We start from the raw sequence: 144,179 nt of genomic DNA on the forward strand, positions 1-144,179 counted from the left end.
GCTGCGTACTCGGTTGCCTCGGGCTGCCAGCTCCAAGGAGGCCCGGCTAAACCCTCGCCTCCAGTCCAGTGAGCCCTGGAGGACACCTGCAAGAAAGCACTCCCAGGTTACCCTCGGCAAACATTCCCAACCACCGGCAGCAGCGAAGCAAGTGGATCCTTAGGCCAGCCAGCTGGTAGCAGGGCCCCTTAAAAGCCCCACTCACCAGCCGGTGGAGATTTCCCAGGCGAGCTCTCCTCTGGGCGAGGCCCTCAAGCTCCTCTCTGGCAGCCTTTGATTGGAAGCTCCTGGCTTCGCAAGACGACCCAGCTCAAAGTCCTCCCCGGAGCCCAGCCCGCTCCCGGCAGCGCCCCCGCCCCGAGCGCCTCGGTTCCCGGGGCCGGAGCTCCGGGCTCGCGGCCAGACCCGGCCGGCGGCAGAGACGCGCTGAGCCCGCCCGCGAGCAGGAGGCACGAAGCCGTTTCTGGAAAGGCCCCGCCGCTGCCAGAGCCCGCGCCGCACGGACAGGGCGAGACCGAGGAACAAACCTGCTCCCGGGTCAGCGAGACGCCTCGTGCCCCTCCCGCGCCGCGCCAGGCCGCCCGCGCGGCCATGAGTGAAAGGACACGCCCCGGAGCGGGCCTTTTTATACGCTCAGCGCTGGGCGATACCATCTCGCCGCGAAGTGCGGGGGGGGAGGAAAACACGTGCTTCCAATTACCTCGCCCCGCCCTTTTCGGCGGGTGGGGCGTGTCTCGCGCCTGCGCGGTGAGGGAGCCGCGGCCGAAGCCGGGCGGGGGACTGGGGAGGGCCCGGGGGTCTCCTCGCGCGGCTCAGGGCGAGTTGCTGCCGAGCGCGTGTCCCGGGCGCTGCACGCGGGGCGGTGACAGTGGCCCGGGGAGCGAAGCGGCTGCAGGAGGCCGGTGCAGCCCCGGCTGGGGAGAGCGGGGGCCGGGACACGCCCCACGAGACGCCCCGAGCGCGCTCGGCAGCCCCGCTGCAGCCTCTGCCCGCGCCACGGGGCGTTGCTGCCGCCCCCTTCCCCGGGCCGGGCTACAGGTGCAAACGGGGGCGAAGGGGCGGACACGGGGCTTCACGGCAGGGCCCGGCTTTGGCTTCTCCGCTGCCGCTGAGTCGCTGATTCGCCCTCCCGCCCCCGGCCCGCGCTGGGCTCGGACCTTGCGCCCCCTCCCCGCTGCGCCCTCTGGTCCTCGCACGAGTCCGGGCCGCGCCCGCCCCTGCCCTGCTGCTGCTGTTTCGTGGCTACCGCGCCGAAGCGCCGAGGGCAGGAGCAGGGCGGCTGCTGGCGAGTCTCTCTGCCCCCCTGGCGCTGGCTCCCTTCCCCTGGCCGCTCCCAGCGCCGCGTTCTCGCGGGCGGAGCACCCAGTAATACCCAGCCGCGCGGGCTAGTGAGCCCCCTTCCCGCTGCTCCGCTCCCAGCGCCTGCTGCAGCCAGAGCCTGCGGGCGGCCGGGGGGAGACGCACCGAGCCCCCCCCCGCTCCCCGGCTTCCTGCGCATCGCTCCATCCCTGCACAGAACGGAGCGGAGAGAAAGTCCAAGCCAAGAGCTGCGCTGAGAGCTGGGACCAGAGAGCCGGGCAGCGCTGCCTGGCGGGAAGCCCCCGCTCCAGCTGCCACCGGCCCCTCGCCTGCCCCGCCCACATCCCCCTCGCCCCGCAACGAGGGGACTCGGCCTTGCTGCTCCGCCGTGCGGGGGGGGCTCCGAGCCTTGTCGCCCCTCGGCCCCGCCTGGCCGGAGCCCCGGTGCGTCTTGCGGGGCGGGGCGGGGCGGGGCTTTGGGCTCAGTGGGGGGGTCCCGGGCTGCGGGTTGTGCAGCGTAAAGCTCGGACCGCAGAGCCCGCAGAGCGCCCGGGGTGCGGGCGGGTCCCGCGCTTGGAGCCGGTTGCGCTTTTCAGGGGCTCGCAGCGCGCACCAGCCTCCCAGCTCCCGACCCTGCTCCCGGGGAGCCGGACGCGCCGCGGGCTCTGCGGGACGAAGCGGAGCGATCTGCGGAGCGTGTCATTGTGTAGCCGGGAGGGTTTTGCCCAGTTACTCGCTTACAATGGAGCCGGCGTTTCCAGCCCTAATATTGCGCCATTTCCGCACCTCCGAGAGGCGTCGCGGGTCATTCGCCCCCGCCCCGTCCTGGCCAGACCCCCAGACTCGTCCCCTCCCAGGCCCTGCACCTGCACCTCCAGCCCCCTCTGGCGCCCCCCTTCCTGCCCAGACTGCCCCCTTCACCGTGCTCCAGTCCCCTCTGTCCCACCCGGACCCTGAATCTCCGCCCCCCCGAGCCCGCTCCTGGGGCCTCGTGTATCCCACACGCCCCGCGTGGTTCCCTGGCCCACGGAGTGACTCAGACCCTTAGGGCCCGAGATGAGAACAGGTGAGCTCTACAGGCTAACGTGAGCCCAGCTGGCTTTAGCCCGAGTGCTAGAGGCGCCTGCTCTAAGCGCCGGGGTCCCTGCTTCAAATCTGTCCAGTTTCAAGGAGGGCTCCTCTGGGGTCTCATACTCAGGATGCCCTTGCTCAGCTAGGGGAAGTGTCCTTAGTGGGTGCGGTTCACTGCCGCTTGCAGTGGCACTTAGGGGTAGAGCTCGGTCATTCTTCTCTCTCCCGGTAAGTGGTCTGAGCCAGGGCTGGGCACGAATTTTGGGAGGGGGCCACGTTACAAATTTCAGAAGAGGCTGCGGGCCAGCACGGAAGGGGCGGGGTTCAGACCTATCCTGCTGGGAACTTTGCTTGGCCTGGAATCCCTGCCCCCTGACTTCTGGCCGATGGAAAAGAACCAGGAGCAGAGGAGGGGGCCCGTGATACTTTTTAAAGTCAATAACAGTCCTTCTTCCAGCAGCTTCACTAATACATAAATGAAAGGTGCAGCTCTTCCCTTTCAGCGCAGGGGCCGGCAACCTCTCAGAAGAGGGGTTCTTAGATTTCGCTTATTCACGGATCCGTGTGCCGGGGGAAGAAGCGGGGACAGGGCACGCTGGGTACGGTTTAATGGAAATCATGAAACAGATGAAGCATTTTAACTTTCTCCTGTTAGTTTATCAAACTTCCTTTTCAGCAAAGTAAAATATTACGTCCAACACAAAAGATTTCAATGTTTCCTTTATTTAGGGCAAGGGCGGTGAACCCTTCTTGTGTCAGAGGTCACTGACCCACAGAAAAATGAGTTGGGGACCCCACTGCTCACAGAGGTGGCCCCGACTGCGACACTTCACTCCTCTGGTGCTGCAGCCTCGAGGATTGGGGGGAAGGGAAGAGGAGGTCTGAGGTTCAAGGCTTCCCATAGATGAGATTTACTTCTCTGGGGTCCCGCAGTTAGTGGATTTTATGGACCCCCTTAGGCTCTGGGGTAGGAACAAAACTGAGGGGGACAGTGCACGAGACAGGGCTCCAAGCAGGTAGGATAGGGAAGGGGTGCAGTATCTGGGAGGGAAGTGGGGTGCAGAAGCAGGCTGGGAGTAGGGAGTCTGGCCAGATGGAGGGAGCAGGAACAAGGGAGGTTGCGGTGTCTGGCCAGGAGAGAGGGTGCAGGAACAAGGAAGGGTATCTGAACAAACCGGGGGTGCTGGATCCTGGAGGGGGTCAGTGCACGGGTGGGGGACCTAACCTGACTTGGTGCCCTCTGTCCCCGTCGCCCCAGAGGGAAGTCCTGCTGCCCTGGCCCTGGAGGCTGGAGCTGCCATGGCCACCCAGTTCGGGACCGGCCCCAGAGGCGCCAGTGCCGCGGCCACGTGATCCGGGGCCCGCCCTAGAGGCCAGAGGTCCCCTGCTGCGGCCACACGGTTCGGGGCTGGCTGCGGAGGCGCTGCTGCCACAGGTACGCAGCCCCAGACTGCTGAGGAGGTCCAGCCCCAGCCCTGCTCCCTCCCACCGCAGTCTAAGCTGCTGCAAGGAGGAGAGAGCGCTCTCCAGCTGCTGCACAGGAGAGGCAGGGCGGGGCTGAGCTTCCTCCCCCGTGCTCCTGAAAACCAGCACCCCTGCCTTAGCGGGGCCTGCAAGGCCTTGCGGGCCGGAGAGGCTTTTGCCCGTCCCTGGCCTAGCCTGAGCCCTGGTTGGCTCTGTAGCTCAAGTTGTAGATGCTCCTGTCCTAAGCTTCTCAGGGCCTAGATTCAAATGCACCCAGTGGGGGTTACAAATGGGCATTTTGCTTTTTCCACTTTCCTTCATAAAATCGCCGCTAAAAACACAACGACAAGAGAACAAACGTGATACGAACACAGACTATTTCTCTGGCCGGGAGGAATGATTCAGAATACTCCCCTCGACCCTATCGTCGGCGGGACCTCCCTTTTACTTTAGGGAGGGAGATGGAAAAGGAAAATCTGAGCCAGAACGGGAGCATAACCCACCGTCGCTCCCCTTGCTCTTGTTGCCCAGCTGATCCCGGGCTCCCAACGGCCTTTCCCCGGAACCCGGGATCGGCTGGGGAGTCCGCAGCTGACCCCGGGTTCCACGCAGCACTTCCCACCGCCGGCTGTGACGGCAATTAATGACTTTGAAACTCAGCAGGTAACTGCTACGTATAGGGTCTCTGGGCCGGGGGGAGGTAAAACAAGATGCCTGAGCTCAGACCACTTACTGGATGCTGCCTGGCCCGCAGACAGGCAAGTAAGGGCAGAAAGACTCCCCTCAGCCACCCACGTGAAGGGCAGAATCTTTTACAGTCTCCAGCAAATGACGGGAAGCCTCTGACTGCCGAATGAATAGGGAAGAGCTCCCTCCTCGTTAAGGGTATGTCTACACTACAGCACTAACTCGAACTAACTTAATTCGAACTAGTGCATCTAGACCTAAAAACTAATTCAAACTAGCATGTCCACATTGAGTGGACCCTGAACCGAAGTTAAGGCTGGCCGGAAGCAGTGCCGGCAGGGCATCAGGTTAGGACTTAGAGTGTGGAGCTGCTGTCTCAGGCTAGCCGAGGGCTGTGCTTAAAGGGACCCGACCCCCACCCCGGACAGACAGTTCTCAGGGTTCCCCGCTTGCTTGTCTACCTTGATGAGGGACAGCAAAGCAGTCCTGACTTGGAGTGCCCTGAGTGCCCACACTTGGCACATCACAGCACTCGGCCATCAGCCCGGCTGCACTTGCTGCAGGCTGCCATCCGGGGGGGTCAATCGGGGGGCTGCAGGAGAGGTTCCACCCTGAGGAGCCTGCAGAGCCACCCCAGTCCTCCCCCTCGGGGGCTCGTACCCCAGTCCTCCCTCACCTCCTTCCACTTACCCCTTCCTGATGTACAAACTAAAGGACACGTGTGTTCAAAAATAGAAACTCTCTTTAACAAAACTGGAGGGGGGGATTAGCCTCTGGGGAGACTGGGAAAATGAGGTGGGAGAGGGGAGGGGGAAACCTGGGAGGAGAGAGCTGGAAAGGGGAAGCCGGGGAAGAAGGAGGAGGGGAAGTATCAAACTATGGTACACGATATCTTCAGTACTGTGTACAGATGTGATCTCACCCCAGAAAAGATGTTTTGGCCTTGGAAAGGGTTCCAAAAAGGGCAACTAAAATGATCAGGGGTTTGGAACAGGTCCCATGTGAAGAGAGGCTAAAGAGCCTGGGACTTTTCAGCTTAGAAAAGAGGAGACTGAGGAGGGGATATGATAGAGGTCTATAAAATCATAAGCGGTGTGGAGAGGGTGCATAAAGCAAAGTTCTTCATTAGTTCCCATAATATAAGGACTAGAGGACACCAAATGAAATGAATGGGTAGCAGGCTTCAAACTAATAAAAGAAAGTTCTTCTTCACAAAGCAAATAGTCAACCTGTGGAACTCCTTGCCACAGGAGGCTGTGAAGGCTAGAACTAGAACAGAGTTTAAAGAGAAGTTAGATAAAGTCATGGAGCTTGGGTCCATGGAGTGGCATTAGCCAGGGGGTAGAAAAGGTGTCCCTGGCCTCTGTTTGTGGAAAGATGGAGATGGATGGCACGAGACAAATGGCTTGGTCATTGTCTTCGGTCCATCCTCTCCAGGGTATCTAGTGTTGGCCGCTGTCGGCAGACAGGCTCCTGGGCTAGATGGACCTTTGGTCTGACCCAGTACGGCCATTCTAAGCTCAGGGCTCAGAGTCGGGGGTCTCACTGGACCCCCTTGATTTTCATGCAGACCTGCTCCTGGCATTGCATGTGGCCTTTGGTGGCCAGGCTGGCAGCTATCGTGCCCTAGACGGCCACTTTCCTGTGCCTAGTGCGGAGATCGTGGACGTTGGAGGCCTCCCCCCAAACCTGGATGAGGTCCACAATCTCCGCACTAGACCAGGCGGGCACCCACCTCTTGCGGCCCCGGGCAGGCTCCTGGGAGCTGCCAGCCTGGTCCCGGGAAGAGGCGGAGGGCTGGGTGGCAGCGGGTGGCGGGCTCGTGCCGTGCCAGGTGCAGGGTCTGCGTAGCACTTTAAAGACTGACAAGATGGTTTAATCTGAGGAAGTGGGTCTGGCCCACGAAAGCTCATCACCTATTCAACCATCTTATTAGTCTTTAACGTGCTACACCGTCCTGTTTTTTGTTTCAGCTCCTCGTTAATGTAACTGGTTTTGAAATACTCTTCTGGATTCAAAAGTTCTGTCAAAAAAAGCCACGAAAAACGGGCAGTTTGTGGGAGCATGTGTTGTGGGCTCATCTCTCCGACCGGCTACACACCGATAGCAGATGGTTTGGATTTGCACATTTCTAAAATGTGGATGCAAATCTCTGTGGACATTTATTTTGCAGTAGGTGAGCTTTAAGGCTAGTCTACACGTCTTAGATCAAAATAGCTACATTGCTAAGGGCTGTGAAACATTTGATGTCCTCTGCCACGTATTTGGTCAATCTAACACCTGCTGTGGTCAAAGTTAGGTCAATAGAAGAATTCTTCTGTTGACCAAGCACCGCCTCTTAACGAGTGATTCCATTACACTGACAGAAAAACACCTTCTGTTACCGTAGACGCTTCCTAAGTGTCCAGAGGAACCACCACTCAGAACTGCCCACGGAGAGTTTGGCACCTGGGACCATTAGAGCTTATGGCAGGAGCTGCTCCAGGTTGAGCTATAGAGCCAGCTGCTGCTCAGCTTAGGCTGCAGCGCTCATCCCTTCTTATCGTTCCCTGTAAGCGGTCTAAGTATCACTACACGGGACAGTGAACCGCACTAGGGCTACATCTGCACCGAATGCTTCTTTCAAAATAGCTATTCGGGCAGAAATACTCCAAAAGAGTTTATTTCGAAATAGCACGTCTACGCTACAGGGAAGCCTCAAAATGAGTCCGAGGCCGGCTTCCCTAACGTGGACGCGCTACCTCGATTGAGAGCTCCAGGTGGCACTGGGGAGTAATTACTGTGAATGGCCCTGGGGTGCAGCTATTTCGAAATAGCAGCGGTGGAGCATCTACACTACTGCTATTCCGAAATAGCTATTTTGGAACAGGCGCTCTTCTTCGTGGAACGAGGTTTACAGAAGTCAGAAGAAGCCGTCCGTTATTTTGAATGTATTCCGAAATAACGCTGCCGGGTAGATGCACCCTAAGGCAGTGGTTCTTAACCCACCGGCCGTGGGCTGCTTGCAACCCGTACGACTTCCTCAGGGTAGCGTGGATGCAGCCACATAATAAAGAAAGAGCTGCATCTAGACTGAGAATCACTACTCCGAGGGCACGAGGCTTGCTTTCACTGGGCTGGCGTCAGGCTTTAAGGACTTTATTGTATGCCTCTATGATGACTGAATGGACTATGCCAGAGGAGGCTGTGAAGGCTAGGACTAGAATAGAGTTTAAAGAGAAGCTGGAGAAATTCATGGAGGTTAGGTCCATAAAAGGCTATTAGCCAGGGGATAAAATGGTGTCCTTGGCCTCTGTTTGTCAGAGGCCGGAGAGGGATGGCAGGAGACAAATCGCTTGATCGCTGTCTTCGGTCCACCCTCTCCGGGGCACCTGGTGCTGGCCACTGGCGGTAGACAGGATACTGGGCTAGATGGACCTTTGGTCTGACCCAGTACGGCCGTTCTTATGTTACTCCTTGGGTGTAACAACTTGCCAGCTGTCTACCCTGGCCGCTTGAATTTGCGCAATAGCACTGACTTTGTAATATTCAAAATCAGTGCTTCTTGCGCAAATACTTTCACGCTCCCGCTAGGGAAAAAGCCCTCTTGTGCAAGAATGCTTGCTCAAGAGGGCCAGTGTAGACAGGGAAGAATTGTTTTGCGCAAAAAAGCCCCGATGGCTAAAATGGTGATAGGGGCATTCTTGTGCAAAATCGCGCCTAGACAGGCCCCGGATGCTTTTGCGCAAAAGCATCCTTGCCAATCTAGATGCTCTTTTGCGGAAAAGCTTTTCCGTTAAAAGTATTTCCGCAACATCATGCCAGTCTAGACGTAGCCTATGTGTGTGAGTTACACTTACATCTTACCTAGACCCTACTCCAGCCTGCTCCCCAATGGCAACCTACAGCACACTGAACCCCTTATTTTTTGCCACACCCCAGAGCCTAGAGTACCACAAAATCTATTAATACCCCTGGGCCCCAGAAAAGTTCATCTGGACATTTGGGGAAGCACTTAGGCAGGGTGGGTAACCTCAGGGCCAGGGTCCAGCTGCAGCCCCTCACTTGCCTAGATCCACCAGCCCCCAATGCTCAGGGTTTCCCCCTCCCACAGCATTGGGGAGCCCATGCTGGTACCAAAGCCCCTTACCCTGTCGAAGCAAAAACACGCTCCTCTGTGTTTAGGCAGCTAACAAACAGCTTTATTAATTAATAAAGCACAGCATGAGCCAAACGTGGTCACAGCAGAGCTGGGCCCAGTAAGGCTGCTAATACAATCAATTCTAGTATCTTTATACCCTTAGCCAAACAGTCTGACGTCAGGGCATCCAATTACAGAAATCCTTAATTAAATTTGGAAAAACAAAGCCTTATCAACAAGATGGCGGACAGGTACGAGGGAGTACATCTCCTGTCCCAACCAGCCCAATTAACACATACCAATAGCCCATCCTGTAGGCCTCTTCTCACGGGGTGACAGAAAGTTCACTCTGGTCTATGTGCTTGAGAGAAAAGCTGAAATGGTTTCTGATATACAAGATGGCTTCTAGCTAAATATGAAAATGGTTTCTACAGCTTCTACATCTCCCCCCTTTTAGCCTTTTAAAGGCTAACCTTGAAACCATTTTACAACTCTATTTCTATTAAAGTATTTATGTACATTTTTTTGTTCCTTTCTCTGCTCATCCTATTTTAACATCATGAGTTCTACATTCTTTTTTGTAAGGGTCTGTCTTGTGTTTTCCAGAATACAAGAAATACAGCATTTGATTAACAAGAAACAGCAATAAGCACAAAAGAATATAGCCAATACTAAAACTACTCTTTGCAAAATCCAAGTTCCTACATGTCTAAACTAGCCTCCCAACTAATCCCAGAGGGTCCAGTCTTCCTCCTGCCTTAGGCGTTGCACAGTTCTTTCAATCTCTGAGGCATCTTCCTCTACTTCTTTGCTGGTGTCAGAAATATACCCACAGCATTCTCTTCTTACTAAGGCACAAACCCTGCCCTTACTAGCTAGGACATAGTCTAGGGCCATCGGTTTGGGCTTTTTTTTCCTCACCCTGGCTCCTGAACCATTACATGTCCAGCAGTACTTTCCAATTGGGGTCAAGGCTAGGCGGATATACCCTGGGTTATTAAACCTTCTATCCTGCCAAGTATCATTTGGCTTAGTTCACTAAACAGTGTGCTATTCATTTGAGTGTTGTTTAGTGGGACTGGAATCATTGGGATGCCTCCTTCTGAATGTACCGGACTGTGAGCACATATCTAGCAACCTGTGGAATTAAATTCTTGGGAAACTTGGTTCATTAAAAGCATAAACACATTTGAACCATATAGGTTATAACTGCTAGTTTTAAAAACAAGATTAAGCATAAGCTCAACATGAATTGTTTGTCCAGCCTCATGCTGGCTGTTCTTCAGGACTTCGTAGTTTGCTTCACCTATCGCTGGCAGGTTCTTCTGGGCCACAGCTGGTACCTTAGCCTTGGGGTCTCAGGCTCGTCTGCTTCTGGGCCTGGATTGCCGGTACCAAGCCTGCGCTGATCCTCGTCTACTTCTGGACCTGGGTCTCTGGTACCAGGTCTGTGGTGCTCATTGTTGGGGCCAACCTCTGTAGGGGCCGGAACGGGTTTGCAGTGGGATGCGTGAATCCAGGTGGGCAATCCTTCGCACTTTCCAGCAGTATGGGTGGTCAGAAGGACTTGGTAGGGACACTTTCACCTGGGTTCCAGGGCAGTCTTCCGCTGGTGAACTTTCACGCAAACCCAGTCTCCTGGTTGTAGTTTAAGGCACGGCTCAGTCGGGGCCTCTTGGAAGGCGTCCTTAACCTGTGAATGATAAGACTGTACACACCTCATAAGTTCCTGTTAATACTTGACTATGCTTCCTTTAACAAGTGTGGCATCAGCCAGGTTAATTTCTGGGCTGCTTTACAGTCTTATAGGTTGGCCACATGCAATTTCATGTGGACTGAGTCCAGTTTTCTGATTAGGAGTGGCTCTCATGCTCATTAGGGCAATCGGGAGTGCTACTATCTATGTTAAGCCAGAGTTCTCACATATTTTAGCAAGTTTGTTCTTTAAAATTCTGTTTCATCTTTCTACTGCTTCTGCGCTCTCCAGGTGTCGTGCACAGTGCAGAGCTTGTCTGGTAGAGTAGTACTTTTCCAGTTTTTTTGAACAATTTGCCTAGTAAAGTGGATACCTTTATTCCTGGAGATCACAAGGAATATTCCCCATGATGGGATGTAATGATTTAGAAGTTTCTTAGCTACTGTGATGTCATCATGTTTCCTGCAGGGATAAGCTTCTACCCATCTCAAAAACAAGCAAACAATAACCAGCACATTACTCAAAAGACTGACATTTAAGCAATTGAATAAAGTCCATTTGTAAATTCAGAAATGGTCCCAAAGGCGGAAGTCTGGTTGCCGGAACTGTCTTTACAGGTTTACCCACGTTGTGGGCTTGGCAGACAGGGCAAGCCAGACAGTAATCTTTGGCTGCTTGGGAGAATTTGGGAGCAAACCAATTTTGTTTTAAGGATTGCTACCATCCCCCCCCTTTGCTAACGTGTGACAATCCAGGGAGCACGGGGGCAAGGTGAGGTAGCAAGACCACTGGGGCAACAATGTGGCCATCAGAGCTGCACCACAAGTGGTCTGGGCGCAAGGTGCACCCTGCCAGTCTCCACTCCTGCTTTTCTGATTCTGGGGCTTGGTTTCGCAGGAGGGCCAGTTCTGAAAGAGACGGCGTAGGAGCTGGCGATGGTAGGACAGAAGGGAAAAAACAGCAGGTAGAGGAGCAGATTCCGCTACATTCCAGACAGTACAAACTGCATAGCCTGCTACTAAAACTCTACTAGAATTATAAAGGCAAGAACCATTTATATAAAGCACAATGTTAAGATTATTCAAGGGACTTAAATTATTCTTTCATTAGAACAACAATATTGTACACACAACGTTTGAAATACATATATCACAATCAAGACACACAAGACAAATCTGGACAGAACACAGAACCATGGGTTTTTTTTTTCCCTTCGGTTAATTTTCATATGATATTAGCGCTTCTTGATGATCTGAAAGACAAAGAAAACATTTCTACCCACATTGGGGTGGTGCATTATATTTTAGAACACTTTTTCTTTACAGATTTTTTTGCTACCTTTTGATCAGCCTGCTGTTACCCAATGGTATGCTTTTATTTTGAACACTAGCTTCAGAGGGTTTGAGTAAATTACTTCATTATTTAATTATTAAGTTAAAGGTGGCATGCCTCAGTTTCCCTCTTGTACTGCAGACCAGGCTTTTTTTTACTGCCACAGAAACTCTTAGAACAAGGTGCTTGCTAGTTACTATTCCAGCAAGCAAAAAGGTTTTCCTTTCCTGAAAAGAATCACATGCAATGTTACAGACTTACTTATGGGGGACAGTGCTCCCCCCCCCCTTCCAGAACAAACAGGCAGTTTGCAGACACACACAACCTTGGATCTGAAAGCAAGCCAAAAGTGCTATCAGCTCAGCCTTGAACAGAAACACTGTGAAGTTTCTGGGCTTGGATTTTTTTAAACAATAATTAGGTTCCATGGAAGACACATTTAACCCTTAGGGTGCAGGTTTTACAAATTTACAATGTATAGATTCTATTCTTTTATGCCGTTAACCAATTAAGTTTCAGTAGAATTCCTTACTTTCCCTTTAATAGATTTAACAAAGTGTCTGTAGCCAAATGTTTAACTTGATTGTTTCATTGCTAAGGTGATTAAAAGAGGCTGCAAGAAACAAGGAGTCATTTCTTAAAGCAGGGTTTTTTTGTTTGTTTTTTTCCCTCTCCCTTAAGATTTGGAGGAACACTTTCTTTAAACTGTTAAACTTATTTTAAACTTTGTGTTTTGCTTTGGATCGGGCAAGTTTGTTACAGGAGCCCGTGTTTTCAAAGGGAAGAGCTAATTCCTTTCAGTTATTTTTCATGTTTCCTCTCTATCTGTGTATGCGTTATAAAGAGGGATAGAGGGGTGATGTTGTGCCAGATTTTCCCCCCAAGCTTGGTTGATATGGGTGTGCCAACTGAGAATTTTATTTTCTTTTTTTTCCCCCACTTTTTATGCATTATTTTGGCACAGAGGTGCTGCAGCAACTTTTAAGTTACCTATCTTACTGCAGGGCGGATTTTTGCTTTTCTGAGCTTCACTTTTATCCCTCAGGGCTTTAATTTTTCTTGTTTTCAAATTTGTTAAATGCTTACAGGTCCTTGGACCATTATGCACGTACACGTAGTACACAGGGGTGCCTTTCGGCAGAGTGGGGGGTGTTTAGACTAACCCCCACTTAAATTAACTTTACACACTCCAAAGAAAGAGTCCGCCGGGTCTAGAGTGTCAGACCTTAGCAGCTCATGAAATAAGGGGAGTCGTCACTCCCTCACATATCCGCTGAGTCTCGAGGTTCAGCTGACGCCCCCCCCCTTTGCGTTCAGAGCTCCCTCGTGGGAGAGCCCTGGTGCAGCTGGGATCAGCTCAAGTCTCAGACCTATGCAGCGGCATTCATTCTTCACTCGTTACATTCATACTCATTTTCCCCCACACAATTTTTTTTCTCCTTTTTTCACATTTTTCCTTCAGTTTCCACATTTAGATGCATCTTTATTTATTGTCCAGTTCCCATGGGTTTCTATTAAGTGACGCTGCCCTAAGACACCCGGCACTTAATATCAGACTTCATTAGGATCCTATACCAGAAGGCACTTATCATAAAGGCACTGGAATTCCTGTAGACTGACCTACCCCCATTTTCTGCGCGCGCTTAATTCTGTAAGACACCGAACCAAAGTCCGCCTGCTTACACCATATTCTGCAAGTCACCGAATCAGAATCCGCCTGCTTGCTCTGCGAGTCACCGAATCAGGATCCGCCTGCTTGCTCTGCGAGTCACCGAATCAAGAATTCACCTGCTCGCACTGGTCCCCCCCTTTTTTGTTGCGAAGCACTGGACTCAAGGTCCACCTGCCTCGCAGGGGTTTCCGGCACCTGCCCCAGCCCGGCAGAACACCACGTCCTGGCGCCTGGAGACAGCCTGGCGGAATGGGGCACTATGGCCTGGGATTAGCCTCAGAGGTCAGTACTACGCCCACAAATAACAGAGCGAGACAACAAAGCTTCCCCACAGTTCCGTGTGCCGAGACAGAGTAATGGCACCACACCAGCTTTTAGCGTCCAAACACAGAGGGTCCAGCCATGGCTGCCTCACTAGAGACACCGGTGTGCCCTTTTGGAACTGTGACACATAAGACAGGCCTAATAGACAAAGACAGACACAGACAAACAAAAATGTTAGCCGCTCCACAAAATTGAATTCCGTAGCTCCCCTTACCCCGATGGCCGGCCGTCACTCCAAATCCCAAGCCCTCACTAGGAGATTTCGTAACAGGTATCTCCTTACCTTTTATTGAGCGCTCTGAGAGGTTTGGAAGTGGAGTGCCGGTCCGTCCATACGGGCAAGTGGCGCGTTAGGAATCTCGGTGGAACCTCCAAATTGTCGAAGCAAAAACAAGCTCCTCTGTGTTTAGGCAGCTAACAAACAGCTTTATTAATTAATAAAGCACAGCATGAGCCAAACGTGGTCACAGCAGAGCCGGGCCCAGTAAGGCTGCTAATACAATCAATCCTAGTATCTTTATACCCTTAGCCAAACAGTCTGACGTCAGGGCATCCAATTACAGAAATCCTTAATTAAATTTGGAAAAACAAAGCCTTATCAACAAGATGGCGGACAGGTACGAGGGAGTACATCTCCTGTCCCAACCAGCCCAATTAACACATACCAATAGCCCATCCTGTAGGCCTCTTCTCACGGGGTGACAGAAAGTTCACTCTGGTCTACGTACTTGAGAGAAAAGCTGAAATGGTTTCTGATATACAAGATGGCTTCTAGCTAAATATGAAAATGGTTTCTACAGCTTCTACAATCCCCAACACCTCACTACGGGGCTGAAGCATAGAAAATATTCCCACCCTACGGATGTGGGTGTGCCCTTCTCATCTCTGACTGAAAAAAGCCAAGTTGATACATTCCAGGGGTAATGGAACCTATAACCAAATAGGAATAGATAACCCATCCAAATTGCCAAACTTCTGCATATCCTACGAGTGGAGGGGGAAAAATGCCTCTATTTGTCTTTCGTGTTCGGATTTCCTGCCTGAATTTTTAATTTTGACTTTTTCTGCTTAAAACCAGGAATAAGGGACCTTTCGGTAAAGGCTTTATTTTCCAAAAGATCCCCGTCTAGATTGGCGCTTTTTTCCCAGCAAAGCCAAGAGCCGAGCTGGAAAAAAGCGGCAGCCATGTTCATGCAAATGGAGCGGGGAAAATTTAAATCCCCGCTGCCTTTGCCATTCTGACTTGGCTCTTCTGCATCCCTTTTCCAGAAGATTGGTGCAGTGTAGACACAGCCTTACAGTGACCATAATAGAATAACATTTAACGTTCCTGTGGTGGGAAGAGCACCTCAGCAGTCCAACACACTCGCATTTAATTTCAAAAAAAGGGAATTACACAAAAAGGAGGAGGTTAGTTCATCAGAAATTAAAAGGTACAGTGACTAGAGTAAAATCCCTGCAAGCTGCATGGAAACTTTTCAAAGACACCAGAATGGAGGCCCAACATAAATGCATCCTATTTTTTTAAAATTTGGGGTAAGAGACCTAAAAAAGAGAAATGGTGGCTTAACAACCACGTAAAAGAAGCAGTGAGAGATAAAAAGGCATCTTTTAAAAAGTGGAAGTCCAATCCTAGTGAGGTAAATAGAAAGGAACATAAACACTGCCAACTTGACTGTAAAAATGTAATAAGAAAAGGCAAAAAAGAGAGAGGAACAGCTAGCCAAAAATTTAAAAAGTAAAAGTACATTAGAAGCAGGACGCCTGCTAAAAAAACCAGTGGGGCCATCGAGATACAAAAGGAGCTATCGAGGACGATAAAGCCATTGCGGAGAGACTAAACGATTTCTTTGCTTCAGTCTTCAGGCCTGAGGACGTTCGGGAGATTCCCAAACCTGCACCGTCCTTTGCGAGTGATGAATCTGAGGAAGTGTCCCGGATTGAAGTGTCATTAGAGGTGGTTTTGGAACAAATAGAACAACTTAACAGTAACAGGTTCTCAGCCCTCCCTCCTTCCCTCCCTCAGTTTATTTCATTCAAAGAAAAATACAGTGTTTGGTTCCTTCAACTCAAAACAGGTGTGTTTATTGAGCCTGCAGGGAAGGGGGGAAGGGATAGTGGAGCAAGGGGCAGGCCCCTAGCAGGGAGGCCCTGGGGAAAGTTACTGGGATCCTTAAGAGAAACTCTCCCTCTGGGCCTCCTGGCTGGGCACCCTCAACTCATGGGTCCGGCCGATGTCCTCAGCTACTCCAAGACCCTCCCTTTGCAGCCAGTATCCGCCTCCCTCCCCCTTCCTCTCCACAACATCGTGGAGGCACCCGAAGGTGCGCTCCACCTGGATTTGGACATTGAATGGGGTCCAGATAGCCCGCGTATGGGGAGAGGGTAGGCCCCGTCCCCCATGATGCACAGCGGCATCTGCCTATTCCCAACCCCAAAGTCACACCGGGGGAAGAACGTGCCAGCGTCCAGCTTCTGGAAGATGTTGGAGTTTCCAAATACACAGGTGTCATGCGCCCCACCCGACCACCTGACAGAATTGTGGAAGCCATCAGTTCGGAGGATATTAGGGATTCAGCTACACGTCCAATTAGAAAAGAAGAAAAGACCCAACGACTTGGGAGTGAACATTAAGCACGCGAGGGCCCTCCCTACTAGATTTGTGTCTGCTTCTGAACAGTAGTATCACATCATTACCTTTTGTGGGAAAGAGGCAGCCGGGGAAAGAAAAAGGGACCTTTATTGAGGAAACGGTGGTAATCTTTTTCCCCAATAAAGAGGAGATTTTGATTGGCAGCGCTAGAGCTGTTCACCAAAGCTGAAGAGCCCATACCTAACCCATAGGAACACCACATCTCATGAACATGCAAATACGCAGGAAATCTCTTTGCTAAAATCAAAGGGCCTTTGATGATTCAGGCTTCGTGACAGTTGTATAAGATTTCAGTGCCGTCTAGCACGGCTGGTCTTGCATTGAAGTGTGAATCAGGGCGAGTAACATCGGCACAAAGCAGGCTGCCGTCTTCCGAAGCTTTGAGCAGGCAGGGTGCTGAGCACCAGAACTGCAGCTAGACAGAAGGGTTCAATTCAAATCATGAAACAGATGAAGCATTTTAACTTCCTCTTGTTTAGTTTAATCAAACTTCATTTTAAATAAGTAAAATATGGTGTCCAACACAAAAGATTTCAATGTTTCCTTTATTTAGGGCAAGGATAGGGAACTCTTTTTGGGCCAGGGGTCACTGAGCCACAGAAAAATCAGTCGGGGGCCACACAAGCGAGAAGCACAAAACTACTCCAAAAACCCCAGCGCTCACTGATGTGATCCTGACAGACACCTCAGCCCTCTGGTGCCCCAGCCTAAAGAGGGGAGGAGGGAGAACTGATGTTCAGGGCTACCCATAGACCAGACTTTTCTAGGGTTCCAGAGTTAGTGGATTTTTATGGACCCCCCCTTAGGCTTTGCGGTAGGGACATCAGCGAGGGGCACAGTGCATAAGACGGGGCTGCAAGCAAGTAGGACAGGACTGGAGTGTAGGATCTGGGAGGGAGGTGGGGTGCAAAAGGCTGGGAGGAGGAACCAGGGTGGGTGCAGTGCCTGGCCAGGAGAAGGGGGTGCTGGGCCTCAGGGGGGAGAGAAAGGATTGGGGGGAGGGATCTGTGCATTAGGGGGAGGCCTTACCTGACTTGGTTCCTCCTTGCAGCAACAGCTGCAACCACGCTGTACCAGCCAACGTGGAGAGAGGGCCTGTTGCCCCAGCAGCCACACAGTCAGGTGCAGGTCCCGTCCAGCACTGACACCTCTGGTGCCTGCTGAGGAGCATCAGCCCCCAGCCCTGCTTCCTCCCACCGCAGCCTAACCTGCTGCAGGGAGGAAGGAGCCCTCTCCAGCTGCTGCACAGGGGAGAGGGCTGAGCTTCTTTCCCCCAGGCTGCTGAAAATTGGCTCACCTGCCTTAGATCTCCCATCCCTGCGCTAGGGGCTGGGGCCTGCAACTGCCTCACGGGCTGGCCAAAGGGCTTGGGCTAGCTAGATGGGGCCCCTCTGCGAGGCTTTTGCCCACCCCTGGACTATGGTAATCAGCAGCTTGGTTTCTGGGTACATAGTGGTCAGCCCAAGAAGAGGGTTGTACCCAGGCAAGCTCGTGCTAGTGTTTATATATTTGAGAGTCTCTAGGGTGCCACAGGACCAGTGTGGTTGAAGTTTATTTAGTTACAGACTAACATGGCTACCGCTCTCAGCCCTTGTTTTCTGTGGCACTGAAAGGGGGTCCCGTGGGTAATGAAGAAGGTCGCTTTGTAACCCAGGCCTGTCTGACTTAGAAAGCCATTGGCGTACTATTAATGCTGCATGATTGACATCAGTGTTTGTACCACAGCAGCTGGTTGTCAAACCCTGGTAGGGCTTACCCTTTCCCAGAAAAAATGTCCTGTTCCTGATCGGTTCAGGACAGCACGGGCTGGATCCAAATTAGTCACTGAACCTGCAGAGATTGTGGGTTAACGTCCTAATGCCATACAGTAGCCCTGGCTGTGATCTCAGACCAAAGTCAGCAATATAAAGAACTAGAATTAGCAGTGCAACCTACTGCTGGAGTAGGCCTTCCAATAGCAGCTCTGTAAACTAGCAACAAGGACACGTGTGGCACGCTGTTTTCTTAGGCCTTCTGATGTTAACATTTTGACACAGTTTGCCTTCCGTTAAAGTTTCGATTCTACATAATAGCATGTGAACATTAGGGAATTTTACAAAAATTCTTCATTCCTGGTATTGGCTACTGTGCTGGACACAACAAGCCAGAATATTGCCTGATATACTTTGTTACAATCATGTTTCAGTGCATTCCTGAACATCTCAACTGCTGAAAAATAAGCATAAAACCGTTAAGATGTTTCTTTTACCTGTTAGAAAATTAATGTATGTTTGGGAGAACATGTAGCCCTAGCTTGGGAAGTCTTTCAATCTTGGAGCTCTGGCTGAATCATCCTGAGGGGTTCTAACACAAAAAAGCACCATTTTCAGCACTACATTGTGCCAGTGGAATGGAAAACCAGGATTTTAATCACATTTTTCTAGGATGCAAATGTAGAGTATCACTTCAGCTTTCATTTCTACAAACCCATTGTATGCCCTGTGGTTGTAAATTAGGTTGTAATGTTTTCTCAGATTAGGATTACTTGTCAAACATCATTTGAAGGCTTTTTACTTCTGACTTCTCTCCTGTTAACTATTTGGGGCCCAGGAGGGTTTGGGTTCTCCCTACCCCATTACACACACTCTCCCAAGCGGCTCCAAAAACAGAGTCCGATTACAATTTGGAGCACAGGCTGAGCTGCCCAAGGTTTATAACCCAGTTCCAGGGTAATTGTTTCTTTAGGAGGAGGAAGGAGGAGTCCCGGAGGAAGGCACATGCTGGAGTTTCTGGGGGTAGGGGAAGAGAGGGAGGGCAAGGGCAAACCAGGGAGGGGTAGGAGTCCCAGGGGGAAGCATGCGCCAGAGCTCTCCTTCTCTCTGTGGGGGGAGAGGGGAGGAAGAGCACACACCAAGGCTACGTCCAGACTGGCATGATTTTCTGTAAATGCTTTTAAGGGAAGGTTTCCGTTAAAAGCATTTTCTGAATAGAGCGTCTAGATTGGCACGGATGTTTTTCCACAAAAGCACTTTTTGCTGAAAACCGTCCGTGCCAATCTAGACATGCTTTTGCGCAAAGAAGCCCCAATCGCCATTTTCACCATCAGGGCTTTTTCGCGCAAAACAAATCTGAGCTGTCTATACCGGCCCTTTTGCCCGAACAGGAGCAGCGTAGTACTTCCGCAAGAAGCACTGATTTCTTACATGAGATAGATAGTTGCTTTTGCGGAAAAGCTTGCCAGTATAGACACAGCCTGGGAGTTTCCTCCTTTGCAGGGGAGAAGGCTCTTGCTGGAGCTTCCCTCCCCCAGGGAGTGGGGGGCGAGGCACGTTCTGAGGATTTCCCTGCCCCAGTCAACACCCTGCCCCCCATTCCCACTGACCCTGTCCGCTGCTCCAGTACCATGGCCCCTGCTCCCACCAGCACAGTTGGGGCCACATTAGTGAGGCTTTATAGGAAGAGGGTTTTTTGGCATCTCACTTGTGACCCCCACTGACTTTTCAGTGACCCCTGAATCAAAACCGGTTCTCAAATAAAAACCAATGTTGACGCTTTTTGTCTTTGACATATTTTATTTAAAAATGAAGCCTGGCCACAAATCCCCCATCTGTCCACAGCATTGTAACACTCCTGCACACACACCCCAAGCCCTAGATTTGAGCCTATCATACGGTGGAACCCCGTCCTGAGCCTCTCACATCACCAAACTCCTGCACCTCTGCATCCCCAGTCTTTTGCCACAACACTCCTACATCATCCACACCCCACAAATCTGTGTCCTGAGCCCTTCCCATCCCCCAACCCAAACTCCTGCACCCTCACATCCACAAGCATGTGGCTTGCTCAGCACCCCAATCCTCCAACCTGACCACAATGCTTCCCAGCCTGGAGTCCCCTCCCTGAGCCAGCATCCCCTCCTCCTGCATCCAAATCCCCCCCCCCCCCCCCCCAGAGCTTGCATCTCACCCCTTCCCCCCCCCCCCGAGTCCACACATCCTGTCTCAACCCAGTGAGGGTACAGCTAGACTGCAGGAGTTTTTCCGGGACTGCAGAGGTAGCCCAGAAAAACTCCTCCGCCTCCAGGGATGCGTTCGCTCTTCCGCTAAAGAAAGTGGAAGAACATACATGCTTTTTCGGTAACCCCTATAGTCCTCTTTCTACGAGGAATAAGGGGGCTTCCCACAGAAGGGGTTTTTCTGACACTGGTCTACTTTCAACAGGCCAAACGTTGGAAAAACCTCTTCCTACAGAAGAATTGGGGGGAAAAAAGCAGCAGTGTAAGGGTTGGGGATAGCAAGTGATGGAGAGGAGGAGAATAGAGAGGGCAGGGTGGGGCTTCAAGGAAGGGGTAGGGCGGTAGATCTTGGCTTCTTCTGTCATTTAAAAAGTGATCTTGGAAGTAAAAAGGTTGGAGCTGAAGTGCCTGTCCCACTCAGTTACAATAGGATTTCAATGTTTCAATCCAGCTGCATTAGGGGTTTGCAATAAACTAACTAGACGGACTTTAAAATCAATACCTTTCACCGCTGTGAGGTTTGGTTTGGTTGTCTAATCGAGATAGGGTGTTCAGCGGCACTGGAGAAGCAGCTGAGTCGGCAAGGAAGAATGGGGTTTCTCCTACGATGATGCGCCGCCAGCCCGGTTGAAGGTGGACCTTCCGAGGAAAGCCATCGCTTCACACTCAATACAGGGCTGTAGCATTCAGTAGCAGCTAGGAATCAGCCAAGGGAAAAAAGCGACCGGTGCCTTACAAGCAACGAGGATACAGAGAGAAGTGGCACAGTTTTGCTACTCCCCATTCCCTCTAGTTAACATTACGGCCTCTGATTTCCCTTTAGAAAAATCCAACTGCAAACCTAGTTTATAGGTAGTTTGAAAACAAAGCAATTTGAAAGTATCCAGAGGTCACAAAGAAGCTGAAAGGCAATGGCAAAAACAAGAGAAAATTCAAATGTATCCAGCTACCTCTGCTCAGCAACGTAGGAGCAGCGCGGGAGCACATTTTAATCACGGCAGCTTGACCGGCACAACAAGGTGCTTGTCGCCACGACCCATTCATCAGCGCTGTCAATCAAATTTAGAGGTACGTTTACGGGAAGCTCAAATAGTAACGTCGGCCCTGTCCCCTCAGGACAGCGGTTCTACCAGCTTAAGCTCGATTCTGAATTCAAATGCAATTTCAAGGCAGTAGCGGGCTTTGTACAAAAGATTCACTCGCTCTTACATCCCCCGTGCCACCACTGATGGCAGTGGAACCACACGGTAGGATGAAGAGCAGCGTCGGGATGTAAATACTTTCAAGTTACAGGAACCACATCACCAACATTTCATACCGGCTTAACAGAGCAGCCCAACCGTCTGTCTCATTCACTCAAGAGGACATAAGCCACCAGCCCAGAGATTTATACAACTGTCCACCCACTGATGGGAGATGGGCCAGCAACCCCCTCTGCCATGTACATTGGCCAAGCTGGACAATCTTTTATGACACAGGATTAATGGAGACAAATCAGACCATCCACACAGTAACCCACAGAAACCCCTTGGGGAACACCTAATTGGCCCGGGCACTCACAAATGGATCTAAGAGTCACTCTACTATTAGAATTTTGAAAGCCAGCTGGAAAGAAGCTGCAGAAATGGCCTTCATCTTCAAATCTGACACCTTGAGTCAAGGTCTGAACAAAGACCCCACATGGCTGGACCACGACATTCAACACCCGAACATTTACACTCCTATGGTCGTCTGTCCAAGCTTCCACGTCTTGCAAGCTTCATTTCTCGGAGGGAGTCAAAGTCTGCTTCTCTCAAGTCCAGGGAGTGTCTCTCGCTGCTCTTCTTTCCTCCTTTGGTCAGAATCCTGACGGCAACCACCTCGTGATCACTGCTTCCCAGGTTGCCACCCACATCCACTTCCCCTATTAATGCCTCCCTCCTGTGAGCAGCAGATCAAGCTGTGCACGGCCCCTGCTTGGGTCCTTCAGCACCTGTACCAGGAAGTTATCCCCAACCTTCTTCCAGGACTGTCTGCGTATACTGCTCTATTGGTCTGCCAACCGATGTTAAGCAACTCGAGTCCCTTGCCAGAACCAACCAGGGCCTGTGATCCCCAAGCTTCTTAGTTGTCTGAAGACAGACTTGTCTACTTCATCCACCTGATCTGCTGGTTTGCAGTAGACACCCACCACATCACCATCTCTGGGGCTCCTGCCTCTAAGCTTAACCCAAAGATTCAACAGGCACTTCTCCCTCTAGAGACTGGAACTCAAGCACTCATACAGCTCTTGCATACACTGCAACTCCTTCACCTTCCCTCCCACACCTGTCCTTCCTAAACAGTTTAGGCCCTTCCATGACAGTACTCCAGTCATCCCAGCACGGCTCTGTTGTTCCAATCAAATCATAGTTGTTTCACTGACAGGACTCATCATTCTTCCTGATTGTTCCCCAGGCTTCTTGCGTAGGTGTACAGATTGCCCTACATTCTCCAGCAGGGGTCTTCCTCCACTGCACTTTCCTCCTTGTTTCTTCCCACTGTCCCACTCACCTCAGGGCTTAGGTCATCGTCTCCCAACGAGCCTAGCTTAAAGACCTCCTCATTAGGTTTGCAAACCTGCCTGCAAATATACTCTTCCCTCTCTTCATTAGGTAGATCCCATTCTCTTCCTAGCCAACCCTTGCGCCTGGAACAGCATCCCACAGTCAAAACACCAAAGGCCCTCTCTCCAACACCACCTGTGCAAGCACGCAGGTATGTCCAAAATTCAATAACCCCTGCCTGGACCTTTTCCTTGCTCAGGAGGAGGAAAGAGACCACCACTTGCACCTCAAACTCCTTGATCCTTCTTACTAGCACCACATCATCTGCCAGGAACCACTAAAGGTCAGTCTTAGCTGCCCCGTTCATTCCTACATGGAGAAGTAGGAAGGGGGAGCGATCCACAGGTTTCATCAGTTTCAGAAGACTCAGTCATATCCTGAATTCTAGCTCCAGGTACGCATCACACTTCTAGATAACATGTGAGGACAGCAGGCTGAGGACTTCGTGCCTCTTAGGAGAGAGATCCTGACCACCACCACCTGTCTTCTCCTCTTGGGAGCGGCGATCCCAGAAGCCTCATCTCCACACTACTAATCCCTTACCTTCTGCTCAATGGGGTCTCCTCATGACCCTTTCCCTCAGAAGTAACTGTCAAACCATTCCCCACAGTGGAACCTGCAGAGAGCCTGGAAACAGTTACTGACATCTATCTGTCCTGAGGATACCCAAGTTGTCTTCCTTTACCTGGAGGTCAAATACTGCCCATTTTCTTCCATCAATCAGGACGGGGTGGAAAAAGTGAAGGAGGAAAAGGTAGGTGCTTGCTCCCGCCACACAAGAACCAGGGGTCACCAAAGGGAATTCAGAGGGAGCAGGATCACCACAAAAAGCAAGTTTTCCTTCACGCGGCGCGCAGTCCACCTGCCCAGCTCCTCCTCGCCAGACCGGGACCTTCACGGGCTGCCAAAAACAAACTGGATACAGTCGTGGTTAAGTTAGGCCCCTCAACGGCTATTAGCCAGTAGGTGTCCCTAGCCTCCCTCTGTCACAGCCTGCAGACGGAGGACAGCACAACCATCCCTTGATTCCCCTCTGGGGCATCTGGCGTCCCAAGTGTTACCCGCACACATTTCTCTAGCCCCTTCCACACTGGAGGGACACACCCCCTTACCCACTTCCTAGGGCTCAAGGTGCAGCCCTGTTCATTTCCACACCCGGCCTTACCCAATTCCTAGGGCTCAGGACCTAACTTCCTGCGGGTTTTGCAGCATCTTTAGCCACCCAAAGAGCCCCCCATTTATGGACAAGTCCCAAACAAGCAGAATACACATGCTAAGCACACAGCCTCATGGCTCACCAATCCTGATCAAGGCAGGCAGACTTCCCCCGTTGCCCAGGCAAGATCAGGCTCTCTGGATCTTAGCTGCCGCACGTCACGGTCGTGCAGGAGAATCCTGGCAGCTCTGGTCTCGGAGCCGAGTAGTTCTTCCACCAGCTCTTCCTTGTTTCCCTCTGCTCTTCTTCCAGCCTTTTGCTTCTATTGCTCTCAGTCTTCTTGGAGGATGGGGTAAAGGGAAGCGCTCGGTCTGGTGGTGGGAGAGGAGCTTTCCAAGAAAGCTTTTACTTATCATTAGAATTTTTAAGGGAGGAGGCCAGCTTCGATTCAGTCCATCTAAGATTTGTCTCGTCCCACCACTGCATGAAGCAATCTACCTCTCCTCTAGCCAATTGAATTTTGGCAAGGCCAAGTTTGTCTTTTAAGACGTCCACTTGGTCTTTGTTCCAAGATCCTAACAGTGGCCACTGAATTTTGGGATTCCCCCACAGTCAATCTAGATCATTTCCCCAGATATTTACGGGGGTCCGGACCCTTTCTAAAATAGACAAACTGAGCCGGGGTCCCTTTAGGGAACTGCCCTGCTTGGACCTCTAGTTACCCATACAGGAGGGCTTCATACACCAATCACGCAAGGAGGAAATTCGGGTTCGTCAGAGCGGTGCCCAGTGCAACACAAAAGCAGCCCACAGGCTACTGCCTGAATCGCCCTTGCGTTCGCTCCAAGGATTTTATCCGAGGTGCGGTGCGGCTGCGATTGTGCAGATTCCAGTCACACAGACCGCGGGGACAGGAGCCCCTTGGTCAGCCAGTCCCCGGACAGGGACGGCTCCCAGACTCACTCACACCACAGGGAAGATGGAGAGACACAGACACAAGACAGTCCTCAGTCCGGACAAAACAGAAATAATTACCTGACCAGAGTCCTGATGTTAGATCCCGGGATCCCTACCAGAACAGAGCGGGAACCAACAGGTTCGATGGCGTAGACTTCGCTGTGGTGTGCACCCTTCCATTCTGGCAGAGGACCGCTCGGGCCAAATGCCCAGGTGACGGCTACCACCGCCATCCTGCAAGATGCTCAGCCTCAGCGAAGACCGCGGCCATCTCGGTAGAACCTCCAAATTGTCAAAGTCAGACAGGACTCACAGATTTGTCAGACCGCTCTGTTTACTTAGCAAAGCTGCTCTGCTAAATTAACCCAGACAATGCGAGTGCCCTACAAGGTTCAAACCCCTTGATTTATACAGTCAAAAGAAAGTCAAAATTAACAGGATTAAAAGAGGGGCGAGGCTAGTCAAGTATCTTCATTTCCACATCAAGCACACAGCAATCTCCTGTCCATCTCTCAATTGCTTTCTCCCCAACACCTAATGTTCCTTTTCCTATTAACTCTGGCTAGCACTCTGCATACCTACAAACAACATTCACATACTTTTCTTCTTCCTGTTCAGAGACAAACAGTATTCCCTCAACTTATTCAATTATTACAGCATAATTCATCTCTCTCTTACAGTATAATTCTTTCTACTTTCACACTAAGCACACAGCATCATGCTCACCAATGCTGATCAAGGCAGGCAGACTTGCCCCGTTGCCCAGGCAAGATCAGGCTCTCTGGATCTTAGCTGTCGCACGTCACGGTCGTGCATTAGAATCCTGGCAGCTCTGGTCTCGGAGCCGAGTAGTTCTTCCTTGTTTCCCCTCTGCTCTTCTTCCAGCCTTTTGCTTCTATTCCTTTGGGGGGGGGACCCCTTTCTAGAATGAAACCTGACTGCTGCTTAGCTATACCCTCACCAATTAGTTTAGGAGAGTTAACTAACCACTCATACCCCACCCCCATTTCATTGATTTACACCCAGCAACAAACTTAACCAGACACAGCAGACTGAAACAGTTACAAGCCACACAGAGATCATACAGACAAACAGAAAAGTGAGGCTACTTAACCAGAGAGTGCGGATTCCACCGCCTCAGCTACTGAGAAGCAGTTTCTTGCCCGACAGAATGGGGTTACTTCCGTTCTCTTGACCCATCTGGAGATCCGTATCTTTATCCGGTGACAGTGCGACAGCTATTAGGACAAAATCCCCTTCTCCACCGGCTGTGACACTATTTTAATACCATTTAGATGGAATGGGACTCTAGGCCTTACAGCTAATGGCTGCAGCTCTTCAGTCTGGCTGCGGAGGAAAGCTTTGCTTCAGGCCTACCACAGGCCTTCTTCCAACATGGCTACAGAAAAACCAGATCGTTACGCGAGACAGGATGCCGGGCTAGAGGGACCTTGGCTCTGACCCACTATGGCCCTCCTGATCTTCTTAGCAAAGCGCCCCTGCCCAAAGCCACGCCGACCCGAGCTCCTCGCCCACCTTTCCCAGGCCAACTCCCATTCGTGGCTGCCGCCCTGTTCGCTGCTCACCCCGTTCCCTCTGGCGGCCGGCGTTCCAAGGCTGCTGGCTCAAGACCTTGCCGCCGAGCCCCTCAAGACCCACCTGGAACAAAGCACTCCCAATTCACACTTTTCAAACTGCCTCCTCCCCACTCACGCACACAGGGAGACTCACCCCGCACCCTTCTCCCCACCCTCCCAAAAGCCACACTTACCCGAGCTCCTCTCGGACCTTCTCCAGGCAGGCAAGCTCTCGCAATTGCTTCCGGTTCCACAAGCGCGGGCAAGCAGGCAGGCACCGTTTCAGAGACTCAAGGCGGGGAGGAGACCGTGGTGTAGAGAGGAGGGCTTCGGATTTATTAGCAACTGGGGAAACTTTGGGGAAAGGCGGAGCCGATACAGGAAGGATGGGCTCCACCTAAACCAAAAGGCAACCAGGCTGCTGGCACTTCACATTCAACAGGTCTCGGCCTGTTTTTCAACTAAGGGCCAGCGGAAAGCCGAGGACAAGCACGTGGCTCGCACACAGACACCTCTTACAATGGGAGGCTCTAGTCATACAGAGTCTATGTTCTAGGAAGGAAGAGAGGATGGTCAAGCACGGCTCAGAGCAGAGGAGAAATAACCAAATGAAAGAAGGGGCCAACGCAGCTGGAAGCGGCAGACAGTGACATTTTTCAAGGGCTTGCACACCAACGCTACAAGTCTACATAAGACTAAGATGGCCGCGGTAGAGCGCGCCTCCTGGTCGAGGCGGCGAGCGAGCCAATAGGCACCACGGAAACTTGGTGGAATGCCACGGCGCACAGGGTACGTTTCGGAAGGACACAACGGGTCGTGGCGGTGGGGGAGCGGCACGATACCAGAAAGAAAATGCAGAATCAAATGAGGTCAAAAATCTTCAAGGAACCAAAACGTTCCACAGAAGCTCTATGGGGAGTAATCCCATGCTCCAAGACCACCGTGCTGCAGCAGCTAGCCGGAGGGATCTATTATCCACCACCTGACCAGGAGATTAGCGAGGCTATCAAAATAAAAGCCTCCACAAGAGAGGGGGCGGGGGTCGGGGGGATTTCAACTATCCCCATCTTGGCTAGGTACACGTCACCTCAGGACAGGATGCACAGAGAACATTTCTTCCTACCTTCAAGGACTGCTTCTTGGAGCGACCGCTCCTGGACCCCACAAGGCAAAGAGCACTAAGTCAAGAACTGCCCAAGCGGAGCACAGCATCTAGACCTCTGCCAAGTGGTGACCACCAACCAGCATGGTCAATTTTATTACATCCCCGTGGTGGGAAAAACACCACCTCAGGAGCCCAAACACTGCGGCATTCCAGTTCAGGAAGGGGGAACTACACCAAAATGACAAGGAGGAGGCCGGCTTAAACACAAATAGAAAAAGCTAGTCACAAAGTAAAATCCCTGCAAGCTGCAGGGAAACTTTTCAAAGACACCAGAAGAGGAGAGGCCCAAACTGGGGTATACGTCGCAACTGAAAACACAGGACGAGAACCAAAAAAAGGGCCACCGTGCCTTCACCACCAAAGAAAAGCAGCAGCGAGAGAGAAAAAGGCATCCTTTACAAAGCGCAGGTGAAGTCCTCGTGAGGAAAACAGAAAGGAGCACAACCTGTCCAATTCAGCGTCAAAAGAGAAGCAGCAGCAGCAGGAGGAAAGCCAAAAGGAGAACAGCTAGCCCAACACTCCAAAAGGAAGAGCCAAAGCTTCTTTGAAGTCCAGCAGAAGCAGGAAGGCTGCTAAACCCACCAGTGGGGCCACTTGACCAACCAAATGCTAAAGGAGCACTCCAAGGCTGTGTCTAGACTACACGCCTCCATCGACGGAGGCATGCAGATTAGACAGATAGGCAAAGGGAAATGAAGCCGCGATTTGAATAATCGCCGCTTCATTTACATTTACATGGCTGCCGCGCTGAGCTGACAAACAGCTGATCAGATGCTGGGGATGCCCAAACCCGAGCCATTCTTTTTAGGGGGCAAATCCCAGCAATTATCCCACACTGAGCTGTCACTAGAGGCGGCTTTGGAACAATCTGAGAAGCTTAACCGTCACAAGTCACCGGGACCACATGCCATTCCCCCAAGACTTCTGAAAGGACTCCCACGTGAAACCGCACAACTCTTCACTGGCCTTTCTAACCTACCCCATCCAATCAGCCGCTGGACCTAGAGACTGGAAGATAGCTAATGGGACGCCAATATTTTCAGAAGGCCTCTAGAGGCCATCCTGCCAATGACCGATGCTAAGTCAGCCGTCAGTACCGGGCAAATTACTCGAAACTCGACTCCAGAAGAAAATCGTCAGACACGGAGATGAACACCATTTGCTGGGGGCGGGAAAGGGGTGGGGGGGGGGGGGAGAAGAGTCAACAGGCTTTCTGGAAAGGCAAGGCACGCCTCACTTGACTTCTTTGAGGGGGAGCCAGTGGATAGTGGACTCCCATTTCCACAAAGCCTTTGACAAGGTCCCTCGCACCAAAGGCTCTCAAGTCAAGGAAGTTCTCACGGCAGAAGAGGCAAGGTCCTCTCCTGGATTGAGAGCTGGTTAAAAGACAGGAATAAATGGGCAGCTGTCAGCATGGACAGGGGCAACTAGCGCTGCCCACGGGGCAGTCCCCTTTCACCTATGGATGAATCTGGAGGAAGGGGGGGGGAGCAGCGAGGTGGCCACATTCACAGGCGATTCCACCATGCTGCTCAAGAGACTTAAGAACAAAGCAGACTGGGAAGAGCCGCAAAGAGATCTCACAACGCCAAAGGAAAGTTGCTCTTGATAAATGTCAAGTCCTGCACATTGGAAAAAACAATCCCCACTAGAGCTACAAAACCATGGTGACTAATGCAGCTGGGACCACTCAAGGGAGAGCTCTTGGGAGTCACCGTGGACAGTTCTCTCAAAACATGCACCCCAAAAAGCACGCAGAACGTCAGGAATCCTTTCACCAAGAGGTAGAGGTCAGAAGATATTCTCTGTCACGCATACGCGGCCAGACGTGGTCGCCTCCTCGCCAAAAGACACAGCGGTATTGGAAAAAGCTTCAGGAAAGGGCAACAAAAGCCAGGAGGGGCTTGGAACGGGTCCCCTACTGAGAGAGGTTAAGACGACGGGGACATTTCAGCTTACAAGGAGAGAGGAGACCCTTAAGGGAGAATAGGACAGAGGTCTCGACAATCAGGACTGGGAGGAAAAAGTGAAGGAGGAAAAGGTGTGGCGGGAGCAAGCGCCTACAAGAACCAGGGGTCACCAAAGGGAATTCAGAGGGAGCAGGATCACCACAAAAAGCAAGTTTTTCCTTCACGCGGCGCGCAGTCCACCTGCCCAGCTCCTCCTCGCCAGACCGGGACCTTCACGGGCTGCCAAAAACAAACTGGATACAGTCGTGGTTAGGTTAGGCCCCTCAACGGCTATTAGCCAGCAGGTGTCCCTAGCCTCCCTCTGTCACAGCCTGCAGACGGAGGACAGCACAACCATCCCTTGATTCCCCTCTGGGCCATCTGGCGTCCCAAGTGTTACCCGCACACATTTCTCTAGCCTCTTCCACACTGGAGGGACACACCCCCTTACCCACTTCCTAGGGCTCAAGGTGCAGCCCTGTTCATTTCCACACCCAGCCTTACCCAATTCCTAGGGCTCAGGACCTAACTTCCTGCGGGTTTTGCAGCATCTTTAGCCACCCAAAGAGCCCCCCATTTATGGACAAGTCCCAAACAAGCAGAATACACATGCTAAGCACACAGCCTCATGGCTCACCAATCCTGATCAAGGCAGGCAGACTTCCCCCGTTGCCCAGGCAAGATCAGCCTCTCTGGATCTTAGCTGCCGCACGTCACGGTCCTGCAGGAGAATCCTGGCAGCTCTGGTCTCGGAGCCGAGTAGTTCTTCCACCAGCTCTTCCTTGTTTCCCTCTGCTCTTCTTCCAGCCTTTTGCTTCTATTGCTCTCAGTCTTCTTGGAGGATGGGGTAAAGGGAAGCGCTCGGTCTGGTGGTGGGAGAGGAGCTTTCCAAGAAAGCTTTTTCCTTATCATTAGAATTTTTAAGGGAGGAGGCCAGCTTCGATTCAGTCCATCTAAGATTTGTCTCGTCCCACCACTGCATGAAGCAATCTACCTCTCCTCTAGCCAATTGAATTTTGGCAAGGCCAAGTTTGTCTTTTAAGACGTCCACTTGGTCTTTGTTCCAAGATCCTAACAGTGGCCACTGAATTTTGGGATTCCCCCACAGTCAATCTAGATCATTTCCCCAGATATTTACAGGGGTCCGGACCCTTTCTAAAATAGACAAACTGAGCCGGGGTCCCTTTAGGGAACTGCCCTGCTTGGACCTCTAGTTACCCATACAGGAGGGCTTCATACACCAATCACGCAAGGAGGAAATTCGGGTTCGTCAGAGCGGTGCCCAGTGCAACACAAAAGCAGCCCACAGGCTACTGCCTCAATCGCCCTTGCGTTCGCTCCAAGGATTTTATCCGAGGTGCGGTGCGGCTGCGATTGTGCAGATTCCAGTCACACAGACCGCGGGGACAGGAGCCCCTTGGTCAGCCAGTCCCCGGACAGGGACGGCTCCCAGACTCACTCACACCACAGGGAAGACGGAGAGACACAGAGACAAGACAGTCCTCAGTCCGGACAAAACAGAAATAATTACCTGACCAGAGTCCTGATGTTAGATCCCGGGATCCCTACCAGAACAGAGCGGGAACCAACAGGTTCGATGGCGTAGACTTCGCTGTGGTGTGCACCTTTCCATTCTGGCAGAGGACCGCTCGGGCCAAATGCCCAGGTGACGGCTACCACCGCCATCCTGCAAGATGCTCAGCCTCAGCGAAGACCGCGGCCATCTCGGTAGAACCTCCAAATTGTCAAAGTCAGACAGGACTCACAGATTTGTCAGACCCCTCTGTTTACTTAGCAAAGCTGCTCTGCTAAATTAACCCAGACAATGCGAGTGCCCTTGATTTATACAGTCAAAAGCAAGTCAAAATTAACAGGATTAAAAGAGGGGCGAGGCTAGTCAAGTACCACAGGCCTTCTTCCAACATGGCTACAGAAAAACTGTCACCCACCCTTACCCAATCCCTAGGGCTCAGGACCTAGCTTCCTGGGGGTTTTTGCAGCATCTTTAGTAACCCAAAGAGTCCCCCATTTATTGTGTTGGGGAAATCTCGCTCCCTGGGGTACAGCGGCCCCAAAAGGGTCCGAGGCTGGAGGTCAAACCAGAGAGGCAGGAGCGAAATCTGAAAGGAAAGCTTTATCATGCATGCAGGCAGGCTGACAGCTACCAGAGGGAGAAGCAGCAGCAGCAGGCGCCCTGAGAGCGTTTCAGGGATCCTTGATACACTATGTTCAGACAGTTTAATTGTCTTTAACATATCCAAGTCTCAGCAGAAGTACTCAGATGTTTCTGTTCACACCACTAGTGCTAGAAGTAAGTTTTACAGTACAAAGGCCCATCTGAACCTGAGTGAGGAGTCTACAAGGCAAACTGTGACAAAGAGAAGAGTTTACATGACAAATTGTGTCAGACTAGGAGTCTCCATGAAGTTGAGATAGGAGGCATTGTAAGGGTCTTGATTAGAGTCAAGATGATTTCTCTGTTACAGGGAGAGGGGCCTGCAAAATTTAACCCTTAAGCACTTTTCTTTTAGAGAGTTTTGATTTCCTGCATAGTCTCCCCCGCCCTCCTTAGACACAATTAGAGTTATTTGATTTTTTCCTCCCACATCTTCCCCCCTTCCATACTCCTATTGGAGTATTACTCAAAGTTTATTCTGGACATTTAGGTATTCTTTTGCTAGGATGAATTCTCATCTTAGAGGGAGGTCAACGACCCACTGCCCATTTCCTGGATTTAACCATAATCTACGATAGCAGGTAGTTTCCGGGATCCACCCCAGATCTTTACCAGTGCCAATTTTGCTTTCCAAACACAATGGAAACATAGTCCCCGATGGATGTAATGCTTGAGTTGGGGAATCCCTGAGGCAATCAGATTTTTACACCAAATCTGCCTGTTCTCCCCCCATGACTGTGTACTCCTGGGTACAGTGTTATTCTGGGTATCTACCCACTCCCGCTCTCCTGTAGAATACTGACTACTAAAAGAAGGAAAACAATCCTCATCCGATAATAGTATCTTCAATCTCTGAAGTAGAAAGGATAATATAGTAGTTAGCTAGCACCTAGTAAAGCAGTCTCTAACTAAGCTTAATTAGTTAGTATTGTTTGGCTTGCCTCTGCAGGCACGCTTCAAGATTTTGTAGTGTCTCATTTCACTCAATACTGGAAAGGATTCCCCTTTGTGAGAGCTACAGGGCGCCAGGCTCACCTGTAGGTCTTTGCTGGCATTCCTACCTCTCAGGATGTACCTTGAAGGTCCTGGTGGTGGCCTGTTTGGTAACAGTCTGGTTTGAGTGTGCCACCTCGGTCCGCCGAACCTCGTCCTCAGGCGTTTTATGTCTAGGTTTCTTCTTTCCGTGTGGCCGCTAGCCTGTGGGTCTACTCCTGCAACATTAAACTGCTTACAAATCACACATGAATTAGATACCCTTGCAGCTTCTAGGTGCACGCCTGGGGTGTACCATTGTTTTAGGATCTGTGAGGCCACCCCCCTTTTGCTCAGGTGTCATCTGATGAGACACCTGAGCAAGCTGCCATGAGAGATCTTGGGGCCACCGGGCAGCCATCAGGCCCAACCATTATCCCAGCTGGGGATAAGGAGCAGCCTGCTTTCTCCCAAAGGTTTCTCCCTGAAGGTTGAGCAGCTTGCTGTAGTTCTAGCGGGTCCTGCAAAGAAACAGGGAGAGAAAGAGACCAGAATCTGAAAGGGAGTCGGAGGTCCATGTGCTGCTGCGTGCCTGGCCATTTCATCAGCACTCCCATTATCCAGAGAAACAGGATCGGTAGCACCTCTGTGGGCTAGGCAATGGGTAATAGAGGGATGTGGGGAGCTGAATGGCATCAAGAAGTTGGGAGATAAGGGGACCATGAGAGAAAGCGGAGCCAGAAGAAGTAAGGAAATCTTGTTGTTACAGACTGTCCGGAAGCTAAAAGGCAAAGTTAAAGGGATAAGCTTGTGACCCTTTCCAGCAAGACATTTTAACACAGGCAAGGTACCAGTTTTACACCCTCTCCAGTTTTCTAGCAATTAACACATTATCAACATACTGAACCAACACAGAGCTGCAGGGAAGAAGGATGGCATTAACGTCAGCTTTTAAAAACTTAGAAAACAGAGTAGGCTTTCACAATAACCTTGAGGAAAACGTGTCCAGGTTAACTGACGACCCTGAAGGGAAAAGGCAAAGAGAAATTGCGAATTCTGATGCACCGGAAAAGAAAAGAAGGCAGAACGTCCATTTATTGCAGAGAACCATTTAGAAGTGAGTGGAATAGAGGAAAGAATAGTAGCAGGCTTAGGTACTACTGGAAATCTAGCCATTACAAACTTGCTCGTGGCTCTTAGGTCTTGCACAAGTCTATAGATTTGCTTATCCTGGCTGTCAAATTTTTCCTCCTTTTTCCACAGGTAGTATAGGTGTATTACATGGTGAAGTTGTATAAACAAGTATCCCTTGTTCAACAAAGGAAGGGATTACAGGCTTAATGCCCTCTTGCGCCTCCCTAGACAATGGATATTGGGGTACCCTCGGGAAAGCTTGTTGTGTTTATGTTGTTTGCACTGGTGTTGCAGAGGCTAGCAACCCCACTTCATTCGCGTGGGCTGCCCGCAATGTCTCTGGGACATCTGAGAGGTCCAGGAGGGGTATATGTCCCGAGGCCTCATCAGATTCCTCAGAGTAGTAATGCCATCAAATCTGGAGCCTGATGGGGATGAAAGGTCAACAAATAACCCTTCCTCTCTACAGAGAAGGTTTGCACCCAATTTACACAACAAGTCACGTCCCATAAGGTTTACAGGAGAACAGGGAGATAACAGGAAAGAACGTTCTTCAGCTGACAAGAGTCCAAAGAAGGTTGGGGGTGCAGATGGCACATCTGGGGAATCGAGCTGTTTCTTTAAAGTAGCCAATTGTTGCTGCAGCTTTTCAATAGAATCTTTTTGGCCAGCCATAATGCTCTGATTCTATTTTTGGGGGGGGGGGGGGGCATCCTCCCAGAGGCACCAATAGTCCATCTGGTTAGGATGTTTTTCCTCGAGGAAAACTCTAAGATAGAAAAGCTTTTCTAAGTCAAAGCTACCCTCTAGTGGCCATTTTTTCCTGGGAATTCCCCTGAGTATTGCCATTCCCAATGCTTATTAATTTCTTAAGTCTTAGTTTCAAAGCTGCCGGCAATTTCCCTAGCTGACTGTAAATTCTTATCATCTGAGACAAGGGAGTCCCAGGCTATGAGAAACTTTTCCCCTCAGTCGGAGACATACGAGAGAGAGAGAGCGCGCAATCCCACCCAGGCTAGCACTGTCCTGTCTAAGGACAGCACAGGAGCCCAACAGTACTACCCTCTCCAAGCATAGCGTGCAAGTCCACACACAGTCAGCTTCACTCATTCCTTGTGCCGGCGGAACCGCCCTTGCTTTCGGCAGCTGTTCAGTGACACTGACAGCACCGGTGCGGCTGCGGTCCCGTTCCGGACTTCACTCACTCAAAACCATGCGCTTGGACTCGCCACCAATCGGTCAGCAACAAAATCCAACCCCTCTTTGGCTATACCCAGCGTTTTCGTTTTAAATCTCCCTCAAGCCTCTGACAATGTTTTGGAGCAAAAGAGGACTCTTACCGCCAGCCGGTCCAGCTGGCGACGAGAACAGGGAGGCGGACGGGGGGATTTTAAATGGATCCCTTACCCTTCAGATGCGCGCTGTAGTCCGTTCCCGTTCCCCGGCGTCAGCCTTCCCAACTGGAGTTCCTAGCCATCCCACTCCTGGCACCAAATTGTTAGGGAAATCTCGCTCCCCTGGGGTACAGAGTCCCCAGAAGGGTCCGAGGCTGGAGGTCAAAGCAGTGAGGCAGGAGAGAAATCTAGAAGGAAAACTTGATTATGCATGCAGGCAGGCTGACAGCTACCACAGTGAGAACACCAGCCGCCCTGAGAGAGTTTCAGGGATCCTTCGTACAGTATGTTCAGACAGTTTAACATATCCGTCAACAATTGAAGAAAACAAAGTCTCAGCAGAAGTACTCCGACATTTGTTCACACCAGAAGCGCTAGAAGTAAGTTTTATAGTACAAAGGCACATGATTGCTTTGTAGACTCCTCACTCAGATTATGTGCCTTTGTACTGTAAAACTTACTTCTAGCGCTTCTGGTGTGAACCGAAACATCTCAGTACCCATTTCCTGACAAGTCCCAAACAAGCAGAATACACATGCTAAGCACATAGCGTCATGCTCACCAATCCTGATCAAGGCAGGCAGACTTGCCCTGTTGGCCAGGCAAGATCAGGCTCTCTGGATCTTAGCTGTTGCACCTCACGGTCGTGCAGGAGAAGCCTGGCAGCTCTGCTCTTGGAGCCCAGTAGTTCTTCCACCAGCTCTTCCTTGTTTCCCTCTGCTCTTCTTCCAGCCTTTTGCTTCTATTACTTTGGGGACCCCCCCCCCTTTATAGAATGAAGCCTGACTCCTGCTTAGCTATACCGTCACCCATTAGTTTAGGAGAGTTTACTAACCAATCCTAACAAAAAAGTTACCTAACCACTCATACCCCACCCCCTTCATTGGTTTACACCCAGCAACAAACTGAACCAGACAGCAGACAAACAGTTACAAGCCAGACAAACAGAAAAGTGAGGCTACTTAACCAGAGACTGCGGATTCCACCACCTCAGTTACTGAGAAGCAGTTTCTTGCTGGACAGAATGGGGTTACTTCCGTTCTCTTGACCAATCTGGAGATCCGGATCTTTATCTGGTGACAGCAGGACAGCTATTAGCACAAAATCCCCTTCTCATCTGGCTGTGACACTACATTAATACCATTTAGATGGAATGGGACTCTAGGCCTTACAGCTAACGGCTACTGCACTTCAGTCTGGCTGCGGAGGAAAGCTTTGCTTCAGGCCTTCCAACATGGCTACAGAAAAACCAGATCGTTACGCGAGACAGGATACCGGGCTAGAGGAACCTTGGCTCTCACCCACTATGGCCCTCCTGGTCTTGTTAGCAAAGTGCCCCCCGCCCAAAGCCACGCCTACTCAGGCTCCCCGCCCACCTTTCCCAGGCAGACTCCCTTTCTTGGCTGCTGCCCTGTTCGCTGCTCACCCCGTTCCCGCCGGCAGCCTGCGTTCCAAGGCTGCTGGCTCCAAACCTGCCTCCGTTCCAATGACTCCAGATCGGAGACCTGCAAAAGAGCACTCCCAATGCACCCTGTGAAAGACTCCCAGCAACCAGCACCAGTGAGAGATGTGGACAGAAACTGATACTTACCACAGCCAGCACATAGGGAAGCGTGGCTTTTGCAGTGCCGTGCACGCTCCTATTGGACCTTTCCCAGTCCAACTCCTCTGTTGGCTATGCAGGCAATTCTTCTGCTGACTTTCGACTACGGGTCCCGGACCCAACGTTTACTTGGATACTTAGCCCAAGCAGCTTACACCACAGCACCCCAAAAGCCATACTGACCGCGCTCCTACTGCCCTCTTGGCTGCTCACTGTCCCTCCTGGCTCTGCTCCAGAACAGGCACCCGGCTAAAACCTTCCAACGATCCCGTACGGCGACCTAGAACAAAGCGGAGAGGCTTGCTTACAGACAGATACTTAGCCCAACCAGCTCATAGTACAGGCCCACCAACCACATTCCCCCCAGATCCTCACACCTTTCCAGACAAGCTCCGCGGTTGGCATCTTATTCCGTTCCCTCTGCCTGCCAGCTCCAAGCCTCCTTTCCCATCCAATCGCTCCTCTTGGACCACCTGCAACAAAGCACTGCCAATACATCCTACCAAAGACTCAGCAACCAGCACCAGTGAGAGATGTGGACAGACACTTGGACACTTCGCCCAACTAGCTCACAGAAGAGACCCCCCCAAAAGCCACACTTACCGAGCTCCAATTGGTGCTTCCCCAAGGCAAGTTCCACAGTTGGCTGCATACTCGGTTGCCTCTAGCTGCCAGCTCCAAGGAGGCCCGGCTAAACCTCGCCTCCAGTCCAATGAGCCCTGGAGGACCACCTGCAAGAAAGCACTCCCAATTTCCCCTAGTCAAACATTCCCAACAACCGACAGCAGTGAAGCAAGTGGATACTTTAGCCAACCAGCTGGTAGCACAACCCCTTAAAAGCCACACTCACCTAGCTGGTGGAGATTTCCCAGGCAAGCTCTCTTCTTGGCTAGGCACTCAAGTTCCTCTCTGGCAGCCTCTGATTGCAAGCTTCTGGCTTCACAAGACGACCCAGCTCAAAGTCCTCCCGCCAATCCAATGAGAGCCCCTGAAGGGCCACCTGCAACAACAAAGAGCCCCCCAAAAGCCACACTTACCCCACCTCCTCTCGGACTGGACAGAAAAACTCCCCGGTTGGATGCTTGCTCAGTTATTTTTCGCCAACCGATTCAAGAAGGATGCCCGGCTCAGAGCCATGCCGCCAACCTAAGAATCCCTGCAGGATGACCTGGAACAAAGCACTCGCAATTCACCCTCCCCACAGATGCCCAGAAAACAGCACCAGTGAAGCATGTGTACAGACACACCAATACGTAACCCACCCAGCTCACAGGGAGAGCCCCACAAAGCCACACTTACCTCGCTATTGGATATTTTCCAGGCAAGCTCGCCTGATGGCTATTCAATTACGTCCATTTCTGGCAGCCTTTCAGGTGAGGCTTTTGGCTCCAACAAACAGACCCAACTTGAAGTCTTGCCACCAATCCAATCCAATGAACCCCTTTAAGGGCACCTGCAACCAAGCACTCCCAATTGACCCTGTTCAAACCGTCCCAGAAACCAGCACAGCAAAGCATGGGAACAGACACTTAGATATGTAGCCCAACACTTTCAACATCCCCCCCCCCCCCCCCCCCGGTGCCCTTCAAAACCAACACTTACCAAGCTCCTCTTGGACATTTGTCGGGAAGGTGCCAGATTGAAGAACGAGACCTGGCTCAAGTCGTGCCCCTCAAAGTTTTGCGGCCAATCCAACAGGCCCTCGTAGGGCCACCTGCAACAAAGCACGCCCGATTCACCCTCTCCACACACTCCCAGCCACCAGCACCAGCGATGCACGTGCACACCCCCAAAAGCCTCGCTTACCGAGCTCCTATTGGACCTTTCCCAGGCAGATGCCTGTTGGCTTCTTATTCCGTTCCATCTGGCTGCCAGCTCCAAGAAGGCTCAGCTCAATGCTTGCCTCCGATCCAATGACCTCACCTGCAACAAAGCACTCCACATTTACCCTCTTCAAACTACCCGTGCAACCAATACCAGTGAACAAGGCGGACAACGGGCACTTGGATATGTAGTCCAACACGCTTACACCACCTCCTCTTGGTCTTTTTCTAGGCAACCTCACCTGTTGGCTACTTACCTCTGGCCAAGAGACACGAGAAGGATGCCCGGCTCCAAGACTTGCCGCTAATTTAAGGACTCCTGTTGGACATCCTGCAAAAAAGCACTCCCAATACACCCTATTCAAAGACTACCAGCAACCAGCACCAGTGAAATATGTGAACAAACACTCGAATACCTTCTTAGCTCAACCAGCTCACAATAGAGGCCCCCCAAAAGCCACACTTACCAAGCTCCTCTGTTGGCTATTCACGCCAATGTCCTTTAGCTGCCCTTCGTGGAAGAATGTCTGGTTCAAATCCTTGCCTCCAAATCCAAAGTCCCCTGTTGGACGATCTGTGAAAAAAGCACTCGCTGCACCCTAGTCAAACACTCAGCAACCAGAACCAGTGACAGATGGGGACACTCGGCTATTTAGTCCAACTCACAGCACAGCTCCCCTCCCCGCAAGAGCCACACTTACCTGACATCCTACTGGACCTTTTCTGTGCCAGCTCCAAAAAGGACACCCGGCTCAAAAGCCTGCCACCAATCCAATGACCCAGGCAAGATGACCTGGAACAAAGCACTTGCAACTCACCCTTCCAAAGACTCCCACAAACCAGCACCAGTGAAGCACGTGTACGGACACTCCAACACCATCCCACAAAACCACACTTACCGAGCTAGCGGACATTTCCCAGGCAAGCTTGCCTCCGTCTGCTTGCTGTTGCCCGTGGCTCCCAGCTCCTGAACTGAGGCTCATCTCCAAGGCTTGCCGCCCACGCAAGGAACCCCTGTAAGACCACCTGCAACAGAGCACTCACAATTTACCCTATTCAAACAGTCCCAGCAGAGCAAAGCATGTGAACAGACCCTTAGGTATGTAGCCCAACCCTTTCCACTCCTCCCTACCCCCCAACACTTACCAAGCTCCTCTTGGACATTTGTCAGGAAACCGCTCTCTGGCAGCCGTTGGTGTAAGGTGCCAGACTGAAGAACGAAACCCGGCTCGACTCGTACCGCTCAAAGTCTTGCGGCCAATCCAACGAGCCCTTGTAGGAGCACCTGCAACAAAGCACGTCCAATTCACCCTCTCCAAACGCTCCCAGCCACCAGCGCCAGTCATGGATGCGCACAAACATTTTATATGTACGCCCCCAAAAGCCACACTTACCGAGCTCCTATTGGACCTTGCCGACACCAAGGCTGCTGTTGACTATTCAGGCAGTTGTCCTTAAGCTGCCTTTCGTCTAAGGGTGGCCGGGCTATAAGCCTTGCCACGAATCCAATGAACCCCTGTGGGACTGCCGGAATCCCTGCAGGATGACCTGCAACAAAGCACTCCCAGATCACCCTATTCAAGTGCAACCAGCACCAGTGAAGCATGCGCCAACACACCTGGATAGGTAGCCCAACCATCTCACAGCCCAACTAATACGTACCAAGCTCCTCTTGGGCCTTTCCCAGACCAGCTCCCCCTGTGGCCTGCAGCTGCTAGCTTCCAAAAGGATGCCCAGCCGAAACCGAAGTTCAGCCCAAGGACCCAGTGTGACAACCTAGAACAGAGCAGTAAGAAACATGTACAGACAAGGAGATGCAGTACTTAGCCCAACCAGCTCACAGTACAGGCCCCCCAAAGGCACGCTTACCCCAGATCCTCTCAGACATTTCCAGCAAACTCCCCTGTTGGTTCTTCACTCCAATGTCCTTTAGCTGCCTTTCGTGTAAGGGTGCCAGATGCAAGGAGTACGCCCGGCTCAAAGCCTGCCTCCAATCTATCCCCCTAGACAACAACCTGCAACGAAACACTCCCGACCACCAGCACCAGTGAAGCATATAGACCGAAACTTGGATACTTAGCTCAACCAGCCCACAGCACAGCTGCCCAAAAGCCACTTACCGAGCTCCTACTGAACCTTTCCCAGGCGGATGGATGCCTCTCTTGGCTTCTTACACCCTTCCCTCTGGCTGCCAGCTCCAATCCAACGAGCCCTGTAGGACCACCTGCAAGAAAACACTCCCAAGGCACCCTATCAAAGGTTCCCGGCAACCAGCACCAGTGGAGGATGTGACCAGACACTCCAACACCTTCTGAGCCCAACCAGCTCACAGTAGTGGCCCCCGAAAACCCACACTTACCAAGCTCATCTTGGACCTTTCGCAGGCAAGCTGGCTATTTGCTCTGTTGTCCTTTCGGGTAAGGGTGCCAGACGCAAGGCGGACACCCGGCTCAAAGCCTCAACTCCAGTCCAATGACCTCTGCAGCTTCAACTGCAACAGAACACCCTCACTTTTCCTTCTTCCAACACTCCCTGCAATCAATACCAGTGAACAAGGTGGACAGATAGTTAGATATTAGCCCAACCACCTGGGAGCATGGCCACTGAAAAAGGCACTTACCCAAGCTCTTCTCAGAACTTTGCTTCCAATCCAATGACTCCTGTTGGACCGCCTGCAAAGAAGCACTCCCAAGGCACCCTATCAAAGGCTCCCAGCAACCAGCACCAGTGAGAGATGTGGACAGACATTTGGACACTTAGCCCAACTAGCTCACAGAAGAGACCCCCCCAAAAGCCACACTTACCGAGCTCCAATTGGCGCTGCCCCGAGCCAAGTTCCACGGTTGGCTGCGTACTCGGTTGCCTCGGGCTGCCAGCTCCAAGGAGGCCCGGCTAAACCCTCGCCTCCAGTCCAGTGAGCCCTGGAGAACACCTGCAAGAAAGCACTCCCAGGTTACCCTCGGCAAACATTCCCAACCACCGGCAGCAGCGAAGCAAGTGGATCCTTAGGCCAGCCAGCCGGTAGCAGGGCTCCTTAAAAGCCCCACTCACCAGCCGGTGGAGATTTCCCAGGCGAGCTCTCCTCTGGGCGAGGCCCTCAAGCTCCTCTCTGGCAGCCTTTGATTGGAAGCTTCCGGCTTCGCAAGACGACCCAGCTCAAAGTCCTCCCCGGAGCCCAGCCCGCTCCCGGCAGCGCCCCCCGCCCCGAGCGCCTCGGTTCCCGGGGCCGGAGCTCCGGGCTCACGCGGCCAGACCCGGCCGGCGGCAGAGACGCGCTGAGCCCGCCCGCGAGCAGGAGGCACGAAGCCGTTTCTGGAAAGGCCCCGCCGCTGCCAGAGCCCGCGCCGCACGGACAGGGCGAGACCGAGGGACAAACCTGCTCCCGGGCCAGCGAGACGCCTCGTGCCCCTCCCGCACCTCGCCAGGCCGCCCGCGCGGCCACGAGTGAAAGGACACGCCCCGGAGCGGGCCTTTTTATACGCTCAGCGCTGGGCGATACCATCTCGCCGCGAAGTGCGGGGGGGGGAGGGAAACACGTGCTTCCAATTACCTCGCCCCGCCCTTTTCGGCGGGTGGGGCGTGTCTCGCGCCTGCGCGGTGAGGGAGCCGCGGCCGAAGCCGGGCGGGGGACTGGGGAGGGCCCGGGGGTCTCCTCGCGCGGCTCAGGGCGAGTTGCTGCCGAGCGCGTGTCCCGGGCGCTGCACGCGGGGCGGTGACAGTGGCCCGGGGAGCGAAGCGGCTGCAGGAGGCCGGTGCAGCCCCGGCCGGGGAGAGCGGGGGCCGGGACACGCCCCACGAGACGCCCCGAGCGCGCTCGGCAGCCCCGCTGCAGCCTCTGCCCGCGCCACGGGGCGTTGCTGCCGCCCCCTTCCCCGGGCCGGGCTACAGGTGCAAACGGGGGCGAAGGGGCGGACACGGGGCTTCACGGCAGGGCCCGGCTTTGGCTTCTCCGCTGCCGCTGAGTCGCTGATTCGCCCTCCCGCCCCCGGCCCGCGCTGGGCTCGGACCTTGCGCCCCCTCCCCGCTGCGCCCTCTGGTCCTCGCACGAGTCCGGGCCGCGCCCGCCCCTGCCCTGCTGCTGCTGTTTCGTGGCTACCGCGCCGAAGCGCCGAGGGCAGGAGCAGGGCGGCTGCTGGCGAGTCTCTCTGCCCCCCTGGCGCTGGCTCCCTTCCCCTGGCCGCTCCCAGCGCCGCGTTCTCGCGGGCGGAGCACCCAGTAATACCCAGCCGCGCGGGCTAGTGAGCCCCCTTCCCGCTGCTCCGCTCCCAGCGCCTGCTGCAGCCAGAGCCTGCGGGCGGCCGGGGGGAGACGCACCGAGCCCCCCCAAGCTCCCCGGCTTCCTGCGCATCGCTCCATCCCTGCACAGAACGGAGCGGAGAGAAAGTCCAAGCCAAGAGCTGCGCTGAGAGCTGGGACCAGAGAGCCGGGCAGCGCTGCCTGGCGGGAAGCCCCCGCTCCAGCTGCTACCGGCCCCTCGCCTGCCCCGCTCACATCCCCCTCGCCCCGCAACGAGGGGACTCGGCCTTGCTGCTCCGCCGTGCGGGGGGGCTCCGAGCCTTGTCGCCCCTCGGCCCCGCCTGGCCGGGGCCCCGGTGCGTCTTGCGGGGCGGTGCGGGGCGGGGCTTTGGGCTCAGTGGGCGGGTCCCGGGCTGCGGGTTGTGCAGCGTAAAGCTCGGACCGCAGAGCCCGCAGAGCGCCCGGGGTGCGGGCGGGTCCCGCGCTTGGAGCCGGTTGCGCTTTTAAGGGGCTCGCAGCGCGCACCAGCCTCCCAGCTCCCGACCCTGCTCCCGGGGAGCCGGACGCGCCGCGGGCTCTGCGGGACGAAGCGGAGCGATCTGCGGAGCGTGTCATTGTGTAGCCGGGAGGGTTTTGCCCAGTTACTCGCTTACAATGGAGCCGGCGTTTCCAGCCCTAATATTGCGCCATTTCCGCACCTCCGAGAGGCGTCGCGGGTCATTCGCCCCCGCCCCGTCCTGGCCAGACCCCCAGACTCGTCCCCTCCCAGGCCCTGCACCTGCACCTCCAGCCCCCTCTGGCGCCCCCCTTCCTGCCCAGACTGCCCCCTTCACCCTGCTCCAGTCCCCTCTGTCCCACCCGGACCCTGAATCTCCGCCCCCCCGAGCCCGCTCCTGGGTCCTCGTGTATCCCACACGCCTCGCGTGGTTCCCTGGCCCACGGAGTGACTCAGACCCTTAGGGCCCGAGATGAGAACAGGTGAGCTCTACAGGCTAACGTGAGCCCAGCTGGCTTTAGCCCGAGTGCTAGAGGCGCCTGCTCTAAGCGCCGGGGTCCCTGCTTCAAATCTGTCCAGTTTCAAGGAGGGGTCCTCTGGGGTCTCATACTCAGGATGCCCTTGCTCAGCTAGGGGAAGTGTCCTTAGTGGGTGCGGTTCACTGCCGCTTGCAGTGGCACTTAGGGGTAGAGCTCGGTCATTCTTCTCTCTCCCGGTAAGTGGGCTGAGCCAGGGGTGGGCACGAATTTTGGGAGGGGGCCACGTTACAAATTTCAGAAGAGGCTGCGGGCCAGCACGGAAGGGGCGGGGTTCAGACCTATCCTGCTGGGAACTTTGCTTGGCCTGGAATCCCTGCCCCCTGACTTCTGGCCAGTGGAAAAGAACCAGGAGCAGAGGAGGGGGCCGGTGATACTTTTTAAAGTCAATAACAGTCCTTCTTCCAGCAGCTTCGCTAATACATAAATGAAAGGTGCAGCTCTTCCCTTTCAGTGCAGGGGCCGGCAACCTCTCAGAAGAGGGGTTCTTAGATTTCGCTTATTCACGGAGCCGTGCGCCGGGGGAAGAAGCGGGGAGGGGAGGGCAGGCTGGGGCCGGTGACTTTATTTTCTAAACCAGCTGCAGCTAGTCAGAATGGTTTGATGGAAATCATGAAACAGATGAAGCATTTTAACATTCTCCTGTTAGTTTATCAAACTTCCTTTTCAGCAAAGTAAAATAATATGTCCCACACAAAAGGTTTCAGTGTTTTCTTTATTTAGGGCAAGGGCGGTGAACCCTTTTTGGGTCAGAGGTCACTGACCCACAGAAAAATGAGTTGGGGACCACACAGGTGAGAAGAGCAAACCTCCTCCAGAACCCCCCCTGCTCACTGATGTGGCCCCGACAGACACTTCACTCCTCTGGTGCTGCAGCCTCAAGGAGTGGCGGGAAGGGAAGAGGAGGTCTGAGGTTCAAGGCTTCCCATAGATGAGATTTACTTCTCTGGGGTCCCGCAGTTAGTGGATTTTATGGACCCCCCTTAGGCTCTGGGGTAGGAACAAAACTGAGGGGAACAGTGCCCGAGACAGGGCTCCAAGCAGGTAGGACAGGGAAGGGGCACAGTATCTGGGAGGGAGGTGGGGTGCAGAAGCAGGCTGGGAGTAGGGAGTCTGGCCAGATGGAGGGAGCAGGAACAAGGGAGGTTGCGGTGTCTGGCCAGGAGAGAGGAACAAGGAAGGGTATCTGAGCAAACTGGGGCTGCTGGATCTTGGAGGGGGGTCAGTGCACGGGTGGGGGACCTAACCTGACTTGTTGCCCTCTTGCAGAAACAGCTGCAGCCACGCTGTCCCAGTCGCCCCAGAGGGAAGTCCTGCTGCCCTGGCAGTCCGGGGACCGGCCCTGGGGGCTGGAGCTGCCACTTCCACCCAGTTCAGGGCCGGCCCCAGAGGCGCCAGTGCCGTGGTCACGTGATCCGGGGCCCTCCCCGGAGGCCAGAGGTCCCCTGCTGCGGCCACACGGTTCGGGGCTGGCCCCGGAGGCGCTGCTGCCACAGGTACGCAGCCCCAGACTGCTGAGGAGCTCCAGCCCCAGCGCTGCTCCCTCCCACCGCAGTCTAAGCTGCTGCAAGGAGGAGAGCGCTCTCCAGCTGCTGCACAGGAGGGGCGGGGCGGGGCTGAGCTTCCTCCCCCGTGCTCCTGAAAACCAGCACCCCTGCCTTAGCGGGGCCTGCAAGGCCTTGCGGGCCGGAGAGGCTTTTGCCCGTCCCTGGCCTAGCCTGAGCCCTGGTTGGCTCTGTAGCTCAAGTTGTAGATGCTCCTGTCCTAAGCTTCTCAGGGCCTAGATTCAAATGCACCCAGTGGGGGTTACAAATGGGCATTTTGCTTTTTCCACTTTCCGTCATAAAATCGCCTCTAAAAACACAACGACAAGATACAGACACAGACTATTTCTCTGGTCGGGAGGAATGATTCAGAATACTCCCCTCGACCCTGTCGTCGGCGGGACCTCCCTTTTACTTTCCACTAGGGAGGGAGATGAAAAAAAAATCTGAGCCAGAAGGGGAGCATAACCCACGTTCGCTCCCCTTGCTCTTGTTGCCCAGCTGATCCCGGGCTCCCCACGGCCTTTCCCCGGAACCCGGGATCGGCTGGGGAGTCCGCAGCTGACAGGGTGTCCCTGGCCTCTGTTTGTGGAAGGCTGGAGAGGGATGGCACGAGACAAATGGCTTGGTCATTGTCTTCGGTCCATCCTCTCCAGGGTATCTAGTGTTGGCCACTGTCAGCAGACAGGCTCCTGGACTAGATGGACCTTTGGTCTGACCCAGTACGGCCATTCTTATGTTCTAAGCTCAGGGTCAGGGGTCTCACTGGACCACCTTGATTTTCATGCAAACCTGTAGCTGGCTTTGCATGTGGCCTTTGGTGGCCAGGCTGGCAGCTATCGTGCCCTAGACGGCCACTTTCCTGTGCCTAGTGTTGAGGTTGTGGACGTTGGAGGCCTCCCCACAAACCTGGATGAGGTCCACGATCTCCACACTAGACCAGGCGGGCACCCACCTCTTGCGGCCCTGGGCAGGCTCCTGGGAGTCGCCAGCCTGGTCCCGGGAAGAGGCGGAGGGCTGGGTGGCAGCGGGTGGCTGGCTCGTGCCATGCCAGGTGCAGGGTCTGCTGGCAGGTTTGTACCTGGCACGGGCAACGTAGCCAGACCGTGCCCCTTTAAGGGCTCCGGGGCCAAGAGTAAGGCAGAAGAGTTTCCCTGCTGGTGCCCAGAGTGGCCACCAGGGAAAGCTGGGGAGGGCTAGCCTCCCACCAGTTCGAATTAAGTGGCTACACAGCCCTTAATTCGAACTACTTATTTCAAACTAGGCGTTAGTCCTCGTAGAATGAGGTTTACCTAGTTCGAATTAAGCGCTCCGCTAGTTCGAATTAAGTTCGAACTAGCGGTTTGTATGTGTAGCGCCTATTAATGTTAATTTGAACTAACGGCTGTTAGTTAGAATTAACTTTGTAGTGTAGCCGTAGCTGCGTTAGTCTGGTGCAGCTGAAACAAAACACAGGACTGTGTAGCACTTTAAAGACTGACAAGATGGTTTAATCTGAGGAAGTGGGTCTGGCCCACGAAAGCTCATCCTATTAAACCATCTTGTTAGTCTTCAGCGTGCTACACCATCCTGTTTTTTTGTTTCAGCTCCTCATTAATGTAACTGGTTTTGAAATACTCTTCTGGATTCAAAAGTTCTGTCAAAAAAAGCCAAGAAAAACGGGCAGTTTGTGGGAGCATGTGTTGTGGGCTCATCTCTCCGACCGGCTATACACCGATACCAGATGGTTTGGATTTGCACATTTCTAAAATGTGGATGCAAATCTCTCTGTGGACATTTATTTTGCAGTAGGTGAGCTTTAAGGCTAGTCTACACCTAAGTCTTAGATCAAAATAGCTACATTGCTAAGGGCTGTGAAACATTTGATGTCCTCTGCCACGTATTTGGTCAATCTAACACCTGCTGTGGTCAAAGTTAGGTCAGTAGAAGAATTCTTCTGTTGACCAAGCACCGCCTCTTAAAGAGTGATTCCATTACACTGACAGAAAAACACCTTCTGTTACCGTAGACGCTTCCTAAGTGTCCAGAGGAACCACCACTCAGAACTGCCCGCGGAGAGTTTGGCACCTGGGACCATTAGAGCTTATGGCAGGAGCTGCTCCAGGTTGAGCTATAGAGCCAGCTGCTGCTCAGCTTAGGCTACAGAGCTCATCCCTTCTTCTCGTTCCCTGTAAGCGGTCTAAGTATCACTACACGGGACAGTGAACCGCACTAGGGCTACATCTGCACCGAATGCTTCTTTCAAAATAGCTATTCGGGCAGAAATACTCCAAAATAGTTTATTTCGAAATAGCACGTCTACGCTACAGGGAAGCCTCAAAATGAGTCCGAGGCCGGCTTCCCTAACGTGGACGCGCTACCTCGATTGAGAGCTCCAGGTGGCACTGGGGAGTAATTACTGTGAATGGCCCTGGGGTGCAGCTATTTCGAAATAGCAGCGGTGGAGCATCTACACTACTGCTATTCCGAAATAGCTATTTTGGAATAGGCGCTCTTCTTCGTGGAACGAGGTTTACAGAAGTCAGAAGAAGCCGTCCGTTATTTTGAATTTATTCTGAAATAACACTGCCGGGTAGATGCACCCTAAGGCAGTGGTTCTTAATCCACCGGCCGTGGGCTGCTTGCAACCCGTACGACTTCCTCAGGGTAGCGTGGATGCAGCCACATAATAAAGAAAGAGCTGCATCTAGACTGAGAATCACTACTCCGAGGGCACGAGGCTTGCTTTCACTGGGCTGGCGTCAGGCTTTAAGGACTTTATTGTATGCCTCTATGATGACTGAATGGACTGTGCCAGAGGAAGCTGTGAAGGCTAGGACTATAATAGAGTTTAAAGAGAAGCTGGAGAAATTCATGGAGGTTAGGTCCATAAAAGGCTATTAGCCAGGGGATAAAATGGTGTCCTTGGCCTCTGTTTGTCAGAGGCTGGAGAGGGATGGCCGGAGACAAATCGCTTGATCGCTGTCTTCGGTCCACCCTCTCTGGGGCACCTGGTGCTGGCCACTGGCGGTAGACAGGATACTGGGCTAGACGGACCTTTGGTCTGACCCAGTACGGCCGTTCTTATGTTACTCCTTGGGTTTAACAACTTGCCAGCTGTCTACCCTGGCCGCTTGAATTTGCGCAATAGCACTGACTTTGTAATATACAAAATCAGTGCTTCTTGCGCAAATACTTTCACGCTCCCGCTAGGGAAAAAGCCCTCTTGTGCAAGAATGCTTGCTCAAGAGGGCCAGTGTAGACAGGGAAGAATTGTTTTGCGCAAAAAGGCCCGATGGCTAAAATGGCGATCGGGGCTTTCTTGTGCAAAATCGCGTCTAGACTGGCCCCGGATGCTTTTGCGCAAAAGCATCCTTGCCAATCTAGATGCTCTTTTGCGGAAGAGCTTTTCCGTTAAAAGTATTTCCGCAAAATCATGCCAGTCTAGACTTAGCCTATGTGTGTGAGTTACACTTACATCTTACCTAGACCCCACACCCCACTCCAGCCTGCTCCCCAATGGCAACCTACAGCACACTGAACCCCTTATTTTTTGCCACACCCCAGAGCCTAGGGTACCACAAAATCTATTAATACCCCTGGGCCCAGAAAAGTTCATCTGGACATTTGGGGAAGCACTTAGGCAGGGTGGGTAACCTCAGGGTCCAGATGCAGCCCCTCACTTGCCTAGATCCAGCCCCCAATGCTCAGGGTTTCCCCCTCCCACAGCATTGGGGAGCCCGTGCTGGTACCAAAGCCCCTCACCCCCAACACCTCACCACGGGGCTGAAGAATAGAAAATATTCCCACCCTATGGGTGTGGGTGTGCCCTTCTCATCTCTGACTGAAAAAAGCCAAGTTGCTATATTCCAGGGGTAATGGAACCTATAACCAAATAGGAATAGATAACCCATCCAAATTGCCAAACTTCTGCATATCCTACGAGTGGAGGGGGAAAAATGCCTCTATTTGTCTTTCGTGTTCGGATTTCCTGCCTGAATTTTTAATTTTGACTTTTTCTGCTTAAAACCAGGAATAAGGGACCTTTCGGTAAAGGCTTTATTTTCCAAAAGATCCCCGTCTAGACTGGCGCTTTTTTACCAGCAAAGCCCCGAGACAAGCCGGAAAAAAGCAGCAGCCATGTTCATGCAAATGGAGCGGGGAAAATTTAAATCCCCGCTGCCTTTGCAATTCTGACTTCTCTTCTGCATCCCTTTTCCGGAAGATTGGTGCAGCGTAGACACAGCCTTACAGTGACCATAATAGAATAACATTTAACGTTCCTGTGGTGGGAAGAGCACCTCAGCAGTCCAACACACTCGCATTTAATTTCAAAAAAAGGGAATTACACAAAAAGGAGGAGGTTAGGTTCATCAGAAATTAAAAGGTACAGTGACTAGAGTAAAATCCCTGCAAGCTGCATGGAAACTTTTCAAAGACACCAGAATGGAGGCCCAACATAAATGCATCCTATTTTTTTTAAATTTGGGGTAAGAGAACTAAAAAAGAGACATGGTGGCTTAACAACCACGTAAAAGAAGCAGTGAGAGATAAAAAGGCATCTTTTAAAAAGTGGAAGTCTAATCCTAGTGAGGTAAATAGAAAGGAACATGAACACTGCCAACTTGACTGTAAAAATGTAATAAGAAAAATCAAAAAAGAGAGAGGAACAGCTAGCCAAAAATTAAAAAAGTAAAAGTACATTAGAAGCAGGACGCCTGCTAAAAAAACCAGCGGGGCTCCCGGCCCATCGAGATACAAAAGGAGCTATCGAGGACGATAAAGCCATTGCGGAGAGACTAAATGATTTCTTTGCTTCAGTCGTCAGGCCTGAGGACGTTCGGGAGATTCCCAAACCTGCACCGTCCTTTGTGAGTGATGAATCTGAGGAAGTGTCCCGGATTGAAGTGTCATTAGAGGTGGTGTTGGAACAAATAGAACAACTTAACAGTAACAGGTTCTCAGCCCTCCCTCCTTCCTTCCTTCAGTTTATTTCATTCAAAGAAAAATACAGTGTTTGGTTCCTTCAACTCAAAACAGGTGTGTTTATTGAGCCTGCAGGGAAGGGGGGAAGGGATAGTGGAGCAAGGCCCAGGCCCCTAGCAGGGAGGCTCTGGGGAAAGTTACTGGGATCCTTAAGAGAAACTCTCCCTCTGGGCCTCCTGGATGGGCACCCTCAACTCATGGCTCCAGCCGATGTCCACAGCTACTCCAAGACCCTCCCTTTGCAGCCAGTATCCGCCTCCCTCCCCCTTCCTCTCCACAACATCGTGGAGGCACCCAAAGGTGCGCTCCACCTGGATTTGGACATTGAATGGGGTCCAGTTAGCCCGCGTATGGGGAGAGGGTAGGCCCCGTCCCCCATGATGCACAGCAGCATCTGCCTATTCCCAACCCCAAAGTCACACCGGGGGAAGAACGTGCCAGCGTCCAGCTTCTGGAAGATGTTGGGAGTTTCCATATACACAGGTGTCATGCGTGCCACACGACCACCTAAACAGAATTGTGGAAGCCATCAGTTTGGAGGATATTGGGGATTCAGCTACACGTCCAATTAGAAAAGAAGAAGAAAAGACCCAACAACTTGGGAGTGAACATTAAGCAAGCGAGCGCCCTCGCTACTAGATTTGTGTCTGCTTCTGAACAGTAGTATCACATCATTACCTTTTGTGGGAAAGAAGCAGACAGGGAGAGAAAAGGGGACCTTTATTGAGGAAACGGTGGTAATCTTTTTCCCCAATAAAGGGGAGATTTTGATTGGCAGCGCTAGAGCTGTTCACCAAAGCTGAAGAGCCCATACCTAACCCATAGGAACGCCACATCTCATGAATATGCAAATACACAGGAAATCTCTTTGCTAAAATCAAAGGGCCTTTGATGATTCAGGCTTCGTGACAGTTGTATAAGATTTCAGTGCCGTCTAGCACGGCTGGTCTTGCATTGAAGTGGGAATCAGGGCGAGTAACATCGGCACAAAGCAGGCTGCCGTCTTCCGAAGCTTTGAGCAGGCAGGGTGCTGAGCACCAGAACTGCAGCTAGACAGAAGGGTTCAATTCAAATCATGAAACACATGAAGCATTTTAACTTCCTCTTGTTTAGTTTAATCAAACTTCATTTTAAATAAGTAAAATATGGTGTCCAACACAAAAGATTTCAATGTTTCCTTTATTTAGGGCAAGGATAGGGAACTCTTTTTGGGCCAGGGGTCACTGAGCCACAGAAAAATCAGTCGGGGGCCACACAAGTGAGAAGCACAAAACTACTCCAAAAACCCCAGCGCTCACTGATGTGATCCTGACTGAGACACCTCAGCCCTCCGGTGCCCCAGCCTTAAGAGGGGAGGAGGGAGAACTGATGTTCAGGGCTACCCATAGACCAGACTTTTCTAGGGTTCCAGAGTTAGTGGATTTTTATGGACCCCCCCTTAGGCTTTGCGGTAGGGACATCAGCAAGGGGCACAGTGCATAAGACGGGGCTGCAAGCAAGTAGGACAGGGCTGGAGTGTAGGATCTGGGAGGGAGGTGGGGTGCAAAAGGCTGGGAGGAGGAACAAGGGTGGGTGCAGTGCCTGGCCATGAGAAGGGGGTGCTGGGCCTCAGGGGGGAGAGAAAGGATTGGGGGGGAGGGATCTGTGCATTAGGGGGAGGCCTTACCTTACTTGGTTCCTCCTTGCAGCAACAGCTGCAACCACGCTGTACCAGCCAACGTGGAGAGAGGGCCTGTTGCCCCAGCAGCCACACAGTCAGGTGCAGGTCCCGTCCAGCACTGACACCTCTGGTGCCTGCTGAGGAGCATCAGCCCCCAGCCCTGCTTCCTCCCACCGCAGCCTAACCTGCTGCAGGGAGGAAGGAGCCCTCTCCAGCTGCTGCACAGGGGAGAGGGCTGAGCTTCTTTCCCCCAGGCTGCTGAAAATTGGCTCACCTGCCTTAGATCTCCCATCCCTGCGCTAGGGGCTGGGGCCTGCAACTGCCTCACGGGCTGGCCAAAGGGCTTGGGCTAGCTAGATGGGGCCCCTCTGCGAGGCTTTTGCCCACCCCTGGACTATGGTAATCAGCAGCTTGGTTTCTGGGTACATAGTGGTCAGCCGAAGAAGAGGGTTGTACCCAGGCAAGCTCGTGCTAGTGTTTATATATTTGAGAGTCTCTAGGGTGCCACAGGACCAGTGTGGTTGAAGTTTATTTAGTTACAGACTAACATGGCTACCGCTCTCAGCTCTTGTTTTCTGTGGCACTGAAAGGGGGTCCCGTGGGTAATGAAGAAGGTCGCTTTGTAACTCAGGCCTGTCTGACTTAGAAAGCCATTGGCGTACTATTAATGCTGCATGATTGACATCAGTGTTTGTACCACAGCAGCTGGTTGTCAAACCCTGGTAGGGCTTACCCTTTCCCAGAAAAAATTTCCTGTTCCTGATCGGTTCAGGACAGCACGGGCTGGATCCAAATTAGTCACTGAACCTGCAGAGATTGTGGGTTAACGTCCTAATGCCATACAGTAGCCCTGGCTCTGATCTCAGACCAAAGTCAGCAATATAAAGAACTAGAATTAGCAGTGCAACCTACTGCTGGAGTAGGCCTTCCAATAGCAGCTCTGTAAACTAGCAATAAGGACACGTGTGGCACGCTGTTTTCTTAGGCCTTCTGATGTTAACATTTTGACACAGGTTGCCTTCCGTTAAAGTTTCAATTCTACATAATGGCATGTGAACATTAGGGAATTTTACAAAAATTCTTCATTCCTGGTATCGGCTACTGTGCTGGACACAACAAGCCAGAATATTGCCTGATATACTTTGTTACAATCATGTTTCAGTGCATTCCTGAACATCTCAACTGCTGAAAAATAAGCATAAAACCATTAAGATGTTTGTTTTACCTGTTAGAAAATTAATGTATGTTTGGGAGAACAGGTAGCCCTAGCTTGGGAAGTCTTTCAATCTTGGAGCTCTGTCTGAATCATCCTGAGGGGTTCTAACACAAAAAAGCACCATTTTCAGCACTACATTGTGCCAGTGGAATGGAAAACCAGGATTTTAATCACACATTTTTCTAGTATGCAAATGTCGAGTATCACTCCAGCTTTCATTTCTACAAACCCATTGTATGCCCTGTGGTTGTAAATTAGGTTGTAATGTTTTCTCAGATTAGGATTACAGGCAGTCCCCGACTTACGTACAAGATAAACCTACAGTCCCTGTTCTTAAGTTGAATCTGTATGTAAGTCGGAACTGGCGTCCAGATTCAGCCGCTGCTGAAACTGATCAGTTTCAACAGTGGCTGAATCTGGACGCCAGTTCTGACTTACATACAGATTCAACTTAAGAACCCCAGGCATCCCCAAGTCAGCTACTGCTGAAACTGATCAGCGGCTGATTCCAGGAAGCCCGGGGCAGGGGCTTCCTGTAGTCAGCCACTGGTCATTTTCAGCAGCTGCTGACTAGGGGACACCTGGGGCAGAGCAGCTGGGGTGCTGCTGGGTTGGTCCAGTGGCACCCAGAGCAGCGCTACGGGACCAACCGGCAGCGCCCCAGCTGCTGTACCACAGGCGTCCGGAGCAAAGCCGCGGAGCACGGGGGCAGCGGGACAGCCCAGACGCGCCGTGGCTATCCTGCTGCCCTCGGGCTCCGTGGCTTTGCTCTGCTTTGCTGCCCGTCCCCCTGGTCTGCAGACCAGGGGGAGGGGGAGCAGAGTAGAGCAGAGCGGCGGAACCAGGGAGAGGAAGCAAAGCGGCGGCAGAACGCGCTGCCAGCTGACACCCCAGACGTGTCTGGGCTGTCAGCTGGCCGCGCGTTCCGCCGCCGCTTTGCTTCCTCTCCCTGGTCTGCTCGAGACCAGGGAGAGGAAGTGCCCCGTTCGCAACTGCGGATCCGACATAAGTCGGATCTGCGTAACTCGGGGACTGCCTGTACTTGTCAAACATCATTTGAAGGCTTTTTACTTCTGACTTCTCTCCTGTTAACTATTTGGGGCCCAGGAGGGTTTGGGTTCTCCCTACCCCATTACACACACTCTCACAAGCAGCTCCAAAAACAGAGTCCATTTACAATTTGGAGCACAGGCTGAGAGGCCCAAGGTTTATAACCCAGTTCCAGGGTAATTGTTTCTTTAGAGGAGGAGGGAGGAGTCCCGGAGGAAGGCACATGCTGGGGTTTCTGGGGGTGGGGGAAGAGAGGGAGGGCAAGGACAAACCAGGGAGGGGTAGGAGTCCCAGAGGAAAGCATGCACCAGAGCTCCCCTTCTCTCTGGGGGGGGAGAGGGGAGGGAGAGCACACACCGAGGCTACGTCCAGACTGGCATGATTTTCTGCTAATGCTTTTAATGGAAGGTTTCCGTTAAAAGCATTTTCGGAATAGAGCGTCTAGATTGGCGCGGATGCTTTTCCACAAAAGCACTTTTTGCTGAAAAGCGTCGGTGCCAATCTAGACGCGCTTTTGCGCAAAGAAGCCCCAATCGCCATTTTCACCATCAGGGCTTTTTCGCGCAAAACAAATCTGAGCTGTCTATACCGGCCCTTTTGCCCGAACGGGAGCAGCGTAGTACTTTCGCAAGAAGCACTGATTTCTTACATGAGATAGTTGCTTTTGCGGAAAAGCTTGCCAGTATAGACACAGCCTGGGAGTTTCCTCCTTTGCAGGGGAGAAGGCTCTTGCTGGTTCTTCCCTCCCCCAGGGAGTGGGGGGCGAGGCATGTTCTGAGGATTTCCCTGCCCCAGTCAAACACCCTGCCCCCCATTCCCACTGACCCTGTCCTCTGCTCCAGTACCATGGCCCCTGCTCCCACCAGCACAGTTGGGGCCACACTAGTGAGGCTTTATAGGAAGAGGGTTTTTTGGCATCTCACTTGTGACCCCCACTGACTTTTCAGTGACCCCTGAATCAAAACCAGTTCTCAAATAAAAACCAATGTTGACGCTTTTTGTCTTTGACATATTTTATTTAAAAATGAAGCCTGGCCACAAATCCCCCATCTGTCTACAGCATTGGAACACTCCTGCACACACACCCCCCCAAGCCCTAGATTTGAGCCTATCATACGCTGTAACCCCATCCTGAGCCTCTCATATCACCAAACTCCTGCACCCCTGCATCCCCAGTCTTTTGCCACAACACTCCTACACCATCCACCCCCCACAAATCTGTGTCCTGAGCCCTTCCCATTTCCCAACCCAAACTCCTGCACCCTCACATCCACAAGCATGTGGCTTGCTCAGCACCCCAATCCTCCAACCTGACCACAATGCTTCCCAGCCTGGAGTCCCCTCCCTGAGCCAGCATCCCCTCCTCCTGCATCCAAATCCCCTCCCCCCCACCCAGAGCTTGCATCTCACCGCTTCCCCCCCCCCCCCCCCCCCCGAGTCCACACATCCTGTCTCAACCCAGTGAGGGTACAGCTAGACTGCAGGAGTTTTTCCGGGACTGCAGAGGTATCCCAGAAAAACTCCTCCGCCTCCAGGGATGCGTTCGCTCTTCCGCTAAAGAAAGTGGAAGAACATACATGCTTTTTCGGTAACCCCTATAGTCCTCTTTCTACGAGGAATAAGGGGGCTTCCAACAGAAGGGGTTTTTCTGACACTGGTCTACTTTCAACAGGCCAAACGTTGGAAAAACCTCTTCCTACAGAAGAATTGGGGGAAAAAAAGCAGCAGTGTAAGGGTTGGGGATAGCAAGTGATGGAGGAGGAGGAGAATAGAGAGGGCAGGGTGGGGCTTCAAGGAAGGGGTAGGGCGGTAGATCTTGGCTTCTTCTGTCATTTAAAAAGTGATCTTGGAAGTAAAAAGGTTGGAGCTGAAGTGCCTGTCCCACTCAGTTACAACAGGATTTCAATGTTTCAATCCAGCTGCATTAGGGGTTTGCAACAAACTAACTAGACAGACTTTAAAATCAATACCTTTCACCGCTGTGAGGTTTGGTTTGGTTGTCTAATCGAGATAGGGTGTTCAGCGGCACTGGAGAAGCAGCTGAGTCGGCAAGGAAGAATGGGGTTTCTCCTACGATGACGCGCCGCCAGCCCGGTTGAAGGTGGACCTTCCGAGGAAAGCCATCGCTTCACACTCAAGACGGGGCTGTAGCATTCAGTAGCAGCTAGGAATCAGCCAAGGGAAAAGAGCGACCGGTGCCTTACAAGCAACGAGGATACAGACAGAAGTGGCACAGTTTTGCTACTCCCCATTCCCTCGTGTTAACGTTACGGCCTCTGATTTCCCTTTAGAAAAATCCAACTGCAAACCTAGTTTATAGGTAGTTTGAAAACAAAGCGATTTGAAAGTATCCAGAGGTCACAAAGAAGCTGAAAGGCAATGGCAAAAACAAGAGAAAATTCAATGTATCCAGTACCTCTGCTCAGCAACGTAGGAGCAGCGCGGGAGCACATTTTAATCACGGCAGCTTGACCGGCACGACAAGGTGCTTGTCGCCACGACCCATTCATCAGCGCTGTCAATCAAATTTAGAGGTACCTTTACGGGAAGCTCAAATAGTAACGTCGGCCCTGTCCCCTCAGGACAGCGGTTCTACCAGCTTAAGCTAGATTCTGAATTCAAATGCAATTTCAAGGCAGTAGCGGGCTTTGTACAAAAGATTCACTCGCTCTTACGTCCCCGTGCCACCACTGATGGCAGTGGAACCACACGGTGGGATCAAGAGCAGAGTCGGGATGTAAATACTTTCAAGTTACAGGAACCACATCACCAACATTTCATACCGGCTTAACAGAGCAGCCCAACCGTCTGTCTCATTCACTCAAGAGGACATAAGCCACCAGCCCAGAGATTTATACAACTGTCCACCCACTGATGGGAGATGGGCCAGCAACGCCCTCTGCCATGTACATTGGCCAAGCTGGACAATCTTTATGACACAGGACTAATGGAGACAAATCAGACCATCCACACAGTAACCCACAGAAACCCCTTGGGGAAACACCTAACTGGCCCGGGCACTCACAAATGGATCTAAGAGTCACTCTACTATTAGAATTTTGAAAGCCAGCTGGAAAGAAGCTGCAGAAATGGCCTTCATCTTCAAATCTGACACCTTGAGTCAAGGTCTGAACAAAGACCCCACATGGCTGGGCCACGACACTCAACACCCGAACATTTACACTCCTATGGTCCTCTGTCCAAGCTTCCACGTCTCGCAAGCTTCATTTCTGAGGGAGTCAAAGTCTGCTTCTCTCAAGTCCAGGGAGTGTGTCTCGCTGCTCTTCTTTCCTCCTTTGGTCAGAATCCTGACAGCAACCACCTCGTGATCACTGCTTCCCAGGTTGCCACCCACATCCACTTCCCCTACTAATACCTCCCTCTGAGAAGCAGATCAAGCTGTGCACGGCCCCTGCTTGGGTCCTTCAGCACCTGTACCAGGAAGTTATCCCCAACCTTCTTCCAGGACTGTCTGCGTATACTGCTCTATTGGTCTGCCAACCAATGTTAAGCAACTCGAGTCCCTTGCCGGAACCAACCTGTGATCCCCAAGCTTCTTAGTTGTCTGAAGACAGACTTGTCTACTTCATCCACCTGATCTGCTGGTTTGCAGTAGACACCCACCACATCACCATCTCTGGGGCTCCTGCCTCTAAGCTTAACCCAAAGATTCAACAGGCACTTCTCCCTCTAGAGACTGGAACTCAAGCACTCATACAGCTCTTGCATACACTGCAACTCCTTCACCTTCCCTCCCACACCTGTCCTTCCTAAACAGTTTAGGCCCTTCCATGACAGTACTCCAGTCATCCCAGCACGGCTCTGTTGTTCCAATGAAATCATAGTTGTTTCATTGACAGGACTCATCATTCTTCCTGATTGTTCCCCAGGCTTCTTGCGTAGGTGTACAGATTGCCCTACATTCTCCAGCAGGGGTCTTCCTCCACTGCACTTTCCTCCTTGTTTCTTCCCACTGTCCCACTCACCTCAGGGCTTAGGTCATCGTCTCCCAACGAGCCTAGCTTAAAGACCTCCTTATTAGGTTTGCAAACCTGCCTGCAAATATACTCTTCCCTCTCTTCATTAGGTAGATCCCATTCTCTTCCTAGCCAACCCTTGCGCCTGGAACAGCATCCCACAGTCAAAACACCAAAGCCCTCTCTCCAACACCACCTGTGCAAGCACGCAGGTATGTCCAAAATTCAACCACCCCTGCCTGGACCTTTTCCTTGCTCAGGAGGAGGAAAGAGACCACCACTTGCACCTCAAACTCCTTGATCCTTCTTACTAGCACCACATCATCTGCCAGGAACCACTAAAGGTCAGTCTTAGCTGCACCGTTCATTCCTACATGGAGAAGTAGGAAGGGGGAGCGATCCACAGGTTTCATCAATTTCAGAAGACTCAGTCATATCCTGAACTCTAGCTCCAGGTACACATCACACTTCTAGATAACCTGTGAGGACAGCAGGCTGAGGACTTCGTGCCTCTTAGGAGTGAGATCCTGACCACCACCTCCTGTCTTCTCCTCTTGGGAGTGGTGATCCCAGAAACCTCATCTCCACACTACTAATCCCTTACCTTCTGCTCAATGGGGTCTCCTCATGACCCTTTCCCTCAGAAGTAACTGTCAAACCATTCCCCACAGTGGAACCTGAAGAGAGCCTGGAAACAGTTACTGACATCTGTCTGTCCTGAGGATACCCAAGTTGTCTTCCTTTACCTGGAGGTCAAATACTGCCCATTTTCTTCCATCAATCAGGACGGGGTGGAAAAAGTGAAGGAGGAAAGGGTAGGTGCTTGCTCCCGCCACACAAGAACCAGGGGTCACCAAAGGGAATTCAGAGGGAGCAGGATCACCACAAAAAGCAAGTTTTTCCTTCACGCGGCGCGCAGTCCACCTGCCCAGCTCCTCCTCCTCGCCAGACCGGGACCTTCACGGGCTGCCAAAAACAAACTGGATACAGTCGTGGTTAGGTTAGGCCCCTCAACGGCTATTAGCCAGCAGGTGTCCCTAGCCTCCCTCTGTCACAGCCTGCAGACGGAGGACAGCACAACCATCCCTTGATTCCCCTCTGGGCCATCTGGCGTCCCAAGTGTTACCCGCACACATTTCTCTAGCCCCTTCCACACTGGAGGGACACACCCCCTTACCCACTTCCTAAGGCTCAAGGTGCAGCCCTGTTCATTTCCACACCCAGCCTTACCCAATTCCTAGGGCTCACGACCTAACTTCCTGCGGGTTTTGCAGCATCTTTAGCCACCCAAAGAGCCCCCCATTTATGGACAAGTCCCAAACAAGCAGAATACACATGCTAAGCACACAGCCTCATGGCTCACCAATCCTGATCAAGGCAGGCAGACTTCCCCCGTTGCCCAGGCAAGATCAGCCTCTCTGGATCTTAGCTGCCGCACGTCACGGTCGTGCAGGAGAATCCTGGCAGCTCTGGTCTCGGAGCCGAGTAGTTCTTCCACCAGCTCTTCCTTGTTTCCCTCTGCTCTTCTTCCAGCCTTTTGCTTCTATTGCTCTCAGTCTTCTTGGAGGATGGGGTAAAGGGAAGCGCTCGGTCTGGTGGTGGGAGAGGAGCTTTCCAAGAAAGCTTTTTACTTATCATTAGAATTTTTAAGGGAGGAGGCCAGCTTCGATTCAGTCCATCTAAGATTTGTCTCGTCCCACCACTGCATGAAGCAATCTACCTCTCCTCTAGCCAATTGAATTTTGGCAAGGCCAAGTTTGTCTTTTAAGACGTCCACTTGGTCTTTGTTCCAAGATCCTAACAGTGGCCACTGAATTTTGGGATTCCCCCACAGTCAATCTAGATCATTTCCCCAGATATTTACAGGGGTCCGGACCCTTTCTAAAATAGACAAACTGAGCCGGGGTCCCTTTAGGGAACTGCCCTGCTTGGACCTCTAGTTACCCATACAGGAGGGCTTCATACACCAATCACGCAAGGAGGAAATTCGGGTTCGTCAGAGCGGTGCCCAGTGCAACACAAAAGCAGCCCACAGGCTACTGCCTCAATCGCCCTTGCGTTCGCTCCAAGGATTTTATCCGAGGTGCGGTGCGGCTGCGATTGTGCAGATTCCAGTCACACAGACCGCGGGGACAGGAGCCCCTTGGTCAGCCAGTCCCCGGACAGGGACGGCTCCCAGACTCACTCACACCACAGGGAAGACGGATAGACACAGAGACAAGACAGTCCTCAGTCCGGACAAAACAGAAATAATTACCTGACCAGAGTCCTGATGTTAGATCCCGGGATCCCTACCAGAACAGAGCGGGAACCAACAGGTTCGATGGCGTAGACTTCGCTGTGGTGTGCACCTTTCCATTCTGGCAGAGGACCGCTCGGGCCAAATGCCCAGGTGACGGCTACCACCGCCATCCTGCAAGATGCTCAGCCTCAGCGAAGACCGCGGCCATCTCGGTAGAACCTCCAAATTGTCAAAGTCAGACAGGACTCACAGATTTGTCAGACCCCTCTGTTTACTTAGCTAAGCTGCTCTGCTAAATTAACCCAGACAACGCGAGTGCCCTACAAGGTTCAAACCCCTTGATTTATACAGTCAAAAGAAAGTCAAAATTAACAGGATTAAAAGAGGGGCAAGGCTAGTCAATATCTTCATTTCCACATCAAGCACACAGCAATCTCCTGTCCATCTCTCAATTGCTTTCTCCCCAACACCTAATGTTCCTTTTCCTATTAACTCTGGCTAGCACTCTGCATACCTACAAACAACATTCACATACTTTTCTTCTTCCTGTTCAGAGACAAACAGTATTCCCTCAACTTATTCAATTATTACAGCATAATTCATCTTTCTTTTACAGTATAATTCTTTCTACTTTCACACTACGCACACAGCATCATGCTCACCAATCCTGATCAAGGCAGGCAGACTTGCCCCGTTGGCCAGGCAAGATCAGGCTCTCTGGATCTTAGCTGCCGCACGTCACGGTCGTGCAGGAGAATCCTGGCAGCTCTGGTCTCGGAGCTGAGTAGTTCTTCCTTGTTTCCCCTCTGCTCTTCTTCCAGCCTTTTGCTTCTATTACTTTGGGGGGGACCCCTTTCTAGAATGAAACCTGACTGCTGCTTAGCTATACCCTCACCAATTAGTTTAGGAGAGTTAACTAACCACTCATACCCCACCCCCATTTCATTGATTTACACCCAGCAACAAACTTAACCAGACAGCAGACTGAAACAGTTACAAGCCAGACAGAGATCATACAGACAAACAGAAAAGTGAGGCTACTTAACCAGAGAGTGCGGATTCCACCGCCTCAGCTACTGAGAAGCAGTTTCTTGCCCGACAGAATGGGGTTACTTCGGTTCTCTTGACCCATCTGGAGATCCGTATCTTTATCCGGTGACAGTGCGACAGCTATTAGGACAAAATCCCCTTCTCCACCGGCTGTGACACTATTTTAATACCATTTAGATGGAATGGGACTCTAGGCCTTACAGCTAATGGCTGCAGCTCTTCAGTCTGGCTGCGGAGGAAAGCTTTGCTTCAGGCCTACCACAGGCCTTCTTCCAACATGGCTACAGAAAAACCAGATCGTTACGCGAGACAGGATGCCGGGCTAGAGGGACCTTGGCTCTGACCCACTATGGCCCTCCTGATCTTCTTAGCAAAGCGCCCCTGCCCAAAGCCACGCCGACCCGAGCTCCTCGCCCACCTTTCCCAGGCCAACTCCCATTCGTGGCTGCCGCCCTGTTCGCTGCTCACCCCGTTCCCTCTGGCGGCCGGCGTTCCAAGGCTGCTGGCTCAAGACCTTGCCGCCGAGCCCCTCAAGACCCACCTGGAACAAAGCACTCCCAATTCACACTTTTCAAACTGCCTCCTCCCCACTCACGCACACAGGGAGACTCACCCCGCACCCTTCTCCCCACCCTCCCAAAAGCCACACTTACCCGAGCTCCTCTCGGACCTTCTCCAGGCAGGCAAGCTCTCGCAATTGCTTCCGGTTCCACAAGCGCGGGCAAGCAGGCAGGCAGGCAGGCACCGTTTCAGAGACTCAAGGCGGGGAGGAGACCGTGGTGTAGAGAGGAGGGCTTCGGATTTATTAGCAACTGGGGAAACTTTGGGGAAAGGCGGAGCCGATACAGGAAGGATGGGCTCCACCTAAACCAAAAGGCAACCAGGCTGCTGGCACTTCACATTCAACAGGTCTCGGCCTGTTTTTCAACTAAGGGCCAGCGGAAAGCCGAGGACGAGCACGTGGCTCGCACACAGACACCTCTTACAATGGGAGGCTCTAGTCATACAGAGTCTATGTTCTAGGAAGGAAGAGAGGATGGTCAAGCACGGCTCAGAGCAGAGGAGAAATAACCAAATGAAAGAAGGGGCCAACGCAGCTGGAAGCGGCAGACAGTGACATTTTTCAAGGGCTTGCACGCCAACGCTACAAGTCTACAGAAGACTAAGATGGCCGCGGTAGAGCGCGCCTCCTGGTCGAGGCGGCGAGCGAGCCAATAGGCACCACGGAAGCTTGGTGGAATGCCACGGCGCACAGGGTACGTTTCGGAAGGACACAACGGGTCGTGGCGGTGGGGGAGCGGCACGATACCAGAAAGAAAATGCAGAATCAAATGAGGTCAAAAATCTTCAAGGAACCAAAACGTTCCACAGAAGCTCTATGGGGAGTAATCCCATGCTCCAAGACCACCGTGCTGCAGCAGCTAGCAGGAGGGATCTATTATCCACCACCTGACCAGGAGATTAGCGAGGCTATCAAAATAAAAGCCTCCACAAGAGAGGGGGCGGGGGTCGGGGGGATTTCAACTATCCCCATCTTGGCTAGGTACACGTCACCTCAGGACAGGATGCACAGAGAACATTTCTTCCTACCTTCAAGGACTGCTTCTTGGAGCGACCGCTCCTGGACCCCACAAGGCAAAGAGCACTAAGTCAAGAACTGCCCAAGCGGAGCACAGCATCTGGACCTCTGCCAAGTGGTGACCACCAGCATGGTCAATTTTATTACATCCCCGTGGTGGGAAAAACACCACCTCAGCAGCCCAAACACTGCGGCATTCCAGTTCAGGAAGGGGGAACTACACCAAAATGACAAGGAGGAGGCCGGCTTAAACACAAATAGAAAAAGCTAGTCACCAAAGTAAAATCCCTGCAAGCTGCAGGGAAACTTTTCAAAGACACCAGAAGAGGAGAGGCCCAAACTGGGGGATACCTCGCAACTGAAAACACAGGACGAGAACCAAAAAAAGGGCCACCGTGCCTTCACCACCAAAGAAAAGCAGCAGCGAGAGAGAAAAAGGCATCCTTTACAAAGCGCAGGTGAAGTCCTCGTGAGGAAAACAGAAAGGAGCACAACCTGTCCAATTCAGCGTCAAAAGAGAAGCAGCAGCAGCAGGAGGAAAGCCAAAAGGAGAACAGCTAGCCCAACACTCCAAAAGGAAGAGCCAAAGCTTCTTTGAAGTCCAGCAGAAGCAGGAAGGCTGCTAAACCCACCAGTGGGGCCACTTGACCAACCAAATGCTAAAGGAGCACTCCAAGGCTGTGTCTAGACTACACGCCTCCATCGACGGAGGCATGCAGATTAGACAGATAGGCAAAGGGAAATGAAGCCGCGATTTGAATAATCGCCGCTTCATTTAAATTTACATGGCTGCCGCGCTGAGCTGACAAACAGCTGATCAGATGCTGGGGATGCCCAAACCCAAGCCATTCTTTTTAGGGGGCAAATCCCAGCAATTATCCCACACTGAGCTGTCACTAGAGGCGGCTTTGGAACAATCTGAGAAGCTTAACCGTCACAAGTCACCGGGACCACATGCCATTCCCCCAAGACTTCTGAAAGGACTCCCACGTGAAACCGCACAACTCTTCACTGGCCTTTCTAACCTACCCCATCCAATCAGCCGCTGGACCTAGAGACTGGAAGATAGCTAATGGGACGCCAATATTTTCAGAAGGCCTCTAGAGGCCATCCTGCCAATGACCGATGCTAAGTCAGCCGTCAGTACTCGACTCCAGAAGAAAATCGTCAGACACGGAGATGAACACCATTTGCTGGGGGCGGGAAGGGGGTGGGGGGGGGAGAAGAGTCAACAGGCTTTCTGGAAAGGCAAGGCACGCCTCACTTGACTTCTTTGAGGGGGAGCCAGTGGATAGTGGACTCCCATTTCCACAAAGCCTTTGACAAGGTCCCTCGCACCAAAGGCTCTCAAGTCAAGGAAGTTCTCACGGCAGAAGAGGCAAGGTCCTCTCCTGGATTGAGAGCTGGTTAAAAGACAGGAATAAATGGGCAGCTGTCAGCATGGACAGGGGCAATTAGCGCTGCCCACGGGGCAGTCCCCTTTCACCTATGGATGAATCTGGAGGAAGGGGGGGGAGCAGCGAGGTGGCCACATTCACAGGCGATTCCACCATGCTGCTCAAGAGACTTAAGAACAAAGCAGACTGGGAAGAGCCGCAAAGAGATCTCACAACGCCAAAGGAAAGTTGCTCTTGATAAATGTCAAGTCCTGCACATTGGAAAAAACAATCCCCACTAGAGCTACAAAACCATGGTGACTAATGCAGCTGGGACCACTCAAGGGAGAGCTCTTGGGAGTCACCGTGGACAGTTCTCTCAAAACATGCACCCCAAAAAGCACGCAGAACGTCAGGAATCCTTTAACCAAGAGGTAGAGGTCAGAAGATATTCTCTGTCACGCATACGCGGCCAGACGTGGTCGCCTCCTCGCCAAAAAGACACAGCGGTATTGGAAAAAGCTTCAGGAAAGGGCAACAAAAGCCAGGAGGGGCTTGGAACGGGTCCCCTACTGAGAGAGGTTAAGACGACGGGGACATTTCAGCTTACAAGGAGAGAGGAGACCCTTAAGGGAGAATAGGACAGAGGTCTCGACAATCAGGACTGGGAGGAAAAAGTGAAGGAGGAAAAGGTGTGGCGGGAGCAAGCGCCTACAAGAACCAGGGGTCACCAAAGGGAATTAAGAGGGAGCAGGATCACCACAAAAAGCAAGTTTTTCCTTCACGCGGCGCGCAGTCCACCTGCCCAGCTCCTCCTCGCCAGACCGGGACCTTCACGGGCTGCCAAAAACAAACTGGATACAGTCGTGGTTAGGTTAGGCCCCTCAACGGCTATTAGCCAGCAGGTGTCCCTAGCCTCCCTCTGTCACAGCCTGCAGACGGAGGACAGCACAACCATCCCTTGATTCCCCTCTGGGCCATCTGGCGTCCCAAGTGTTACCCGCACACATTTCCCTAGCCCCTTCCACACTGGAGGGACACACCCCCTTACCCACTTCCTAGGGCTCAAGGTGCAGCCCTGTTCATTTCCACACCCAGCCTTACCCAATTCCTAGGGCTCAGGACCTAACTTCCTGCGGGTTTTGCAGCATCTTTAGCCACCCAAAGAGCCCCCCATTTATGGACAAGTCCCAAACAAGCAGAATACACGTGCTAAGCACACAGCCTCATGGCTCACCAATCCTGATCAAGGCAGGCAGACTTCCCCCGTTGCCCAGGCAAGATCAGCCTCTCTGGATCTTAGCTGCCGCACGTCACGGTCCTGCAGGAGAATCCTGGCAGCTCTGGTCTCGGACCCGAGTAGTTCTTCCACCAGCTCTTCCTTGTTTCCCTCTGCTCTTCTTCCAGCCTTTTGCTTCTATTGCTCTCAGTCTTCTTGGAGGATGGGGTAAAGGGAAGCGCTCGGTCTGGTGGTGGGAGAGGAGCTTTCCAAGAAAGCTTTTTACTTATCATTAGAATTTTTAAGGGAGGAGGCCAGCTTCGATTCAGTCCATCTAAGATTTGTCTCGTCCCACCACTGCATGAAGCAATCTACCTCTCCTCTAGCCAATTGAATTTTGGCAAGGCCAAGTTTGTCTTTTAAGACGTCCACTTGGTCTTTGTTCCAAGATCCTAACAGTGGCCACTGAATTTTGGGATTCCCCCACAGTCAATCTAGATCATTTCCCCAGATATTTACAGGGGTCCGGACCCTTTCTAAAATAGACAAACTGAGCCGGGGTCCCTTTAGGGAACTGCCCTGCTTGGACCTCTAGTTACCCATACAGGAGGGCTTCATACACCAATCACGCAAGGAGGAAATTCGGGTTCGTCAGAGCGGTGCCCAGTGCAACACAAAAGCAGCCCACAGGCTACTGCCTCAATCGCCCTTGCGTTCGCTCCAAGGATTTTATCCGAGGTGCGGTGCGGCTGCGATTGTGCAGATTCCAGTCACACAGACCGCGGGGACAGGAGCCCCTTGGTCAGCCAGTCCCCGGACAGGGACGGCTCCCAGACTCACTCACACCACAGGGAAGACGGATAGACACAGAGACAAGACAGTCCTCAGTCCGGACAAAACAGAAATAATTACCTCACCAGAGTCCTGATGTTAGATCCCGGGATCCCTACCAGAACAGAGCGGGAACCAACAGGTTCGATGGCGTAGACTTCGCTGTGGTGTGCACCTTTCCATTCTGGCAGAGGACCGCTCGGGCCAAATGCCCAGGTGACGGCTACCACCGCCATCCTGCAAGATGCTCAGCCTCAGCGAAGACCGCGGCCATCTCGGTAGAACCTCCAAATTGTCAAAGTCAGACAGGACTCACAGATTTGTCAGACCCCTCTGTTTACTTAGCAAAGCTGCTCTGCTAAATTAACCCAGACAATGCGAGTGCCCTACAAGGTTCAAACCCCTTGATTTATACAGTCAAAAGAAAGTCAAAATTAACAGGATTAAAAGAGGGGCGAGGCTAGTCAAGTATCTTCATTTCCACATCAAGCACACAGCAATCTCCTGTCCATCTCTCAATTGCTTTCTCCCCAACACCTAATGTTCCTTTTCCTATTAACTCTGGCTAGCACTCTGCATACCTACAAACAACATTCACATACTTTTCTTCTTCCTGTTCAGAGACAAACAGTATTCCCTCAACTTATTCAATTATTACAGCATAATTCATCTCTCTCTTACAGTATAATTCTTTCTACTTTCACACTAAGCACACAGCATCATGCTCACCAATCCTGATCAAGGCAGGCAGACTTCCCCCGTTGCCCAGGCAAGATCAGGCTCTCTGGATCTTAGCTGCCGCACGTCACGGTCGTGCAGGAGAATCCTGGCAGCTCTGGTCTCGGAGCCGAGTAGTTCTTCCTTGTTTCCCCTCTGCTCTTCTTCCAGCCTTTTGCTTCTATTACTTTGGGGGGGACCCTTTTCTAGAATGAAACCTGACTGCTGCTTAGCTATACCCTCACCAATTAGTTTAGGAGAGTTAACTAACCACTCATACCCCACCCCCATTTCATTGATTTACACCCAGCAACAAACTTAACCAGACACAGCAGACTGAAACAGTTACAAGCCACACAGAGATCATACAGACAAACAGAAAAGTGAGGCTACTTAACCAGAGAGTGCGGATTCCACCGCCTCAGCTACTGAGAAGCAGTTTCTTGCCCGACAGAATGGGGTTACTTCCGTTCTCTTGACCCATCTGGAGATCCGTATCTTTATCCGGTGACAGTGCGACAGCTATTAGGACAAAATCCCCTTCTCCACCGGCTGTGACACTATTTTAATACCATTTAGATGGAATGGGACTCTAGGCCTTACAGCTAATGGCTGCAGCTCTTCAGTCTGGCTGCGGAGGAAAGCTTTGCTTCAGGCCTACCACAGGCCTTCTTCCAACATGGCTACAGAAAAACCAGATCGTTACGCGAGACAGGATGCCGGGCTAGAGGGACCTTGGCTCTGACCCACTATGGCCCTCCTGATCTTCTTAGCAAAGCGCCCCTGCCCAAAGCCACGCCGACCCGAGCTCCTCGCCCACCTTTCCCAGGCCAACTCCCATTCGTGGCTGCCGCCCTGTTCGCTGCTCACCCCGTTCCCTCTGGCGGCCGGCGTTCCAAGGCTGCTGGCTCAAGACCTTGCCGCCGAGCCCCTCAAGACCCACCTGGAACAAAGCACTCCCAATTCACACTTTTCAAACTGCCTCCTCCCCACTCACGCACACAGGGAGACTCACCCCGCACCCTTCTCCCCACCCTCCCAAAAGCCACACTTACCCGAGCTCCTCTCGGACCTTCTCCAGGCAGGCAAGCTCTCGCAATTGCTTCCGGTTCCACAAGCGCGGGCAAGCAGGCAGGCAGGCACCGTTTCAGAGACTCAAGGCGGGGAGGAGACCGTGGTGTAGAGAGGAGGGCTTCGGATTTATTAGCAACTGGGGAAACTTTGGGGAAAGGCGGAGCCGATACAGGAAGGATGGGCTCCACCTAAACCAAAAGGCAACCAGGCTGCTGGCACTTCACATTCAACAGGTCTCGGCCTGTTTTTCAACTAAGGGCCAGCGGAAAGCCGAGGACGAGCACGTGGCTCGCACACAGACACCTCTTACAATGGGAGGCTCTAGTCATACAGAGTCTATGTTCTAGGAAGGAAGAGAGGATGGTCAAGCACGGCTCAGAGCAGAGGAGAAATAACCAAATGAAAGAAGGGGCCAACGCAGCTGGAAGCGGCAGACAGTGACATTTTTCAAGGGCTTGCACACCAACGCTACAAGTCTACAGAAGACTAAGATGGCCGCGGTAGAGCGCGCCTCCTGGTCGAGGCGGCGAGCGAGCCAATAGGCACCACGGAAACTTGGTGGAATGCCACGGCGCACAGGGTACGTTTCGGAAGGACACAACGGGTCGTGGCGGTGGGGGAGCGGCACGATACCAGAAAGAAAATGCAGAATCAAATGAGGTCAAAAATCTTCAAGGAACCAAAACGTTCCACAGAAGCTCTATGGGGAGTAATCCCATGCTCCAAGACCACCGTGCTGCAGCAGCTCGCCGGAGGGATCTATTATCCACCACCTGACCAGGAGATTAGCGAGGCTATCAAAATAAAAGCCTCCACAAGAGAGGGGGCGGGGGTCGGGGGGATTTCAACTATCCCCATCTTGGCTAGGTACACGTCACCTCAGGACAGGATGCACAGAGAACATTTCTTCCTACCTTCAAGGACTGCTTCTTGGAGCGACCGCTCCTGGACCCCACAAGGCAAAGAGCACTAAGTCAAGAACTGCCCAAGCGGAGCACAGCATCTGGACCTCTGCCAAGTGGTGACCACCAGCATGGTCAATTTTATTACATCCCCGTGGTGGGAAAAACACCACCTCAGCAGCCCAAACCCTGCGGCATTCCAGTTCAGGAAGGGGGAACTACACCAAAATGACAAGGAGGAGGCCGGCTTAAACACAAATAGAAAAAGCTAGTCACCAAAGTAAAATCCCTGCAAGCTGCAGGGAAACTTTTCAAAGACACCAGAAGAGGAGAGGCCCAAACTGGGGTATACCTCGCAACTGAAAACACAGGACGAGAACCAAAAAAAGGGCCACCGTGCCTTCACCACCAAAGAAAAGCAGCAGCGAGAGAGAAAAAGGCATCCTTTACAAAGCGCAGGTGAAGTCCTCGTGAGGAAAACAGAAAGGAGCACAACCTGTCCAATTCAGCGTCAAAAGAGAAGCAGCAGCAGCAGGAGGAAAGCCAAAAGGAGAACAGCTAGCCCAACACTCCAAAAGGAAGAGCCAAAGCTTCTTTGAAGTCCAGCAGAAGCAGGAAGGCTGCTAAACCCACCAGTGGGGCCACTTGACCAACCAAATGCTAAAGGAGCACTCCAAGGCTGTGTCTAGACTACACGCCTCCATCGACGGAGGCATGCAGATTAGACAGATAGGCAAAGGGAAATGAAGCCGCGATTTGAATAATCGCCGCTTCATTTACATTTACATGGCTGCCGCGCTGAGCTGACAAACAGCTGATCAGATGCTGGGGATGCCCAAACCCGAGCCATTCTTTTTAGGGGGCAAATCCCAGCAATTATCCCACACTGAGCTGTCACTAGAGGCGGCTTTGGAACAATCTGAGAAGCTTAACCGTCACAAGTCACCGGGACCACATGCCATTCCCCCAAGACTTCTGAAAGGACTCCCACGTGAAACCGCACAACTCTTCACTGGCCTTTCTAACCTACCCCATCCAATCAGCCGCTGGACCTAGAGACTGGAAGATAGCTAATGGGACGCCAATATTTTCAGAAGGCCTCTAGAGGCCATCCTGCCAATGACCGATGCTAAGTCAGCCGTCAGTACTCGACTCCAGAAGAAAATCGTCAGACACGGAGATGAACACCATTTGCTGGGGGCGGGAAAGGGGTGGGGGGGGGGAGAAGAGTCAACAGGCTTTCTGGAAAGGCAAGGCACGCCTCACTTGACTTCTTTGAGGGGGAGCCAGTGGATAGAGTGGACTCCCATTTCCACAAAGCCTTTGACAAGGTCCCTCGCACCAAAGGCTCTCAAGTCAAGGAAGTTCTCACGGCAGAAGAGGCAAGGTCCTCTCCTGGATTGAGAGCTGGTTAAAAGACAGGAATAAATGGGCAGCTGTCAGCATGGACAGGGGCAACTAGCGCTGCCCACGGGGCAGTCCCCTTTCACCTATGGATGAATCTGGAGGAAGGGGGGGGAGCAGCGAGGTGGCCACATTCACAGGCGATTCCACCATGCTGCTCAAGAGACTTAAGAACAAAGCAGACTGGGAAGAGCCGCAAAGAGATCTCACAACGCCAAAGGAAAGTTGCTCTTGATAAATGTCAAGTCCTGCACATTGGAAAAAACAATCCCCACTAGAGCTACAAAACCATGGTGACTAATGCAGCTGGGACCACTCAAGGGAGAGCTCTTGGGAGTCACCGTGGACAGTTCTCTCAAAACATGCACCCCAAAAAGCACGCAGAACGTCAGGAATCCTTTAACCAAGAGGTAGAGGTCAGAAGATATTCTCTGTCACGCATACGCGGCCAGACGTGGTCGCCTCCTCGCCAAAAAGACACAGCGGTATTGGAAAAAGCTTCAGGAAAGGGCAACAAAAGCCAGGAGGGGCTTGCAACGGGTCCCCTACTGAGAGAGGTTAAGACGACGGGGACATTTCAGCTTACAAGGAGAGAGGAGACCCTTAAGGGAGAATAGGACAGAGGTCTCGACAATCAGGACTGGGAGGAAAAAGTGAAGGAGGAAAAGGTGTGGCGGGAGCAAGCGCCTACAAGAACCAGGGGTCACCAAAGGGAATTCAGAGGGAGCAGGATCACCACAAAAAGCAAGTTTTTCCTTCACGCGGCGCGCAGTCCACCTGCCCAGCTCCTCCTCGCCAGACCGGGACCTTCACGGGCTGCCAAAAACAAACTGGATACAGTCGTGGTTAGGTTAGGCCCCTCAACGGCTATTAGCCAGCAGGTGTCCCTAGCCTCCCTCTGTCACAGCCTGCAGACGGAGGACAGCACAACCATCCCTTGATTCCCCTCTGGGCCATCTGGCGTCCCAAGTGTTACCCGCACACATTTCTCTAGCCCCTTCCACACTGGAGGGACACACCCCCTTACCCACTTCCTAGGGCTCAAGGTGCAGCCCTGTTCATTTCCACACCCAGCCTTACCCAATTCCTAGGGCTCAGGACCTAACTTCCTGCGGGTTTTGCAGCATCTTTAGCCACCCAAAGAGCCCCCCATTTATGGACAAGTCCCAAACAAGCAGAATACACATGCTAAGCACACAGCCTCATGGCTCACCAATCCTGATCAAGGCAGGCAGACTTCCCCCGTTGCCCAGGCAAGATCAGCCTCTCTGGATCTTAGCTGCCGCACGTCACGGTCCTGCAGGAGAATCCTGGCAGCTCTGGTCTCGGACCCGAGTAGTTCTTCCACCAGCTCTTCCTTGTTTCCCTCTGCTCTTCTTCCAGCCTTTTGCTTCTATTGCTCTCAGTCTTCTTGGAGGATGGGGTAAAGGGAAGCGCTCGGTCTGGTGGTGGGAGAGGAGCTTTCCAAGAAAGCTTTTTACTTATCATTAGAATTTTTAAGGGAGGAGGCCAGCTTCGATTCAGTCCATCTAAGATTTGTCTCGTCCCACCACTGCATGAAGCAATCTACCTCTCCTCTAGCCAATTGAATTTTGGCAAGGCCAAGTTTGTCTTTTAAGACGTCCACTTGGTCTTTGTTCCAAGATCCTAACAGTGGCCACTGAATTTTGGGATTCCCCCACAGTCAATCTAGATCATTTCCCCAGATATTTACAGGGGTCCGGACCCTTTCTAAAATAGACAAACTGAGCCGGGGTCCCTTTAGGGAACTGCCCTGCTTGGACCTCTAGTTACCCATACAGGAGGGCTTCATACACCAATCACGCAAGGAGGAAATTCGGGTTCGTCAGAGCGGTGCCCAGTGCAACACAAAAGCAGCCCACAGGCTACTGCCTCAATCGCCCTTGCGTTCGCTCCAAGGATTTTATCCGAGGTGCGGTGCGGCTGCGATTGTGCAGATTCCAGTCACACAGACCGCGGGGACAGGAGCCCCTTGGTCAGCCAGTCCCCGGACAGGGACGGCTCCCAGACTCACTCACACCACAGGGAAGACGGATAGACACAGAGACAAGACAGTCCTCAGTCCGGACAAAACAGAAATAATTACCTCACCAGAGTCCTGATGTTAGATCCCGGGATCCCTACCAGAACAGAGCGGGAACCAACAGGTTCGATGGCGTAGACTTCGCTGTGGTGTGCACCTTTCCATTCTGGCAGAGGACCGCTCGGGCCAAATGCCCAGGTGACGGCTACCACCGCCATTCTGCAAGATGCTCAGCCTCAGCGAAGACCGTGGCCATCTCGGTAGAACCTCCAAATTGTCAAAGTCAGACAGGACTCTCAGATTTCTCAGACCCCTCTGTTTACTTAGCAAAGCTGCTCTGCTAAATTAACCCAGACAATGCGAGTGCCCTTGATTTATACAGTCAAAAGAAAGTCAAAATTAACAGGATTAAAAGAGGGGCGAGGCTAGTCAAGTACCACAGGCCTTCTTCCAACATGGCTACAGAAAAACTGTCACCCACCCTTACCCAATCCCTAGGGCTCAGGACCTAGCTTCCTGGGGGTTTTTGCAGCATCTTTAGTAACCCAAAGAGTCCCCCATTTATTGTGTTGGGGAAATCTCGCTCCCTGGGGTACAGCGGCCCCAAAAGGGTCCGAGGCTGGAGGTCAAACCAGAGAGGCAGGAGCGAAATCTAGAAGGAAAGCTTTATCATGCATGCAGGCAGGCTGACAGCTACCAGAGGGAGAGCAGCAGCAGCAGGCGCCCTGAGAGCGTTTCAGGGATCCTTGATACACTATGTTCAGACAGTTTAATTGTCTTTAACATATCCAAGTCTCAGCAGAAGTACTCAGATGTTTCTGTTCACACCACTAGTGCTAGAAGTAAGTTTTACAGTACAAAGGCCCATCTGAACCTGAGTGAGGAGTCTACAAGGCAAACTGTGACAAAGAGAAGAGTTTACATGACAAATTGTGTCAGACTAGGAGTCTCCATGAAGTTGAGATAGGAGGCATTGTAAGGGTCTTGATTAGAGTCAAGATGATTTCTCTGTTACAGGGAGAGGGGCCTGCAAAATTTAACCCTTAAGCACTTTTCTTTTAGAGAGTTTTGATTTCCTGCATAGTCTCCCCCGCCCTCCTTAAACACAATTAGAGTTATTTGATTTTTTCCTCCCACATCTTCCCCCCTTCCATACTCCTATTGGAGTATTACTCAAAGTTTATTCTGGACATTTAGGTATTCTTTTGCTAGGATGAATTCTCATCTTAGAGGGAGGTCAACGACCCACTGCCCATTTCCTGGATTTAACCATAATCTACGATAGCAGGTAGTTTCCGGGATCCACCCCAGATCTTTACCAGTGCCAATTTTGCTTTCCAAACACAATGGAAACATAGTCCCCGATGGATGTAATGCTTGAGTTGGGGAATCCCTGAGGCAATCAGATTTTTACACCAAATCTGCCTGTTCTCCCCCCATGACTGTGTACTCCTGGGTACAGTGTTATTCTGGGCATCTACCCACTCCCGCTCTCCTGTAGAATACTGACTACTAAAAGAAGGAAAACAATCCTCATCCGATAATAGTATCTTCAATCTCTGAAGTAGAAAGGATAATATAGTAGTTAGCTAGCACCTAGTAAAGCAGTCTCTAACTAAGCTTAATCAGTTAGTATTGTTTGGCTTGCCTCTGCAGGCACGCTTCAAGATTTTGTAGTGTCTCATTTCACTCAATACTGGAAAGGATTCCCCTTTGTGAGAGCTACAGGGCGCCAGGCTCACCTGTAGGTCTTTGCTGGCATTCCTACCTCTCAGGATGTACCTTGAAGCTCCTGGTGGTGGCCTGTTTGGTAACAGTCTGGTTTGAGTGTGCCACCTCGGTCCGCCGAACCTCGTCCTCAGGCGTTTTATGTCTAGGTTTCTTCTTTCCGTGTGGCCGCTAGCCTGTGGGTCTACTCCTGCAACATTAAACTGCTTACAAATCACACATGAATTAGATACCCTTGCAGCTTCTAGGTGCACTCCTGGGGTGTACCATTGTTTTAGGATCTGTGAGGCCACCCCCCTTTTGCTCAGGTGTCATCTGATGAGACACCTGAGCAAGCTGCCATGAGAGATCTTGGGGCCACCGGACAGCCATCAGGCCCAACCATTATCCCAGCTGGGGATAAGGAGCAGCCTGCTTTCTCCCAAAGGTTTCTCCCTGAAGGTTGAGCAGCTTGCTGTAGTTCTAGCGGGTCCTGCAAAGAAACAGGGAGAGAAAGAGAGACCAGAATCTGAAAGGGAGTCGGAGGTCCATGTGCTGCTGCGTGCCTGGCCATTTCATCAGCACTCCCATTATCCAGAGAAACAGGATCGGTAGCACCTGTGTGGGCTAGGCAATGGGTAATAGAGGGATGTGGGGAGCTGAATGGCATCAAGAAGTTGGGAGATAAGGGGACCATGAGAGAAAGCGGAGCCAGAAGAAGTAAGGAAATCTTGTTGTTACAGACTGTCCGGAAGCTAAAAGGCAAAGTTAAAGGGATAAGCTTGTGACCCTTTCCAGCAAGACATTTTAACACAGGCAAGGTACCAGTTTTACACCCTCTCCAGTTTTCTAGCAATTAACACATTATCAACATACTGAACCAACACAGAGCTGCAGGGAAGAAGGATGGCATTAATGTCAGCTTTTAAAAACTTAGAAAACAGAGTAGGCTTTCACAATAACCTTGAGGAAAACGTGTCCAGGTTAACTGACGACCCTGAAGGGAAAAGGCAAAGAGAAATTGCGAATTCTGATGCACCGGAAAAGAAAAGAAGGCAGAACGTCCATTTATTGCAGAGAACCATTTAGAAGTGAGTGGAATAGAGGAAAGAATAGTAGCAGGCTTAGGTACTACTGGAAATCTAGCCATTACAAACTTGCTCGTGGCTCTTAGGTCTTGCACAAGTCTATAGATTTGCTTATCCTGGCTGTCAAATTTTTCCTCCTTTTTCCACAGGTAGTATAGGTGTATTACATGGTGAAGTTGTATAAACAAGTATCCCTTGTTCAACAAAGGAAGGGATTACAGGCTTAATGCCCTCTTGCGCCTCCCTAGACAATGGATATTGGGGTACCCTCGGGAAAGCTTGTTGTGTTTATGTTGTTTGCACTGGTGTTGCAGAGGCTAGCAACCCCACTTCATTCGCGTGGGCTGCCCGCAATGTCTCTGGGACATCTGAGAGGTCCAGGAGGGGTATATGTCCCGAGGCCTCATCAGATTCCTCAGAGTAGTAATGCCATCAAATCTGGAGCCTGATGGGGATGAAAGGTCAACAAATAACCCTTCCTCTCTACAGAGAAGGTTTGCACCCAATTTACACAACAAGTCACGTCCCATAAGGTTTACAGGAGAACAGGGAGATAACAGGAAAGAACGTTCTTCAGCTGACAAGAGTCCAAAGAAGGTTGGGGGTGCAGATGGCACATCTGGGGAATCGAGCTGTTTCTTTAAAGTAGCCAATTGTTGCTGCAGCTTTTCAATAGAATCTTTTTGGCCAGCCATAATGCTCTGATTCTATTTTTTGGGGGGGGGGGGGCATCCTCCCAGAGGCACCAATAGTCCATCTGGTTAGGATGTTTTTCCTCGAGGAAAACTCTAAGATAGAAAAGCTTTTCTAAGTCAAAGCTACCCTCTAGTGGCCATTTTTTCCTGGGAATTCCCCTGAGTATTGCCATTCCCAATGCTTATTAATTTCTTAAGTCTTAGTTTCAAAGCTGCCGGCAATTTCCCTAGCTGACTGTAAATTCTTATCATCTGAGACAAGGGAGTCCCAGGCTATGAGAACCTTTTCCCCTCAGTCGGAGACATACGAGAGAGAGAGAGAGCGCGCAATCCCACCCAGGCTAGCACTGTCCTGTCTAAGGACAGCACAGGAGCCCAACAGTACTACCCTCTCCAAGCATAGCTTGCAAGTCCACACACAGTCAGCTTCACTCATTCCTTGTGCCGGCGGAACCGCCCTTGCTTTCGGCAGCTGTTCAGTGACACTGACAGCACCGGTGCGGCTGCGGTCCCGTTCCGGACTTCACTCACTCAAAACCATGCGCTTGGACTCGCCACCAATCGGTCAGCAACAAAATCCAACCCCTCTTTGGCTATACCCAGCGTTTTCGTTTTAAATCTCCCTCAAGCCTCTGACAATGTTTTGGAGCAAAAGAGGACTCTTACCGCCAGCCGGTCCAGCTGGCGACGAGAACAGGGAGGCGGACGGGGGGATTTTAAATGGATCCCTTACCCTTCAGATGCGCGCTGTAGTCCGTTCCCGTTCCCCGGCGTCAGCCTTCCCAACTGGAGTTCCTAGCCATCCCACTCCTGGCACCAAATTGTTAGGGAAATCTCGCTCCCCTGGGGTACAGAGTCCCCAGAAGGGTCCGAGGCTGGAGGTCAAAGCAGTGAGGCAGGAGAGAAATCTAGAAGGAAAACTTGATTATGCATGCAGGCAGGCTGACAGCTACCACAGTGAGAACACCAGCCGCCCTGAGAGAGTTTCAGGGATCCTTCGTACAGTATGTTCAGACAGTTTAACATATCCGTCATCAATTAAAGAAAACCAAGTCTCAGCAAAAGTACTCCGACATTTGTTCACACCAGAAGCGCTAGAAGTAAGTTTTATAGTACAAAGGCACATGATTGCTTTGTAGACTCCTCACTCAGATTATGTGCCTTTGTACTGTAAAACTTACTTCTAGCGCTTCTGGTGTGAACCGAAACATCTCAGTACCCATTTCCTGACAAGTCCCAAACAAGCAGAATACACATGCTAAGCACATAGCGTCATGCTCACCAATCCTGATCAAGGCAGGCAGACTTGCCCTGTTGGCCAGGCAAGATCAGGCTCTCTGGATCTTAGCTGTTGCACCTCACGGTCGTGCAGGAGAAGCCTGGCAGCTCTGCTCTTGGAGCCCAGTAGTTCTTCCACCAGCTCTTCCTTGTTTCCCTCTGCTCTTCTTCCAGCCTTTTGCTTCTATTACTTTGGGGACCCCCCTTTATAGAATGAAGCCTGACTCCTGCTTAGCTATACCGTCACCCATTAGTTTAGGAGAGTTTACTAACCAATCCTAACAAAAAAGTTACCTAACCACTCATACCCCACCCCCTTCATTGGTTTACACCCAGCAACAAACTGGACCAGACAGCAGACAAACAGTTACAAGCCAGACAAACAGAAAAGTGAGGCTACTTAACCAGAGACTGCGGATTCCACCACCTCAGTTACTGAGAAGCAGTTTCTTGCTGGACAGAATGGGGTTACTTCCGTTCTCTTGACCAATCTGGAGATCCGGATCTTTATCTGGTGACAGCAGGACAGCTATTAGCACAAAATCCCCTTCTCATCTGGCTGTGACACTACATTAATACCATTTAGATGGAATGGGACTCTAGGCCTTACAGCTAACGGCTGCTGCACTTCAGTCTGGCTGCGGAGGAAAGCTTTGCTTCAGGCCTTCCAACATGGCTACAGAAAAACCAGATCGTTACGCGAGACAGGATACCGGGCTAGAGGAACCTTGGCTCTCACCCACTATGGCCCTCCTGGTCTTGTTAGCAAAGTGCCCCCCGCCCAAACCCACGCCTACTCAGGCTCCCCGCCCACCTTTCCCAGGCAGACTCCCATTCTTGGCTGCTGCCCTGTTCGCTGCTCACCCCGTTCCCGCCGGCGGCCTGCGTTCCAAGGCTGCTGGCTCCAAACCTGCCTCCGTTCCAATGACTCCAGATCGGAGACCTGCAAAAGAGCACTCCCAATGCACCCTGTGAAAGACTCCCAGCAACCAGCACCAGTGAGAGATGTGGACAGAAACTGATACTTACCACAGCCAGCACATAGGGAAGCGTGGCTTTTGCAGTGCCGTGCACGCTCCTATTGGACCTTTCCCAGTCCAACTCCTCTGTTGGCTATGCAGGCAATTCTTCTGCTGACTTTCGACTACGGGTGCCGGACCCAACGTTTACTTGGATACTTAGCCCAAGCAGCTTACACCACAGCACCCCAAAAGCCATACTGACCGCGCTCCTACTGCCCTCTTGGCTGCTCACTGTCCCTCCTGGCTCTGCTCCAGAACAGGCACCCGGCTAAAACCTTCCAACGATCCCGTACGGCGACCTAGAACAAAGCGGAGAGGCTTGCTTACAGACAGATACTTAGCCCAACCAGCTCATAGTACAGGCCCACCAACCACATTCCCCCCAGATCCTCACACCTTTCCAGACAAGCTCCGTGGTTGGCATCTTACTCCGTTCCCTCTGCCTGCCAGCTCCAAGCCTCCTTTCCCATCCAATCGCTCCTCTTGGACCACCTGCAACAAAGCACTGCCAATACATCCTACCAAAGACTCAGCAACCAGCACCAGTGAGAGATGTGGACAGACACTTGGACACTTCGCCCAACTAGCTCACAGAAGAGACCCCCCCAAAAGCCACACTTACCGAGCTCCAATTGGTGCTTCCCCAAGGCAAGTTCCACAGTTGGCTGCATACTCGGTTGCCTCTAGCTGCCAGCTCCAAGGAGGCCCGGCTAAACCTCGCCTCCAGTCCAATGAGCCCTGGAGGACACCTGCAAGAAAGCACTCCCAGTTTCCCCTAGTCAAACATTCCCAACAACCGACAGCAGTGAAGCAAGCGGATACTTAAGCCAACCAGCTGGTAGCACAACCCCTTAAAAGCCACACTCACCTAGCTGGTGGAGATTTCCCAGGCAAGCTCTCTTCTTGGCTAGGCACTCAAGTTCCTCTCTGGCAGCCTCTGATTGCAAGCTTCTGGCTTCACAAGACGACCCAGCTCAAAGTCCTCCCGCCAATCCAATGAGAGCCCCTGAAGGGCCACCTGCAACAACAAAGAGCCCCCCCAAAAGCCACACTTACCCCACCTCCTCTCGGACTGGACAGAAAAACTCCCCGGTTGGATGCTTGCTCAGTTATTTTTCGCCAACCGATTCAAGAAGGATGCCCGGCTCAGAGCCATGCCGCCAACCTAAGAATCCCTGCAGGATGACCTGGAACAAAGCACTCGCAATTCACCCTCCCCACAGATGCCCAGAAACCAGCACCAGTGAAGCATGTGTACAGACACACCAATACGTAACCCACCCAGCTCACAGGGAGAGCCCCACAAAGCCACACTTACCTCGCTATTGGATATTTTCCAGGCAAGCTCGCCTGATGGCTATTCAATTACGTCCATTTCTGGCAGCCTTTCAGGTGAGGCTTTTGGCTCCAACAAACAGACCCAGCTTGAAGTCTTGCCACCAATCCAATCCAATGAACCCCTGTAAGGGCACCTGCAACCAAGCACTCCCAATTGACCCTGTTCAAACCGTCCCAGAAACCAGCACAGCAAAGCATGGGAACAGACACTTAGATATGTAGCCCAACACTTTCAACAGCCCCCCCCATCGTGCCCTTCAAAACCAACACTTACCAAGCTCCTCTTGGACATTTGTCGGGAAGGTGCCAGATTGAAGAACGAGACCTGGCTCAAGTCGTGCCCCTCAAAGTTTTGCGGCCAATCCAACAGGCCCTGGTAGGGCCACCTGCAACAAAGCACGCCCGAGTCACCCTCTCCAAACACTCCCAGCCACCAGCACCAGCGATGCACGTGCACACCCCCAAAAGCCACGCTTACCAAGCTCCTATTGGACCTTTCCCAGGCAGATGCCTGTTGGCTTCTTATTCCGTTCCATCTGGCTGCCAGCTCCAAGAAGGCTCAGCTCAATGCTTGCCTCCGATCCAATGACCTCACCTGCAACAAAGCACTCCACATTTACCCTCTTCCAACTACCCGTGCAACCAATACCAGTGAACAAGGGGGACAACGGGCACTTGGTGTAAGCGTGTTGGACTACATATCCACCTCCTCTTGGTCCTTTTCTAGGCAACCTCACCTGTTGGCTACTTACCTCTGGCCAAGAGACACGAGAAGGATGCCCGGCTCCAAGACTCGCCGCTAATTTAATGACTCCTGTTGGACATCCTGCAAAAAAGCACTCCCAATACACCCTATTCAAAGACTACCAGCAACCAGCACCAGTGAAGGATGTGAACCGACACTCGAATACCTTCTTAGCTCAACCAGCTCACAATAGAGGCCGCCCGAAAGCCACACTTACCAAGCTCCTCTGTTGGCTATTCACGCCAAGGTCCTTTCGCTGCCCTTCGTGGAAGAATGTCTGGTTCAAATCCTTGCCTCCAAATCCAAAGTCCCCTGTTGGACGACCTGTGAAAAAAGCACTCGCTACACCCTAGTCAAACACTCAGCAACCAGAACCAGTGACAGATGGGGACACTCGGCTATTTAGCCCAACTCACAGCACAGCTCCCCTCCCTGCAAAAGCCACACTTACCTGACATCCTACTGGACCTTTTCTGTGCCAGCTCCAAAAAGGACACCCGGCTCAAAAGCCTGCCACCAATCCAATGACCCAGGCAAGATGACCTGGAACAAAGCACTTGCAACTCACCCTTCCAAAGACTCCCACAAACCAGCACCAGTGAAGCACGTGTACCGACACTCCAACACTCAGCCCAACCAGCTCACAACATCATCCCACAAAACCACACTTACCGAGCTAGAGGACATTTCCCAGGCAAGCTTGCCTCCGTCTGCTTGCTGTTGCCCGTGGCTCCCAGCTCCTGAACTGAGGCTCATCTCCAAGGCTTGCCGCCAACGCAAGGAACCCCTGTAAGACCACCTGCAACAGAGCCCTCACAATTTACCCTATTCAAACAGTCCCAGCAGAGCAAAGCATGTGAACAGACCCTTAGGTATGTAGCCCAGCCCTTTCCACTCCTCCCTACCCCCAACACTTACCAAGCTCCTCTTGGACATTTGTCAGGAAACCGCTCTCTGGCAGCCGTTGGTGTAAGGTGCCAGACTGAAGAACGAAACCCGGCTCGACTCGTACCGCTCAAAGTCTTGCGGCCAATCCAACGAGCCCTTGTAGGAGCACCTGCAACAAAGCACGTCCAATTCACCCTCTCCAAACGCTCCCAGCCACCAGCGCCAGTCATGGATGCGCACAAACATTTTATATGTACGCCCCCAAAAGCCACACTTACCGAGCTCCTATTGGACCTTGCCGACACCAAAGGCTGCTGTTGACTATTCAGGCAGTCGTCCTTAAGCTGCCTTTCGTCTAAGGGTGGCCGGGCTATAAGCCTTGCCACGAATCCAATGAACCCCTGTGGGACTGCCGGAATCCCTGCAGGATGACCTGCAACAAAGCACTCCCAGATCACCCTATTCAAGTGCAACCAGCACCAGTGAAGCATGTGCCAACACACCTGGATAGGTAGCCCAACCATCTCACAGCCCAACTAATACGTACCAAGCTCCTCTTGGGCCTTTCCCAGACCAGCTCCCCCTGTGGCCTGCAGCTGCTGGCTTCCAAAAGGATGCCCAGCCGAAACCAAAGTTCAGCCCAAGGACCCAGTGTGACAACCTAGAACAGAGCAGTAAGAAACATGTACAGACAAGGAGATGCAGTACTTAGCCCAACCAGCTCACAGTACAGGCCCCCCAAAGGCACGCTTACCCCAGATCCTCAGACATTTCCAGCAAACTCCCCTGTTGGTTCTTCACTCCAATGTCCTTTAGCTGCCTTTCGTGTAAGGGTGCCAGATGCAAGGAGTACGCCCGGCTCAAAGCCTGCCTCCTATCTATCCCCCTAGACAACAACCTGCAACGAAACACTCCCGACCACCAGCACCAGTGAAGCATATAGACCGAAACTTGGATACTTAGCTCAACCAGCCCACAGCACAGCTGCCCAAAAGCCACTTACCGAGCTCCTACTGAACCTTTCCCAGGCGGATGGATGCCTCTCTTGGCTTCTTACACCGTTCCCTCTGGCTGCCAGCTCCAATCCAACGAGCCCTGTAGGACCACCTGCAAGAAAACACTCCCAAGGCACCCTATCAAAGGTTCCCGGCAACCAGCACCAGTGGAGGATGTGACCAGACACTCCAACACCTTCTGAGCCCAACCAGCTCACAGTAGTGGCCCCCGAAAACCCACACTTACCAAGCTCATCTTGGACCTTTCGCAGGCAAGCTGGCTATTTGCTCTGTTGTCCTTTCGGGTAAGGGTGCCAGACGCAAGGCGGACACCCGGCTCAAAGCCTCAACTCCAGTCCAATGACCTCTGCAGCTTCAACTGCAACACAACACCCTCACTTTTCCTTCTTCCAACACTCCCTGCAATCAATACCAGTGAACAAGGTGGACAGATACTTAGATATTAGCCCAACCACCTGGGAGCATGGCCACTGAAAAAGGCACTTACCCAAGCTCTTCTCAGAACTTTGCTTCCAATCCAATGACTCCTGTTGGACCGCCTGCAAAGAAGCACTCCCAAGGCACCCTAGCAAAGGCTCCCAGCAACCAGCACCAGTGAGAGATGTGGACAGACATTTGGACACTTCACCCAACTAGCTCACAGAAGAGACCCCCCCAAAAGCCACACTTACCGAGCTCCAATTGGCGCTGCCCCGAGCCAAGTTCCACGGTTGGCTGCGTACTCGGTTGCCTCGGGCTGCCAGCTCCAAGGAGGCCCGGCTAAACCCTCGCCTCCAGTCCAGTGAGCCCTGGAGGACACCTGCAAGAAAGCACTCCCAGGTTACCCTCGGCAAACATTCCCAACCACCGGCAGCAGCGAAGCAAGTGGATCCTTAGGCCAGCCAGCTGGTAGCACGGCCCCTTAAAAGCCCCACTCACCAGCCGGTGGAGATTTCCCAGGCGAGCTCTCCTCTGGGCGAGGCCCTCAAGCTCCTCTCTGGCAGCCTTTGATTGGAAGCTCCTGGCTTCGCAAGACGACCCAGCTCAAAGTCCTCCCCGGAGCCCAGCCCGCTCCCGGCAGCGCCCCCGCCCCGAGCGCCTCGGTTCCCGGGGCCGGAGCTCCGGGCTCACGCGGCCAGACCCGGCCGGCGGCAGAGACGCGCTGAGCCCGCCCGCGAGCAGGAGGCACGAAGCCGTTTCTGGAAAGGCCCCGCCGCTGCCAGAGCCCGCGCCGCACGGACAGGGCGAGACCGAGGGACAAACCTGCTCCCGGGCCAGCCAAACGCCTCGTGCCCCTCCCGCACCGCGCCAGGCCGCCCGCGCGGCCATGAGTGAAAGGACACGCCCCGGAGCGGGCCTTTTTATACGCTCAGCGCTGGGCGATACCATCTGGCCGCGAAGTGCGGGGGGGGGGGAGGGAAACACGTGCTTCCAATTACCTCGCCCCGCCCTTTTCGGCGGGTGGGGCGTGTCTCGCGCCTGCGCGGTGAGGGAGCCGCGGCCGAAGCCGGGCGGGGGACTGGGGAGGGCCCGGGGGTCTCCTCGCGCGGCTCAGGGCGAGTTGCTGCCGAGCGCGTGTCCCGGGCGCTGCACGCGGGGCGGTGACAGTGGCCCGGGGAGCGAAGCGGCTGCAGGAGGCCGGTGCAGCCCCGGCTGGGGAGAGCGGGGGCCGGGACACGCCCCACGAGACGCCCCGAGCGCGCTCGGCAGCCCCGCTGCAGCCTCTGCCCGCGCCACGGGGCGTTGCTGCCGCCCCCTTCCCCGGGCCGGGCTACAGGTGCAAACGGGGGCGAAGGGGCGGACACGGGGCTTCACGGCAGGGCCCGGCTTTGGCTTCTCCGCTGCCGCTGAGTCGCTGATTCGCCCTCCCGCCCCCGGCCCGCGCTGGGCTCGGACCTTGCGCCCCCTCCCCGCTGCGCCCTCTGGTCCTCGCACGAGTCCGGGCCGCGCCCGCCCCTGCCCTGCTGCTGCTGTTTCGTGGCTACCGCGCCGAGGGCAGGAGCAGGGCGGCTGCTGGCGAGTCTCTCTGCCCCCCTGGCGCTGGCTCCCTTCCCCTGGCCGCTCCCAGCGCCGCGTTCTCGCGGGCGGAGCACCCAGTAATACCCAGCCGCGCGGGCTAGTGAGCCCCCTTCCCGCTGCTCCGCTCCCAGCGCCTGCTGCAGCCAGAGCCTGCGGGCGGCCGGGGGGAGACGCACCGAGCCCCCCCCAGCTCCCCGGCTTCCTGCGCATCGCTCCATCCCTGCACAGAACGGAGCGGAGAGAAAGTCCAAGCCAAGAGCTGCGCTGAGAGCTGGGACCAGAGAGCCGGGCAGCGCTGCCTGGCGGGAAGCCCCCGCTCCAGCTGCTACCGGCCCCTCGCCTGCCCCGCCCACATCCCCCTCGCCCCGCAACGAGGGGACTCGGCCTTGCTGCTCCGCCGTGCGGGGAGGGGGGGGGGCTCCGAGCCTTGTCGCCCCTCGGCCCCGCCTGGCCGGGGCCCCGGTGCGTCTTGCGGGGCGGTGCGGGGCGGGGCTTTGGGCTCAGTGGGCGGGTCCCGGGCTGCGGGTTGTGCAGCGTAAAGCTCGGACCGCAGAGCCCGCAGAGCGCCCGGGGTGCGGGCGGGTCCCGCGCTTGGAGCCGGTTGCGCTTTTCAGGGGCTCGCAGCGCGCACCAGCCTCCCAGCTCCCGACCCTGCTCCAGGGGAGCCGGACGCGCCGCGGGCTCTGCGGGACGAAGCGGAGCGATCTGCGGAGCGTGTCATTGTGTAGCCGGGAGGGTTTTGCCCAGTTACTCGCTTACAATGGAGCCGGCGTTTCCAGCCCTAATATTGCGCCATTTCCGCACCTCCGAGAGGCGTCGCGGGTCATTCGCCCCCGCCCCGTCCTGGCCAGACCCCCAGACTCGTCCCCTCCCAGGCCCTGCACCTGCACCTCCAGCCCCCTCTGGCGCCCCCCTTCCTGCCCAGACTGCCCCCTTCACCCTGCTCCAGTCCCCTCTGTCCCACCCGGACCCTGAATCTCCGCCCCCCCGAGCCCGCTCCTGGGTCCTCGTGTATCCCACACGCCTCGCGTGGTTCCCTGGCCCACGGAGTGACTCAGACCCTTAGGGCCCGAGATGAGAACAGGTGAGCTCTACAGGCTAACGTGAGCCCAGCTGGCTTTAGCCCGAGTGCTAGAGGCGCCTGCTCTAAGCGCCGGGGTCCCTGCTTCAAATCTGTCCAGTTTCAAGGAGGGGTCCTCTGGGGTCTCATACTCAGGATGCCCTTGCTCAGCTAGGGGAAGTGTCCTTAGTGGGTGCGGTTCACTGCCGCTTGCAGTGGCACTTAGGGGTAGAGCTCGGTCATTCTTCTCTCTCCCGGTAAGTGGGCTGAGCCAGGGGTGGGCACGAATTTTGGGAGGGGGCCACGTTACAAATTTCAGAAGAGGCTGCGGGCCAGCACGGAAGGGGCGGGGTTCAGACCTATCCTGCTGGGAACTTTGCTTGGCCTGGAATCCCTGCCCCCTGACTTCTGGCCAGTGGAAAAGAACCAGGAGCAGAGGAGGGGGCCGGTGATACTTTTTAAAGTCAATAACAGTCCTTCTTCCAGCAGCTTCGCTAATACATAAATGAAAGGTGCAGCTCTTCCCTTTCAGTGCAGGGGCCGGCAACCTCTCAGAAGAGGGGTTCTTAGATTTCGCTTATTCACGGATCCGTGTGCCGGGGGAAGAAGCGGGGAGGGGAGGGCAGGGCAGGCTGGGGCCGGTGACTTTATTTTCTAAACCAGCTGCAGCTAGTCAGAATGGTTTGATGGAAATCATGAAACAGATGAAGCATTTTAACATTCTCCTGTTAGTTTATCAAACTTCCTTTTCAGCAAAGTAAAATAATATGTCCCACACAAAAGGTTTCAGTGTTTTCTTTATTTAGGGCAAGGGCGGTGAACCCTTTTTGGGTCAGAGGTCACTGACCCACAGAAAAATGAGTTGGGGACCACACAGGTGAGAAGAGCAAACCTCGACAGACACTTCACTCCTCTGGTGCTGCAGCCTCAAGGAGTGGCGGGAAGGGAAGAGGAGGTCTGAGGTTCAAGGCTTCCCATAGATGAGATTTACTTCTCTGGGGTCCCGCAGTTAGTGGATTTTATGGACCCCCCTTAGGCTCTGGGGTAGGAACAAAACTGAGGGGAACAGTGCCCGAGACAGGGCTCCAAGCAGGTAGGACAGGGAAGGGGCACAGTATCTGGGAGGGAGGTGGGGTGCAGAAGCAGGCTGGGAGTAGGGAGTCTGGCCAGATGGAGGGAGCAGGAACAAGGGAGGTTGCGGTGTCTGGCCAGGAGAGAGGAACAAGGAAGGGTATCTGAGCAAACTGGGGCTGCTGGATCTTGGAGGGGGGTCAGTGCACGGGTGGGGGACCTAACCTGACTTGTTGCCCTCTTGCAGAAACAGCTGCAGCCACGCTGTCCCAGTCGCCCCAGAGGGAAGTCCTGCTGCCCTGGCAGTCCGGGGACCGGCCCTGGGGGCTGGAGCTGCCACTTCCACCCAGTTCAGGGCCGGCCCCAGAGGCGCCAGTGCCGTGGTCACGTGATCCGGGGCCCTCCCCGGAGGCCAGAGGTCCCCTGCTGCGGCCACACGGTTCGGGGCTGGCCCCGGAGGCGCTGCTGCCACAGGTACGCAGCCCCAGACTGCTGAGGAGCTCCAGCCCCAGCGCTGCTCCCTCCCACCGCAGTCTAAGCTGCTGCAAGGAGGAGAGCGCTCTCCAGCTGCTGCACAGGAGGGGCGGGGCGGGGCTGAGCTTCCTCCCCCGTGCTCCTGAAAACCAGCACCCCTGCCTTAGCGGGGCCTGCAAGGCCTTGCGGGCCGGAGAGGCTTTTGCCCGTCCCTGGCCTAGCCTGAGCCCTGGTTGGCTCTGTAGCTCAAGTTGTAGATGCTCCTGTCCTAAGCTTCTCAGGGCCTAGATTCAAATGCACCCAGTGGGGGTTACAAATGGGCATTTTGCTTTTTCCACTTTCCGTCATAAAATCGCCTCTAAAAACACAACGACAAGATACAGACACAGACTATTTCCCTGGCCGGGAGGAATGATTCAGAATACTCCCCTCGACCCTGTCGTTGGCGGGACCTCCCTTTTACTTTCCACTAGGGAGGGAGATGAAAAAAAAATCTGAGCCAGAAGGGGAGCATAACCCACGTTCGCTCCCCTTGCTCTTGTTGCCCAGCTGATCCCGGGCTCCCCACAGCCTTTCCCCGGAACCCGGGATCGGCTGGGGAGTCCGCAGCTGACAGGGTGTCCCTGGCCTCTGTTTGTGGAAGGCTGGAGAGGGATGGCACGAGACAAATGGCTTGGTCATTGTCTTCGGTCCATCCTCTCCAGGGTATCTAGTGTTGGCCACTGTCAGCAGACAGGCTCCTGGACTAGATGGACCTTTGGTCTGACCCAGTACGGCCATTCTTATGTTCTAAGCTCAGGGTCAGGGGTCTCACTGGACCACCTTGATTTTCATGCAAACCTGTAGCTGGCTTTGCATGTGGCCTTTGGTGGCCAGGCTGGCAGCTATCGTGCCCTAGACGGCCACTTTCCTGTGCCTAGTGTTGAGGTTGTGGACATTGGAGGCCTCCCCACAAACCTGGATGAGGTCCACGATCTCCACACTAGACCAGGCGGGCACCCACCTCTTGCGGCCCTGGGCAGGCTCCTGGGAGTCGCCAGCCTGGTCCCGGGAAGAGGCGGAGGGCTGGGTGGCAGCGGGTGGCTGGCTCGTGCCATGCCAGGTGCAGGGTCTGCTGGCAGGTTTGTACCTGGCACGGGCAACGTAGCCAGACCGTGCCCCTTTAAGGGCTCCGGGGCCAAGAGTAAGGCAGAAGAGTTTCCCTGCTGGTGCCCAGAGTGGCCACCAGGGAAAGCTGGGGAGGGCTAGCCTCCCACCAGTTCGAATTAAGTGGCTACACAGCCCTTAATTCGAACTACTTATTTCAAACTAGGCGTTAGTCCTCGTAGAATGAGGTTTACCTAGTTCGAATTAAGCGCTCCGCTAGTTCGAATTAAGTTCGAACTAGCGGTTTGTATGTGTAGCGCCTATTAATGTTAATTTGAACTAACGGCTGTTAGTTAGAATTAACTTTGTAGTGTAGCCGTAGCTGCGTTAGTCTGGTGCAGCTGAAACAAAACACAGGACTGTGTAGCACTTTAAAGACTGACAAGATGGTTTAATCTGAGGAAGTGGGTCTGGCCCACGAAAGCTCATCCTATTAAACCATCTTGTTAGTCTTCAGCGTGCTACACCATCCTGTTTTTTTGTTTCAGCTCCTCATTAATGTAACTGGTTTTGAAATACTCTTCTGGATTCAAAAGTTCTGTCAAAAAAAGCCAAGAAAAACGGGCAGTTTGTGGGAGCATGTGTTGTGGGCTCATCTCTCCGACCGGCTATACACCGATACCAGATGGTTTGGATTTGCACATTTCTAAAATGTGGATGCAAATCTCTCTGTGGACATTTATTTTGCAGTAGGTGAGCTTTAAGGCTAGTCTACACCTAAGTCTTAGATCAAAATAGCTACATTGCTAAGGGCTGTGAAACATTTGATGTCCTCTGCCACGTATTTGGTCAATCTAACACCTGCTGTGGTCAAAGTTAGGTCAGTAGAAGAATTCTTCTGTTGACCAAGCACCGCCTCTTAAAGAGTGATTCCATTACACTGACAGAAAAACACCTTCTGTTACCGTAGACGCTTCCTAAGTGTCCAGAGGAACCACCACTCAGAACTGCCCGCGGAGAGTTTGGCACCTGGGACCATTAGAGCTTATGGCAGGAGCTGCTCCAGGTTGAGCTATAGAGCCAGCTGCTGCTCAGCTTAGGCTACAGAGCTCATCCCTTCTTCTCGTTCCCTGTAAGCGGTCTAAGTATCACTACACGGGACAGTGAACCGCACTAGGGCTACATCTGCACCGAATGCTTCTTTCAAAATAGCTATTCGGGCAGAAATACTCCAAAATAGTTTATTTCGAAATAGCACGTCTACGCTACAGGGAAGCCTCAAAATGAGTCCGAGGCCGGCTTCCCTAACGTGGACGCGCTACCTCGATTGAGAGCTCCAGGTGGCACTGGGGAGTAATTACTGTGAATGGCCCTGGGGTGCAGCTATTTCGAAATAGCAGCGGTGGAGCATCTACACTACTGCTATTCCGAAATAGCTATTTTGGAATAGGCGCTCTTCTTCGTGGAACGAGGTTTACAGAAGTCAGAAGAAGCCGTCCGTTATTTTGAATTTATTCTGAAATAACACTGCCGGGTAGATGCACCCTAAGGCAGTGGTTCTTAATCCACCGGCCGTGGGCTGCTTGCAACCCGTACGACTTCCTCAGGGTAGCGTGGATGCAGCCACATAATAAAGAAAGAGCTGCATCTAGACTGAGAATCACTACTCCGAGGGCACGAGGCTTGCTTTCACTGGGCTGGCGTCAGGCTTTAAGGACTTTATTGTATGCCTCTATGATGACTGAATGGACTGTGCCAGAGGAAGCTGTGAAGGCTAGGACTATAATAGAGTTTAAAGAGAAGCTGGAGAAATTCATGGAGGTTAGGTCCATAAAAGGCTATTAGCCAGGGGATAAAATGGTGTCCTTGGCCTCTGTTTGTCAGAGGCTGGAGAGGGATGGCCGGAGACAAATCGCTTGATCGCTGTCTTCGGTCCACCCTCTCTGGGGCACCTGGTGCTGGCCACTGGCGGTAGACAGGATACTGGGCTAGACGGACCTTTGGTCTGACCCAGTACGGCCGTTCTTATGTTACTCCTTGGGTTTAACAACTTGCCAGCTGTCTACCCTGGCCGCTTGAATTTGCGCAATAGCACTGACTTTGTAATATACAAAATCAGTGCTTCTTGCGCAAATACTTTCACGCTCCCGCTAGGGAAAAAGCCCTCTTGTGCAAGAATGCTTGCTCAAGAGGGCCAGTGTAGACAGGGAAGAATTGTTTTGCGCAAAAAGGCCCGATGGCTAAAATGGCGATCGGGGCTTTCTTGTGCAAAATCGCGTCTAGACTGGCCCCGGATGCTTTTGCGCAAAAGCATCCTTGCCAATCTAGATGCTCTTTTGCGGAAGAGCTTTTCCGTTAAAAGTATTTCCGCAAAATCATGCCAGTCTAGACTTAGCCTATGTGTGTGAGTTACACTTACATCTTACCTAGACCCCACACCCCACTCCAGCCTGCTCCCCAATGGCAACCTACAGCACACTGAACCCCTTATTTTTTGCCACACCCCAGAGCCTAGGGTACCACAAAATCTATTAATACCCCTGGGCCCAGAAAAGTTCATCTGGACATTTGGGGAAGCACTTAGGCAGGGTGGGTAACCTCAGGGTCCAGATGCAGCCCCTCACTTGCCTAGATCCAGCCCCCAATGCTCAGGGTTTCCCCCTCCCACAGCATTGGGGAGCCCGTGCTGGTACCAAAGCCCCTCACCCCCAACACCTCACCACGGGGCTGAAGAATAGAAAATATTCCCACCCTATGGGTGTGGGTGTGCCCTTCTCATCTCTGACTGAAAAAAGCCAAGTTGCTATATTCCAGGGGTAATGGAACCTATAACCAAATAGGAATAGATAACCCATCCAAATTGCCAAACTTCTGCATATCCTACGAGTGGAGGGGGAAAAATGCCTCTATTTGTCTTTCGTGTTCGGATTTCCTGCCTGAATTTTTAATTTTGACTTTTTCTGCTTAAAACCAGGAATAAGGGACCTTTCGGTAAAGGCTTTATTTTCCAAAAGATCCCCGTCTAGACTGGCGCTTTTTTACCAGCAAAGCCCCGAGCCAAGCCGGAAAAAAGCAGCAGCCATGTTCATGCAAATGGAGCGGGGAAAATTTAAATCCCCGCTGCCTTTGCAATTCTGACTTCTCTTCTGCATCCCTTTTCCGGAAGATTGGTGCAGCGTAGACACAGCCTTACAGTGACCATAATAGAATAACATTTAACGTTCCTGTGGTGGGAAGAGCACCTCAGCAGTCCAACACACTCGCATTTAATTTCAAAAAAAGGGAATTACACAAAAAGGAGGAGGTTAGGTTCATCAGAAATTAAAAGGTACAGTGACTAGAGTAAAATCCCTGCAAGCTGCATGGAAACTTTTCAAAGACACCAGAATGGAGGCCCAACATAAATGCATCCTATTTTTTTTAAATTTGGGGTAAGAGAACTAAAAAAGAGACATGGTGGCTTAACAACCACGTAAAAGAAGCAGTGAGAGATAAAAAGGCATCTTTTAAAAAGTGGAAGTCTAATCCTAGTGAGGTAAATAGAAAGGAACATGAACACTGCCAACTTGACTGTAAAAATGTAATAAGAAAAATCAAAAAAGAGAGAGGAACAGCTAGCCAAAAATTAAAAAAGTAAAAGTACATTAGAAGCAGGACGCCTGCTAAAAAAACCAGTGGGGCTCCCGGCCCATCGAGATACAAAAGGAGCTATCGAGGACGATAAAGCCATTGCGGAGAGACTAAATGATTTCTTTGCTTCAGTCGTCAGGCCTGAGGACGTTCGGGAGATTCCCAAACCTGCACCGTCCTTTGTGAGTGATGAATCTGAGGAAGTGTCCCGGATTGAAGTGTCATTAGAGGTGGTGTTGGAACAAATAGAACAACTTAACAGTAACAGGTTCTCAGCCCTCCCTCCTTCCTTCCTTCAGTTTATTTCATTCAAAGAAAAATACAGTGTTTGGTTCCTTCAACTCAAAACAGGTGTGTTTATTGAGCCTGCAGGGAAGGGGGGAAGGGATAGTGGAGCAAGGGGCAGGCCCCGAGCAGGGAGGCTCTGGGGAAAGTTACTGGGATCCTTAAGAGAAACTCTCCCTCTGGGCCTCCTGGATGGGCACCCTCAACTCATGACTCCGGCCGATGTCCACAGCTACTCCAAGACCCTCCCTTTGCAGCCAGTATCCGCCTCCCTCCCCCTTCCTCTCCACAACATCGTGGAGGCACCCAAAGGTGCGCTCCACCTGGATTTGGACATTGAATGGGGTCCAGTTAGCCCGCGTATGGGGAGAGGGTAGGCCCCGTCCCCCATGATGCACAGCAGCATCTGCCTATTCCCAACCCCAAAGTCACACCGGGGGAAGAACGTGCCAGCGTCCAGCTTCTGGAAGATGTTGGGAGTTTCCATATACACAGGTGTCATGCGCGCCACCCGACCACCTAAACAGAATTGTGGAAGCCATCAGTTTGGAGGATATTGGGGATTCAGCTACACGTCCAATTAGAAAAGAAGAAGAAAAGACCCAACAACTTGGGAGTGAACATTAAGCAAGCGAGCGCCCTCGCTACTAGATTTGTGTCTGCTTCTGAACAGTAGTATCACATCATTACCTTTTGTGGGAAAGAAGCAGACAGGGAGAGAAAAGGGGACCTTTATTGAGGAAACGGTGGTAATCTTTTTCCCCAATAAAGGGGAGATTTTGATTGGCAGCGCTAGAGCTGTTCACCAAAGCTGAAGAGCCCATACCTAACCCATAGGAACGCCACATCTCATGAATATGCAAATACACAGGAAATCTCTTTGCTAAAATCAAAGGGCCTTTGATGATTCAGGCTTCGTGACAGTTGTATAAGATTTCAGTGCCGTCTAGCACGGCTGGTCTTGCATTGAAGTGGGAATCAGGGCGAGTAACATCGGCACAAAGCAGGCTGCCGTCTTCCGAAGCTTTGAGCAGGCAGGGTGCTGAGCACCAGAACTGCAGCTAGACAGAAGGGTTCAATTCAAATCATGAAACACATGAAGCATTTTAACTTCCTCTTGTTTAGTTTAATCAAACTTCATTTTAAATAAGTAAAATATGGTGTCCAACACAAAAGATTTCAATGTTTCCTTTATTTAGGGCAAGGATAGGGAACTCTTTTTGGGCCAGGGGTCACTGAGCCACAGAAAAATCAGTCGGGGGCCACACAAGTGAGAAGCACAAAACTACTCCAAAAACCCCAGCGCTCACTGATGTGATCCTGACTGAGACACCTCAGCCCTCCGGTGCCCCAGCCTTAAGAGGGGAGGAGGGAGAACTGATGTTCAGGGCTACCCATAGACCAGACTTTTCTAGGGTTCCAGAGTTAGTGGATTTTTATGGACCCCCCCCCCCCCCTTAGGCTTTGCGGTAGGGACATCAGCAAGGGGCACAGTGCATAAGACGGGGCTGCAAGCAAGTAGGACAGGGCTGGAGTGTAGGATCTGGGAGGGAGGTGGGGTGCAAAAGGCTGGGAGGAGGAACAAGGGTGGGTGCAGTGCCTGGCCAGGAGAAGGGGGTGCTGGGCCTCAGGGGGGAGAGAAAGGATTGGGGGGGAGGGATCTGTGCATTAGGGGGAGGCCTTACCTTACTTGGTTCCTCCTTGCAGCAACAGCTGCAACCACGCTGTACCAGCCAACGTGGAGAGAGGGCCTGTTGCCCCAGCAGCCACACAGTCAGGTGCAGGTCCCGTCCAGCACTGACACCTCTGGTGCCTGCTGAGGAGCATCAGCCCCCAGCCCTGCTTCCTCCCACCGCAGCCTAACCTGCTGCAGGGAGGAAGGAGTCCTCTCCAGCAGCTGCACAGGGGAGAGGGCTGAGCTTCTTTCCCCCAGGCTGCTGAAAATTGGCTCACCTGCCTTAGATCTCCCATCCCTGCGCTAGGGGCTGGGGCCTGCAACTGCCTCACGGGCTGGCCAAAGGGCTTGGGCTAGCTAGATGGGGCCCCTCTGCGAGGCTTTTGCCCACCCCTGGACTATGGTAATCAGCAGCTTGGTTTCTGGGTACATAGTGGTCAGCCAAAGAAGAGGGTTGTACCCAGGCAAGCTCGTGCTAGTGTTTATATATTTGAGAGTCTCTAGGGTGCCACAGGACCAGTGTGGTTGAAGTTTATTTAGTTACAGACTAACATGGCTACCGCTCTCAGCTCTTGTTTTCTGTGGCACTGAAAGGGGGTCCCGTGGGTAATGAAGAAGGTCGCTTTGTAACCCAGGCCTGTCTGACTTAGAAAGCCATTGGCGTACTATTAATGCTGCATGATTGACATCAGTGTTTGTACCACAGCAGCTGGTTGTCAAACCCTGGTAGGGCTTACCCTTTCCCAGAAAAAATTTCCTGTTCCTGATCGGTTCAGGACAGCACGGGATGGATCCAAATTAGTCACTGAACCTGCAGAGATTGTGGGTTAACATCCTAATGCCATACAGTAGCCCTGGCTGTGATCTCAGACCAAAGTCAGCAATATAAAGAACTAGAATTAGCAGTGCCACCTACTGCTGGAGTAGGCCTTCCAATAGCAGCTCTGTAAACTAGCAATAAGGACACGTGTGGCACGCTGTTTTCTTAGGCCTTCTGATGTTAACATTTTGACACAGTTTGCCTTCCGTTAAAGTTTCAATTCTACATAATAGCATGTGAACATTAGGGAATTTTACAAAAATTCTTCATTCCTGGTATTGGCTACTGTGCTGGACACAACAAGCCAGAATATTGCCTGATATACTTTGTTACAATCATGTTTCAGTGCATTCCTGAACATCTCAACTGCTGAAAAATAAGCATAAAACCGTTAAGATGTTTGTTTTACCTGTTAGAAAATTAATGTATGTTTGGGAGAACATGTAGCCCTAGCTTGGGAAGTCTTTCAATCTTGGAGCTCTGTCTGAATCATCCTGAAGGGTTCTAACACAAAAAAGCACCATTTTCAGCACTACATTGTGCCAGTGGAATGGAAAACCAGGATTTTAATCACACATTTTTCTAGTATGCAAATGTCGAGTATCACTTCAGCTTTCATTTCTACAAACCCATTGTATGCCCTGTGGTTGTAAATTAGGTTGTAATGTTTTCTCAGATTAGGATTACTTGTCAAACATCATTTGAAGGCTTTTTACTTCTGACTTCTCTCCTGTTAACTATTTGGGGCCCAGGAGGGTTTGGGTTCTCCCTACCCCATTACACACACTCACAAGCGGCTCCAAAAACAGAGTCCGTTTACAATTTGGAGCACAGGCTGAGAGGCCCAAGGTTTATAACCCAGTTCCAGGGTAATTGTTTCTTTAGGAGGAGGAGGGAGGAGTCCCGGAGGAAGGCACATGCTGGGGTTTCTGGGGGTGGGGGAAGAGAGGGAGGGCAAGGGCAAACCAGGGAGGGGTAGGAGTCCCAGGGGGAAGCGTGCACCAGCGCTCCCCTTCTCTCTGTGGGGGAGAGGGGAGGGAGAGCACACACCGAGGCTATATCCAGACTGGCATGATTTTCTGCTAATGCTTTTAATGGAAGGTTTCCGTTAAAAGCATTTTCGGAATAGAGCGTCTAGATTGGCACGGATGCTTTTCCACAAAAGCACTTTTTGCTGAAAAGCGTCCGTGCCAATCTAGACGCGCTTTTGCGCAAAGAAGCCCCAAACGCCATTTTCACAATCAGGGCTTTTTCGCGCAAAACAAATCTGAGCTGTCTATACCGGCCCTTTTGCCCGAACGGGAGCAGCGTAGTACTTCCGCAAGAAGCACTGATTTCTTACATGAGATAGATAGTTGCTTTTGCGGAAAAGCTTGCCAGTATAGACACAGCCTGGGAGTTTCCTCCTTTGCAGGGGAGAAGGCTCTTGCTGGAGCTTCCCTCCCCCAGGGAGTGGGGGGCGAGGCATGTTCTGAGGATTTCCCTACCCCAGTCAAACACCCTGCCCCCCATTCCCACTGACCCTGTCCTCTGCTCCAGTACCATGGCCCCTGCTCCCACCAGCACAGTTGGGGCCACATTAGTGAGGCTTTATAGGAAGAGGGTTTTTTGGCATCTCACTTGTGACCTCCACTGACTTTTCAGTGACCCCTGAATCAAAACCGGTTCTCAAATAAAAACCAATGTTGACGCTTTTTGTCTTTGACATATTTTATTTAAAAATGAAGCCTGGCCACAAATCCCCCATCTGTCCACAGCATTGTAACACTCCTGCGCACCCCCCCCCCCCAAGCCCTAGATTTGAGCCTATCATACGCTGAAACCCCATCCTGAGCCTCTCATATCACCAAACTCCTGCACCCCTGCATCCCCAGTCTTTTGCCACAACACTCCTACACCATCCACCCCCCACAAATCTGTGTCCTGAGCCCTTCCCATTTCCCAACCCAAACTCCTGCACCCTCACATCCACAAGCATGTGGCTTGCTCAGCACCCCAATCCTCCAACCTGACCACAATGCTTCCCAGCCTGGAGTCCCCTCCCTGAGCCAGCATCCCCTCCTCCTGCATCCAAATCCCCTCCCCCCCACCCAGAGCTTGCATCTCACCACTTCCCCCCCCCCCCCCCCCCCGAGTCCACACATCCTGTCTCAACCCAGTGAGGGTACAGCTAGACTGCAGGAGTTTTTCCGGGACTGCAGAGGTATCCCAGAAAAACTCCTCCGCCTCCAGGGATGCGTTCGCTCTTCCGCTAAAGAAAGTGGAAGAACATACATGCTTTTTCGGTAACCCCTATAGTCCTCTTTCTACGAGGAATAAGGGGGCTTCCAACAGAAGGGGTTTTTCTGACACTGGTCTACTTTCAACAGGCCAAACGTTGGAAAAACCTCTTCCTACAGAAGAATTGGGGGAAAAAAAGCAGCAGTGTAAGGGTTGGGGATAGCAAGTGATGGAGGAGGAGGAGGAGAATAGAGAGGGCAGGGTGGGGCTTCAAGGAAGGGGTAGGGCGGTAGATCTTGGCTTCTTCTGTCATTTAAAAAGTGATCTTGGAAGTAAAAAGGTTGGAGCTGAAGTGCCTGTCCCACTCAGTTACAACAGGATTTCAATGTTTCAATCCAGCTGCATTAGGGGTTTGCAACAAACTAACTAGACGGACTTTAAAATCAATACCTTTCACCGCTGTGAGGTTTGGTTTGGTTGTCTAATCGAGATAGCTGCTTCTCCAGTGCCGCTGAACACCCTGAGTCGGCAATGAAGAATGGGGTTTTTCCTACGCCAGCCCGGTTGAAGGTGGACCTTCCGAGGAAAGCCATCGCTTCACACTCAAGACGGGGCTGTAGCATTCAGTAGCAGCTAGGAATCAGCCAAGGGAAAAGAGCGACCGGTGCCTTACAAGCAACGAGGATACAGAGAGAAGTGGCACAGTTTTGCTACTCCCCATTCCCTCTACTTAACGTTACGGCCTCTGATTTCCCTTTAGAAAAATCCAACTGCAAACCTAGCTTATAGGTAGTTTGAAAACAAAGCAATTTGAAAGTATCCAGAGGTCACAAAGAAGCTGAAAGGCAATGGCAAAAACAAGAGAAAATTCAATGTATCCAGCTACCTCTGCTCACCAACGTAGGAGCAGCGCGGGAGCACATTTTAATCACGGCAGCTTGACCGGCACGACAAGGTGCTTGTCGCCACGACCCATTCATCAGCGCTGTCACTCAAATTTAGAGGTACGTTTACGGGAAGCTCAAATAGTAACGTCGGCCCTGTCCCCTCAGGACAGCGGTTCTACCAGCTTAAGCTCGATTCTGAATTCAAATGCAATTTCAAGGCAGTAGCGGGCTTTGTACAAAAGATTCACTCGCTCTTACGTCCCCGTGCCACCACTGATGGCAGTGGAACCACACGGTGGGATGAAGAGCAGCGTCGGGATGTAAATACTTTCAAGTTACAGGAACCACATCACCAACATTTCATACCGGCTTAACAGAGCAGCCCAATCGTCTGTCTCATTCACTCAAGAGGACATAAGCCACCAGCCCAGAGATTTATACAACTGTCCACCCACTGATGGGAGATGGGCCAGCAACCCCCTCTGCCATGTACATTGGCCAAGCTGGACAATCTTTATGACACAGGACTAATGGAGACAAATCAGACCATCCACACAGTAACCCACAGAAACCCCTTGGGGAACACCTAATTGGCCCGGGCACTCACAAATGGATCTAAGAGTCACTCTACTATTAGAATTTTGAAAGCCAGCTGGAAAGAAGCTGCAGAAATGGCCTTCATCTGCAAATCTGACACCTTGAGTCAAGGTCTGAACAAAGACCCCACATGGCTGGACCACGACATTCAACACCCGAACATTTACACTCCTCTGGTCCTCTGTCCAAGCTTCCACGTCTTGCAAGCTTCATTTCTCGGAGGGAGTCAAAGTCTGCTTCTCTCAAGTCCAGGGAGTGTCTCTCGCTGCTCTTCTTTCCTCCTTTGGTCAGAATCCTGACAGCAACCACCTCGTGATCACTGCTTCCCACGTTGCCACCCACATCCACTTCCCCTATTAATGCCTCCCTCCTCTGAGCAGCAGATCAAGCTGTGCACGGCCCCTGCTTGGGTCCTTCAGCACCTGTACCAGGAAGTTATCCCCAACCTTCTTCCAGGACTGTCTGCGTATACTGCTCTATTGGTCTGCCAACCGATGTTAAGCAACTCGAGTCCCTTGCCGGAACCAACCAGGGCCTGTGATCCCCAAGCTTCTTAGTTGTCTGAAGACAGACTTGTCTACTTCATCCACCTGATCTGCTGGTTTGCAGTAGACACCCACCACATCACCATCTCTGGGGCTCCTGCCTCTAAGCTTAACCCAAAGATTCAACAGGCACTTCTCCCTCTAGAGACTGGAACTCAAGCACTCATACAGCTCTTGCATACACTGCAACTCCTTCACCTTCCCTCCCACACCTGTCCTTCCTAAACAGTTTAGGCCCTTCCATGACAGTACTCCAGTCATCCCAGCACGGCTCTGTTGTTCCAATCAAATCATAGTTGTTTCACTGACAGGACTCATCATTCTTCCTGATTGTTCCCCAGGCTTCTTGCGTTGGTGTACAGATTGCCCAACATTCTCCAGCAGGGGTCTTCCTCCACTGCACTTACCTCCTTGTTTCTTCCCACTGTCCCACTCACCTCAGGGCTTAGGTCATCGTCTCCCAACGAGCCTAGCTTAAAGACCTCCTCATTAGGTTTGCAAACCTGCCTGCAAATATACTCTTCCCTCTCTCCATTAGGTAGATCCCATTCTCTTCCTAGCCAACCCTTGCGCCTGGAACAGCATCCCACAGTCAAAACACCAAAGCCCTCTCTCCAACACCACCTGTGCAAGCACGCAGGTATGTCCAAAATTCAACCACCCCTGCCTGGACCTTTTCCTTGCTCAGGAGGAGGAAAGAGACCACCACTTGCACCTCAAACGCCTTGATTCTTCTTACTAGCACCACATCATCTGCCAGGAACCACTAAAGGTCAGTCTTAGCTGCCCCATTAATTCCTACATGGAGAAGTAGGAAGGGGGAGCGATCCACAGGTTTCATCAGTTTCAGAAGACTCAGTCATATCCTGAATTCTAGCTCCAGGTACGCATCACACTTCTAGATAACCTGTGAGGACAGCAGGCTGAGGAATTCGTGCCTCTTAGGAGAGAGATCCTGACCACCACCACCTGTCTTCTCCTCTTGGGAGCGGCGATCCCAGAAGCCTCATCTCCACACTACTAATCCCTTACCTTCTGCTCAATGGGGTCTCCTCATGACCCTTTCCCTCAGAAGTAACTGTCAAACCATTCCCCACAGTGGAACCTGCAGAGAGCCTGGAAACAGTTACTGACATCTATCTGTCCTGAGGATACCCAAGTTGTCTTCCTTTACCTGGAGGTCAAATACTGCCCATTTTCTTCCATCAATCAGGACGGGGTGGAAAAAGTGAAGGAGGAAAAGGTAGGTGCTTGCTCCCGCCACACAAGAACCAGGGGTCACCAAAGGGAATTCAGAGGGAGCAGGATCACCACAAAAAGCAAGTTTTTCCTTCACGCGGCGCGCAGTCCACCTGCCCAGCTCCTCCTCGCCAGACCGGGACCTTCACGGGCTGCCAAAAACAAACTGGATACAGTCGTGGTTAGGTTAGGCCCCTCAACGGCTATTAGCCAGCAGGTGTCCCTAGCCTCCCTCTGTCACAGCCTGCAGACGGAGGACAGCACAACCATCCCTTGATTCCCCTCTGGGGCATCTGGCGTCCCAAGTGTTACCCGCACACATTTCTCTAGCCCCTTCCACACTGGAGGGACACACCCCCTTACCCACTTCCTAGGGCTCAAGGTGCAGCCCTGTTCATTTCCACACCCAGCCTTACCCAATTCCTAGGGCTCAGGACCTAACTTCCTGCGGGTTTTGCAGCATCTTTAGCCACCCAAAGAGCCCCCCATTTATGGACAAGTCCCAAACAAGCAGAATACACATGCTAAGCACACAGCCTCATGGCTCACCAATCCTGATCAAGGCAGGCAGACTTCCCCCGTTGCCCAGGCAAGATCAGCCTCTCTGGATCTTAGCTGCCGCACGTCACGGTCGTGCAGGAGAATCCTGGCAGCTCTGGTCTCGGAGCCGAGTAGTTCTTCCTTGTTTCCCCTCTGCTCTTCTTCCAGCCTTTTGCTTCTATTACTTTGGGGGGGACCCTTTTCTAGAATGAAACCTGACTGCTGCTTAGCTATACCCTCACCAATTAGTTTAGGAGAGTTAACTAACCACTCATACCCCACCCCCATTTCATTGATTTACACCCAGCAACAAACTTAACCAGACACAGCAGACTGAAACAGTTACAAGCCACACAGAGATCATCCAGACAAACAGAAAAGTGAGGCTACTTAACCAGAGAGTGCGGATTCCACCGCCTCAGCTACTGAGAAGCAGTTTCTTGCCCGACAGAATGGGGTTACTTCCGTTCTCTTGACCCATCTGGAGATCCGTATCTTTATCCGGTGACAGTGCGACAGCTATTGGAACAAAATCCCCTTCTCCACCGGCTGTGACACTATTTTAATACCATTTAGATGGAATGGGACTCTAGGCCTTACAGCTAATGGCTGCAGCTCTTCAGTCTGGCTGCGGAGGAAAGCTTTGCTTCAGGCCTACCACAGGCCTTCTTCCAACATGGCTACAGAAAAACCAGATCGTTACGCGAGACAGGATGCCGGGCTAGAGGGACCTTGGCTCTGACCCACTATGGCCCTCCTGATCTTCTTAGCAAAGCGCCCCTGCCCAAAGCCACGCCGACCCGAGCTCCTCGCCCACCTTTCCCAGGCCAACTCCCATTCGTGGCTGCCGCCCTGTTCGCTGCTCACCCCGTTCCCTCTGGCGGCCGGCGTTCCAAGGCTGCTGGCTCAAGACCTTGCCGCCGAGCCCCTCAAGACCCACCTGGAACAAAGCACTCCCAATTCACACTTTTCAAACTGCCTCCTCCCCACTCACGCACACAGGGAGACTCACCCCGCACCCTTCTCCCCACCCTCCCAAAAGCCACACTTACCCGAGCTCCTCTCGGACCTTCTCCAGGCAGGCAAGCTCTCGCAATTGCTTCCGGTTCCACAAGCGCGGGCAAGCAGGCAGGCAGGCACCGTTTCAGAGACTCAAGGCGGGGAGGAGACCGTGGTGTAGAGAGGAGGGCTTCGGATTTATTAGCAACTGGGGAAACTTTGGGGAAAGGCGGAGCCGATACAGGAAGGATGGGCTCCACCTAAACCAAAAGGCAACCAGGCTGCTGGCACTTCACATTCAACAGGTCTCGGCCTGTTTTTCAACTAAGGGCCAGCGGAAAGCCGAGGACGAGCACGTGGCTCGCACACAGACACCTCTTACAATGGGAGGCTCTAGTCATACAGAGTCTATGTTCTAGGAAGGAAGAGAGGATGGTCAAGCACGGCTCAGAGCAGAGGAGAAATAACCAAATGAAAGAAGGGGCCAACGCAGCTGGAAGCGGCAGACAGTGACATTTTTCAAGGGCTTGCACACCAACGCTACAAGTCTACATAAGACTAAGATGGCCGCGGTAGAGCGCGCCTCCTGGTCGAGGCGGCGAGCGAGCCAATAGGCACCACGGAAACTTGGTGGAATGCCACGGCGCACAGGGTACGTTTCGGAAGGACACAACGGGTCGTGGCGGTGGGGGAGCGGCACGATACCAGAAAGAAAATGCAGAATCAAATGAGGTCAAAAATCTTCAAGGAACCAAAACGTTCCACGGAAGCTCTATGGGGAGTAATCCCATGCTCCAAGACCACCATGCTGCAGCAGCTAGCCGGAGGGATCTATTATCCACCACCTGACCAGGAGATTAGCGAGGCTATCAAAATAAAAGCCTCCACAAGAGAGGGGGCGGGGGTCGGGGGGATTTCAACTATCCCCATCTTGGCTAGGTACACGTCACCTCAGGACAGGATGCACAGAGAACATTTCTTCCTACCTTCAAGGACTGCTTCTTGGAGCGACCGCTCCTGGACCCCACAAGGCAAAGAGCACTAAGTCAAGAACTGCCCAAGAGGAGCACAGCATCTGGACCTCTGCCAAGTGGTGACCACCAGCATGGTCAATTTTATTACATCCCCGTGGTGGGAAAAACACCACCTCAGCAGCCCAAACACTGCGGCATTCCAGTTCAGGAAGGGGGAACTACACCAAAATGACAAGGAGGAGGCCGGCTTAAACACAAATAGAAAAAGCTAGTCACCAAAGTAAAATCCCTGCAAGCTGCAGGGAAACTTTTCAGACACCAGAAGAGGAGAGGCCCAAACTGGGGGATACCTGGCAACTGAAAACACAGGACGAGAACCAAAAAAAGGGCCACCGTGCCTTCACCACCAAAGAAAAGCAGCAGCGAGAGAGAAAAAGGCATCCTTTACAAAGCGCAGGTGAAGTCCTCGTGAGGAAAACAGAAAGGAGCACAACCTGTCCAATTCAGCGTCAAAAGAGAAGCAGCAGCAGCAGGAGGAAAGCCAAAAGGAGAACAGCTAGCCCAACACTCCAAAAGGAAGAGCCAAAGCTTCTTTGAAGTCCAGCAGAAGCAGGAAGGCTGCTAAACCCACCAGTGGGGCCACTTGACCAACCAAATGCTAAAGGAGCACTCCAAGGCTGTGTCTAGACTACACGCCTCCATCGACGGAGGCATGCAGATTAGACAGATAGGCAAAGGGAAATGAAGCCGCGATTTGAATAATCGCCGCTTCATTTAAATTTACATGGCTGCCGCGCTGAGCTGACAAACAGCTGATCAGATGCTGGGGATGCCCAAACCCGAGCCATTCTTTTTAGGGGGCAAATCCCAGCAATTATCCCACACTGAGCTGTCACTAGAGGCGGCTTTGGAACAATCTGAGAAGCTTAACCGTCACAAGTCACCGGGACCACATGCCATTCCCCCAAGACTTCTGAAAGGACTCCCACGTGAAACCGCACAACTCTTCACTGGCCTTTCTAACCTACCCCATCCAATCAGCCGCTGGACCTAGAGACTGGAAGATAGCTAATGGGACGCCAATATTTTCAGAAGGCCTCTAGAGGCTATCCTGCCAATGACCGATGCTAAGTCAGCCGTCAGTACTCGACTCCAGAAGAAAATCGTCAGACACGGAGATGAACACCATTTGCTGGGGGCGGGAGAAGAGTCAACAGGCTTTCTGGAAAGGCAAGGCACGCCTCACTTGACTTCTTTGAGGGGGAGCCAGTGGATAGAGTGGACTCCCATTTCCACAAAGCCTTTGACAAGGTCCCTCGCACCAAAGGCTCTCAAGTCAAGGAAGTTCTCACGGCAGAAGAGGCAAGGTCCTCTCCTGGATTGAGAGCTGGTTAAAAGACAGGAATAAATGGGCAGCTGTCAGCATGGACAGGGGCAACTAGCGCTGCCCACGGGGCAGTCCCCTTTCACCTATGGATGAATCTGGAGGAAGGGGGGGGAGCAGCGAGGTGGCCACATTCACAGGCGATTCCACCATGCTGCTCAAGAGACTTAAGAACAAAGCAGACTGGGAAGAGCCGCAAAGAGATCTCACAACGCCAAAGGAAAGTTGCTCTTGATAAATGTCAAGTCCTGCACATTGGAAAAAACAATCCCCACTAGAGCTACAAAACCATGGTGACTAATGCAGCTGGGACCACTCAAGGGAGAGCTCTTGGGAGTCACCGTGGACAGTTCTCTCAAAACATGCACCCCAAAAAGCACGCAGAACGTCAGGAATCCTTTAATCAAGAGGTAGAGGTCAGAAGATATTCTCTGTCACGCATACGCGGCCAGACGTGGTCGCCTCCTCGCCAAAAAGACACAGCGGTATTGGAAAAAGCTTCAGGAAAGGGCAACAAAAGCCAGGAGGGGCTTGGAACGGGTCCCCTACTGAGAGAGGTTAAGACGACGGGGACATTTCAGCTTACAAGGAGAGAGGAGACCCTTAAGGGAGAATAGGACAGAGGTCTCGACAATCAGGACTGGGAGGAAAAAGTGAAGGAGGAAAAGGTGTGGCGGGAGCAAGCGCCTACAAGAACCAGGGGTCACCAAAGGGAATTAAGAGGGAGCAGGATCACCACAAAAAGCAAGTTTTTCCTTCACGCGGCGCGCAGTCCACCTGCCCAGCTCCTCCTCGCCAGACCGGGACCTTCACGGGCTGCCAAAAACAAACTGGATACAGTCGTGGTTAGGTTAGGCCCCTCAACGGCTATTAGCCAGCAGGTGTCCCTAGCCTCCCTCTGTCACAGCCTGCAGACGGAGGACAGCACAACCATCCCTTGAATCCCCTCTGGGCCATCTGGCGTCCCAAGTGTTACCCGCACACATTTCTCTAGCCCCTTCCACACTGGAGGGACACACCCCTTTACCCACTTCCTAGGGCTCAAGGTGCAGCCCTGTTCATTTCCACACCCAGCCTTACCCAATTCCTAGGGCTCAGGACCTAACTTCCTGCGGGTTTTGCAGCATCTTTAGCCACCCAAAGAGCCCCCCATTTATGGACAAGTCCCAAACAAGCAGAATACACGTGCTGAGCACATAGCCTCATGGCTCACCAATCCTGATCAAGGCAGGCAGACTTCCCCCGTTGCCCAGGCAAGATCAGGCTCTCTGGATCTTAGCTGCCGCAAGTCACGGTCCTGCAGGAGAATCCTGGCAGCTCTGGTCTCGGAGCCGAGTAGTTCTTCCACCAGCTCTTCCTTGTTTCCCTCTGCTCTTCTTCCAGCCTTTTGCTTCTATTGCTCTCAGTCTTCTTGGAGGATGGGGTAAAGGGAAGCGCTCGGTCTGGTGGTGGGAGAGGAGCTTTCCAAGAAAGCTTTTTACTTATCATTAGAATTTTTAAGGGAGGAGGCCAGCTTCGATTCAGTCCATCTAAGATTTGTCTCGTCCCACCACTGCATGAAGCAATCTACCTCTCCTCTAGCCAATTGAATTTTGGCAAGGCCAAGTTTGTCTTTTAAGACGTCCACTTGGTCTTTGTTCCAAGATCCTAACAGTGGCCACTGAATTTTGGGATTCCCCCACAGTCAATCTAGATCATTTCCCCAGATATTTACAGGGGTCCGGACCCTTTCTAAAATAGACAAACTGAGCCGGGGTCCCTTTAGGGAACTGCCCTGCTTGGACCTCTAGTTACCCATACAGGAGGGCTTCATACACCAATCACGCAAGGAGGAAATTCGGGTTCGTCAGAGCGGTGCCCAGTGCAACACAAAAGCAGCCCACAGGCTACTGCCTCAATCGCCCTTGCGTTCGCTCCAAGGATTTTATCCGAGGTGCGGTGCGGCTGCGATTGTGCAGATTCCAGTCACACAGACCGCGGGGACAGGAGCCCCTTGGTCAGCCAGTCCCCGGACAGGGACGGCTCCCAGACTCACTCACACCACAGGGAAGACGGATAGACACAGAGACAAGACAGTCCTCAGTCCGGACAAAACAGAAATAATTACCTGACCAGAGTCCTGATGTTAGATCCCGGGATCCCTACCAGAACAGAGCGGGAACCAACAGGTTGGATGGCGTCGACTTCGCTGTGGTGTGCACCTTTCCATTCTGGCAGAGGACCGCTCGGGCCAAATGCCCAGGTGACGGCTACCACCGCCATCCTGCAAGATGCTCAGCCTCAGCGAAGACCGCGGCCATCTCGGTAGAACCTCCAAATTGTCAAAGTCAGACAGGACTCACAGATTTGTCAGACCCCTCTGTTTACTTAGCAAAGCTGCTCTGCTAAATTAACCCAGACAATGCGAGTGCCCTTGATTTATACAGTCAAAAGAAAGTCAAAATTAACAGGATTAAAAGAGGGGCGAGGCTAGTCAAGTACCACAGGCCTTCTTCCAACATGGCTACAGAAAAACTGTCACCCACCCTTACCCAATCCCTAGGGCTCAGGACCTAGCTTCCTGGGGGTTTTTGCAGCATCTTTACTAACCCAAAGAGTCCCCCATTTATTGTGTTGGGGAAATCTCGCTCCCTGGGGTACAGCGGCCCCAAAAGGGTCCGAGGCTGGAGGTCAAACCAGAGAGGCAGGAGCGAAATCTGAAAGGAAAGCTTTATCATGCATGCAGGCAGGCTGACAGCTACCAGAGGGAGAGCAGCAGCAGCAGGCGCCCTGAGAGCGTTTCAGGGATCCTTGATACACTATGTTCAGACAGTTTAATTGTCTTTAACATATCCAAGTCTCAGCAGAAGTACTCAGATGTTTCTGTTCACACCACTAGTGCTAGAAGTAAGTTTTACAGTACAAAGGCCCATCTGAACCTGAGTGAGGAGTCTACAAGGCAAACTGTGACAAAGAGAAGAGTTTACATGACAAATTGTGTCAGACTAGGAGTCTCCATGAAGTTGAGATAGGAGGCATTGTAAGGGTCTTGATTAGAGTCAAGATGATTTCTCTGTTACAGGGAGAGGGGCCTGCAAAATTTAACCCTTAAGCACTTTTCTTTTAGAGAGTTTTGATTTCCTGCATAGTCTCCCCCGCCCTCCTTAGACACAATTAGAGTTATTTGATTTTTTCCTCCCACATCTTCCCCCCTTCCATACTCCTATTGGAGTATTACTCAAAGTTTATTCTGGACATTTAGGTATTCTTTTGCTAGGATGAATTCTCATCTTAGAGGGAGGTCAACGACCCACTGCCCATTTCCTGGATTTAACCATAATCTACGATAGCAGGTAGTTTCCGGGATCCACCCCAGATCTTTACCAGTGCCAATTTTGCTTTCCAAACACAATGGAAACATAGTCCCCGATGGATGTAATGCTTGAGTTGGGGAATCCCTGAGGCAATCAGATTTTTACACCAAATCTGCCTGTTCTCCCCCCATGACTGTGTACTCCTGGGTACAGTGTTATTCTGGGCATCTACCCACTCCCGCTCTCCTGTAGAATACTGACTACTAAAAGAAGGAAAACAATCCTCATCCGATAATAGTATCTTCAATCTCTGAAGTAGAAAGGATAATATAGTAGTTAGCTAGCACCTAGTAAAGCAGTCTCTAACTAAGCTTAATCAGTTAGTATTGTTTGGCTTGCCTCTGCAGGCACGCTTCAAGATTTTGTAGTGTCTCATTTCACTCAATACTGGAAAGGATTCCCCTTTGTGAGAGCTACAGGGCGCCAGGCTCACCTATAGGGCTTTGCTGGCATTCCTACCTCTCAGGATGTACCTTGAAGGTCCTGGTGGTGGCCTGTTTGGTAACAGTCTGGTTTGAGTGTGCCACCTCGGTCCGCCGAACCTCGTCCTCAGGCGTTTTATGTCTAGGTTTCTTCTTTCCGTGTGGCCGCTAGCCTGTGGGTCTACTCCTGCAACATTAAACTGCTTACAAATCACACATGAATTAGATACCCTTGCAGCTTCTAGGTGCACGCCTGGGGTGTACCATTGTTTTAGGATCTGTGAGGCCACCCCCCTTTTGCTCAGGTGTCATCTGATGAGACACCTGAGCAAGCTGCCATGAGAGATCTTGGGGCCACCGGGCAGCCATCAGGCCCAACCATTATCCCAGCTGGTGATAAGGAGCATCCTGCTTTCTCCCAAAGGTTTCTCCCTGAAGGTTGAGCAGCTTGCTGTAGTTCTAGCGGGTCCTGCAAAGAAACAGGGAGAGAAAGAGAGACCAGAATCTGAAAGGGAGTCGGAGGTCCATGTGCTGCTGCGTGCCTGGCCATTTCATCAGCACTCCCATTACCCAGAGAAACAGGATCGGTAGCACCTCTGTGGGCTAGGCAATGGGTAATAGAGGGATGTGGGGAGCTGAATGGCATCAAGAAGTTGGGAGATAAGGGGACCATGAGAGAAAGCGGAGCCAGAAGAAGTAAGGAAATCTTGTTGTTACAGACTGTCCGGAAGCTAAAAGGCAAAGTTAAAGGGATAAGCTTGTGACCCTTTCCAGCAAGACATTTTAACACAGGCAAGGTACCAGTTTTACACCCTCTCCAGTTTTCTAGCAATTAACACATTATCAACATACTGAACCAACACAGAGCTGCAGGGAAGAAGGATGGCATTAACGTCAGCTTTTAAAAACTTAGAAAACAGAGTAGGCTTTCACAATAACCTTGAGGAAAACGTGTCCAGGTTAACTGACGACCCTGAAGGGAAAAGGCAAAGAGAAATTGCGAATTCTGATGCACCGGAAAAGAAAAGAAGGCAGAACGTCCATTTATTGCAGAGAACCATTTAGAAGTGAGTGGAATAGAGGAAAGAATAGTAGCAGGCTTAGGTACTACTGGAAATCTAGCCATTACAAACTTGCTCGTGGCTCTTAGGTCTTGCACAAGTCTATAGATTTGCTTATCCTGGCTGTCAAATTTTTCCTCCTTTTTCCACAGGTAGTATAGGTGTATTACATGGTGAAGTTGTATAAACAAGTATCCCTTGTTCAACAAAGGAAGGGATTACAGGCTTAATGCCCTCTTGCGCCTCCCTAGACAATGGATATTGGGGTACCCTCGGGAAAGCTTGTTGTGTTTATGTTGTTTGCACTGGTGTTGCAGAGGCTAGCAACCCCACTTCATTCGCGTGGGCTGCCCACAATGTCTCTGGGACATCTGAGAGGTCCAGGAGGGGTATATGTCCCGAGGCCTCATCAGATTCCTCAGAGTAGTAATGCCATCAAATCTGGAGCCTGATGGGGATGAAAGGTCAACAAATAACCCTTCCTCTCTACAGAGAAGGTTTGCACCCAATTTACACAACAAGTCACGTCCCATAAGGTTTACAGGAGAACAGGGAGATAACAGGAAAGAACGTTCTTCAGCTGACAAGAGTCCAAAGAAGGTTGGGGGTGCAGATGGCACATCTGGGGAATCGAGCTGTTTCTTTAAAGTAGCCAATTGTTGCTGCAGCTTTTCAATAGAATCTTTTTGGCCAGCCATAATGCTCTGATTCTATTTTTGGGGGGGGGGGCATCCTCCCAGAGGCACCAATAGTCCATCTGGTTAGGATGTTTTTCCTCGAGGAAAACTCTAAGATAGAAAAGCTTTTCTAAGTCAAAACTACCCTCTAGTGGCCATTTCTTCCTGGGAATTCCCCTGAGTATTGCCATTCCCAATGCTTATTAATTTCTTAAGTCTTAGTTTCAAAGCTGCCGGCAATTTCCCTAGCTGACTGTAAATTCTTATCATCTGAGACAAGGGAGTCCCAGGCTATGAGAAACTTTTCCCCTCAGTCGGAGACATACGAGAGAGAGAGAGCGCGCAATCCCACCCAGGCTAGCACTGTCCTGTCTAAGGACAGCACAGGAGCCCAACAGTACTACCCTCTCCAAGCATAGCTTGCAAGTCCACACACAGTCAGCTTCACTCATTCCTTGTGCCGGCGGAACCGCCCTTGCTTTCGGCAGCTGTTCAGTGACACTGACAGCACCGGTGCGGCTGCGGTCCCGTTCCGGACTTCACTCACTCAAAACCATGCGCTTGGACTCGCCACCAATCGGTCAGCAACAAAATCCAACCCCTCTTTGGCTATACCCAGCGTTTTCGTTTTAAATCTCCCTCAAGCCTCTGACAATGTTTTGGAGCAAAAGAGGACTCTTACCGCCAGCCGGTCCAGCTGGCGACGAGAACAGGGAGGCGGACGGGGGGATTTTAAATGGATCCCTTACCCTTCAGATGCGCGCTGTAGTCCGTTCCCATTCCCCGGCGTCAGCCTTCCCAACTGGAGTTCCTAGCCATCCCACTCCTGGCACCAAATTGTTAGGGAAATCTCGCTCCCCTGGGGTACAGAGTCCCCAGAAGGGTCCGAGGCTGGAGGTCAAAGCAGTGAGGCAGGAGAGAAATCTAGAAGGAAAACTTTATTATGCATGCAGGCAGGCTGACAGCTACCACAGTGAGAACACCAGCCGCCCTGAGAGAGTTTCAGGGATCCTTCGTACAGTATGTTCAGACAGTTTAACATATCCGTCAACAATTAAAGAAAACCAAGTCTCAGCAGAAGTACTCCGACATTTGTTCACACCAGAAGCGCTAGAAGTAAGTTTTATAGTACAAAGGCACATGATTGCTTTGTAGACTCCTCACTCAGATTATGTGCCTTTGTACTGTAAAACTTACTTCTAGCGCTTCTGGTGTGAACCGAAACATCTCAGTACCCATTTCCTGACAAGTCCCAAACAAGCAGAATACACATGCTAAGCACATAGCGTCATGCTCACCAATCCTGATCAAGGCAGGCAGACTTGCCCTGGTGGCCAGGCAAGATCAGGCTCTCTGGATCTTAGCTGTTGCACCTCACAGTGGTGCAGGAGAAGCCTGGCAGCTCTGCTCTTGGAGCCCAGTAGTTCTTCCACCAGCTCTTCCTTGTTTCCCTCTGCTCTTCTTCCAGCCTTTTGCTTCTATTACTTTGGGGACCCCCCCCTTTATAGAATGAAGCCTGACTCCTGCTTAGCTATACCGTCACCCATTAGTTTAGGAGAGTTTACTAACCAATCCTAACAAAAAAGTTACCTAACCACTCATACCCCACCCCCTTCATTGGTTTACACCCAGCAACAAACTGAACCAGACAGCAGACAAACAGTTACAAGCCAGACAAACAGAAAAGTGAGGCTACTTAACCAGAGACTGCGGATTCCACCACCTCAGTTACTGAGAAGCAGTTTCTTGCTGGACAGAATGGGGTTACTTCCGTTCTCTTGACCAATCTGGAGATCCGGATCTTTATCTGGTGACAGCAGGACAGCTATTAGCACAAAATCCCCTTCTCATCTGGCTGTGACACTACATTAATACCATTTAGATGGAATGGGACTCTAGGCCTTACAGCTAACGGCTGCTGCACTTCAGTCTGGCTGCGGAGGAAAGCTTTGCTTCAGGCCTTCCAACATGGCTACAGAAAAACCAGATCGTTACGCGAGACAGGATACCGGGCTAGAGGAACCTTGGCTCTCACCCACTATGGCCCTCCTGGTCTTGTTAGCAAAGTGCCCCCCGCCCAAAGCCACGCCTACTCAGGCTCCCCGCCCACCTTTCCCAGGCAGACTCCCATTCTTGGCTGCTGCCCTGTTCGCTGCTCACCCCGTTCCCGCCGGCGGCCTGCGTTCCAAGGCTGCTGGCTCCAAACCTGCCTCCGTTCCAATGACTCCAGATCGGAGACCTGCAAAAGAGCACTCCCAATGCACCCTGTGAAAGACTCCCAGCAACCAGCACCAGTGAGAGATGTGGACACAAACTGATACTTACCACAGCCAGCACATAGGGAAGCGTGGCTTTTGCAGTGCCGTGCACGCTCCTATTGGACCTTTCCCAGTCCAACTCCTCTGTTGGCTATGCAGGCAATTCTTCTGCTGACTTTCGACTACGGGTGCCGGACCCAACGTTTACTTGGATACTTAGCCCAAGCAGCTTACACCACAGCACCCCAAAAGCCATACTGACCGCGCTCCTACTGCCCTCTTGGCTGCTCACTGTCCCTCCTGGCTCTGCTCCAGAACAGGCACCCGGCTAAAACCTTCCAACGATCCCGTACGGCGACCTAGAACAAAGCGGAGAGGCTTGCTTACAGACAGATACTTAGCCCAACCAGCTCATAGTACAGGCCCACCAACCACATTCCCCCCAGATCCTCACACCTTTCCAGACAAGCTCCGTGGTTGGCATCTTACTCCGTTCCCTCTGCCTGCCAGCTCCAAGCCTCCTTTCCCATCCAATCGCTCCTCTTGGACCACCTGCAACAAAGCACTGCCAATACATCCTACCAAAGACTCAGCAACCAGCACCAGTGAGAGATGTGGACAGACACTTGGACACTTCGCCCAACTAGCTCACAGAAGAGACCCCCCCAAAAGCCACACATACCGAGCTCCAATTGGTGCTTCCCCAAGGCAAGTTCCACGGTTGGCTGCATACTCGGTTGCCTCTAGCTGCCAGCTCCAAGGAGGCCCGGCTAAACCTCGCCTCCAGTCCAATGAGCCCTGGAGGACCACCTGCAAGAAAGCACTCCCAGTTTCCCCTAGTCAAACATTCCCAACAACCGACAGCAGTGAAGCAAGCGGATACTTAAGCCAACCAGCTGGTAGCACAACCCCTTAAAAGCCACACTCACCTAGCTGGTGGAGATTTCCCAGGCAAGCTCTCTTCTTGGCTAGGCACTCAAGTTCCTCTCTGGCAGCCTCTGATTGCAAGCTTCTGGCTTCACAAGACGACCCAGCTCAAAGTCCTCCCGCCAATCCAATGAGAGCCCCTGAAGGGCCACCTGCAACAACAAAGAGCCCCCCCAAAAGCCACACTTACCCCACCTCCTCTCGGACTGGACAGAAAAACTCCCCGGTTGGATGCTTGCTCAGTTATTTTTCGCCAACCGATTCAAGAAGGATGCCCGGCTCAGAGCCATGCCGCCAACCTAAGAATCCCTGCAGGATGACCTGGAACAAAGCACTCGCAATTCACCCTCCCCACAGATGCCCAGAAACCAGCACCAGTGAAGCATGTGTACAGACACACCAATACGTAACCCAACCAGCTCACAGGGAGAGCCCCACAAAGCCACACTTACCTCGCTATTGGATATTTTCCAGGCAAGCTCGCCTGATGGCTATTCAATTACGTCCATTTCTGGCAGCCTTTCAGGTGAGGCTTTTGGCTCCAACAAACAGACCCAGCTTGAAGTCTTGCCACCAATCCAATCCAATGAATCCCTGTAAGGGCACCTGCAACCAAGCACTCCCAATTGACCCTGTTCAAACCGTCCCAGAAACCAGCACAGCAAAGCATGGGAACAGACACTTAGATATGTAGCCCAACACTTTCAACAGCCCCCCCCCCCCCCCCGTGCCCTTCAAAACCAACACTTACCAAGCTCCTCTTGGACATTTGTCGGGAAGGTGCCAGATTGAGAACGAGACCTGGCTCAAGTCGTGCCCCTCAAAGTTTTGCGGCCAATCCAACAGGCCCTCGTAGGGCCACCTGCAACAAAGCACGCCCGATTCACCCTCTCCAAACACTCCCAGCCACCAGCACCAGCGATGCACGTGCACACCCCCAAAAGCCACGCTTACCGAGCTCCTATTGGACCTTTCCCAGGCAGATGCCTGTTGGCTTCTTATTCCGTTCCATCTGGCTGCCAGCTCCAAGAAGGCTCAGCTCAATGCTTGCCTCCGATCCAATGACCTCACCTGCAACAAAGCACTCCACATTTACCCTCTTCCAACTACCCGTGCAACCAATACCAGTGAACAAGGCGGACAACGGGCACTTGGATATGTAGTCCAACACGCTTACACCACCTCCTCTTGGTCCTTTTCTAGGCAACCTCACCTGTTGGCTACTTACCTCTGGCCAAGAGACACGAGAAGAATGCCCGGCTCCAAGACTTGCCGCTAATTTAAGGACTCCTGTTGGACATCCTGCAAAAAAGCACTCCCAATACACCCTATTCAAAGACTACCAGCAACCAGCACCAGTGAAAGATGTGAACAGACACTCAAATACCTTCTTAGCTCAACCAGCTCACAATAGAGGCCCCCCAAAAGCCACACTTACCAAGCTCCTCTGTTGGCTATTCACGCCAATGTCCTTTAGCTGCCCTTCGTGGAAGAATGTCTGGTTCAAATCCTTGCCTCCAAATCCAAAGTCCCCTGTTGGACGACCTGTGAAAAAAGCACTCGCTGCACCCTAGTCAAACACTCAACAACCAGAACCAGTGACAGATGGGGACACTCGGCTATTTAGTCCAACTCACAGCACAGCTCCCCTCCCCGCAAGAGCCACACTTACCTGACATCCTACTGGACCTTTTCTGTGCCAGCTCCAAAAAGGACACCCGGCTCAAAAGCCTGCCACCAATCCAATGACCCAGGCAAGATGACCTGGAACAAAGCACTTGCAACTCACCCTTCCAAAGACTCCCACAAACCAGCACCAGTGAAGCACGTGTACGGACACTCCAACACTTAGCCCAACCAGCTCACAACACCATCCCACAAAACCACACTTACCGAGCTAGAGGACATTTCCCAGGCAAGCTTGCCTCTGTCTGCTTGCTGTTGCCCGTGGCTCCCAGCTCCTGAACTGAGGCTCATCTCCAAGGCTTGCCCCAATGCAAAGAACCACTGTAAGACCACCTGCAACAGAGCCCTCACAATTTACCCTATTCAAACAGTCCCAGCAGAGCAAAGCATGTGAACAGACCCTTAGGTATGTAGCCCAGCCCTTTCCACTCCTCCCTACCCCCAACACTTACCAAGCTCCTCTTGGACATTTGTCAGGAAACCGCTCTCTGGCAGCCGTTGGTGTAAGGTGCCAGACTGAAGAACGAAACCCGGCTCGACTCGTACCGCTCAAAGGCTTGCGGCCAATCCAACGAGCCCTTGTAGGAGCACCTGCAACAAAGCACGTCCAATTCACCCTCTCCAAACGCTCCCAGCCACCAGCGCCAGTCATGGATGCGCACAAACATTTTATATGTACGCCCCCAAAAGCCACACTTACCGAGCTCCTATTGGACCTTGCCGACACCAAGGCTGCTGTTGACTATTCAGGCAGTCGTCCTTAAGCTGCCTTTCGTCTAAGGGTGGCCGGGCTATAAGCCTTGCCACGAATCCAATGAACCCCTGTGGGACTGCCGGAATCCCTGCAGGATGACCTGCAACAAAGCACTCCCAGATCACCCTATTCAAGTGCAACCAGCACCAGTGAAGCATGTGCCAACACACCTGGATAGGTAGCCCAACCATCTCACAGCCCAACTAATACGTACCAAGCTCCTCTCGGGCCTTTCCCAGACCAGCTCCCCCTGTGGCCTGCAGCTGCTGGCTTCCAAAAGAATGCCTAGCCGAATCCGAAGTTCAGCCCAAGGACCCAGTGTGACAACCTAGAACAGAGCAGTAAGAAACATGTACAGACAAGGAGATGCAGTACTTAGCCCAACCAGCTCACAGTACAGGCCCCCCCAAAGGCACGCTTACCCCAGATCCTCTCAGACATTTCCAGCAAACTCCCCTGTTGGTTCTTCACTCCAATGTCCTTTAGCTGCCATTCGTGTAAGGGTGCCAGATGCAAGGAGTACGCCCGGCTCAAAGCCTGCCTCCAATCTATCCCCCTAGACAACAACCTGCAACGAAACACTCCCGACCACCAGCACCAGTGAAGCAAATAGACCGAAACTTGGATACTTAGCTCAACCAGCCAGCAGCACAGCTGCCCAAAAGCCACTTACCGAGCTCCTACTGAACCTTTCCCAGGCGGATGGATGCCTCTCTTGGCTTCTTACACCGTTCCCTCTGGCTGCCAGCTCCAATCCAACGAGCCCTGTAGGACCACCTGCAAGAAAACACTCCCAAGGCACCCTATCAAAGGTTCCCGGCAACCAGCACCAGTGGAGGATGTGACCAGACACTCCAACACCTTCTGAGCCCGACCAGCTCACAGTAGTGGCCCCCGAAAACCCACACTTACCAAGCTCATCTTGGACCTTTTGCAGGCAAGCTGGCTATTTGCTCTGTTGTCCTTTCGGGTAAGGGTGCCAGACGCAAGGCGGACACCCGGCTCAAAGCCTCAACTCCAGTCCAATGACCTCTGCAGCTTCAACTGCAACAGAACACCCTCACTTTTCCTTCTTCCAACCCTCCCTGCAATCAATAGCAGTGAACAAGGTGGACAGATAGTTAGATATTAGCCCAACCACCTGGGAGCATGGCCACTGAAAAAGGCACTTACCCAAGCTCCTCTCAGAACTTTGCTTCCAATCCAATGACTCCTGTTGGACCGCCTGCAAAGAAGCACTCCCAAGGCACCCTAGCAAAGGCTCCCAGCAACCAGCACCAGTGAGATGTGGACAGACATTTGGACACTTCGCCCAACTAGCTCACAGAAGAGACCCCCCCAAAAGCCACACTTAGCGAGCTCCAATTGGCGCTGCCCCGACCCAAGTTCCACGGTTGGCTGCGTACTCGGTTGCCTCGGGCTGCCAGCTCCAAGGAGGCCCGGCTAAACCCTCGCCTCCAGTCCAGTGAGCCCTGGAGGACACCTGCAAGAAAGCACTCCCAGGTTACCCTCGGCAAACATTCCCAACCACCGGCAGCAGCGAAGCAAGTGGATCCTTAGGCCAGCCAGCTGGTAGCAGGGCCCCTTAAAAGCCCCACTCACCAGCCGGTGGAGATTTCCCAGGCGAGCTCTCCTCTGGGCGAGGCCCTCAAGCTCCTCTCTGGCAGCCTTTGATTGGAAGCTCCTGGCTTCGCAAGACGACCCAGCTCAAAGTCCTCCCCGGAGCCCAGCCCGCTCCCGGCAGCGCCCCCCGCCCCGAGCGCCTCGGTTCCCGGGGCCGGAGCTCCGGGCTCGCGGCCAGACCCGGCCGGCGGCAGAGACGCGCTGAGCCCGCCCGCGAGCAGGAGGCACGAAGCCGTTTCTGGAAAGGCCCCGCCGCTGCCAGAGCCCGCGCCGCACGGACAGGGCGAGACCGAGGGACAAACCTGCTCCCGGGCCAGCGAGACGCCTCGTTCCCCTCCTGCACCTCGCCAGGCCGCCCGCGCGGCCATGAGTGAAAGGACACGCCCCGGAGCGGGCCTTTTTATACGCTCAGCGCTGGGCGATACCATCTCGCCGCGAAGTGCGGGGGGGGGGAGGGAAACACGTGCTTCCAATTACCTCGCCCCGCCCTTTTCGGCGGGTGGGGCGTGTCTCGCGCCTGCGCGGTGAGGGAGCCGCGGCCGAAGCCGGGCGGGGGACTGGGGAGGGCCCGGGGGTCTCCTCGCGCGGCTCAGGGCGAGTTGCTGCCGAGCGCGTGTCCCGGGCGCTGCACGCGGGGGGGTGACAGTGGCCCGGGGAGCGAAGCGGCTGCAGGAGGCCGGTGCAGCCCCGGCTGGGGAGAGCGGGGGCCGGGACACGCCCCACGAGACGCCCCGAGCGCGCTCGGCAGCCCCGCTGCAGCCTCTGCCCGCGCCACGGGGCGTTGCTGCCGCCCCCTTCCCCGGGCCGGGCTACAGGTGCAAACGGGGGGCGAAGGGGCGGACACGGGGCTTCACGGCAGGGCCCGGCTTTGGCTTCTCCGCTGCCGCTGAGTCGCTGATTCGCCCTCCCGCCCCCGGCCCGCGCTGGGCTCGGACCTTGCGCCCCCTCCCCGCTGCGCCCTCTGGTCCTCGCACGAGTCCGGGCCGCGCCCGCCCCTGCCCTGCTGCTGCTGTTTCGTGGCTACCGCGCCGAAGCGCCGAGGGCAGGAGCAGGGCGGCTGCTGGCGAGTCTCTCTGCCCCCCTGGCGCTGGCTCCCTTCCCCTGGCCGCTCCCAGCGCCGCGTTCTCGCGGGCGGAGCACCCAGTAATACCCAGCCGCGCGGGCTAGTGAGCCCCCTTCCCGCTGCTCCGCTCCCAGCGCCTGCTGCAGCCAGAGCCTGCGGGCGGCCGGGGGGAGACGCACCGAGCCCCCCCCCCCGCTCCCCGGCTTCCTGCGCATCGCTCCATCCCTGCACAGAACGGAGCGGAGAGAAAGTCCAAGCCAAGAGCTGCGCTGAGAGCTGGGACCAGAGAGCCGGGCAGCGCTGCCTGGCGGGAAGCCCCCGCTCCAGCTGCTACCGGCCCCTCGCCTGCCCCGCCCACATCCCCCTCGCCCCGCAACGAGGGGACTCGGCCTTGCTGCTCCGCCGTGCGGGGGGGGGGGGGCTCCGAGCCTTGTCGCCCCTCGGCCCCGCCTGGCCGGAGCCCCGGTGCGTCTTGCGGGGCGGTGCGGGGCGGGGCTGTGAGCTCAGTGGCCGGGTCCCGGGCTGCGGGTTGTGCAGCGTAAAGCTCGGACCGCAGAGCCCGCAGAGCGCCCGGGGTGCGGGCGGGTCCCGCGCTTGGAGCCGGTTGCGCTTTTAGGGGGCTCGCAGCGCGCACCAGCCTCCCAGCTCCCGACCCTGCTCCAGGGGAGCCGGACGCGCCGCGGGCTCTGCGGGACGAAGCGGAGCGATCTGCGGAGCGTGTCATTGTGTAGCCGGGAGGGTTTTGCCCAGTTACTCGCTTACAATGGAGCCGGCGTTTCCAGCCCTAATATTGCGCCATTTCCGCACCTCCGAGAGGCGTCGCGGGTCATTCGCCCCCGCCCCGTCCTGGCCAGACCCCCAGACTCGTCCCCTCCCAGGCCCTGCACCTGCACCTCCAGCCCCCTCTGGCGCCCCCCTTCCTGCCCAGACTGCCCCCTTCACCGTGCTCCAGTCCCCTCTGTCCCACCCGGACCCTGAATCTCCGCCACCCCGAGCCCGCTCCTGGGGCCTCGTGTATCCCACACGCCTCGCGTGGTTCCCTGGCCCACGGGGTGACTCAGACCCTTAGGGCCCGAGATGAGAACAGGTGAGCTCTACAGGCTAACGTGAGCCCAGCTGGCTTTAGCCCGAGTGCTAGAGGCGCCTGCTCTAAGCGCCGGGGTCCCTGCTTCAAATCTGTCCAGTTTCAAGGAGGGCTCCTCTGGGGTCTCTCATACTCAGGATGCCCTTGCTCAGCTAGGGGAAGTGTCCTTAGTGGGTGCGGTTCACTGCCGCTTGCAGTGGCACTTAGGGGTAGAGCTCGGTCATTCTTCTCTCTCCCGGTAAGTGGCCTGAGCCAGGGCTGGGCACGAATTTTGGGAGGGGGCCACGTTACAAATTTCAGAAGAGGCTGCGGGCCAGCACGGAAGGGGCGGGGTTCAGACCTATCCTGCTGGGAACTTTGCTTGGCCTGGAATCCCTGCCCCCTGACTTCTGGCCGATGGAAAAGAACCAGGAGCAGAGGAGGGGGCCGGTGATACTTTTTAAAGTCAATAACAGTCCTTCTTCCAGCAGCTTCACTAATACATAAATGAAAGGTGCAGCTCTTCCCTTTCAGTGCAGGGGCCGGCAACCTCTCAGAAGAGGGGTTCTTAGATTTCGCTTATTCACGGATCCGTGTGCCGGGGGAAGAAGCGGGGAGGGGAGGGCAGGCTGGGGCCGGTGACTTTATTTTCTAAACCAGCTGCAGCTAGTCAGAATGGTTTGATGGAAATCATGAAACAGATGAAGAATTTTAACATTCTCCTGTTAGTTTATCAAACTTCCTTTTCAGCAAAGTAAAATAATATGTCCCACACAAAAGGTTTCAGTGTTTTCTTTATTTAGGGCAAGGGCGGTGAACCCTTTTTGGGTCGGAGGTCACTGACCCACAGAAAAATGAGTTGGGGACCACACAGGTGAGAAGAGCAAACCTCCTCCAGAACGCCCCCTGCTCACTGATGTGGCCCCGACAGACACTTCACTCCTCTGGTGCTGCAGCCTCAAGGAGTGGCGGGAAGGGAAGAGGAGGTCTGAGGTTCAAGGCTTCCCATAGATGAGATTTACTTCTCTGGGGTCCCGCAGTTAGTGGATTTTATGGACCCGCCCCCCCCTTAGGCTCTGGGGTAGGAACAAAACTGAGGGGAACAGTGCCCGAGACAGGGCTCCAAGCAGGTAGGATAGGGAAGGGGCGCAGTATCTGGGAGGGAGGTGGGGTGCAGAAGCAGGCTGGGAGTAGGGAGTCTGGCCAGATGGAGGGAGCAGGAACAAGGGAGGTTGCGGTGTCTGGCCAGGAGAGAGGGTGCAGGAACAAGGAAGGGTATCTGAGCAAACTGGGCTGCTGGATCTTGGAGGGGGTCAGTGCACGGGTGGGGGACCTAACCTGACTCGGTGCCCTCTTGCAGAAACAGCTGCAGCCACGCTGTCCCAGTCGCCCCAGAGGGAAGTCCTGCTGCCCTGGCAGTCCGGGGACTGGCCCTGGGGTCCGGAGCTGCCACTTCCACCCAGTTCAGGGCCGGCCCCAGAGGCGCCAGTGCCGTGGCCACGTGATCCGGGGCCCTCCCCGGAGGCCAGAGGTGCCCCTGCTGCGGCCACACGATTCGGGGCTGGCCCCGGAGGCGCTGCTGCCACAGGTACGCAGCCCCAGACTGCTGAGGAGCTCCAGCCCCAGCGCTGCTTCCTCCCACCGCAGTCTAAGCTGCTGCAAGGAGGAGAGAGCGCTCTCCAGCTGCTGCACAGGAGAGGCGGGGCGGGGCTGAGCTTCCTCCCCCGTGCTCCTGAAAACCGGCACCCCGGCCTTGCGGGCCGGAGAGGCTTTTGCCCGTCCCTGGCCTAGCCTGAGCCCTGGTTGGCTCTGTAGCTCAAGTTGTAGATGCTCCTGTCCTAAGCTTCTCAGGGCCTAGATTCAAATGCACCCAGTGGGGGTTACAAATGGGCATTTTGCTTTTTCCACTTTCCGTCATAAAATCGCTGCTAAAAACACAACGACAAGATACAGACACAGACTATTTCTCTGGCCGGGAGGAATGATTCAGAATACTCCCCTCGACCCTGTCGTTGGCGGGACCTCCCTTTTACTTTCCCCTAGGGAGGGAGATGAAAAAAAAATCTGAGCCAGAAGGGGAGCATAACCCACGTTCGCTCCCCTTGCTCTTGTTGCCCAGCTGATCCCGGGCTCCCCACGGCATTTCCCCGGAACCCGGGATCGGCTGGGGAGTCCGCAGCTGACCCCGTGTTCCAAGCAGCACTTAATGACTTTGAAACTCAGCAGGTAACTGCTACATATAGGGGGCCGGGGGGAGGTAAAATAAGATGCCTGAGCTCAGACCACTTACTGGATGCTGCCTGGCCCACAGACAGGCAAGTAAAGACAGAAAGACTCCCCTCAGCCACCCACATGAAGGGCAGAATCTTTTACAGTCTCTAACAAATTACGGGAAGCCTCTGACTGAATAGGGGAGAGCTCCCTCCTCATTAAGGGTATGTCTACACTACAGCACTAATTCGAACTAACTTAATTCGAATGTCCAATCCTAGTGAGGTAAATAGAAAGGAACATGAACACTGCCAACTTGACTGTAGAAATGTAATAAGAAAAGTCAAAAAAAAGAGAGGAACAGCTAGCCAAAAATTTTAAAAGTACATTAGAAGCAGGACGCCTGCTAAAAAAAACCAGTGGGGCTCCCGGCCCATCGAGATACAAAAGGAGCTATCGAGGACGATAAAGCCATTGCGGAGAGACTAAATGATTTCTTTGCTTCAGTCTTCAGGCCTGAGGACGTTCGGGAGATTCCCAAACCTGCACCGTCCTTTGTGAGTGATGAATCTGAGGAAGTGTCCCGGATTGAAGTGTCATTAGAGGTGGTTTTGGAACAAATAGAACAACTTAACAGTAACAGGTTCTCAGCCCTCCCTCCCTCCCTCCCTCAGTTTATTTCATTCAAAGAAAAATACAGTGTTTGGTTCCTTCAACTCAAAACAGGTGTGTTTATTAAGCCTGCAGGGAAGGGGGGAAGGGATAGTGGAGCAAGGCGCAGGCCCCGAGCAGGGAGGCCCTGGGGAAAGTTACTGGGATCCTTAAGAGAAACTCTCCCTCTGGGCCTCCTGGATGGGCACCCTCAATTCATGGGTCCGGCCGATGTCCTCAGCTACTCCAAGACCCTCCCTTTGCAGCCAGTATCCGCCTCCCTCCCCCTTCCTCTCCACAACATCGTGGAGGCACCCGAAGGTGCGCTCCACCTGGATTTGGACATTGAATGGGGTCCAGTTAGCCCATGTATGGGGAGAGGGTAGGCCCCGTCCCCCATGATGCACAGCGGCATCTGCCTATTCCCAACCCCAAAGTCACACCAGGGGAAGAACGTGCCAGCGTCCAGCTTCTGGAAGATGTTGGAGTTTCCAAATACACAGGTGTCATGCGCCCCACCCGACCACCTGACAGAATTGTGGAAGCCATCAGTTCGGAGGATATTGGGGATTCAGCTACACGTCCAATTAGAAAAGAAGAAAAGACCCAATGACTTGGGAGTGAACATTAAGCAAGCGAGCGCCCTCGCTACTAGATTTGTGTCTGCTTCTGAACAGTAGTATCACATCATTACCTTTTGTGGGAAGAGGCAGCCGGGGAGAGAAAAGGGGACCTTTATTGAGGAAACGGTGGTAATCTTTTTCCCCAATAAAGAGGAGATTTTGATTGGTAGCGCTAGAGCTGTTCACCAAAGCTGAAGAGCCCATACCTAACCCATAGGAACGCCACATCTCATGAACATGCAAATACACAGGAAATCTCTTTGCTAAAATCAAAGGGCCTTGGATGATTCAGGCTTCGTGAAAGTTGTATAAGATTTCAGTGCCGTCTAGCACAGCTGGTCTTGCATTGAAGTGTGAATCAGGGTGAGTAACATGGGCACAAAGCAGGCTGACGTCTTCCGAAGCTTTGAGCAGGCAGGGTGCTGAGCACCAGAACTGCAGCTAGACAGAAGGGTTCAATTCAAATCATGAAACAGATGAAGCATTTTAACTTCCTCTTGTTTAATCAAACTTCATTTAAACTAAGTAAAATATGGTGTCCAACACAAAAGATTTCAATGTTTCCTTTATTTAGGGCAAGGATAGGGAACTCTTTTTGGGCCAGCGGTCACTGAGCCACAGAAAAATCAGTCGGGGGCCACACAAGCGAGAAGCACAAAACTACTCCAAAAACCCCAGCGCTCACTGATGTGACCCTGACTGAGACACCTCAGCCCTCTGGTGGCCCAGCCTTAAGAGGGGAGGAGGGAGAACTGATGTTCAGGGCTACCCATAGACCAGACTTTTCTAGGGTTCCAGAGTTAGTGGATTTTTATGGACCCCCCCCCCCCTTAGGCTTTGCGGTAAGGACATAAAACAGGGCTGCAAGCAAGTAGGACAGGGCTGGAGTGTAGGATCTGGGAGGGAGGTGGGGTGCAAAAGGCTGGGAGGAGGAACAAGGGTGGGTACAGTGCCTGGCCATGAGAAGGGGGTGCTGGGCCTCAGGGGGGAGAGAAAGGATTGGGGGGAGGGATCTGTGCATAAGGGGGAGGCCTTACCTGACTTGGTTCCTCCTTGCAGCAACAGCTGCAACCACGCTGTACCAGCCAACTTGGAGAGAGGGCCTGTTGCCCCAGCAGCCACACAGTCAGGTGCAGGTCCCATCCAGCACTGACACCTTTGGTGCCTGCTGAGGAGCATCAGCCCCCAGCCCTGCTTCCTCCCACTGCAGCCTAACCTGCTGCAGGGAGGAAGGAGCCCTCTCCAGCTGCTGCACAGGGGAGAGGGGAGAGCTTCTTTCCCCCAGGCTGCTGAAAATTGGCTCACCTGCCTTAGATCGCCCATCCCTGCGCTAGGGGCTGGGGCCTGCAACTGCCTCACGGGCTGGCCACAGGGCTTGCGCTAGCTAGATGGGGCCCTTTGCGAGACTTTTGCCCACCCCTGGACTATGGTAATCAGCAGCTTGGTTTCTGGGTACATAGTGGTCAGCCAAACAAGAGGGTTGTACCCAGGCAAGCTCATGCTAGTGTTTATATATTTGAGAGTCTCTAAGGTGCCACAGGACCATTATGGTTGAAGTTTATTTAGTTACAGACTAACATGGCTACCGCTCCCAGCCCTTGTTTTCTGTGGCACTGAAAGGGGGGCCTGTGGGTAATGAAGAAGGTCGCTTTGTAACCCAGGCCTGTCTGACTTAGAAAGCCATTGGCGTACTATTAATGCTGCATGATTGACATCAGTGTTTGTACCACAGCAGCTGGTTGTCAAACCCTGGTGGGGCTTACCCTTTCCCAGAAAAAATTTCCTGTTCCTGATCGGTTCAGGACAGCAGGGGATGGATCCAAATTAGGCACTGGACCTGCAGAGATTGTGGGTTAACATCCTAATGCCATACAGTAGCCCTGGCTGTGATCTCAGACCAAAGTCAGCAATATAAAGAACTAGAATTAGCAGTGCCACCTACTGCTGGAGTAGGCCTTCCAATAGCAGCTCTGTAAACTAGCAACAAGGACACATGTGGCACGCTGTTTTCTTAGGCCTTCTGATGTTAACATTTTGACACAGTTTGCCTTCCGTTAAAGTTTCGATTCTACATAATGGCATGTGAACATTAGGGAATTTTACAAAAATTCTTCATTCCTGGTATTGGCTACTGTGCTGGACACAACAAGCCAGAATATTGCCTGATATACTTTGTTACAATCACGTTTCAGTGCATTCCTGAACATCTCAACTGCTGAAAAATAAGCATAAAACCGTTAAGATGTTTGTTTTACCTGTTAGAAAATTAATGTATGTTTGGGAGAACACGTAGCCCTAGCTTGGGAAGTCTTTCAATCTTGGAGCTCTGTCTGAATCATCCTGAGGGGTTCTAACAAAAAAGCACCATTTTCAGCACTACATTGTGCCAGTGGAATAGAAAACCAGGATTTTAATCACACATTTTTCTAGTATTCAAATGTAGAGTATCAGTTCAGCTTTCATTTCTACAAACCCATTGTATGCCCTGTGGTTGTAAATTAGGTTGTAATGTTTTCTCAGATTAGGATTACTTGTCAAACATCATTTGAAGGCTTTTTACTTCTGACTTCTCTCCTGTTAACTATTTGGGGCCAGGAGGGTTTGGGTTCTCCCTACCCCATTACACACACTCTCCCAAGCGGCTCCAAAAACAGAGTCTGTTTACAATTTGGAGCACAGGCTGAGAGGCCCAAGGTTTATAACCCAGTTCCAGGGTAATTGTTTCTTTAGAGGGGGAGGTAGGAGTCCCGGAGGAAGGCACATGCTGGGGTTTCTGGGGAGTGGGGGAAGAGAGGGAGGGCAAGGGCAAACCAGGGAGGGGTAGGAGTCCCAGGGGAAAGCATGCACCAGAGCTCCCCTTCTCTCTGTGAGGGGGAGGGGAGGGAGAGCACACACCAAGGCTACGTCCAGACTGGCATGACTTTCTGCTAATGCTTTTAATGGAAGTTTTCTGTTAAAAGCATTTTCGGAATAGAGCGTCTAGATTGGCACGGATGCTTTTCCACAAAAGCACTTTTTGCTGAAAAGCGTCCGTGCCAATCTAGACGCGCTTTTGCGCAAAGAAGCCCTGTGACGTAGTGGGGGTACTTGCTGGGCTGTGGTGACCCCTGCTGTCTGGAGCAAGACCCAGCAGGGAAAGCCTCACTAGGCAGAAGTAATGCCAAACTTGTTGAACCAGTGGCCAGACACCCCCCATGGAGAGGAACAAAGGAAGGTGGAAGGCTGCCCTGGCTGGGGGGCAGGGCTGGAAGGGGGTTAGTTAGTTCCTGGCTGGAAGGCAGGGAATAAGGAGCTGGGGAGGGGGGCTGGGACTCCCCTATCTCAAGGGGGGCACTGAGGCCTCTTAGCCCCAGTTCCTGTAACCAGATTACATCTCTGCTGCGCTGTGCTGGAGGAGCAATAAACTACCCTCAATTCCACTGGCTGGTGCAGTCTGTTTGTGCCATTTCAGGAGAAGGGGAACCCCCAACACGCCGTCACAAGCCCCAATCGCCATTTTCACGATCAGGGCTTTTTCGCGCAAAACAAATCTGAGCTGTCTATACCGGCCCTTTTGCCCGAACGGGAGCAGCGTAGTACTTCCGCAAGAAGCACTGATTTCTTACATGAGATAGTTGCTTTTGCGGAAAAGCTTGCCAGTATAGACACAGCCAGGGAGTTTCCTCCTTTGCAGGGGAGAAGGCTCTTGCTGGAGCTTCCCTCCTCCGGGGAGTGGGGGGCGAGGCACATTCTGAGGATTTCCCTGCCCCAGTCAACACCCTGCCCCCCATTCCCATTGACCCTGTCCTCTGCTCCAGTACCATGGCCCCTGCTCCCACCAGCACAGTTGGGGCCACATTAGTGAGGCTTTCTAGGAAGAGGGTTTTTTGGCATCTCACTTGTGACCCCCACTGACTTTTCAGTGACCCCTGAATCAAAACCGGTTCTCAAATAAAAACCAATGTTGACGCTTTTTGTCTTTGACATATTTTATTTAAAAATGAAGCCTGGCCACAAATCCCCCATCTGTCCACAGCATTGTAACACTCCTGCACACACCCCCCACGCCCTAGATTTGAGCCTATCACATGCTGTAACCCCATCCTGAGCCTCTCACATCACCAAACTCCTGCACCCCCGCATCCCCAGTCTTTTGCCACAACACTCCTACACCATCCACACACCACAAATCTGTGTCCTGAGCCCTTCCCATCCCCCAACCCAAACTCCTGCACCCTCACATCCACAAACATGCGGCTTGCTCAGCACCCCAATCCTCCAACCTGACCACAATGCTTCCCAGCCTGGAGTCCCCTCCCTGAGCCAGCATCCCCTCCTCCTGCATCCAAATCCCCCCCCCCCCGAGCTTGCATCTCACCCCTTCCCACTCCTGAGTCCACACATCCTGTCTCAACCCAGTGAGGGTACAGCTAGACTGCAGGAGTTTTTCGGGACTGCAGAGGTAGCCCAGAAAAACTCCTCCGCCTCCAGGGATGCGTTCGCTCTTCCGCTAAAGAAAGTGGAAGAACATACATGCTTTTTCGGTAACCCCTATAGTCCTCTTTCTATGAGGAATAAGGGGGCTTCCAACAGAAGGGCTGACACTGGTCTACTTTCAACAGGCCAAACGTTGGAAAAACCTCTTCCTACAGAAGAATTGGGAGGAAAAAAAGCAGCAGTGTAAGGGTTGGGGATAGCAAGTGATGGAGAGGAGGAGAATAGAGAGGGCAGGGTGGGGCTTCAAGGAAGGGGTAGGGCGGTAGATTTTGGCTTCTTCTGTCATTTAAAAAGTGATCTTGGAAGTAAAAAAAGGTTGGAGCTGAAGTGCCTGTCCCACTCAGTTACAACAGGATTTCAATGTTTCAATCCAGCTGCATTAGGGGTTTGCAACAAACTAACTAGACGGACTTTAAAATCAATACCTTTCACCGCTGTGAGGTTTGGTTTGGTTGTCTAATCGAGATAGGGTGTTCAGCGGCACTGGAGAAGCAGCTGAGTCGGCAATGAAGAACGGGGTTTTTCCTACGATGACGCGCCGCCAGCCCGGTTGAAGGTGGACCTTCCGAGGAAAGCCATCGCTTCACACAAGACGGGGCTGTAGCATTCAGTAGCAGCTAGGAATCAGCCAAGGGAAAAGAGCGACCGGTGCCTTACAAGCAACGAGGATACAGAGAGAAGTGGCACAGTTTTGCTACTCCCCATTCCCTCTAGTTAACGTTACGGCCTCTGATTTCCCTTTAGAAAAATCCAACTGCAAACCTAGTTTATAGGTAGTTTGAAAACAAAGCAATTTGAAAGTATCCAGAGGTCACAAAGAAGCTGAAAGGCAATGGCAAAAACAAGAGAAAATTCAATGTATCCAGTACCTCTGCTCAGCAACGTAGGAGCAGCGCGGGAGCACATTTTAATCACAGCAGCTTGACCGGCACGCGCTGTCAATCAAATTTAGAGGTACCTTTACGGGAAGCTCAAATAGTAACGTCGGCCCTGTCCCCTCAGGACAGCGGTTCTACCAGCTTAAGCTCGATTCTGAATTCAAATGCAATTTCAAGGCAGTAGCGGGCTTTGTACAAAAGATTCACTCGCTCTTACGTCCCCGTGCCACCACTAATGGCAGTGGAACCACACGGTGGGATGAAGAGCAGCGTCGGGATGTAAATACTTTCAAGTTACAGGAACCACATCACCAACATTTCATACCGGCTTAACAGAGCAGCCCAACCATCTATCTGTCTCATTCACTCGAGAGGACATAAGCAACCAGCCCAGAGATTTATACAACTGTCCACCCACTGATGGGAGATGGGCCAGCAACGCCCTCTGCCATGTACATTGGCCAAGCTAGACAATCTTTATGACACAGGATTAATGGAGACAAATCAGACCATCCACACAGTAACCCACAGAAACCCCTTGGGGAACACCTAATTGGCCCGGGCACTCACAAATGGATCTAAGAGTCACTCTACTATTAGAATTTTGAAAGCCAGCTGGAAAGCAGCTGCAGAAATGGCCTTCATCTGCAAATCTGACACCTTGAGTCAAGGTCTGAACAAAGACCCCACATGGCTGGGCCACGACATTCAACACCCGAACATTTACACTCCTCTGGTCGTCTGTCCAAGCTTCCACGTCTTGCAAGCTTCATTTCTCGGAGGGAGTCAAAGTGCTTCTCTCAAGTCCAGGGAGTGTATCTTGCTGCTCTTCTTTCTTCCTTTGGTCAGAATCCTGACAGCAACCACCTCGTGATCACTGCTTCCCAGGTTGCCACCTACATCCACTTCCCCTACTAATGCCTCCCTCTGTGAGCAGCAGATCAAGCTGTGCACGGCCCTGCTTGGGTCCTTCAGCACCTGTACCAGGAAGTTATCCCCAACCTTCTTCCAGGGCTGTCTGCGTATACTGCTCTATTGGTCTGCCACCCGATGTTAAGCAACTCGAGTCCCTTGCCAGAACCAACCAGGGCCTGTGATCCCCAAGCTTCTTAGTTGTCTGAAGACAGACTTGTCTACTTCATCCACCTGATCTGCTGGTTTGCAGTAGACACCCACCACATCACCATCTCTGGGGCTCCTGCCTCTAAGCTTAACCCAAAGATTCAACAGGCACTTCTCCCTCTAGAGACTGGAACTCAAGCACTCATACAGCTCTTGCATACACTGCAACTCCTTCACCTTCCCTCCCACACCTGTCCTTCCTAAACAGTTTAGGCCCTTCCATGACAGTACTCCAGTCATCCCACCAAGGCTCTGTTGTTCCAATCAAATCATAGTTGTTTCACTGACAGGACTCATCATTCTTCCTGATTGTTCCCCAGGCTTCTTGCGTTGGTGTACAGATTGCCCTACATTCTCCAGCAGGGGTCTTCCTCCACTGCACTTTCCTCCTTGTTTCTTCCCACTGTCCCACTCACCTCAGGGCTTAGGTCATCGTCTCCCAACGAGCCTAGCTTAAAGACCTCCTTATTAGGTTTGCAAACCTGCCTGCAAATATACTCTTCCCTCTCTTCATTAGGTAGATCCCATTCTCTTCCTAGCCAACCCTTGCGCCTGGAACAGCATCCCACAGTCAAAACACCAAAGCCCTCTCTCCAACACCACCTGTGCAAGCACGCAGGTATGTCCAAAATTCAACAACCCCTGGCCTGGACCTTTTCCTTGCTCAGGAGGAGGAAAGAGACCACCACTTGCACCTCAAACTCCTTGATCCTTCTTACTAGCACCACATAATCTGCCAGGAACCACTAAAGGTCAGTCTTAGCTGCCCCGTTAATTCCTACATGGAGATGGAGGAAGGGGGAGCGATCCACAGGTTTCATCAGTTTCAGAAGACTGTCATATCCTGAATTCTAGCTCCAGGTACGCATCACACTTCCAGATAACCTGTGAGGACAGCAGGCTGAGGACTTTGGGCCTCTTAGGAGAGAGATCCTGACCACCACCTCCTGTCTTCTCTTGGGAGCGGCGATCCCAGAAGCCTCATCTCCACACTACTAATCCCTTACTTCTGAGGGAAAGGGTCATGGGGAGACCCCATTGAGCAGAAGGTAACTGTCAAACCATTCCCCAGAGTGGAACCTGCAGAGAGCCTGGAAACAGTTACTGACATCTATCTGTCCTGAGGATACCCAAGTTGTCTTCCTTCACCTGGAGGTCAAATACTGCCCATTTTCTTCCATCAATCAGGACGGGGTGGAAAAAGTGAAGGAGGAAAAGGTAGGTGCTTGCTCCCGCCACACAAGAACCAGGGGTCACCAAAGGGAATTAAGAGGGAGCAGGATCACCACAAAAAGCAAGTTTTTCCTTCACGCGGTGCGCAGTCCACCTGCCCAGCTCCTCCTCGCCACACCGGGACCTTCACGGGCTGCCAAAAACTAACTGGATACAGTCGTGGTTAGGTTAGGCCCCTCAACGGCTATTAGCCAGCAGGTGTCCCTAGCCTCCCTCTGTCACAGCCTGCAGACAGAGGACAGCACAACCATCCCTTGATTCCCCTCTGGGCCATCTGGCGTCCCAAGTGTTACCCGCACACATTTCTCTAGCCCCTTCCACACTGGAGGGACACACCCCCTTACCCACTTCCTAGGGCTCAAGGTGCAGCCCTGTTCATTTCCACACCCAGCCTTACCCAATTCCTAGGGCTCAGGACCTAACTTCCTGCGGGTTTTGCAGCATCTTTAGCCACCCAAAGAGCCCCCCATTTATGGACAAGTCCCAAACAAGCAGAATACACATGCTAAGCACACAGCCTCATGGCTCACCAATCCTGATCAAGGCAGACAGACTTCCCCCGTTGCCCAGGCAAGATCAGCCTCTCTGGATCTTAGCTGCCGCACGTCACGGTCGTGCAGGAGACTCCTGGCAGCTCTGGTCTCGGAGCCAAGTAGTTCTTCCACCAGCTCTTCCTTGTTTCCCTCTGCTCTTCTTCCAGCCTTTTGCTTCTATTGCTCTGAGTCTTCTTGGAGGATGGGGTAAAGGGAAGCGCTCGGTCTGGTGGTGGGAGAGGAGCTTTCCAAGAAAGCTTTTTCCTTATCATTAGAATTTTTAAGGGAGGCCAGCTTCGATTCAGTCCATCTAAGATTTGTCTCGTCTCACCACTGCATGAAGCAATCTACCTCTCCTCTAGCCAATTGAATTTTGGGAAGGCCAAGTTTGTCTTTTAAGACGTCCACTTGGTCTTTGTTCCAAGATCCTAACAGTGGCCACTGAATTTTGGGATTCCCCCACAGTCAATCTAGATCATTTTCCCAGATATTTACAGGGGTCCGGACCCTTTCTAATATAGACAAACTGAGCCGGGGTCCCTTTAGGGAACTGCCCTGCTTGGACGTCTCGTTACCCATACAGGAGGGCTTCATACACCAATCACGCAAGGAGGAAATTCGGGTTCGTCAGAGCGGTGCCCAGCGCAACACAAAAGCAGCCCACAGGCTACTGCCTCAATCGCCCTTGCGTTCACTCCAAGGATTTTATCCAAGGTGCGGTGCGGCTGCGATTGTGCAGATTCCAGTCCCACAGACCGCGGGGACAGGAGCCCCTTGGTCAGCCAGTCCCCGGACAGGGACGGCTCCCAGACTCACTCACACCACAGGGAAGACGGATAGACACAGAGACAAGACAGTCCTCAGTCCGGACAAAACAGAAATAATTACCTGACCAGAGTCCTGATGTTAGATCCCGGGATCCCTACCAGAACAGAGCGGGAACCAACAGGTTCGATGGCGTAGACTTCGCTGTGGTGTGGGCCTTTCCATTCTGGCAGAGGACCGCTCGGGCCAAATGCCCAGGTGACGGCTACCACCGCCATCCTGCAAGATGGTCAGCCTCAGCGAAGACCGCGGCCATCTCGGTAGAACCTCCAAATTGTCAAAGTCAGACAGGACACTCAGATTTGTCAGACCGCTCTGTTTACTTAGCGAAGCTGCTCTGCTAAATTAACCCAGACAATGCGAGTGCCCTACAAGGTTCAAACCCCTTGATTTATACAGTCAAAAGAAAGTCAAAATTAACAGGATTAAAAGAGGGGCGAGGCTAGTCAAGTATCTTCATTTCCACATCAAGCACACAGCAATCTCCTGTCCATCTCTCAATTGCTTTCTCCCCAACACCTAATGTTCCTTTTCCTATTAACTCTGGCTAGCACTCTGCATACCTACAAACAACATTCACATACTTTTCTTCTTCCTGTTCAGAGACAAACAGTATTCCCTCAACTTATTCAATTATTACAGCATAATTCATCTCTCTCTTACAGTATAATTCTTTCTACTTTCACACTAAGCACACAGCATCATGCTCACCAATCCTGATCAAGGCAGGCAGACTTCCCCCGTTGCCCAGGCAAGATCAGGCTCTCTGGATCTTAGCTGCCGCACGTCACGGTCCTGCAGGAGAATCCTGGCAGCTCTGGTCTCGGAGCCGAGTAGTTCTTCCTTGTTTCCCCTCTGCTCTTCTTCCAGCCTTTTGCTTCTATTACTTTGGGGGGGGACCCTTTTCTAGAATGAAACCTGACTGCTGCTTAGCTATACCCTCACCAATTAGTTTAGGAGAGTTAACTAACCACTCATACCCCACCCCCATTTCATTGATTTACACCCAGCAACAAACTTAACCAGACACAGCAGACTGAAACAGTTACAAGCCACACAGAGATCATACAGACAAACAGAAAAGTGAGGCTACTTAACCAGAGAGTGCGGATTCCACCGCCTCAGCTACTGAGAAGCAGTTTCTTGCCCGACAGAATGGGGTTACTTCCGTTCTCTTGACCCATCTGGAGATCCGTATCTTTATCCGGTGACAGTGCGACAGCTATTAGGACAAAATCCCCTTCTCCACCGGCTGTGACACTATTTTAATACCATTTAGATGGAATGGGACTCTAGGCCTTACAGCTAATGGCTGCAGCTCTTCAGTCTGGCTGCGGAGGAAAGCTTTGCTTCAGGCCTACCACAGGCCTTCTTCCAACATGGCTACAGAAAAACCAGATCGTTCCGCGAGACAGGATGCCGGGCTAGAGGGACCTTGGCTCTGACCCACTATGGCCCTCCTGATCTTCTTAGCAAAGCGCCCCTGCCCAAAGCCACGCCGACCCGAGCTCCTCGCCCACCTTTCCCAGGCCAACTCCCATTCGTGGCTGCCGCCCTGTTCGCTGCTCACCCCGTTCCCTCTGGCGGCCGGCGTTCCAAGGCTGCTGGCTCAAGACCTTGCCGCCGAGCCCCTCAAGACCCACCTGGAACAAAGCACTCCCAATTCACACTTTTCAAACTGCCTCCTCCCCACTCACGCACACAGGGAGACTCACCCCGCACCCTTCTCCCCACCCTCCCAAAAGCCACACTTACCCGAGCTCCTCTCGGACCTTCTCCAGGCAGGCAAGCTCTCGCAATTGCTTCCGGTTCCACAAGCGCGGGCAAGCAGGCAGGCAGGCAGGCAGGCACCGTTTCAGAGACTCAAGGCGGGGAGGAGACCGTGGTGTAGAGAGGAGGGCTTCGGATTTATTAGCAACTGGGGAAACTTTGGGGAAAGGCGGAGCCGATACAGGAAGGATGGGCTCCACCTAAACCAAAAGGCAACCAGGCTGCTGGCACTTCACATTCAACAGGTCTCGGCCTGTTTTTCAACTAAGGGCCAGCGGAAAGCCGAGGACGAGCACGTGGCTCGCACACAGACACCTCTTACAATGGGAGGCTCTAGTCATACAGAGTCTATGTTCTAGGAAGGAAGAGAGGATGGTCAAGCACGGCTCAGAGCAGAGGAGAAATAACCAAATGAAAGAAGGGGCCAACGCAGCTGGAAGCGGCAGACAGTGACATTTTTCAAGGGCTTGCACGCCAACGCTACAAGTCTACATAAGACTAAGATGGCCGCGGTAGAGCGCGCCTCCTGGTCGAGGCGGCGAGCGAGCCAATAGGCACCACGGAAACTTGGTGGAATGCCACGGCGCACAGGGTACGTTTCGGAAGGACACAACGGGTCGTGGCGGTGGGGGAGCGGCACGATACCAGAAAGAAAATGCAGAATCAAATGAGGTCAAAAATCTTCAAGGAACCAAAACGTTCCACAGAAGCTCTATGGGGAGTAATCCCATGCTCCAAGACCACCGTGCTGCAGCAGCTAGCCGGAGGGATCTATTATCCACCACCTGACCAGGAGATTAGCGAGGCTATCAAAATAAAAGCCTCCACAAGAGAGGGGGCGGGGGTCGGGGGGATTTCAACTATCCCCATCTTGGCTAGGTACACGTCACCTCAGGACAGGATGCACAGAGAACATTTCTTCCTACCTTCAAGGACTGCTTCTTGGAGCGACCGCTCCTGGACCCCACAAGGCAAAGAGCACTAAGTCAAGAACTGCCCAAGCGGAGCACAGCATCTGGACCTCTGCCAAGTGGTGACCACCAACCAGCATGGTCAATTTTATTACATCCCCGTGGTGGGAAAAACACCACCTCAGCAGCCCAAACACTGCGGCATTCCAGTTCAGGAAGGGGGAACTACACCAAAATGACAAGGAGGAGGCCGGCTTAAACACAAATAGAAAAAGCTAGTCACCAAAGTAAAATCCCTGCAAGCTGCAGGGAAACTTTTCAAAGACACCAGAAGAGGAGAGGCCCAAACTGGGGTATACCTCGCAACTGAAAACACAGGACGAGAACCAAAAAAAGGGCCACCGTGCCTTCACCACCAAAGAAAAGCAGCAGCGAGAGAGAAAAAGGCATCCTTTACAAAGCGCAGGTGAAGTCCTCGTGAGGAAAACAGAAAGGAGCACAACCTGTCCAATTCAGCGTAAAAAGAGAAGCAGCAGCAGCAGGAAAGCCAAAAGGAGAACAGCTAGCCCAACACTCCAAAAGGAAGAGCCAAAGCTTTTCTGAAGTCCAGCAGAAGCAGGAAGGCTGCTAAACCCACCAGTGGGGCCACTTGACCATCCAAATGCTAAAGGAGCACTCCAAGGCTGTGTCTAGACTACACGCCTCCATCGACGGAGGCATGCAGATTAGACAGATAGGCAAAGGGAAATGAAGCCGTGATTTGAATAATCGCCGCTTCATTTAAATTTACATGGCTGCCGCACTGAGCTGACAAACAGCTGATCAGCTGTTTGTCGGCTCAGCGCGGCAGCCATGGAAATTTAAAATAATCGTGGCTTCATTTCCCTTTTTCGAATACACAAATCTACACGGAGGCATGCAGATTAGACGTACCCCAAGACGCTAAGGTCCTTGTGGAGAAACGACACCAGTTCTTTGCTCCCGTCTTCTTCGCAGCTGGGGATGCCCAAACCCGAGCCATTCTTTTTAGGGGGCAAATCCCAGCAATTATCCCAGACTGAGCTGTCACTAGAGGCGGCTTTGGAACAATCTGAGAAGCTTAACCGTCACAAGTCACCGGGACCACATGCCATTCCCCCAAGACTTCTGAAAGGACTCCCACGTGAAACCGCGCAACTCTTCACTGGCCTTTCTAACCTACCCCATCCAATCAGCCGCTGGACCTAGAGACTGGAAGATAGCTAATGGGACGCCAATATTTTCAGAAGGCCTCTAGAGGCCATCCTGCCAATGACCAACGCTAAGTCAGCCGTCAGTACAGGGCAAATTACTCGAAACTCAACTCCAGAAGAAAATCGTCAGACACGGAGATGAACACCATTTGCTGGGGGCGGGAAGGGGGTGGGGTGGGGGGGGAGAAGAGTCAACAGGCTTTCTGGAAAGGCAAGGCACGCCTCACTTGACTTCTTTGAGGGGGAAACAGTGGATAGAGTGGACTCCCATTTCCACAAAGCCTTTGACAAGGTCCCTCGCACCAAAGGCTCTCAAGTCAAGGAAGTTCTCACGGCAGAAGAGGCAAGGTCCTCTCCTGGATTGAGAGCTGGTTAAAAGACAGGAATAAATGGGCAGCTGTCAGCATGGACAGGGGCAACTAGCGCTGCCCACGGGGCAGTTCCCTTCGACCTATGGATGAATGTGGAGGAAGGGGGGGAGCAGCGAGGTGGCCACATTCACAGGCGATACCACGCTGCTCAAGAGACTTAAGAACAAAGCAGACTGGGAAGAGCCGCAAAGAGATCTCACAACGCCAAAGGAAAGTTTCTCTTGATAAATGTCAAGTCCTGCACATTGGAAAAAAGAATCCCCACTAGAGCTACAAAACCATGGTGACTAATGCAGCTGGGACCACTCAAAGGAGAGATCTTGGGAGTCACCGTGGACAGTTCTCTCAAAACATGCACCCCAAAAAGCACGCAGAACGTCAGGAATCCTTTAACCAAGGGGTAGAGACCAGAAGATATTCTCTGTCACGCATACGCGGCCAGACGTGGTCGCCTCCTCGCCAAAAAGACACAGCGGCATTGGAAAAAGCTTCAGGAAAGGGCAACAAAAGCCAGGAGAGGCTTGGAACGGGTCCCCTACCGAGAGAGGTTAAGACGACGGGGACATTTCAGCTTACAAGGAGAGAGGAGACGGATAGATAGCTGCAGCGGCACAGGAGCCAAGCAAACAGAGCTGTAAACGGGGATTTTGAGTGGGAGTTCTGTTGGAGGAGAAGATTTCGGTGAGAAAGTAGATAAAACACAGAGGCAGTAGTGGCCATGGCCCAAGTAGTAGACAACACGAGGAGGAGGATTGGATGGGGTAGCTACGGTATGTACATGATTCTGGAGGGGGTACCTGAAAGGAGTTTTGTTTGCATGAAGTGCCGCCTGATAGAGCTGATGGAAGAAAAGATCCGAGGACTGGAGATGCAGGTGGAAACTCTGGTCGAGTTTAGAAGGGGGTTTGAGCAGATGATTGGGCAAAGGCATGACGTGGCTGAAGGGGAAAGCTTAGACATGCAGATGGAAGCAGGATCAAGGGCCTCAGAGGGGGGCTGCTGGGCAAAGAAAATGGACCGTGGAAGCATGCGACTCAGAACCAGGCAGAGGAACAGATGGGTCAGTGAAGGAAAAGTAGAGCTCAAGAACAGGTATGTGGAGCTGGAGAACAAAGAAGGGGGACAGCAGGTAGATAATGAAGATGGAAGGGTAAGGAATAAGAGAAGAGTGGCTAGTCCCATAGATAAAGGGGAAGACTTAATGGAGACAACACCAATAATGAGCATTAGGAGGATACAGGATGGGTTAAAGAGGATTACAAGGGAAAATAGGAATGGCAAGGACTTGCAGCCAGAGGAAGCTAGAGATAGACCTGCCTTTTCCTAGTGACAGTGCAATTCTCTGGTCTATGTGATTGGGGACTCCTTATTGAGAAGAAGAGATAGGCCTGTAACCAGAGATGATCCAGAGAATAGAAGGGTGGGCTGTCTGTCAGGTGCTAAGATACGAGATGCGGAACTGAGGTTGAAGAGGATTATGAAGGGAGCAGGAAGGAATCCATTGATCATCCTTCACGTAGGAACAAATGAGACGGCTAGATTCTCGCCGGAACGAATTAAGGGAGACTATGCTAGGCTGAGGAGGACACTCAAGGAAATTGAGGCTCAGGTGACCTTTCGTGGGATTCTGCCTGTTCCTAGAGCAGGGCAACTAAGATGTGACAGGATTATGATGATCAATAGATGGCTTAGGCAGTGGTGCTATAAGGAGGGCTTTGGGATGTATGGTCACTGGGAGGCATTTATGGACAGAGGACTGTTCTCTAGGGAGGGACTTCACCTAAGTAGGGAGGGAAATAGACTTCTAGGATGGAGGCTGGCTCAACTGATTAAGAGAGCTTTAAACTAGGAATTTGGGAGAGACAGTTGGGAGATGTCCAGGTAATCTGTACGCCGGATTTTAACACTGAGAGGGAGGAAAACGAAGTAAGAAAGGATATAGCTGGGGGTAGGAGAATGAACATGAGGAAGGGTATGTAGCCAGACAGGAACCCCCCCTTGTAACATTCATTTTTGCTTGCCTGGAGCATACAGGGCACACAGAGCAGAAAGCCCAGGCTGCTGTGACCGTGAATGGCTGTAAACAGAGATAGGCCAATTGCTGACCAAGAGGCTGCCAAGGAGTGCCCTTGACTCAAACCCATATTGATACGAACACACATCCGTCCGCGGGGGGGAGGGGGGGGGGAGGAATCTCTCGCCTAGTAAAAAAATGTCTAGTATTCACAATTTAGTTCTCTTGCAAGTGTAAATAAACTTGAAACTTGCTTGTAAGAACTAGCGCCACAAAACAGACCAGTAGAATTTAGCCTCTTCGATAAGAAGATACAGGCCCCCAGGAGTATATAGATAAGTCCAGCAGCACATTTTCTCTAAGTGTCAATCTACCATCTATCTGCTGGTCCAGTTAAGTGTTTGATCCCCCGAAGTTCTAGAGAGGATGCCCACCTCGTATTTGTCTTTCCTAAGAATTGAGAGACTGGCCCTGGCCTGACACGCTAGAGTCAAGAGGCACAGAAAGGAGTAAAAATTGTACCTAGATGTAGTCCTTTGTTTAAGTGTGTGTGTGTGTGTGTGTGTGTGTGTGTGTGTGTGTGTGTGTGTGTGTGTATATATATATACACACACACATATATATACACACACACACACACACACACACACACACACACACACATATATACACACACACACACACACACACACACACACACACAGTGTTAGAGCTCTTTAAAGATTAAGCTGTCACTTAGTACCATTATTTCTATCTTTACCTTTTTCCTGTAGTCATTGTTAAAACTATATATATTTGTTAACAGTTAAGCAATAGAATAGCCATTGTAACCATATTCTTTTATAAGTCTTTTAATAAACCTGTAACTGTTTAAGCTTTAACCTGACTCCTTCAGTTGCTGTAATAGAACCAAGCACAATTTAAAAGAACTTCAGCCGGTCATAAAAAGACAGACATAATAAGACATAAAGAGAGCTTAGGCGTTTGGATCTGTGTCACTCCCAGGTGACAAGATCTGTTAGGGCACCTTTTCAGCCTTTCCTAGGCTGCCCGCTGCAAAGGAACCCCTGTGTTCTAGCAGCTAAAATCTAAAGTGTAATAAGCTCTTCCTATATAACGGGGCATCTGTTGGCCTGCTGGCCACCCTTTGCGACGGGACCCCGGTCCTAGCAGTAAAGACACAGACATTAAACCTTTTCTCCGACACACACACACACACACTGCCCTGACCATCAGCTGACAGAACTGGCCTAGTCGGCAGGATTGTGCTATTGGTTCAAATACAGCAGCATGAAGCCAGTCACGATTGACATGGATTTTAGCTGTATAGAAAAAGAGTTTGCCCGAGAGAGAGGAGGCAACCCTAAGTGGAATAAGGAGATGTTAGAGAAAGGCGCTTGCATCTGGCTGTTAAAGGGTGTGTGGCAAGCAGCCTGCTGTAGCTAATAGAACTTAGAAACAGAGCTGATAAAAGTGCAGAGAGAGAGATACGAACTCTTAGAGCAATGCCAGAACCTGGATACCCAGGTGCGAACCCTAAATAAAGACAGAGCACCTACAAAAAAAGCTCCTCCTGAAAGTAAAAAGAAGAAAGTAATTAATAGAGAAAAATAAGCTTTTAGAGCTAGCTTTAGAACGTTGCTGGCTCAAGCCCCCGCTCCCCCGCCTTCCACTGTAACCAAGATAAAACAGTACAGCATTCCAGCCGAAGCTATAGCTCCAGTCTGTGAACTAATTAAAGATTAGAAAAACAGGGAATCTTAATTCGTACCTTCTCCCCATATAATTTGCTCAGGAAGCATGCTCAATGGGAATGAGCCCCCACCCACAAGGAAGCTCTGAGACAGCTGATAACGAGATACACACTTATCAGTCTATAAGACCGATTCACCCTAATGCCCCATTTCATTTGTACCTTACTGTGAGAAACACAAAGATGTCCTATGCCTTATGGCAAGAAGGAGAAACTGTATCCCGCCGCCCCATACAGTTTAGCTCGAAGTTATGGCAGAGGTCACAGTCAAATTACACGCTTTATAGAAAGTGCTTCTAGCAGCCTACACAGCACTAAAAGAAACAGAAGAGCTAACCCAAGCTCAAGCCATAACACTTCACACTCCTCTCCCAATCATTAAGCCCATATTAGAAAGAAAGGAGTTGCCACCGGGAATAGCCCAAAAGAAAATGACTCACTACTGGTCTATCCAGCTATGTAGACACTCTTCTCAAACCCTTCGTAACCAATACCCCCAGCTATCTCCGAGACACTACTGACTTCCTAAGGAAACTACAAAACATCGATAACCTCCCCAATAATACCATCCTTGCCACCATGGATGTAGAAGCTCTATATACCAACATCCCACATGAAGATGGATTACAAGCAATTAGAAACACTATCCCAGAGGACACTACTGCCAACCTGATAGCAGACCTATGTAACTTTGTTCTCACCCACAATTATTTCCAGTTTGAGAACAACTTATACCTCCAGATCAGCGGCACAGCCATGGGTACACGCATGGCCCCACAGTATGCTAACATCTTTATGGCTGACCTAGAACAACGTTTCCTCAACTCCCGTCCCCTTTCACCCCTCCTCTACCTACGGTACATCGATGACATCTTTATGATCTGGACGCATGGTCAAGAAACACTGGAGATATTCCACAGAGATTTCAACAACCTACACCCCACCATCAACCTCAGCCTGGACCATTCTACACGAGAGATCCACTTCCTGGACACCACCATACAAATCAACAATGGAAAATTAGACACCACTCTCTACAGAAAACCCACCGACTCATACAGTTACCTACATGCTTCCAGCTCCCATCCAGAACACACCACACGATCCATCGTCTATAGCCAAGCCCTTCGATACAACCACATCTGCTCTAATCCCACTGACAGAGACCAGAAGCTTCAGGATCTCTACCAAGCATTTATAAACCTCAACTACCCACCCAGAGAAATAAAAAAGCAAATTGAAAGAGCCAGACGAATACCTAGAAACCATCTACTTCAAGACAGATCCAAGAAAACCAACAATAGAACACCACTTGTCATCACCTACAACCCCCAACTTAAACCTGTCCAACACATTATCAATAAACTACAGCCTATATTGGAACAGGATACCATACTCAAAGAGGCTCTGGGAGACAGACCCATAGTCTCCTATAGACAACCACCTAACCTCAAGATGATTCTTACCAACCACCACAGGACATACCACACTAATACCAACCCTGGTACCTTCCCTTGCAACAAACCCCGTTGCCAGCTTTGTCCACATATTCATTCTGCTGATACCATTATTGGACCTAACCAAGTGAGTTATAAGATCAAGAACACATATTCCTGCGCATCCAGAAATATAATCTATGCTATCATGTGCCGAAAGTGTCTGTCTGCTATGTACATTGGACAAACATCTCAGACACTTCGCCAAAGGATTAATGGCCACAAAACAGATATCAGACAAGATCACAAAGAAAACAGTTTCTTGTCATTTCAACCAGAAAGGACACAGTCTCAATGACCTGCTAACCTGCATCCTACTTCAGAAGACATTCAAATCTGCACTTGAAAGGGAATCCTCTGAACTGGCATTCATGCTAAAATTCGACACCCTCCGCACCGGACTTAAAGACCCCAACTATCTTACACATTACAAAGATAGCTTCCCCAATTATCACCTCTAATATCATTAACTCACTGGCATTCACCTTCCCCCCCCCCCCCCCCAATCCTCCTTCTGTTCTGTAATGTGATTTGTCCTTTTCATGTGTGTTCATTTTTTTAAATTGTATCCTTTGGTATATATGGTTGTGACTGTTTTCTTCCATTATTTGATCTGAGGAAGTGGGTCTGGCCCACGAAAGCTCATCATCTAATAAACCATCTTGTTAGTCTTTAAAATGCTACATTGCCCTGCATTTTGCTATTTACACCAGACTTTGCTGCAGCATAGATGTTGTGAAAACCCTATGCTAAGAAGTTTAAAATTAGTAATAGCTGACTGCAACAACAGTCAGATTTACCTACTGAAAAGAATCAGGTGTGTGTAGAGCTAATTAGAAAGCCCACCCTCCTTACCAAATTGATACTAGATAAACCTGTGTCATTAAGAAAAGTCGTTTAGCAGAAATCAAGATGTATCATAAGAAAAAGCATGTGAAAGTAAAAAATGAACTCCGGAGGAGTGTAGAAAGAATTAAGCGATTGTTGTAATATGTGAAAGAAAACCTGCTTTAAAAATGACACCTCGTTTCTTTGCAGCCTCTTTCTTAAGCACTGTGCAAACCATCTAGGCAAAGAAACAATCAAATGTAAACATTTGTCTACAGACACTTGTTAAGTCTGCAAAGAAAAATTAAGGATTCTACTGAAACTTAATTGGTTAACTGCATAAAAGAATGAGCTCTATATATTGTAACTTTATTTTGTAAGTTTCAAATGAACTAGTTTTATTTTGTTTTAGATAATGTCCTCTTGCTTAAAATTGCAAACAGACAAAGCACAAATTAGTTAGTGCTCCTGTTAGGCATTCAACTTTTAAAGTTAAATTTGCTCTAAGAAACCAAGTTATTGTTTTAAGAAATCCAAACTCTGAAACTTCACTGAGTCTATGTTCAAGGCTGAGTTGATAATACTTTTAGCTTGCTCTCAGATCCAAAGTTGTGAGTGCAGACTGCCTTTCTGTTCTGAAGAAGTGTGAAACCAACTGTCCCTCATAAGTAAGCCTGTAACATTGTACATATAATTCTTTAAGAAAATAAAAGCTTTTTGCTTGCAGGAACAGTAACTGGCCAACCAACACCTTGTGCTAAAGAAAAGCATTAAAGCTTCACACATTAAGCCTGATCTGTAGTACAAGAGAGAAACTGAGGCATGCCACTGTTAGAGAGCTAGCAACTCTAAGGTAATTTGAAAGAGTAGAAAGTCACGAGTACCAATGTAGCACCCTTAGTCTCAGAAAGTTGTAGCTTACTCTCCCATAGAAGTGTTAAAGAACTAGTTGTAACCAGTTCCCCTAGCAGATCTTAGGCAGTATTTTAAATTATAATAGACCACCCCAATGGAGGTAGAGATGTTTTCCTGTCTTTCAGATCATCAAAAAGTGCTAGTGCCAGCTGAAGAAACACCAACCAACAACAACCACCACCATAGTTCTGTGTCATGACAATAAGTTTGTGTTCTGTCCAAGTTTGTCTTGTCTTAATTGTTTTAATGAAAAGATACTTTAAGTAAAGCAGAAGCATTAATTTAAACCAACAAAATTAATAATTAAGCCCAATCAATTGGCAACTTTAAACTTTAGTGAAAAGATAGTTTAGTAATTGTTTAAGCTAAAAGAATGTTAATAATGTCTCCAAGTGAACAAAAAAGAACTAGAAAGAAGCAAAGAGTGCATCACGTGAACAGAGAACTGAGTGTAAGGTACCAGCCCTCTCCCCCACCAAATTAGTTTTGCTTTAATAGCTCTAGAGCACCAGAGATAAGAAATCTCTAAGAAACACCACAAGCAAGACAGACATCAGCATATTTAAGTAAAGATGACCACAACAATGAAGAAACTAGTAACCTCACCATTGCAATAACAGCTACTTGCCCTGCTTGCTACTCATTAGTGCCTGATGCCTTAAGAGGCCTCAAGAATTATAAAATTGCATGAGTTAACAATTAAACATCTGTGAACCATGCTTGGTCCTATAAGAAACAGTGACTCTAGTCAACGTAACCTCCTTCAGGTCGCATACATAGAACAAATACACACTAATAGCAATGAAGAATACACAGCTGTGAGCTGCCCCTCAGTCACACAAAATCATTTTGTTTAGTGTAACATGAACACTACGAGGACAAAGAATACACAGTCCTCTGAGTTAGTTTGTATAGAATATTGTGAAAAAAAGCTAAACGCTAACATTAAGCCACTGAAGTTAGACGTACTGACTCCCACTGGGGCTTACCACTTAAAGCCCAGACAAAAGTAACCCCTAAGGCATAGCTGTCATTTGTTAAACAATTGCCATTGCTAACTTGCTTTTATTTAGATATTATTAACCAAGACCTTGAAGACAAAATAAAGCCTCCCAATTGTGCATTATGCCCTGAATAGACCCGTCCCAGAACCAGGACAATTGTCACTGGTCCTTACCTTAGTGATGTTCCACACTGGTATAGACCAGCTGTGTGCTAGACTAGCTAATCAAATTGGCAAGTGCCTAATTAGGCAATGATAGGCCTTA

Source organism: Pelodiscus sinensis, chromosome 2 (genome assembly GCF_052426305.1).
Source record: "Pelodiscus sinensis isolate ZL-2025 chromosome 2, ASM5242630v1, whole genome shotgun sequence".
Classification (NCBI taxonomy): domain Eukaryota; kingdom Metazoa; phylum Chordata; order Testudines; family Trionychidae; genus Pelodiscus; species Pelodiscus sinensis.